At 38.1% G+C, this 144179-nt stretch overlaps 1 protein-coding gene across 3 annotated transcripts; it reads right to left on the bottom strand.

Annotated features, from left to right (window-relative positions):
• Positions 1-27796: 27796 nt before the first annotated feature.
• ADGRL4 (adhesion G protein-coupled receptor L4) lies at positions 27797-134414 on the bottom strand. 3 transcript variants are annotated; one of them, XM_032218833.1, is made up of 17 exons: positions 133999-134414; positions 133842-133898; positions 132624-132788; positions 83856-84008; positions 69926-70081; positions 69153-69220; positions 67195-67371; positions 66912-67095; positions 63984-64100; positions 60268-60461; positions 58667-58843; positions 56904-57104; positions 55202-55422; positions 53616-53682; positions 34612-34703; positions 32450-32618; positions 27797-29208 (listed from the first exon to the last, which is right to left on the bottom strand). In XM_032218833.1, the coding sequence occupies exons 2-17, from the start codon at positions 133861-133863 to the stop codon at positions 29146-29148; spliced, it is 2226 nt and encodes a 741-aa protein (XP_032074724.1). In that variant the 5' UTR covers positions 133864-133898; positions 133999-134414; the 3' UTR covers positions 27797-29145. The 3 variants fall into 3 exon arrangements, with proteins under 3 accessions (XP_032074724.1, XP_032074723.1, XP_032074726.1); XM_032218832.1 differs by having other exon boundaries at positions 133842-134414; XM_032218835.1 differs by lacking the exon at positions 132624-132788 and having other exon boundaries at positions 133842-134414.
• Between the last annotated feature and the right edge of the window lie 9765 nt (positions 134415-144179).

Raw genomic sequence — 144179 nt, 5'->3', positions numbered from 1 at the left:
TCTGCCTGTAGCAGCTGTATTCTTTCAAAAGTGTTATTCATCTGAAATGAGCTCTAGGTTTATGTATTTCAGAATTAGTTTCTTTTTGTGTATTGATTCATAGTCAGATATCATAGCTTCTGGTTAAAACTTACAATAAATATGGACTGTAAACAACCAATAATACCAAGGGTTTCTCAACCCTGACAGCTTTAAGCTGCTTAGACTTCAACTCCCAGAATTCCCTAGCCCGCATTTCTGACTGAGGAATTCTGGGAGTTTAAAGTCCATATGACTTAATATGGCTTAAGGTTGCCAAAGTTGAGAATTCCGAAGCTATAATATTAAAAATATCTCACTATCCTAAGGTTTTGGCTACTAAAACTGTGGATAGATCAGAAGTGATATTGTGCCGATTTGCCCCAGTTTGGGTGAACCAGTAGCGGAGGTGGCAGGAGGTTCCGCCCACCCACCCATACGTCATCACAGATGCTCTGCACATGAGCAGAAGATTCTGTGCATGTGCAGAAGCTCCACGCGCACATGTGCACTCTCAGTTCCGAACCATTAGCGAAGGTAAGAGGAAACCATTACTGGAATAGATGTACCTTTTCTTCAAATATTTCCACTTGGAGAGGTATGTTATGTTTATGTGAACTATTTTTCATGTCCTTTCATTGCCATATCTAAAACACTTTGATTTCTACTGATTTGTGTAGATCAGCTGTCGATATGAGCTAATTGTGTAGATCTTAATGTAGATCATACATCTGTTGGTACACCTTTGACACATTTATACCATCGAAGTCAGTGGTGAGATTCAGCCAGTTCGCACCTATTCAGGAGAACCGGTTGGTAACTTTCTAAGCAGTTCGGAGAACCGGTTGTTGGAAGAAATCTTTTGTTTTTTCCCACTTTACAGGGCTAATCCTGTAAGGAAGGCAGGAAGGAAACATTCTGGTGTTGTTTCTAGCCTAATCTTTATTGCCCTGCTCACAGAAACTGCCTCTCCGGTTAACCTTTATTACCAATGTAACAACTAAGGTGAAGTGCCCATCGACCTGAGTGACATTGACTTGGCCACGCCCACATGATCACATGACCACAAAGCCCCGCCTACCCAGATGGTCATTAGGGCAGAGAACTGGTTGGTAAATTATTTGAATCCCACTACTGATCGAAGTGATCAATCCATCAACCCCTTAAACCCCTATGCTACTCAATCTTTCAAAAACATACATTTAGAATGCTTAATGTGGAACTGGTAACATTTTTGAATTCAGACGTGACCTACAATTGTTTCGGTAAGAAACAACAGGAAAGGAAGTGCAAAAAATATGTCTCAAATTCTCCACCCCCTGATTTCAATAGCACTTCTAATTTCTATTAATGTGGGAATCTTGTGGGCCAACTCCCTTTAGGGGCAATTGTTAAATAATGAATGAAGAATAAAATATAATCAGTTAAGTAAAGGGCAAAGAAATACTACCTTGGAGTCAGAAAGTGTAAATGTTACCCTGCTCTGGATTCTGAAAAGCATCCTGCAGCACACCTAAAGTTTTTTTTAGGGGTGAGTGTGTGGATAAAACAAAATATTTATCTTATTCTTTTGCCAAGCTTTTCAAAGATGACTTTAGCATGAAGTTTACTGTTAATTCTATTATTATTTTTCTTTTTAAAATGTTATGAGCCACTTTGAATGCAAGGTATGAAGCAAGCAAGCAAACAAATAAATATTGAAAGTAAATAATCTAAATGTTTTCCTAGGTTGCAGTTTCAGTAGGGGGAATTTTCAATCCCTCCAGCTCCTCACACTCTGCTTCCTGCCCAGTAGAGATAAGAGGATGAAGTTGCATCAGTTCAATTTATTCCTACCAATTTTTATTGAAAAGATGGACAAAAATTTACTAAATTGAATATGTGGGACCAGACACATGTATATAAAATGTCTCTTATCATTCTTTAATATTTAAAAGCTAGATAATTTCCCCCCTGCAACTTCACATTGGTGGTCACCATGGTCTTCTTAAGAAGTGTCAGAGAATAATCATTGCTGTAGATTTCCTGAGTTTGAAAGTTAACAAAAGATGAAAGTGATAGCAGAATAACAGTTGGAAGGAACCTTGGAGATCTTCTAGTCCATTCCCTGCTCAAGCAGGAAACCCTATACTATTTCAGACAAATGGCTGTCCAGATAGTTTATAGTGGGAACAGGAAAGTTTCCCCAATAGGAAAAAAAGTGAAAAGAGAAGCTAGATGAAACCAGTTTAATGTGGCTGATGAATTTATTTTGAAAAGAAATAAAGATAAAAAAATCATCTAATCTAAGTCTCTCCTCATCTTCACTTGCTTTTAATGTGAAATAAGGGAGCACAACTAAATTTTTCACAGGCTGATCTGGTGATTTCACATCTGAAATGAAGCACAGCTGGTTGAGACTATTTTGACCATTAAAGACACTGTGGGAACAGGAAACACAACAACAGCCAGATTGGTTTAATGGTTAAGGCACCAAACTAGAACCGGGAGACAAGAAGTTCTACTCTCGCCTTAGGCATGAAGCCAAGATGGGCGAACTTGAGCCAGTCATTCTCTCTCAGCTCTTGGAAGAAGACAATAGCAAACCATTTCTGAAAACCTTGCCATGAAAACTGCAGGACTGGTCCAAGCCATTATCAAGAGTGCAGATGATTCAAAGGCACCAGAAATGAAACCAAAAAGGGAACAGCCACATTTACTTCTGCCCAAGTTTTTGTAACTTGCAAATAACTTTAACTGAATTTTAAATTAAAATCCCTATTTATTGTTGTAATGTTTTCAGTGGATTTAAATTGAATGTTTGTGAGCCATTTAGATTCACTTCAGCCAGAGCGGTAACATATAAGTTTAATGAAGTAATAAATCAATGAATGAATCTCTGTCCAATATAAATGCCCAGGAGATCTCAACTAATCATTATTCAATATGGACAATAATGTAGGATACCACATAGATTAGTTGATTATGGTCATGGATCAGTACAGAACATAGTGAATCATCACACCTTTCCACTTTTGTTTTAAAAAAACTGATTTCTTCTCTTTCAACAACAGTAGCAGCTACAGGAAGTAAAGCGCTAGTCTTTCATCTTCCTGCTATAATGATGCATTTCCTTGTTTGGTCCCTTTTATTAGCCTTGGTGTCCAATCATTGTGTTGGAAACTAGTAGCTGGGAGGCAAGGAAAGGCAGTCAGCCCTTCAATTTTTATGAAGACCACCCTGTAAAACAGAATATTTATTAATTTCTTCAGAAAATGTAAATGGCCACCTATTTATACATGATAATTCTTGATGGCACACAACATGTCATAAAATAAAAATAAATGTAACCCCAATTCTCCTGAAATCACATCAGATATCATGTCATGGCACCACAATATATTACCAATTGTATATTTATACTTGCTGGGCTCACTTCCATCCTATCCCAATGCCTGAGTGAAGAGTCATGTCTTCACAGCCCTCCAGAAGGCTAATAACAATTGAGCTCCCTCCAAATCTCAGGATGGGGATTGTTTCAAAGGGTCTGGGCAGCCATAGAAAAGGGAAGGGACCCAGAGTGTTGCCCATCCTATGCCACCTGATGGGATAGGCAGTTACTTTTAGGGAGAGCTGGTTCCATAAAAATTGTGTAGGCCTCTAAAGGTGATAGGTAGCTTCCTCTGCAGTACCATTTGCTTCTAGCAAATGGAAATTCTTCAGTTACCTGGGACTTCATATCTGTAATAAGGGTCATGAGCCAGTGCGAAGACTAAGATGCTCTGAAATTGATTTGAAAAAAATTCTTCTATCACACTAGCATAAAACCATCACTCTGCTATTAATTAAAGCATTTTAAGTCTAAAAGAAGAGAGAGAGAGAGAGAGAGAGAGAGAGAGAGAGAGAGAGAGAGAGAGAGAGAGAGAGAGAGAGAGAGAGAGAGAGAGGGAGGTTGCTGCTTTAGAGATGTGTGTTCAGTTCAAGATTGTTCCGACTGCACCACAAAGCTATTTGTTCAACTTCCTGTCTGTATGCAGATTTGTCATTGTCTCTACTGAGACCAATCACTATTGTCTCATTTGCAAACTTCAGTATTTTAACAGAGGGATCATTTGAGATGCAGTGGTTGGTTTTGAGTGAAAAGAGTAACGGAGAGAGTACACAGCCCTGGGGGCACCTGTGCTAATTGTATAGGTATCTGATATGATTTTGCCTAGTTTCCCTGCTGCTTCCTATCGCTTAGAAAGGTTATGATCCACTTTTAAGTGTGGTCAGGCACAGCTAGCTGAGTCAGTTTAGTGAGAAGAATATCTCACTAAAGAAAAATAAAAGAGGCACAGTGGCTAGAATGCAGTACTGCAGGCTACTTCTGTTCACTGCTGGCTGCCTGCATTTTGGCAGTTTGAATCTCACTGGCTAAAGGTTGACTCAGCCTTCCATCCTTCCAAGGTCAGTAAAATGAGGACCCAGATTGTTGGAGGCAATACGCTGTCTCTGTAAAACTGCTTAGAAAAGGTTGTAAAGCACTGTGAAGTATATAAGACTAAGTGCTATTGCTAAGTGCTATCTGAAATGATGGTATTGAATGCCCAGCTGAAATCTACAATAAGACCTTTTCATAAGTCCTTGCAGATTCAAGATGTTGTAAGATGTAATGTAGTGCCATATTAACAGCATCATTGCTGATCTAGTTGCTTGGTAGACAATTTTGCAATGGGTCTTACAGTGGATCCGTTATGGTTCCAGCAGTAAGTAGTTTTCATAACTATGAATGTCAATTAAAGCTCGCATCAAACCTGAAAAAGTTAAGACTAATTTAATAAATTCTGCCCTTGTGCCTGCACAAGAACCAGAATATTTATTTCAAATATTTTTTTGAAATGGGCACAATCCTAGTAAATACCCAGCAAATTGGCAGTTCCATTTGCTTTATGAAGAGTTCTAAACTAATATTTAGTAATGTGGAATCATGTAGTCATATCCAGAGTAAGTCTTCCATAAAATTGCTGTACTAATTATTTTTCATATTCTTATTAATCTTTGATAGATAGTAGATTTCATCTTCATACAAGCCTCATAGATATATTTTGACTGTTAATTGCTGAACCCCAAGAGGATCAACTTTAATTGGGGTTTCAGGTCGGAACAGTGACTGACTTCCAGGATCTGGAAAAATGAAATAGTTATTCAAGACACTATCACCTTTCTTATTAATTTTCTGAACTTCCTTTGCTGCTGATATACATCTGATATAGACCTTTAGATCTGCCAAGCTTAAGAGCGCAAAATCAACAACTAGTTTATCATTTTCTGGAACAAGAAATTAATTCCCCAGACTTTAAGTTGGAAATTAGTTGTTTGTTATTAAAACCCTAAAAGATGTTTAATTTTAAAGGCTGCAGATTTATTATAGTTTTATTAAAAATACATATGAATTTTGAAGTATGTTTTATGCAAATGTTGGAAACAAGCTGAATTTGGTGTTCCCCTGAACATAGATTTTTCCCTAATAGGAAGATTGAATGAAAACTAATACCCCAATGTTATAAGTCACAAAGAATGGAGCTCCTATAAGCTCAGGATATTTTATAGTATCTGTTCTTTCACTTCAGTTGACAGGCGTTTGCTATGAGAAAAGCTGTTACTCATGAAATCGAAGCCTGCTGTGAATGCACTTTAAGCTACATGCCATGATTGATTTTTGACTGCCAAAAAAGTCCTCCAGTTGAAATCCACTGCCAAACACAGGTTGTTTATGGTGATGGTTGTATTGATGTGAGTACTGTGTGTCACTGGGCCAAATATATATATATATATAAAGACGGTGAACCAGGAAAAGTGTGATATGTGTGAACAAGAATGAAGTGAATAATCTGGGATGGCAACCAATGGAGTTTTACATGAGAAAGACTTATGGAATAGTTAAGGACAATCAGCAGATCATGTAAAGGGAAACTGTGAAGCTTGGCATGTGAAAGAAATGTGTGTATTCATTTATTCATTGCAGTGAATAAGCAGATTTTGGAAGCAAAAGAAGAAATTTTGGTGCAAGGTAACAGCATTGGCCTTATATCTCAAGAGGCAATTGTGAGTTGTATCTCATTTTGTTATCCCATCTGACATATAGTCTAGCTTTGGCATCATATGACCTCCAAAATGAAGGAACACTGTTGTGGACCATAGTTTAATTCAAATGAAAAGATAGACAGAACTGTCAGAACCTGAATACAGAGAAAAAGTAACATATTTTTTTCATCATGACTTTAAGAACTTTGGCTATTATTGGCATAAGTATATAGTGAATAGTGGTGGAGATTCTGTGTAGGCTAGAATACAGATAACCAAAGATTTCATTTTAGGAATTATGGTAGTCTCACCTCTCATTTATAAAAAATCCTTACTTTAACTAGATGTGGAGACAATACTTTTCATTTGGATTTTATTTCATTGCAATCATTCTCTTCAGAACCACATAAAGAAGTTACAATTATAAAAAACATTTAATAAGGAAAGTTCCCTAATTTTTGGCTGTCCTAAAATTTGGACCATATTTTGCATTTGATAAGTTTATCTGTATGCCTTCCTGAAATATTTATTTTATTTATTTAGTTTGTCACTCATGTACAAGATAACAAGAATAAGAATAAACATGAATAAGAACACAGGAAATGGGTACAAATAAATGGGGACAGTAGGACAGGGATGTTAGGCACACTGGTGCATTTATACACGCCACTCTTAGGAATGGGTTGAGGTCAACAGTAGACAGTTTATGATTAAAGTTATGGGGGTTTGAGGATGTAACAACAGAGTCAGGTAGTGCATTCCAGGCATTGACCAATCTGTTGCTGAAGTCGTATTTTCTGCAATCGAGTTTGGTGCGGTTTTCCTCAATATCTTTAATATGTCCTCAATGCAAATAGCCTCAGTGAAAAGCTAGCTTCATATAAAAAAATGTTTCATGGACTCAGTATGTTATGTGAAGTAAGCACCTTTAATATTAATGAAGTAATCCACCTGTAGCTCCTGTAAATTGTTGTCATTGGGACAAAGACATGACTAAGGTTGCTATATATGTATCTTTACTGCTATTTAGTGGTTGCGCAAATGTTTGCAGCCTCGATATAGCATTACCTGCAGGTAAAATACTGGAAAGGCACTATTAAACAACTGATTAAATTACTTTTCATTTCCCTATCCTTCTTAGGAATTCTGTGATACTGGTCTGATATATAAAACAGCATTCATCTTTTATGTGATTATTACATGATGAGAAAAAATGGATGTAATCTACTCAAGACGGAAGCAACCTGGAATTAAGGAGAAACTTTCTAACAGTGAGAACAACTAGCCAGAGGAACAGCTTGCCTCCAGAAGTTGTGGATGCTTCACAACTGGAGGTTTTAAAGAAAAGACTGGATAGCCACCTGTCTGAAATGGTATAGGGCAGGGGTGAAATCAACTTACTTTTGCTACCGGTTTGCAAATGTAAGGGTATGTGTGTGTGTGTGCTCGCTTCACTCATATCTGCCACCTGCACAAGACCTTCCAAACATGCGCAGAGCGTCAAAAATGGGATGTGATGATGTCTGGGTGGGTGGGCAGAGCCTCCCACCACTGCTGCTACTGGTTTGCCCGAACTGGATAGAACCAGCTGAATTGCACTGTATTGCACTGTATAGGGTCTCTTGCTTCCAGCTCTATTCTGATTGAAGACTTTTTTTTTCTAGGAAGAAGTCACACCAACATGCTCCTATTTTAAGGAGAAGTCCTGAATTGTATAAAGCATATATTGCTTCAAAATATACAACTGATCCTGAACTGTATGGTATCTATTTCTATACTGTACAATCATATTAGAGAACACAGTACCAACATTCTACAACCGATTGTTGTAGAAATATTAATATCAGTGCAAATACATTAAATAAACATTTTATTGTATTGGTTTGTTTGTTGTGCTGTGTTGCTAATGTTATGCTCCATTGAGTTGTAACTGACTCCTGCTGACTGTATGAATGAAAGATCTCCAAGTGGTAGTTTTTATTCTTGCATTGCCCAAATTTTGTAAGTGATTTCTTACTGAGTTTTAATACTCAGCATAGCCACTTCTTGTACTCTCTTCCTCCCTTTCATTTTTCCCAGCAGCACAATTTTTCTATAGCTACAGTATATCAGCCAGTGGTGGGATTCAAATGTTTTTCACTAATGGTTATGTGGGTGTGGCTTGGCGGGCGTAGTGTGGCTTGGTGGGTGTGGCTTGATGGATATGGCAGGAGAAGGATGCTGTAAAATCTCCATTCCCACCCCACTCCAGGGGAGGGATACTGCAAAATCCCCATTTCCTCCCGATCAGCTGGGACTCGGGAGGCAGAGAATAGATGGGGTCAGAGGTGGTATTTACTGGTTCTCCGAACTACTCAAAATTTCCACTACCTGTTCTCCAGAACTGGTCAGAACCTGCTGAATTCCATCTCTGATATCAGTCCTTGTGATGTATCCAAGGAATGATAGTTTTATTTCATGATCCTTGCTTGCAATGCATTCTAACCACTCAACTCAAACATTATGACTCTGAAAGATATAGCATAAAAAAAAGAAACAAAACCACAGAAACCATCACAAATCTGTTAAAAACCAATAGGCAATTAGGGACCCACCCCTCTGTCTTCCTCCTGATATGAACTCTGATAATAAAAGATAATTAGATGCCCTTCAATTTAATACGTTTGAGAGTAGGATTTTGTTTTAACATTCAATTATTAAAGTGAAATACTTTGTTCAACAACTAATTCTAAGTGGAGAAATCACTTCTATTTGTCATTTTGAATTAAATTATTCCTTTACTGATTTTAGAGGCATAGTCTGTGTGTGCATATTCATGTATGTGTACAGGTGCAAGGAATATGAAATGGAGACTCCATAAGCCTACAAGAAGATATTTGTTTGGACCTTCATTCTCTTTGAGCCCAGTAAATACCTCCTCTGACTGGCCCCGCCCCCATCTATTCTCTGCTTCCCGAGTCCCAGCTGATCAGGAGGGAATGGGGATTTTGCAGTAACCTTTCCCTGCCATGCCGACCAAACCATGTCACATCCACCAAGCTCAGCCCACAGAACCGGTAGTAAAAATGTTTGAATCCCACCACTGATATAAACTACTTCATCCCTCCAATTCATCTTATTATGTGGTTGGTCTATTGGAGTCTGAGCAATGTAGGTAACTTTATATTTACCAGCCTAGGTACTGTTATTGGTAAAAGGGTTTGTTAGAATTTTATCCTCAGTTTTATATATATATATATATTATATATATAGAAATGGTGGAACTATCAACTGGCTTTGCAGAGTCCTGCATTTCTTTCTTTTATGTAATATTTTTTTTACTAATGCTTGAATGAGCCGGAGGTTCATTCAACACTTATGAATAATTATATTGTCTCCCCACACTATGCCATTGATAGACTTTTCCCAATGAATGGGTAAAATTAGGCAATTATCCCATTCAATGGGTTGAATATTCTAGCATTTTTCAGATATTATATTATATTAGTGTATCACATTATAAAAAAGCTGAACATAAAGAAGGAAAAGATTCCTTGTGTGAAACATAATCCTTCATGTAAGTATTACTGTTGCACAGCCCCCCCTTCTAATTAGCTTTATCATCAGCACTAATAGGATACTTGTCCCTAAAGATTATTCCTACTGTGATTCCAGATGGCCCTCTGAATTCTCAGAAGCTTTGCTGCCATGATAAATGACAGATGCAAGAGCTATAATTCGGTTTCAAGTCCAATAATGTTAGTTATGATGAAATAGCTAGTTGGATAGTGGTAAAGAATTACAAAGCCATAGCTTTCAGTACCGACATAAGAAGCTCAATGCAATGAAAGCAAGCGAACCAATCAGCAGATTGTTCTCTTTCTGGGACAGCTTTGCAATAGAATTGGCAAAATACCTCTTTGCAATTCTGCCATATTTCTAAAACAGATTTGATTCAAGAGTGAAAGAGGAGGGAAGTACCCTATGGTTGCTCACATTTAGAAGAGAAATGCAGAGGATGGTAAAATATCAAATCAAATTGGCTCAGAACACTCTACAATAAAAAAAAACAACTTAATCCTAACATTAATAAAACTAACGAGTTTTAGCTTAGGCGATCACCAAAATTTGTACTTCTTTTGAATGTAGGTAGGATGAATGGCACAAAATCAAACAACATCAATCCTGGTCTGACAGAAATGATGAGAAATAAGCATTGTCCTCTTTCCCAGGTTAGTTCTTGAAAATGGGATAAATAAAGATCTTCCAAAATTCTCTCTAAAGAGAGAAAAAAGGAGCACATGGTTTGGCCATTTCCATATATAGACATAAAAACTATTAAAAAAGAAAAATGTTTTTCTACCAGCCCCACTGAACCACAGAGGGTAGGGCAACTAACTTAGCCATGAGGAAGGCCCAACAAAATTGGAATTGGAAAGAGCAAGAAGTTGATAGCACATGGTAAAATCTATAGACATTAATGTAGAATCTAGAAGCCATCAAACTTTCTTCTGCATCATCACAACAGTGGGCTTGAATCCCATAAGAATCTCCCCTTCACCATATTTGGCACTTCCAAATATTCCTTCTCTACTCCCGCTCAACTTTTAGAATCACAAAGGACCTCTTTTTCCTTTTTCAATGAAATATACAACCACGAATATAAACAGCATTTATAACTCCGCCCTTCAGAAGCAATCCCTCTTTCCTCAGTTGCCTGAGAATGTTTTTTTAACTTCTTTTTCCTTTTCGAACAGAGGGAAGCAAGTAGTAATAAACAGTTCCTGAAAAAATTTTTTTGAGAATGCCTCTTCTACTACTGTACATGGCCCAGGCTTGTTTGTTTCACTTCAAGGTTATCTGACTGAGAAGCAGGAAGAGGAACCTGGAAGTGGAAGTCATGTTCTTGACAAAGCAATGGGTGACTTGGATGTGTTAGCAGAACAGGAAGTGCTGTAGAAACAACACCAAAGGCATCTCCCTCCCTTGCACCTTCCTTTCCCTGCTACTCCCCTGCTTGATGCTTATTGGGGTTTGTGCTTATAGGCCTCAACACACCCTCAACCTCCCCTGCTTTGACTATTTCTATGCTTCTGAGTGTCAATTGCTCAGCTAGGTCACATGTTTGATTGTTTAGGATTCCATGAGTTGTGATCGCAAGATACTAGGCGACACTTGGTGTGGGTAGACAGATATGTTTCAAAACAAATGTTTGACAAAACAAAGAAAATAATGTCAGAAGATCTATGGAGACGAGTGGCCTTATAGAAAGCTTGCAGTAGTCTTGGATCATGCACCTTGCCCATTACTGCAAAAATGTATCTATAAGTTATTTGTGCCTGATTCAGTGGCTTGTAATACCCTCAACTCTCTTGAAAGTTTGCATACAAATCATCTATTAAAAAGGTAGCCTATGTGATATCAGAGGAATTTCTTTTAAGATTCGGTGGATGCCTTTTCAATTTTGCTTAGCTTCAGGGGAGACATCTTTCAAATGACAATCAACTGATGCATTTCCCATTCCCCAATAATTCATAAATCTACTCCTCCCTCTCTGTCTGCTTAATGCTTTTCTTTGTCTACTATCACATACAAGCAAGGCCCAAATCCTTCAAAATGGGGATGTTCTCAGTCATCAATATGACTGTCCGTTCATCTTTTTTGCCTTTACTTTGAGGCAAGAATTGAAGCTATACAGAATGTGAATAAATGGATTGCCCCAAATTCCTCTGTTTGATGGGGGAAGTATCAGTCAGTTGGATTCGGATTTAATCCTTCTAGGACACCTTAGACTTTATTTAATTACAATTAAGTTAAAGATAGTTTGCTCCAATTCTACAGTTCTTCCACATTAATAATCAGGGACGTTATAATTTACTTTACAAAAGTGCTTTATGCTGTGAAGGTAAAATTTTTTGCCTTCAGAGGTCGGTTGCTCCCGGTTCAGCCTGGATTAGGCGAACCGGTAGTAGCAGCGGTGGCAGGAGGCTCCGCCCACCTGCCCAGATGCTTCTGTACATGCCCGAACCAGTAGTAAAGAAATTGGCAACCCTACCACTGTTTGCCTTGTTGAGATGCACTGTATCACTTGGAGGTCACCTTTGGCATTTCAGTTAGCCATCAGAGTTCAACATATTCTGTACAAGATAGAGAGAAATGTCTTCTGTCTAAAAGAGATCTTAGAGAGATCATAAGTAAAATGTTTTTTTTTTTTTTTACTTTTTAGGCACAAGATTATGTTCTTCCTGAAGTAATTGCAAACTTTTGCATAGCTCACCCATTTACTGTATTATTTAGGAGTTCACAAAATGCTATAAAACATTGTAGTAGCAGTCAAACCTTTTTTCTTTCTATGATGTCAACTTGGTTGCATATGGGTGCAAAGCAGAATACTCAATCAGTCCATCTATTGTCTTTTCACCTCAAAATCATTGAGTACAGACTAAACTGAGTTCTTCAACACATGCATTATATGCATATACTAAATGTGGGAAGGTGTTGTTGTCATTATTTGCTTTGTTGAGGGCTACTTTTTTGCTATATTGTATTGGGCATTTATGCAAGTTTAAAGAGGTAAGCAAAGTGTGTTACAGAATCTGGTATGATTTTGTTTTTACCTTTGTATCAAGTCCTTCTTTGTTTCTACCCTTCCATGTTTTTTTTTCCTCCTTCACATCAAGACTATTCAAGAAGGAGCAACTGGCCATTATCAAAAATCCCAATCAATCAATAAATTGCAATTTTTAAGTCAGATGAAGAGCAACCATGAAATAAGGCTTGATACCATCAGTTGTTCCGTAATGTAGAACATGCAGATCACTGAAAATCTTCTTTATTTCTATATGGTGAAATTCTTTCATTGGATGCCACTATGTTATATTAATGATACTTTGCTGCAAATGCTCACTATGATTCACATATGTTAAAACTATATATGTATATATCTACATATATGCATGTAGATATGGACATAAATATAAATATCTTATTTGCATGAAGCATAAAGTCTACGGTTAAAGTCTAAAAAAGATCTACAATGAAAAATTATTTATCCTAAGTTATTCAATTATTGTAGAATTTCATCTACTAGCAATCTAGCCAGCATTGTCAATGATGAAGATGCTGGTTTAGTAAGCTCTGGATTTTTTATCCTGGCTCTACACCAGGGGTGGGTTGCTGCCGGTCCCCGCCGGTTCTCGTGAACCAATTGGTCACCGGACCTGGAAGTAAGCCTGGCCCGCCCCTGGCCCTGTATACCCATCCCGGCTGGACGGTTTTTTTTAAAACTATTGGTTGAAGTTGGGCCCCCATCCCTCTTGGAGCTCCTCTGCTTGTCCATCCACAATAGATTGCCAAGAAAAAGAAAAGAAAAAGCAGGGAAAGAAGTCTGTAAGACTGTGGCAATGCTCTTAAATTGCTTAAGAAAGGAAAACCCATCCAGGGAGCAATTCTATTTTCTTTAAGGCACCCACCAGTGGACCTTGGAGACAGCTCTGTTTGTGTATGTTTGTGTTTTCCCCCAAAGCAGGGGTGGGTTTCAACCGGTTTGCGGCGGTCCCTGCGAACCGGTTGGTCGGCGAACCCGGAAGTAAGTAACTTCCGGGAACGGCGACTGGCCCACCTGCCCGCCCGCGCTTCTTACCCGGTTTTGATGAGTTCTGTGCTTCCACGCATGCGCAGGATGCATACAGCGCCTGCGCGATCCTCCAGGAGCAGCTGGAGCATCGCACAGACGCTAGTATGCATGCGTGCGCCGCGCGTGTGCACGAGGACGCCGCCGGCCCCATTCCAACCGAACCGGTTGGAACGGGGCGAGAAACCCACCCCTGCCCAAAAGGCATGGGGGGGGGCGTGCCTATCCCCAGCTATGCGTTTTCCAGATTCTGCAGTGGAACAAGAGAGAGAAAGGGAGGAAGGGAAGGGGCAGTTGTCCACTATCAGGCTTGTACATGAGGAAGGAGAAGCTGCTTCTCTTCCCCAAACCGGCTGGCCTGTTAATTTGAAAATGGGCAAAAAAAGAGAAGCATATTTCGGTACATAACACTGAGAAATGTTGAGGAGCTGAGTCGTGTGTATGTCAGGGAATTCCAGACTGGAAAGATTGTTTTGTATTCCAGTTAAGTTAGAACTGGTTCTTTGTGAAGGATCTGTGAGAATTTTGAAATGTTGCAATAAGGCCCAAGAAAAAAAATAAAGCAGAAAGATTTAATTAAAGAAGAGAAAGAATGGTAAAACATCCACTAAAGGCCTTTCTAATGTGTTTTTCAATTGTAGGATTGGAAGTATTTGATTTACGGTATGATTTCATGTTGAAAAATAATAATCTTTATCAGTATAAGTAGAGATGTATTCTTCAACCTTTAATGCAATTTGCAAAAATCATTGTAGTAAACTGAATACCACTGTAGAACATCACTTCTCACAAAAAAAAATGCAATTTAATGGAGAGTAAAGTAAGATTTTACACAGGGAAGAAAAGAATGTATAGAATAGTTTGTGCCTGGCTCAACTGGAAGTAACTATGAGACAGATCTATGAGCTGGAAACTTATCAAACAGATCCAACCTAGGAATGAGAAATTTCTTGACAGAACAATTAGAGAAATGGGATGTCTTCAGAAATTGTGGGTATACCATCACTGGAGGTTTTTAAGAATAAATTTATCCATAATAGTATAGGGTCTCATCTCATGCTTCCGCAGGGGTTGGACTAGAAAACCTCCAAGGTCCCTTCCAACTCTGTTATTCTTTATAAATCTCTCCACTCAGTCTTACCAAGAGAATGGTGATAAACAATATTTGGAAATGTACAGCAAGTGGTCTTCTGACAGTAAAATCTCATCTTATTGTCTAGTATCAAGGGGAAGATGACTTTGAAAATGCTTCATCTTCCATCATTACATGCAAGATGAGGTGAGGACTGGCTGGGAGGGGCAAGCCAGGCCAGGTGCTCCTCCATGTGAGTGACATCGAGTTGGCTATGCCCACCCAATCACATGACCTTAACTACCTAGTCACGCCCACCTGGTCACATGACCTCCAAGCCACTCCCATCTGGTCACATGACTGCCAAGCCACTCCCACCCATTCACATGACCATGGAGCCATTCCCACAAAACAGGCCACACCTACACAATAGGTTCTAAAAGAATTTGAAACCCACCACTGTTCTACACATTTCTGGTGTGGATACAGGTGTTGCATATAAGTGCAGCATTATACTTAATTGATTTCATATTGGTTCAGTCTTCTGGTAGGCCATGATTATCTCTTCATTTCACTGACAACCTGCAGTGAATATGTTGAGCTGTTCAATGGGTTAAATTTTGAGAATGAGTGCATCATTCTTCAGTGCTGATTTTGCAAACATCTCTTTTCCCATATTGAAATGCTCCTAATCTAATTCATTACTAATTTTCACATACTCCAGTGAATCATCTCCTTGTACTCTTCCTTCTAATGGCAATGGAAACAATAGGAAACCAAGTAATGGTATTATATGTGTATTTTGTAACTTCTGGAAGGCCGGGTCAAATGTGCACATTTGACTTCTGCAAAATGGAAGTCAATGTTATTTCTTCAAACATAAATGTTAGATTAATTCCTTCCCCTTTTAAAATAGATATTTTGTATAACTACCTTTGCCTGATGGACTTAGCATGCATTTACATAAGACTTGCTCAAGTTAAGATTGAGGGATATAAAGAAATAACAGATAATACTGAAAAAATATTGGTTTTCCTACTCCGTCAATGTCTCATAAATTTTATAGATTCTATGAAAATGAACCTTTGCAAAAATAGACCAATTTCATATTACTTAAACTGTAGGACAAGAGCAATAGAAGGATGTTATTAATGACATTTCTGGGCTGTACCATGGAACACTTTGCATAGGAAACTCTGAAATAATAACTAAAACAATACAATTCTTATTTTAAAGAACAAATACATTATTTTCCAGGTGTGATAGCAAGAAAACAGGTTTTTGGGAGCTCGGGTTAAGCAAAAGGATAAATACATACAGTTCCTACAATTTAGAAAAGGTGTATTCAAACTGGACAAATTTAAGATGTGTAGACTTCAACTTCCAGAATTTCCCACACAACATGGCTGGCTGAGGAATTCTGGGATTTGATAAATTTTGGGATTTATTGAGGGAATAAATGAGGAACTCATCAAATTTGCAGATGACACCAAGCTGGCAGGTATAGCCAGCACTCCAGAAGAAAGGTTTAAGATACAGAAGGATCTTGACAAACTTGAACATTGGGCACTATCTAATAAAATGAAATTCAATGGTGAAAAGAGTAAGGTTCTACATTTAGGCAAGAAAAACGAAATGTACAGGTGCAGTATAGGTGGTACCTTGCTCAATAGTAGTAACTGTGAGAGGGATCTTGGAGTCCTAGTGGACAACCATTTAAATATGAGCCAGCAGTGTGCAGCAGCTGCCAAAAAAGCCAACACAGTTCTAGGGGTAGAATCAAGATCACGTAAAGTGTTAATACCACTTTATAATGCCTTGGTAAGGCCACACTGCGTTCAGTTTTGGTTGCCACGATGTAGAAAAGATGTGGAGACTCTAGAAAGAGTGCAGAGACGAGCAACAAAGATGATTAGGGGACTGGAGACTAAAACATATGAAGAACGGCTGCAGGAACTGGGTATGTCTAGGTTAATGAAAAGAAGGACAAGGGGAAGCATGATAGCAGTGTTCCAATATCTCAGGGGTTGCCACAAAGAAGACGGAGTCAAACTATTCTTCAGGGCACCTGAGGGTAGAACAAGAAGCAATGGGTGGAAACTAATCAAGGAGAGAAGCAACTTAGAAGGTAGGAGAAATTTCCTGACAGTTAGAACAATTAATCAGTGGAACAGCTTGCCTCCAGAAATTGTGAATGTTCCAACACTGAAAGTTTTTAAAAAGAGATTGGACAAACATTTGTCTGAAGTGGTATAAGGTTTCCTGCCTGAGCAGGGGGTTGTATTAGAAGTCCTCCAAGGTCCCTTCCAACTCTGCTATTGTATGGTATTGTATTGATTTGAAGTAAAAAAATCTTAGAGTTGCCAGTTTGGAGATCCTTGGTTTAGAGTCCTGTTTGGTCAATTGTGTAGTTTGTAGAATATTGCACAAAAACCTTGAAGATGAAAAATACGCAGTTTGTCATTGACCTACAGCATTTCTGATATATTTGCCATCATCATGTATCTCTGCTTTATCAGGAAGATATGAGAAATAGCATGAATAATTGGTGGCATAATAAGGGACAAGTTTTTAGCATCATTGCAATTCATTTGCATTTTCAGATTTCTGGAATTCAGTTAATAATTTATGTATAACAATGTCAACAGAAATATCCTTGAAAAAGCTTTGCAGTTTCTAACTCAATATGTGAGGAAATCAGTTACCAGTAAAACACAGTAATGTAATTTTTTTCATGTATTTTGAGGAGAATCTTAAACAATATGATGTATACGCCATCCTTTTATATAAGGCTACCCCAGCTGACTGCTAGCTGCAGTTCAGCAGTTCAAGTCTCCCCGGCTCAAGGTTGACTCAGCCTTTCATCCTTCCAAGTTGGATAAAATGAGGACCCAGATTGTTGGGAACAAGATGCTGACTCTGTAAACCATTTGGAGAGGGCTGTAAGAACATTGTGAAACAGTATATGTCTAAGTGTCATCGCTATTTCACAGGAGCATTATCAATGTATTTTTCATGTATTCATGTATTTACATATCACATATTTCTCATCACTGTAAGCCAAACTTGGTGTGAGGAAGATATTCTTTAAAATTACACATGAGACAGTACAAAATGGCATTACAAGCAATGCCATTTAATTTTAAGTGCAAAGTAATATTTATTTCATTGGCTATCTCTCAGATGGAACTTGTTTTCGCATCTGTTAAAAATGGCAAAATGACATTCACTCTTATTTTGAGGATGAAGACACTGTTCAATTAATACTTCAGAGGATTAGTATTTGCCAGATGAACTTCTAAATGATCAATATATGTTTGACTTGATTAACTTATTATTTATAGTCTGTTTTCCCCCCCGAAATACTTTAAAATGTATCCACATAGTACTAAAACTCGGTTCCACCACAAAACCGCATTCGACTAAAGGGCGCTCGATGAAACCGCATAGCTGACGTCATCACAGCGCGACAACAGCGTGGAGAAAAAAGCTGTAAACGCTAAACCTAAAATTTACCCCTAAACCTAAACCTAACCCCCCTAAACCTAATCCTAAACCTAACCCTAAACCTAACCCTTAACCTAACCCTAAACCTAACCCTAAACCTAACCCTTAACCTAACGCTAAACCTAATCCTAACCCTTAACCTAACCCTAAACCTAACCCTAACCCTTAACCTAACCCTAAACCTAACCCTTACCTTAACTTGAATCTGCTTGCTTTCAAAGCGCTATTTAAAGTGCCCTTCTTTCTCCACGCTCGCTGTTGTCGCCCTGCTGATGACATCAGCGACGCGGTTTAATCGGGCGCGCTTTAGTCGAGCGCGGTTTTGTCGTGCCACGCTAAAACTCTTGGTTCTGATAATTTGTTATCTTCAATTGAGTGAAACACTACATCACAGGGCAAAACTTGGACAATAAAGGTACCTCAAATGGCTAATTTACAGAATGATGGGACCTGTTACTATCTAGGGAATAAAATTTGGGAGTTTTGTTGCCACTTCAGCACAGCTGTACTACTGCTGGTCAGCACTGCCACCACACTGCTGCTGTCAGCTGTGATCTAGGCTGATGGCACACCCAAAATTCTGCTGGGTGCATTTCTGATAGGGTCACCCGCTCTTCTGCACCCAGATTGGACTCAAGGTAACCTTCAACTTACATATATTTGTTTAGTGACTGCTTAAAATGGCAATGGCACTTAGGATAGGTTCTTGAACTTGAATTTGAAAGTTTCACAATTGGTATGCATTTACAATAGTTACAGCATCTCAGGTCACAGGATAACCATTAGTGACCTTCTCAGCGAGTAAAAGTCCATGGGGAGAAGCGGGATTTGCTTAACAACCACGTGATTCACTAAAGAACCACAGTGATTTGTGTAACAACTGTGGCAAAAGAGGTCATAAAATTGGGCACGATTCACTTACAAATCATCTTGTTAAGAAATGGAAATTCTTCTCCCAGTTGTGTTCAAAATTTGAGATGTACCTGTGATGCATGCTAGGTCAGTCCTTCATCACGAGGAAGACCTTATTACCAAGCTTACATTTAGTAGAAGCATCTCTAAAGAGCCCTAAGTCTATTCTTACAAAAACGTAGTCCAACTGAATCAACTAATTTGGTGGGGGTTTTCTGCTAATTTTTAAGCTTTGCTTTAGGATTGACATAACCTTCTGGGAAACATCTATTTGCTTGAATCTATGTATTTTGGGTCCGCATAAGCTATTGGACTGATTTGACACTATCTATGTCTAATGTTGCATTGTTTTATATGTAAAAGTCTGTTTCCCCCCATTCCTTTGGATTGTGAGCCACCCTGAGTCCCCCCAGGGAAAAGGGCGGCATATAAATAAACCTCTAATCTAATCTAATATACAAAAATGCATATTTTTATTCTGTACATTTTCAGCCTCCAGTACTCAGAATCTTATGGTATATTGATCATGATGAGTTGAAAAGATCCATTCAGTCAACACTGTTCATATGACCAGCCTGCAGGATGATGTTGCTGTTTTTGAAGTGTATATAATACAGTTTACCATTCTGGTCCAATTATAGTTAGCCTATAGATGTTTTTTGACTTCCCACTCTCAGGTAGAGAGAGCTTATTCACATTTTTCTTTCTTATTTAGGGAGTACAGTAAAATGATTAAAATATGCCAAGGAATAACCTTCCCTTGAACAGGTGTTAAACATCATGCTTCATCACGGTAAGCAATAACGTTTTAAAAAGCCAACATTCTTAGAATGACTGTTCTAAGTCAAGACGTTTGATGCCATGGATTAATCTCAATAGTGCTTGCAATTTGGAGGATCTGGTATTTCTTCATGCAGCTTTTCTTCTTTCTTACATTGCACAAATGCTCTGATCCTTGAGCATATTCTTTTTGGAAAAAGACAGAATTACAGTCTGAAAGAAAATTGTAACTTTATGTTGGCTAAATTGTTTTGCACAAGGTGGATTAGCTGCAGACTACTACAGTTAGTGAGTAAATAAAATTAGCATGGCTTATATCTTTTTATCCTTGTGACAGAGAAGCATGAAGAAAGCGGAATCAGGTGACTTTATTATGCTGCATCTGATAATTTAGGAAAGGCTAAATATGTCAGTGAATCGTTATATTTTTCACTTTCATTCATTTTGCCTAATTATGTTTTCAGTCAAGCTGGCAGCGGTTATGTCTTTACTTACATTATCTATTTAAAAGTTCAGCTGTATAGAAACAGCTGAATATCTTATTTCCAGGTGTGTATTGCTACAGGGTGGATATTGGATAATGCGTATGGAATGCCTTCACTTTGGATGCCATTCTTTTCAACTTCTTTATTGGCTTACTTTTCAGATCAGTGTATCCCAAAGTGACTGACTTCAGTTAGAGACAATTCTTGCCATCAGATTTACAAACAAACAAACAAACAAACAAAAATCAAATCACACACAATGAGACGAATATAGGCAACAGAAATTAAGGATGATGATAAAAGGATATAAGCCATGCTAATTTTAAGAGCTGTGGTGGCACAGTGGTTAGAACGAAGTCCTGCAGGATACTTCTGCTGACTGCCAGCTGCCAGCAGTTTGGCAGTTCGAGTCTCAGGTTGATTCAGCCTTCCATCGTTCCCAGGTTGGTAAACTTAAGACCCAGATTATTAGGGTAATATACTGATTCTGTAAACTGCTTAGTGGGGATTGTAAATCACTGTGAAGTGGTATATAAGTCTAAGTGCTATTGCTATCAAAGGCAAGTGAGAGGATCAACAACATAAAGAGGTGGCACATTTGTGTATCAGAAAAGATTCACAGGTGCATCACATCAATAAGCCACAAGTGAATGCCAAATAGTGTTGCACAACTGTTCAGCCAAAACCTTGCCTCTGTGGGATCATTGGGGCAGACTGCTTTCATTGCTTCTCCTAAGTCCCAGGAATCTGTGATATTTTGGAATTCCGGGTTCACAACCTGGAAGTCTTGCATAAGAGATGTGTGCTGTGCAGTGAAAAAGATTGAAAACTGCTCAGATAGGGTGTTCAACTTTTGCCAAGGTCAAAAACAAAACTGAAGAGTAGTGTTAACCCTTAAGAGCTGGATCAGGTGAACCTCCAGAAGAACATGTTTTTACTGTCTGGGTATCATCACTGGTAGCTCCATTATGGAACAGAGCCAGGGAAGAAAGTCAACCAAACAAGCAAGAAAAGCTTTGGGATGTAAGCTACCTAGTTTTTGGAATCATTAAGTATTATACCAATATTAGATGTTAGATTATATCATAAGGATCAGTGAACTCAGATAGATGGGTAGACAGGCAGGTCTTTAATAAGAAAGGGGAAAGAATCTATTGTGGAGAGTCTTGATTGACCCAATCTGATCCCTTAGGAAAGAAAGAAAGGAAGACCATTGACTCCAAAGCAAGTTCTTTTACTAAAGTTATTGGTTGCAGTAAAGTCAAGCCAGCTCTGAATTCTTCTGTGCTTGCAAAATACAAAAAGATTCACCCATAGCCATTCTTCCCCTGTGACTAGTCTATTTCCAGCTCACCAAGATGTTTTGAGAACACTGAGATGTTTGGGGTTAATCCACATATTTCTCAAGGTGCTTGGCCTTGGATTGCTGGTACGAACAGGAGCGCTCTGGTTGTGTCACCTGTCATTTCCCCCTCCTGCTTTCTCATCAGTAGACACACAGCTTTTTTGCCCTTTCATCCTCTGTCCTCCCTTCCAGCCTTTAATGGCAGGATACTTGTAAGGCACTAAGCCAAATAACACAGAGCTAACATTGAGGGCAATAATGGAACAGTTGGTTGATGAACGTAAGCATTATGAATGATGATTTGAAGAATCACAAAAACCCACAACAGATAAACTTTTTTGGAAAGCTGCACCCCCAAATAGAAGAAGTGGTGTGATGCTGTTGGTGACAATAAAGACAATGAAGGAAATGAACTGAGGTTCAGGTTTTTATATCTAAACAAAACAGCTTGGGAAAGAAGTTGTTGAATGAGAGATCACCTGATGAGAAAAAATACAGTAGTCTTTTTTATGCAATTTCAACTCTGCCAAAAGAGGTCTAATTTTCATTAAAAAAAAACAATAGAAATATTAACAATATTTATCTTGGTAAAAATCAGGTGGCTCATTATCCTGGAAATAATTATATATTTGCCATCTACGCTATAGCACAGTGATGGATAACCTTTTTGCTGCCGTGTGCCGAAAGTGCAAGCACGAGTGACAGGGTGCACACACCCATAATGCAATGCATGAGCAACCACCTGTGTGACCCCCCATATACGCATGCGACCTCTGTCCATGCCCCTGTGCACATGTGACCCCTGCATGTGCACCCCATACTGCACATGGATACACATCACCCACATGCACCTCTCCCCCTGTGCCTGCACAGCAGAGACCCAAAAACCAGCTGGCTAGTGGGAAGAACACATGCATGCACAGTGGAGCTGAGCTGGGGCGATGGCTCACATGCCCGCAGAGAGGACATGCGTGCCATAGGCTTGCCATCACTGCTATACCACTTTGTTCTGGCTTCCTCAAGTCAGAGTTTAAGGAGAACATTAATAATAATCCAGATGGACTACTTCCTCTCCATTCCCACTCCAGGACCATGTGATTCTTGAAGAAACATTTCTGATGGTCAATAGCTAATAGAAAGAAACATCAGGAGGAGATTGTAGCACATTTTTTAGACTAAGCAATCTTATATTAAAATGGCATAAGCCTTTGTGAGTTGCTGTTCTTAAAACAAATGAACCAATAATACTACAAGACTTCTGATTTTTTGGCTAACATAGCACTCTTCTTACAACAGGGAAAAGAACAGTAACTGATGAGATAGGAGGTGGCATGAAGAATTAATCAGTTCTATCCCTCTCTGTATAGAGTAGCTGTTGATGGTGAATATATATATATTTTCTGCTGAGATCTCACATTGCTCCTGGAAGCACGAAGCCTGAAGGTGACGAATGAAACTTCATCAAAACGTCACCAAGACACTTCCAATTTTACATGGGAGAAAACCCGAACAACCAAAGACCTACATATATATGACCTACATATGTGTGTGTGTGTGTGTGTTTCTGTGTGTGTGTGTGTGTGTAAATGTTCGTTCGTTCAAAATCTTAAATCACTGAAAGTTCTGAAATTGCTTTGAAATTTTGACACAATGTTGCATTCCAATATGTGTGTGTTTTTATATACCTATATTATATAGATATCACACCTGTGACAGGTAAAAACATGCTTCTTTGAGGTAAAAACATGCTTTTTTGAAAACCAGCAACATCTGGTGGACGTAAAAGCAACACATGCTATATTAAATATTTCATGATTCCATTTCAATGTTTCCAATTGCATTGTTATATTGAATTTTCATAGATTTTGATTTAATTATTTCGTGTGACATTGCATTGGAATTGAGCTGTGTCATTTACCATAGCGTTCATTTAGTGAGTATAGTATATTCAGAACAGTTCGGCCTCTCTCCAGCCTCGTCCTTACAGTCCTTTTATATGTGTGGCTGGGCTGCAGCCGCACCCTTTCCCCTTTCTGCCCCTCCTCTGACGAGCTTCAGCCATTTCTGCCAAGGGGAGCTGAAGCCCTTCAGCCTCCCCCTCCCCTCCCTCCCCTCCCACCGGGCCTTTGCTGTCTGCGCCATCCCTTGGCTCCCTTCCCCCATCCTTAAGCTGGCCTCCCACTGCCTAGCCCAGTGGAACCCCAGAGGAGGCTGAGGCAGAGCATCTCCTCAGCTCGGCCAGCCATGCACGCTCTCCACCCACCCTCACAGCGAGCCAGCTATGGCCTCGCCAAGGCAGCTCCAATGGGGCAGTGATGGTGGTGTCAGCCTGAGGCGCAGCAGGGCTGGGGCAGCCACTGGGTGCCCTGTGAGGTGGCAGCTGCAGCGGCGACAACTCTGGATGGGGCGACGGCCGGTGGGGGCTGCCTTGCATCTGCATTGCCAGAGATGGCTCCTTCCTCCTCCTCCTCAGGGGATGCCGACCGCCTCCTTTCACCACTGCCGCTGAGGGAAGCCAGGGTGGGGGTGGCAGCCACTTCCTCCTCCTCTCCTCCTCAGCCTGCCTGAGGGAGCCATCGTCATCATTGGTGGTGGCGTCGTGCTTTCCTCCTGCTGCCCCCAATGCAGCAGCAGCTGCAGCAGCAGCGGCAGCCTGACTCAGTGGCAGAGGCATAGGAGAGGAAGAAGATGGCATAGCCCACGATGCTGCCTCAGTGGGCCGGCAGCAGCAGCGGCGCCGGCTTGGAGGACTTCCCACCCTGCCTGCTGGCCCAGCCGACACCGCCTCCCCTGGCCTCCACCACTGCCTCCGTCTCGGTCTCCTCCTACCCTCCCTGGGCGCCTCCACTGCAGAGCCTGGTGCTGCTCTCGCAGGAGGAAGAGACATTGGGGGTCCGGCGGGCACCCAGTTGAAGAAGAAGAGCAGCTTCTAGATCACCAGCATGACCCCAGTGCAGATCTCAGCCAGCCTCAGCTCCAACAGCAGCATCACTAAAGACATGGAGAGCTACGACGACCTGGATGAGTCGCACACCAAGGACTTATCCTCCTCCAAGATCCTGGATGTCTTGCTCTCCTTGGCCACCAACTTGGGGGAGCTTGAGCGCAGCTCCTCCGAGGACACCTCAACAACTTCCAGAAGGCCAGCAGCCCCAGCGCTGACTCCCCCAACAAGCCTCGCCCGGCCCAGAATCCCCAAGGCCTGACCAACAGCAGCACCCACTCACTGTTCCACTTTGCCCACGGGCGACACCTCCATCCTCCCTTCCATGCTGGGGTCCCCCCGCCCATGTCCGGAGGGGTCCCATCTAGCCTGTCATTCCGGAGGCTGCCCATTGCGGGGAGCTTGGAGGTTGTGAGACTGGGGCCTGTGGGAGCGTCCTCTGTGGCAGCTCTTGCAGGGGCACCGTGGCTCACTTTCATGCGGGGGCTGCCTCTGCCGTGGGAGCTGTGGCCAGTGCAGTGACTGGCAGGGCCCACCAGGTGGGCAAGACCCTCATGAACCTTGCCACTGCTGGCAACGTCATGACCCTGCCTGGAGGGAACCACCCTGGGAATGTTTCTTTCTTCACATGCTGTTGGTAAATGTGCCCGGTCCAATGCCTTTCCAGCAATTGAAAATTGTTTCTCACATGGACAATTATATGTTGCATGTTCTAGAGTCGGCAAACCAGACAATCTCTACATCTGCACAGACAATGGAACAACAAAACCCACAAGCATTGTGAAATTAAACATATTAGAAACTTGCACTTTCTCTTTTCTGTCTTTTCCATTTAACCAGACTGGGCCACCAGACGCATGGCCGGGTACAGCTAATGTGTGTGTGTGTGTGTGTGTAACTTTTCTAACAATGAAAGGGTTCTGTAATGGCAGAGCTCCTAGATGACTTCTTGAAATGGATTGTGTTGATTTTTTTAAAAAAGCCTGTGTAAATAATGGACTGAAAATAAAATATAATCCTGAGAGCTGTTACATGGGGGAATTGAGGGCAAGATCAGCAAATAATTAATTTGCTGCATTGTGTCCAGAGTGTTTTTAAAGTAATGCAATAATAACTTGACATTAATATTACATTACTGATATAATCCTTTGGTTGCAAGGTGACTCCAACGATAGGATAAATCACCATAACTAGGAGTTGCCTTTCAGTAGGAAAGTGAAGAATTAGAGAAAGAAATACAAATGATAGGACTAAAAAAAGAAAGAAAAACAACAAGGTCCCTCTATAAAGAAAAACAACAACCTCAATGACATATGAAGAAAGGCTTTTGTTGCTTGCATCTTTGAACTTCACTGCCTAGTTGCATTTCTAATTCAGCTGAGATTTGGACTAGAAAAAGATTGAGAACTATTTTTATGTAACTTGTTTCTTTACATCAAATGCTGGTTATAGAGGACCTATTTGGCCAGCTGCTGTTGTTCCTTGACATCGCCAGTGTTTTGCTGTGAATATCCCCAGCCTTCCCCACCATCCCTGAGATTTGAGAGGCTTTGAAATTACAAGATAGAACAGTGGAGCAGGTAAAATTACTATGACAACACTCCAGTTCTTGTTAACATAGATTTGATTTATTATTATATAGATGCTCTGGCATTTGGAAAACAGCAACATTCTCTTTGATATTCTTAATTGAAAGGATTTATTTAATCCAATAAACAGATTTACACTTACATCTAGGCATACATGTTCATCTCTCATTTATTCAGTCCTCTAAATGCAGAGAAATTCTGCATTTCTGGAAAGCCTCTTATTTGTAGGTTTCACATACGTTTAAGCTCTTTGAAATTAGTCTTGCAAATGATCATAATGGCCTGAAGAGGTCTTACTGGAAGCAAATGTTGTTATATACAATGCAGTTTTCACATATACATGCAACATATACAGAACTGCAGTCAGAAGGACGCGTGACCCGTCAAAACCGCGCTCGACTAAGCCGCGCCCGATTAAACCACGTCGCTGACGTCATCAACAGGGCGACAACAGCCAGTGCGGAGAAAGAAGGGTGCTTTAAATAGCGCTTTGAAAGCAAGCCGATTCAACTTAAGGTAAGGGTTAGGTCTAGGGTTAGCTTTAGGGTTAGGTTTAGGGTTAGGTTAAGGGTTAGGGTTAGCTTTAGGGTTAGGTTAAGGGTTAGGGTTAGATTTAGGGTTAGGTTAAGGGTTAGGATTAGGTTTAGGGTTAGGTTAAGGGTTAGGTTTAGGGTTAGGTTTAGGATTAGGTTTAGGGATTAATTTTAGGTTTAGGGTTTACAATGTGCTTCTGTCTCCGCGCTGTTGTCGCCTTGTTGATGACATCAGCGGCACGGTTTAGTCGGGCACGGTTTAGTCGAACGCAGTTTTGTGGTGGAACCAGAAGGATGCACATCTGTAACTACATATGGCACTTGGCTTGGGCATTTGGCTTGGGCACCATGCTCTGGAATGACCAGTTTAAATTCCACTAGCATATGCTAAAACTTATCTGGGTTGGGAAGATCCAATGCATACCTTGGGCAGTATCAAATTAATCCTGCCTAATGAGATTCAGTTGTTCGAGACTACCAACATTACTTTGGCAAAGGAATTGGGAGTCCTTCTTCATTTTAGCAAAACAAATCACATTGTCTCCACCATCTGATTCAATTCATTAAACAAACTTAAATCAATTCACACAGGTCGAATTACATGGCTATGCTCCTCTTAGTAGTAACAGGTTGACTTAGATCAGGGGTGTCAAACTGACGGTTCACAGGCCAGATGCATCATGCACAGGCCAGGCCCACCCTAGCTCTGCGAAGGGGAAAAACATCGTGAAACATCATGTGACAGCAGTGTGACACCGCGAGTTTGACACCCGTGACTTAGATCCTACAGTACTTTGGAGTTTTGATAACTGTCTCCCACTTGGTGCCACTACTAGTTTCATCACAATAACAGTGACTACCATGTTGGATGTGGGGGTGGGACAGTGGTGGGTTTCAAAAAAGTTTGGAACCTCTTCTGTCGGTGTGGCCTTCTTTCTGGGTCCACTGGTGGAACCTCTTCTAACCGGTTCGGTAGATTTGATGAACCGGTTCTACCGAATAGGTGCGAACTGGTAGGAACCCAGCTCTGGGGTGGGAAGACATTAATATCATGAGTTTTTACCATTCTTCAGGTAATCTCTCTCTCTCCCTCTCTCCCCCTGCCTCTCTCCCTCCCTCCCTCCCTCTCCCTCTCTCCTCCCTTCCCCCCTCTCTCTGTATCTCTGTATGCAACTGGGTGAAACTTTCAAAGGGTTATGTTGGGACATGGCTTCCACAAAGTTTTAAGGAGAGGTTACTTTGTAAACTTTTCCTTTCAAATACTTCCCATACTACTCAATGTTGTGACATTGGCCTAATGTATATTTTAAGGCAGTATTGCACAAGAAAAGCTTTTCTCTGAATACACATCTCTGTCAAACATAAGGAGCCCCACCTTTTCTTTATAGATAGGTTGTTTTGAGTAAAACATTTGAGGTGGGAATAATGAATACCGATAGGCTATGTATCATTATTGACCATGCCATGTCAGAAACCCCCACTAGCAGATCATTGACTTTAAAAGAACTGCATGGGGCAGATTTCCTTTATATCCCTAACTCTGTATGGGTAGACACAGATAATCCTCCTTCCCTCCCATCTGGACAGGGTTAGACGATTTTTTTTTCAACCTTGGTGCTTTAAGACAGGTGGACTTCAATTCCTAGAATTCCTCAATCAGCATGGCTGAGTGAGGAATTCTGGGAGTTGAAGTCCAGCCATCTTACAATTGTCACAACTGAGAGCTCCTGAGCTAATAGACGCCTTCCATCTAAACTTTCAGCTAGCAAAATTGCTGTATGTTTTCCCCTTATGATCAGAACTAAAGAACTGCTCACTATTTTCTTAATTTAGCTGCTTTCAAGACAGGACACGATATTTTGACCAAGGTAAAACTTTTTTTAAACACTGTAATGGTTGTACTCTCTTTAAACAGTAATAAGTGAAATTATTTCATTTCCAAGCATTAGATATGAAATGAAGAGTCAATCTGCCAATAACAACAAAAAGCTTTTCACCTTGGATTCACTTTTCCCTCTTTTGAGCTTTAGTTGTTTGCCCTAAAGAGTCCTGGGCACCTTTAGAAACCTTATTTGTTACACAATAAACCAGTCTGTCTTGTACAGATATGCAGTTTTTGTACACAATATAGTGTGCCTGAGTGCACATTTAAGTACAATACCTATACTGGAGAGAAAATAATTGATTTAAGAGAGATGACAGCTCAGCAGCTCATTTCATACTTTCACAATATAGCAATTTTTCGAAAGCCTCTTGTTTTCTGCTTCCTTCCACAGTGCTGCTCATCTTGGCTTTCCATCAATTTACCTCAAGCATCTAAAACAGCAAGGGACATTTCTGAACAGTCTGGAGTATTCATCCTGGATCTAAAATGAAAAAAAATACAATGAGCACCTTGGCTTACTAACAGGTAAATATATATATGTTTTAAGCGTCTTCTACCAAATGTGGCTTATTCTGTGGATAATTTGGCCCTGCAGGGAATGAGAAAAAGATGCTAATGAGATTTTGACAATGTAAGTTGTAGGACATTACATAAAAAGTTTCAGTCTGGAATCAAATGACTATAGTTAGTGAACCTCTTTAATTATTTGATAGGATTACTGCTGTATAATTTGAAATGCCTTCTGAAATCTCAGACCTGTGTTATATAAATCAGATTTCAGAGTCTTAGTACATGGCTGTGAATTATGCATGTGCATGAATTATTTTATTCAAGCAGGATGACAATTCTTGGCTCACTTTTAAGTATGGAGCACCAACTAAATCAGACTCCAACATTATTATAATGTGTTTAATGTGTGCATTTCCAACTCTCTCTAGTTCAGATTATATTTTTCTTTAGATCTTATTCAAATCTGAATCAGGTGTTTAAGGCCTGCATGGTACGGCTGTGGAGAACAGCTATTTGTTTATTTATTTATTTATTCATAAACTTTCCAACTGATTTCTAGGGAGACTATTATGCTTGCAAGAAATTACTAGTCACTTGATCCCAAACATGCTGTGGGTTTCTTTATATCTGTTCTGGTAATTCCTGGTTAAGTTTTTTTTTTAAATTATCAATTTGGAAACTTAATATTTTTTTTCAAATATGAAACAGCAAGATATGATTCCTTCTTTCTTTAAACTGTTAGCCTTTTGCATTTGTGCAAATAAACAAAAAACAATCTTCCTCATCATTCTATCAGTCAGTCAGTCGATCAGTTTGGTCCTTGTTACTTTATGATGTGCCCCTATCCTCCTATAAAAAGGAGGTGGACACCTAAATCCTGTATGCCTAGAACAAGTTCAGAGAAGTGGTGTTGTTTTGACAAGGGTTAGACTCTTTTATAAGGTCTCTTAACAGAGGCAGCAGTTGCCTTGTTAACTATTTCAGAAAGATATAAATATATAAGGGTGTCTTCCCAAAACTTTTGCCCTTCACTGCAAAGGCACCCCACAGACTTTTCTGTTCCAGTTTTTATGCATGCTTTCTACTTTCTGTTAATAGAATTTTTGATGTCAGGATTATCTTCGGTGTCTCATTTGAGATAAGATGTGTTCAGTAATTCTCCCACCTGTCAAGAGAAGGGAAGTGGGGATGGAGGGATTCTTTAGACTACACCACCTTATGAGAAAACGATTCAACAGTCTTCAAGAATGTCTCACCTGCCTTGATCATGCAGGTGGGGGAAGAAGATGATTGCTAAAAAGATGCTCCGCTTCCTTTTGTTTGTGAGAATATAGGGAAAGAAGCAGGAGGGGAACAGGTTCTTAGAGCCTATCAGACAGAAACCATGGAACTGGAGAATTAGGAGCATCAGACTTGTTTTCTTATTCTCCTCCCGCTTCTTCTCTTGCCATGAGTGGCAGGAAAATGGTGGGAGAAAATGGCATTGTGTTGCCACTTTTCCAATCCAAAGAAGTAAAGATTGCTAAGGATTAGAAAACTGACAGCAGAAGACTTGCTCAGATTTATCCTTGCTTGTGTTGCTAATACTGGTGGGGGGAGAAATAGAGAGGCAAGAAGGAAAGAGCCACTTTGATGCCATATAACTAATTCCTAGAGTGGTCATTTAATAACAGTTCAACACCATGGGGGTCTTCTCTTGTCAGTTATTGTTACCCAAAGAGGCTTTCCCCACTCTTTTTCTTTCTCCTTCATTTTTCTTGTGCCAAGACTGAAAAGGAATAGCACAAAGTAAACCAGAGTCAAGGATGTGGTGGCTCAGTGGCTAAGACACTGAGCTTGTCGATCAGAAAGATCAGCAGTTCGGCGGTTTGAATCCCTAGTGCTGTGTAACGGAGTAAGCTCCCATTACTTGTCCCAGCTTCTGCAACCCCGTTCAAAAGCATGTAAAAATGCAAGTAGAAAAATAGGAACCACCTTTGGTGGGAAGGTAACAGAACTCCATGAGTCTTCAGCATTTAGTCAAGCTGGCCACATGACCATGGAGACGTCTTCAGACAGTGCTGGCTCTTTGGCTTTGAAACAGAGATGAGCATCGCCCCCTAGATTTGGGAACGACTAGCACGTATGTGCGAGGAGAACCTTTACCATTACCTAAACCAGGGTACTGTTTTAACATTTTATCAACTATGAGCTGCAGCTCAACATGTGCAGTCTGGGTATACATTATTTTTTCCAAAGAGAGATTGAGGTAACTGAGTCTGCTTAACCTTCGGACAAGATGCTTGAGTGAATATGCTAGCACTTTTCAAGTATCTGAAGAGGCTTTAAATATGTTCTCTATCATAGATTGCAAATTATGGAATAAGGCCCTTCATTAATAGATGTGCAGACTTAGATTGAATGTTAGGCAAAACTTTTTATAAGCAAGAGCAGTTTGATAATCAAGCAGTTACTTATGAATATGACAGGATATATATTTCTTTGGGATATTTTAATTTAGATTACTGCACTGAGCAGATTATCCTGCATAAGATGTTGAACACTGTATAAATGATGGAACATTAAACATAATTACCAGTATTGCCCTTATTCTGTGGGTGGTGGAACAGTGCAGACATCAGGGATGTTTTCTTTATTAGTTTGGTTTGCAGTTTGAGTACCAAGACTACTCCTTGGAAAATGCAAGTAGTAGTTTCAGAGAAGGTTCTTTTACTGAGACTGGGGCTTGGGTGACTAATCATCCAATCAAACTTTCCAAGAGCCAATTTTATTCAAGCTCTTCTGAAACAGCTCTGACTTTCAAGTAGTTGCTATTTACTGGAAGGAAGGAAGGAAGGAAGGAAGGAGAGAGGGAGGGAGGGAGGGAGGGAGGGAGGGAAGGAAGGAAAGAGGGAGGGTGTTAGCATTCCTGGGAAGATTTAGAATTGGCTTTCCACTGAGGGAGGCAGATGAAGGAAGACAGAGACTAAGTAAGTAAGTAAGTAAGTAAGTAAGTAAGTAAGTAAGTAAGTAAGTAAGTAATATATTGACAGAGAGGGAGGGAGGAAGGAAGGAAGGAAGAGAGGGAGGAAGGAATATATTGACAGAAAGACAGGGAAGGAGGGAGGGAGGGACGGAATGAAGGGTGGCAGTAAGGAGAAGAACATTTTTAGGATAATTTTGAATAAATGCACCTCATGGTCTATTTACATATATTAGAAAAAAACCCTTACTTTTCGTGACAGCACACAAAGAAATATAAAGATGAACAGTCCCTGAAATGCATTGAAAACTGTGAAAAGATATGCCGTGGCCACTGATCCCTGAATGACATGGAGCACGCCAAAAATCCACGTAGCCCCCAGGAGAAAAAGGAGAGAAAGTGCCCCTCGTGCACAGGATCTAGAGAGAAGGGAAAGAAGAGCTGTTAGCCTTGATTTTCTTTCTACTTCCTTCCCTTAAATGTGAGTCACTGACAAACTTTTGCGTTCTGCACTGCAATGGCATGGTTTCTGCTTTAGGGTGTGCTGCAGTGCCGTGGCTGGAATAAAGTTCCTATTTTGTTTTCTGAGCAGCCACCAACAAAAGTGGAAACGCTGATGGCTTTTAAACACTGGCTGTCTTAATCTTCAAATCTGTTTTCTCTAGTGTGCTGCAGAACCATATGATTTGATTTTAAATCTACTATTGGTGCAATTCCCCAAGGTAAAACATATGTCTGTTATGAAGTATACCCCCTAAGAAACCTTGGGAAAAAAGAAATGTATGGCATGCTCTGAGGTCAGCATATGTGCCAGGCATCAGAGGGAACTTTTGGGCTGTTTCTCAGGTTCAGCCTCAGAGATAGTTCTTAGTTTGTTCAAAATACAGACTTTCTTTCTCCTTATTCTGAAACGATTTTGCTTTCACGAGGCAAAGGAAGTTTAAATTGTTTTTTTGGGGGGGGGTCAAGATATTGACTCCCAAACAGCTCGCAGATCTGTTCCCTGAGATTGTTTCTCTCTTCTTATGTTAACACATTCTAGTGTAAGTTTCTCCAGCTTTGGTCATGAGCGATGACAAATTACACAGTGTGCTCTTGAAGTCATTAATTTTCTGTTTCCTTTGCAGCCCACTAATTTTGAACTTCCTTTGCAGAAAGTTGTTTCTCTCTCTCTCTCTCTTTATCTGTATCTTTCTCTCCCCCCCCCGTGTCTGTCTGTCTCTCTCTCTCCCTGTCCCCCCCTCTCTCACACACAAATCTCCCACCCCCATCATCTCTATTTTCATGCTGCTTCCTTAGGCACTATAACCATTTGACTCCATTAGACTGGGCTCTCTGTAAGAACTGATCAGGTGGAGAATGGGAGCAAAGTGATCAATCAAAGAGCTGCTAAATCCTAACTATAAATCTAGTGCAATGACTTGAAACAACGTGAATGTTTCCAAGCAACAAAAACAGTAAGTTGCTTTCAATGGTCCCTATAGCACATTCCAGCTTTTCCAGCACAAATGCTTTTCAAGGTCTCTATAAATCAGTTTTAAAGAAAACAGATTGATGGAAAAATCATAGCAGCTCATGAAATTAAAAAAAAAAGAATAACAATAAAAAAGAAACCCCGGTGAAGGAGGAAAAAAAAATATGGAACACCTATTTCTAAAAATCTCTCTGGAAATAGAGTGAAACATCAAAAGCCCTACCGAGAGTTTAGAACAAGAGAGTTAAACATGTTACTTACTAAAGAGCCTCATATCTGGTTTTTTTTAATGCAATATGAAAACTATAATCTGGCTTGCAAGAGTAAAATGGTCATATTAGCCAGAATCTCATATTTGTTGTTAAAAAAAAAATCTCCCAAAGCTTTAACTCTGAAGGATGATCTAGAGCAGGGTTGTCAACTCCTGGCTCATGCGCTGGTCGTGCCCACTCCTGGTTTAGTGAAGGGGGGAAAAGTCCAGATATGTCACGTGACACCGTCGTGATGGCGCGAGTTTGACACCCCTAATCTAGAGGGACTATCTTCCCAGCCGATAGCTGCAGAAGCAGACTACTTAGCAACCCAAGTTCGAAAACTTAACATATCTTAGAAATATTGATACAAGAAGAAATAATGTTTTTGCAAATGTCTCAGTATTTTGTGATGTCAGGATATCTTTTTGTTTCACTCTTATTTTGCTCCCAAGAGATCCTTATAAAAGGTAAAATATCAATATTCTTTTGTAAAGAAAAACATCCTGTGGAATTTAGGCATTGGTCAGCATAATAAATACTTTAAAGCAATACAGTGAGGATGTCCTTTCTTATTACATTAAGAAACTGAAAATGCTCAACAGAATTGTAGTTAGCTAAGACTAACATTGCTTGGTAGCAATTTAAAACATGCTGCCAAAGAATTCTCTCAAAGTTGATTCTTACCTTATATTTTCATAGCAGCTAACTTCTGGCTTTAGCATGGCTGTTTGACGAAATACTTTATAGATAATTACTCCAAATGCCATCCAATTCACCTTGAGAAATATAGATTGAAGTTTTAGTTTAGGGGAAAAAAAGCATTTCTAGGTCACATTTACACTTTTTCCATTTAGAAATCAACTAAATAAGTCCATTTGATGTATTATTGAAGAAGAGCCACTTTATAAAGCAGAGGTTAAGTCCTGTACTTGTGCAAATCAACATTATAAAATTCTTTTTTTTAAATCTCAGCTTTATTAGTTTTCTTACAATTGAAAATAGGAAAAGGAAACATACAAAACTGATTAGTGTAGTGCATAGAAACCATATTTGTAATTAACTAATCATCACAAGGTAGTAAATGGCACAGATAGTGGAAAAAATAAACAAAAAGAACCTGAAGGGGGAAAAAGATATTGTATTTTGTCAACTTTTGCATAGTACTGAAAACAGTATTTACATTTGTTATTTAAAATATATCATTCAATTAGGACCATTTATTTTCTTACTCAATAATGTCCAAATATATATAACCACCTTAGGTGCTGAAAATATCACAATACTGCTATTGTAATTGGGATGAAGTTCTTGCCAAAATTTCAAGGGAGTCAAGTAAGAAATATAACTGGGTTTCCAATAGCACATAACATAGCACATGTTTATTCTAATATATTGCATTACTGACATTAGCAAATAAGTGATATAGTTTAAAATCAGGGAAATAGAAAGCACTATAATGAAATAGAATAGTAATTCAATGTGTTTTTCAAAGCAGTCTTTAAATGTTTTATAAATGAATTGGTAAAGTTATTTGGAGAGCAGAAATTCATCCTAAATTTAACTAAAATTCAAATATTTATCTTGGGTTTTAATCCAAATCATATTAGACAAAGATTAACCTAAAATATTTTGCATTCCCCTTATTATCAGAAATACAACATTAATAACAGGGTGTATTTATAGAAACTTTGAATGCAGAATATAGAAGTATAAGAGGATTTTGGAATAAATTTACATTAAAAGATTCTGTGTTAATCTGGCAATACCTTTCTCTTCATCAAGCAATGTAGTAAAAGATCAGAAAAACAAATGAATATTGGTTTTTTTTTTTTTGTCATTTATAGGCCGCCCTTTTCCCTGAGGGGACTCAGGGCGGCTTACAATTCGTGGGAAGGAGTGCAAGACAAAACATAAAATATGTGAATAAAATAAAATAAAACAGTAAAACACAACATTCATTCAACATTCGGGTGGGGCGGATTAGGATCTTATCCCCAGGCCTGACGGGATAGCCAGATCTTAAGGGCTATGCGGAAGGTCTGGACGGTGGTGAGGGTACGAATCTCCACGGGGAGATCGTTCCAAAGGGTCAGAGCTGCTACTGAGAAGGCTCTCCTCCGCGTAGTCGCCAGTCGGCACTGACTGGCGGATGGAATTTGGAGGAGGCCTAATCTGTGCGATCTGATGGGTCGAAGGGAGGTAATCGGCAGAAGGCGGTCTCTCAAGTACTCAGATCCACTACCATGGAGGGCTTTATGGATGGTAAGTAGCACCTTGAAGCGCACCCGGAGATCAACAGGTAGCCAGCGCAGCTCGCGGAGGATAGGTGTTATGTGGGCGAACTGCGGTGCGCCCACAATCACTCGCGCGGCCGCATTCTGGACTAACTGAAGTCGCCGGATGCTCTTCAAGGGCAGCCCCATGTAGAGCACATTGCAGTATTCCAGCCTAGAGATCACAAGGGCTCGAGTGACTGTTGTGAGGGCCTCCCGATTCAGGTAGGGCCGCAACTGGCGCACCAGGCGAACCTGGGCAAATGCCCCCCTGGTCACAGCTGACAAATGATAGTCAAAAGTCAGCTGTGGGTCCAGGAGGACTCCCAAGTTGCAAACCCTGTCTGAGGGGTATAAAATTTGACCCCCCAGCCTGAGTGATGGAACATTGGCCAAATTATTGGGAGGAAAACACAACAGCCACTCGGTCTTGTCTGGGTTGAGTACCAGTTTGTTAGCTCTCATCCAGTTCTTAACGGCCTCAAGACCCCGGTTCGTCACGTCCACCGCTTCATTGAGTTGGCATGGGGCGGACAGATACAACTGTGTGTCGTCCGCGTATTGATGGTATTTTATCCCGTGCCTCCGAATGATCTCGCCCAGCGGTTTCATGTATATGTTAAATAGTAGGGGGGATAAGACCGAGCCCTGCGGCACCCCATAAGTTAGGGGCCTCGGGGACAATCTCTGCTCCCCAACCAACACCGACTGCGACCTGTCCGAGAGGTAGGAGGAGAACCACTGTAAAACAGTGCCTCCCACTCCCACCTCCCGCAGTCGTCGCAGAAGGATACCATGGTCGATGGTATCGAAAGCCGCTGAGAGGTCAAGGAGAACCAGGATGGACGCATGGCCTCCATCCCTGGCTCTCCAGAGATCATCGGTCAATGCGACCAAAGCGTTTTCTGTGCTGTAACCAGGTCTGAAGCCGGACTGGAAGGGGTCAAGGTAACTAGCTTCCTCCAAGGACCGTTGAAGCTGGAAGTTAGTTAGTTTCTCTAAGTTTGAAAATATTGAAAACTGGTAATTGGTTAGAAATGTTATATTTGTTTCACTAACAACTAGTAAAAGAGAAATAAAACATCAGCATACAATGAATAACAGTATCTCATATCAGACATATGAGATAACAGTATCCCATAGGAGACAGGAAGAGTTTATTCTTGAACAATAATACTTGAGCTATTTTTCAACTATCCCTATCAAATAAACTGCCTGAAAATGAGGTTACATTTGCTTCAGCGGTGGGATTCACTTACCTTCCCTACCGGTTCACAAATGTGAACGTATGCACCACCTCTGTGCATGCACACCGCCTTCTGCGCATGTGCAGTGCTTGCACATTACGTCGGGATGGGTGGGCGGAGCCTCTCGCAGCTGCCGCTACTGGTTCACCTGAACCGGAGAGAACCGGCTGAATACTACCTCTGATTTGCTTGTCCCTGTGAAGTCACAATGGCTATTTCCAGTTATAGGAAAGGGAAAGAATTAACTTTTTCTTCTGAGGCTGGACACTTCATAGGAACATATCAAGACCAAAGGTCTTGGAAGCTCCTCAGCAAAGCACATTTTCTGAAAATTATCCTTTATTCCTGATGCTACGGTAGCTAGAAAAAAACATTAATCTTTTTTCTTCTTCACACTACAAATGATGTTTCAGCCTGTGCAGCAGTTATTATGGACAGCAAATACTCACACACAATATCACAAAACTAAAACAAAACTAAGAGCAGTAAGGACCTAAACCAAGGACTATTTGTGTAGAGAGGTGGAAGGACTTTCACCATCTGGAATTCTTTAATTTAGAACCTTGCTCTTGAGCATGGAATTGGCTTCAATCATTCCTCCCAGCTCTATGATTTAAATTAGCTATGTTTTCCTTTGTCTTGGTTTTTAATTTAATCCAAAAAGGAATTGCAATGGTTGTATCTTTGAGGTAAACATTATGGGCCACAACAACTCTGTGACATTCTAAAATTGAATGTGTATCATGAACTATACGTAACCCTTCATGTTGGCCATGCTTGCGGGGGCAGCTGGGAAATGTATTTTATAATCTTTTAGGTTTTGGCTTCTGCATCATGATGAACTAATATATCTCAGAGACAATTCTAAGCTAAAAATTGGCAGCCAGGAATTGAGCCCTGGCTGATGGATCTTCTTTGAGATAAGTTGTGGGATCACACATTTGAGTCCTGGATGGTAGTTTAACACAATCCTAGGGGACTTGTATGTAATTTACGAGTAGAGCTCTAGCAGCCGAGGAAGAAGGCATCGTAGTCACAACCTTTGACAGATTGGAAGGAGTATTTAACATTTAAGCAAAAGAGATACCTATGCAATTCAGTCCAGAAGGCAAGAGATTTTTATGAAATAAACTGAAATGTTTAAATGACACTATCAGTTAATGCAAAAGGGAAAGCCATTGGTCCTTGATGCTGTTCCCACTATTATACTAGTCCTATTCTGGTTACACTTTCAGTCCTGACACAGGATTCATCCATTTGAACATTGAACATTCATGGTGCTAGGTCTTCAAAAGAGCTTCCATAGGTTCACACTGCTGCAATTTATTCTATTAATGATTTTTGCATACTGAATTACTGGAAAGATCTAATATAAAGCAGCCAAAAGAAGATTATTTGGGTCATGGAAATGACGCCCATCAATCAATCCTCACTTTAACAATAATATTCTCTGGTTTACCTGCAACTTAAATGTAAAAGCTACACTGATCACAATGTAAATGAGACTTAAAATTAGACTTTATATTTAGGTTCCACTTTTCATACTTTGGTAACTATGTATCGATCTAAAAATCAAAACCTTTTAATCCCTTTTTTAATTAGATAAAATATATATTCCCTTTTGTTAATGAAAATATCTGGGGTGAGGGGGTGCATAGAATATTATGTCAACAGCCCAGGCAGAGCAGAACTGAAGGGAGAAAAGATTGTTTCTTGTTGAATAATAAGATAATATAGCAGACTATCGATTAGTAACTGAATACATGAAGGGAAAAATATAAAGATATAATAATGTACTAAACTAGTATGCACTCTTTATGGGAATATTTTTATGCTAAAAGGATAGATTGATTTTATTTGTCCTCAATATTCATGATCCTTTTCTGGTTTTTGCTGTTCTAAACTTTTCTATTATTTTATTTTATTTTGTTTTATTATTTTTTGTGATAATAAAGCACAACAATTAATCCAATAAAACCAAATATGTATTCTTGGGACAGGACTCAAAATGGAAGGCCAAATAACCTTTAGTTTCGAATTTGAACGAAGACTCCTAAGGAAGATGGGTTAGTATAAGGTAAAGGTTCCCCTCGCATATATGTGCTAGCCGTTCCTGACTCTAGGGAGCAGTGCTCATCTCTGTTTCAAAGCCGAAGAGCCAGCACTGTCCGAAGACATCTCCGTGGTCATGCGGCCGGCATGACTAAGTGCAGGAAGGAGCATGGAACGCTGTTACCATCCCACCAAAGGTGTTTCTTATTTTTCTACTTGCTTTAAGTGCTTTCAAACTGCTAGGTTTTCAGAAGCTGGGACAAATAATGGGAGCTAATTCCATTTTGCGGTGCTAGAGATTTGAACTGCCAAGCTGCTGACTATTCTGATCGACAAGCTCAGCGTCTTAGCCACTGAACCATCTTTGGGCTAGTATAGAAATGGACAAATAATTAGCATCTCACAGTGCAAAAATTGTTATTCGCTAGACAATGATGGGAAAGGATGGAAAACATTTCATGAACAGAGAATGGACTGCATACATATCCTCATATATAAGAATCAGAACTCATATGATTTCTATTTAAAATATCCAACTTCTTTCCAGTTGTAATTATTATGGCCCCCAGAGCGAAGAAGGTCTGCTGTGGGTTTGAATTTGTATTATTAAATCTTTCAAATTTCTTTGTCCCTGTGATATTTACCAAGACAAAGCTGTCCATATTTTAGTTTATATTCTTTGGATGATTTGATTCAGCAGCTTTCAGTATAAACAACAACAATGAAATAAAGTATCTTTTAAATGAAAAGTTATTGAGCTCTACAGTATATAAATAAATCCTCCAGTGTTTTAACTCTGTAGTGCCTGTTTTCAGGTGCAAGAACAGCAAGTACGAATCACTGTAATTCTGAGTTCCTCGAGAGAAAATCAGAAAGCCACACAATATCCTAGTGTGTTAGATTTTGCATTAGGATCCATGACTGACTTGTAAGACATCCAGGCAGCTCCATATTGAGCTCACATCTGAGGAATACAAGGCATTTCATCTCCTATTGGCAGTTTGTTTAAACAGCTGGCTTTGAATGCATTTCTTGACTTATGTTGGCATACAGAAAAAAGAACTGAATTTTGATTTGCCCAGCCATAGCCTTTGTTGTGAATTTTTTTTTAAAAAAAGGCCTGGAAGCATCTAGTCATTCTCTGAAGCCATTTCCCCTAGGCATTTAACCCCCCCCCCCCGCCACATATATATGATATATTTCATCAGCTCAGATTCAATAGGAAGACAGTTTTTCCTGTCTATCAATAAGGATTAAAGGATGCTGGGTGGAGGTGTATTCAAGCAAGAAATGGTAGAATGTCTTAGGTTGATGAAAAGACATTGGATCCTGTGTCAGTAAGTGAGATAAAGGGTGGAACTAGGAGAGTGAAGTACTTAAGTGAGAGATTAGTTAGAAAGAAGAGAAATGAATGAGGGGTTAAATAAAATAATGAGAGGTTAAATAAAATATACTAGCTTGGAAAAGATAGAATGTTGCATTACAGGAAAAATGAATTAAAGTTTTTCCCCCCCTCTATTGATGTCTCTGCTTTGTTTTCCCTTTCAGTACACAAATCGTTCATATCAGATCCTGCTTGAATATGCCCACTGACTTTAGGATGGCCTATAGGCAAATAAAAAGTAATAATTGCGCATTAAATGAGAAACAAAGCAATCTTTCAAACATCTTGCCCTCCCAGATTGGCTGCCACCTGCCTGATCTGCAACAAGAATCTGAAGACTTGGCTCTGACAGTGGTTGGGGGCTCCACTAGAAGAGTATCACATTGAAGATGCTTGATGAGCCAATAGCAGATAGCACTTAGGCTTATAGTGCCTTACAGCCCTCTCCAAGCAGTTTACACAATCAGCATATTGCCCCAACAATCTGGGTCCTCATTTTTCTGACCTGGGAAGGATGGAAGGTTGAGTCAACCTAGTAGGATTTGAACTGCCAAATTGCAGGCAGCCGGCAGTCAGCAGAATTAGCCCGTAATACTGCATTCTAACCACTAAGCCACCCCAGCTCCACCCCAGCTCATCCCACTTCTTCCCACTCCATCTGTTAGACATAATTTGTAATTTGTATTTTTATTATAGTTAGATATATATGTCTGTATGGTTTTATTGTTTTCTTGTGAATTTTTTAACTTTGATTCTGTCATGCATGAATGACCAGACCCACATCTGTAGAGTTCATTCAGAGTTAACTACTTTATTGTTCTGTGCCAATTTCACAGGAATCTTGTCCCAGCCTAGAGACTAGATAAAGTCCAACAGCATCCAAGAAGTGTGTATGTATGTGGGGAATTCAGACCTGGTCTTCTTCTGTTTATGTAAGAACTCCAGCTAAGTCCTCATTTCACTCCTCCTCCTGAATGGCACAACTGCTTTCCAACATTCTGACTTTTAACTTGTACATTTTAACCTTGCTTTTAATTTCATATCTAACTGTAAATTTAGTCCTATTTTATGTCATTTTTTAATTAAATCACCCAGAGTTACTCTGGTGGGATGGGCAGTGTGGCAATTTAATACATGAATAATTCTTATGTAATCATTTCAAGAACGCAGGCTGAGATAGCTAGTATTTTCTCCACTTGATTAGTGAGGAAGGATAAAAGTTGGTTACCAGCCAACACCAGGAACCCAAATCTTTTTCCTGTTCACAGTAGGGATTGTCTTAAAAGATAGCCATAGCTTGCCAAATCACTTCCAAAGCCAGTGCCAAGGATACAGAAGGCTTATCAGTAGTAAAAAATGAAACAAATTCTCAGTGTCAAAAACCATGTAGCATTTTGAACAGCAGACTAGAAGAAAAGGCAGTTATATATACATGCTTTTCAAGACCCAAGATGTTGCTGATGTACAATATCATCTAATGTCAGAATTAACGCTGGATTTAAGGGAGCCATTTATAATATTCTTTTTCTACAGGGATAATATAAAGGCACCTAATTTTCATGGAAGGACTTTGCAGATGCTCTTGGTCATGGTAATATCCTAACTCCCATCAAGTGTCATGTTTTCTTCTACAAGAAATACTTTAATCCATTATTGGAAGGGATTTTCTTAGTTTCTCAGGGCTAAAAGGCTGGAGATATCATTAGCCCATAATGTTGATTTTTGTCTCTTTTTAGGAAAAAAATAGAACACTTTTGAATTTTTCAAGGTTTACCCTAAAGGGTCATAAAACTCATAGCATTTAGAAAATTACTGATGGCAGTTTTATTTCAACCATGCCTTCAACCTTACTTAAATGTCATTAGTATCCATCTTGGATGGTAATTTAATATATTAGTTATAATTATGTTTATTAATTATAATGTATCATAACTTTACTCCAAAACTTTTGATTTTGTTATATTCTAAAAACTAAAATAAACAGGAAAAGAGAGAAAAAATAAATAAAAAGGAGAAAGGAATAGTTCTATTCCTGGCCATTTGACATTCTTTCCTTATATCTCCATGTGACATTTCTCTCATGAAAGTAATAAAGTATACATGCCATATTTTTTAAAAATATTCTAAGGAGAAAAAAGGATTTCTTGATTAAAAAGAATACTTCATTCTCAAACATTGCACATTTGCCAAAATGATTCACAGAAACATCTGTGAAAATTATTATGTGCCAGAAATGAAAATATATGGTGGTAACATAGAGGTGAAAAAGTAGTTGAAAACGAGCAGGTTAAAATATGGTGGGATTTCCAAATACAAAGTGATCAACTTTTGGCTCACCTAGATTTCAACCATATTTGAATACCAGGTAGTCATTGAGATATGACTGCTATTGTACACAAAATTTCTGTTTCTAAGCAAAGCAGTTCTTAAATGAGTTTTGCACCATTTTGTAATCTTTTTTTGCCACAGTTGTTAAGCCAATCACTGCAGTTGTTAAGTAAATCATGGGATCATTAAGTGAATCTGGTTTCCTTCATTGACTTTCCTTTTTGGAGCCAGCTGGGAAGATTACAAATGATGATTATATGACCCTGGGGTAGTGCAACTGTCATAAATACATGCCAGTTGCCAAATACCCAAATTTTGATCAAGTAACCATGGGGATGCTACAATGGTCATAAGTGTGAAAAATAGTCACTTTTTTCAGTTGTTACTTCAAATTGACACTAAATGAATGGTGGTATGTTGAGGACTAAGGGGGTCAGCATTTACAAAAATCTGTTAATGCATATAATTTGGGGGCGGTCTGGCTCAATGTCAGAAGACACAGTTTTCTCATATAAGGCTAAATTTTCATGTATTTCAACTTGGAGCTCTAGGTACCAATTCTCAAAGTTACCTGCTTAATTAAACAAGCACTGTATTGTTCATCAGTACAAAATACAATACATGTTTACATCCTCCCTCTGCCCCCCAATAGGCTTCAACATTAGAACTTGCAACCAGATATGTAGGTTGAGCCTTGCAACTTTACGACACATGAGTGTTCTGTTTCATTTAGTTTAATGGTTTATTTTCATATGCATTATTAAAGCAAATATAGCAGAATAGCAGAAGAATAAACTTGGAAGGAACCATGGAAGTCTTGTAGTCCAATCCCCTGCTCAAGCAGGAAACCCTACACAATTTCTGACAAATGGTGTTGGAGCACCTACAACTTCTGGAGGCAAGTCGTCCCACTGATTAAGTGTTCTTACTGTCAGGAAATTTCTCCTTAGTTCTCTGTTGGTTCTCATTTTGATTCATTTCCATCCATTGCTTCTTGTCCTGCCTTAAATTCTTAAGTCTTGTGCTTGCTGAGATGAAGTATGCACATTTACAACTATACCCCATTATTAAGAGTTGCGGGGGTGGTGCACAGCTGACAAGGCTGGCAAAGGAAGGCTATTGCCATTCTGTTTGCTTCCACAATATGCTGGAAAGATGACACCAGGTGTCAATTTGGTAACTGGGGGCATGGCTAACAAAGGGATGCCATCTTCATTCTGCTGTAGCTCTAAGACAGGCACTAGTAACTGTAGCTGAAATTATGTTTACGATACATTATTGTTGGTACAATGTAGGTTAAGTTCTCATTTTCAATTCTTCCATTCTTATTATTTCTACATGTATCACAAAATAGGTTGTATACCTGCCTTGCAGAGGTAGGGGGAAAGAAAAGTATTATGTATTAGCAAAAGTAAAGTACAATTTCTTATATCCGATGTTAGCTAAATAATTCTTTAAATAGCATAATTTAGGTGCAACTGAAGAAGCAGTAATTATTCTAAACATGAGCATATTCAAAGGGAAGAAACGGAAAATGTGATTCCTCTCCAAATCTTCCCAGTAATAAAATAATATTGAAAGCTGTATGTTATGGAAGTGAAATACCTAAGCATGAGACTTTTATGGCACTGTTTTTGTATAGAAAACAAACAGCCTAGGAAAGAGATAATTCTGAAGATTTTGACATACTATTTCTTAGTCTGTTCAGCGTTTATATATTCAAAACTTCAGAAATAAAACTTCCAATTCATCCCTTTTTCACCAACCTAGACTCTCACTCAATAATTGATGAAACTATCTATATGCTGATGTTAAATTTCAGTAAAGCAGAGAGAAGCAAAGTTATCGCCTGCTGCTTTTTAAAGTCACATTCTTTCTTTCTCTTGCTTTAAAAAAAATCTATTTAGATATGTTTCCTTAAAACTATCTGATGTCACTATACAGACATCATTCTTCCCGTGACCCTTATTATCAATGTTAGAAATAATAAGCTAGAATTCTGAAGTGCAGACTTGCGTGAAGAGAGGAAGATTTTTGTCTTCTGGCTAATGGCTGGTGAAATGAGGCTGCTTCGGGGCTGCTTCCATCAGGGTAGACGATAGTTAAATTGATAACTATGCAATGGTTTAAACCAGTCAATAAAAATGTATGCCATATTAATTGCCTGAAATTGCCCGCAAGCTGTCAGTCAACAAAGAAAGTATGTCTGCTGCCTTATTTGTCTCATTATCATCTCCCAGATGGATACACCTACCCAAATGCTTTAGCTATTTGTCCTAGTCTGACACAACTGGAAAAATGTTTAAGAACAACAACAGGAAGAAATGCTGATGGCAGAGACGAGATAGAAGACTAAGCAGGAAAGAACAATCTTATAACGGCACAGCCATCCTTTTAAATTCTAGTGGATGGAATCTGCACTCAAACCTGGTGAGAGGAAAAAAATATGGCCATCTTCAAAAAAAACAACCTTAGGGGAAAGTTGCATACTGAAATGTATATGTGACAGAAATTTGCACCCAGAATTAGAACAAAATGCATATCGTTAGGGAAAGCTGCACATTTATCACCTGAAGATTTGGATATTTGTGTTTATTTATCTTGGGAATAAGAATATTATTTATTGGCCAAGTGTGACTGGACACACAAGGAATTTGTCTCTATTGTATAAGCTATCAGTGTACATACAAACAACAAAGTGATAAATCATAAGATGCCAATAGGAGAAGCTAATAGAAAAGATGACAAGGACAATAGTAATACAGCCCTCCTAGAATAGAATAGAATAGAATAACAGAATTGGAAGAGACCTTCCCCCCTAATCCAACTCCCTGCTTAGGCAAGAAATGCTATACTAGTTCAGACAAATAGTTGCCCAATCTCCTTTTAAAAACTTTCAGTGTTGGAGCATTCACAACTTTGGAGGCATGTTGTTCCACTAATTAATTGTTCTAACTGTCAGGAAATTTCTCCTTAGAACTAGTTTTTCTCCTTGAGTAGTTTCAATCCATTGCTTCTTGTCCTGCCCTCAGGAGCTTTAGCAAATAGCTTGGTTCCCTCTTCTTTGTGGCAACCCCTGAGATATTAGAACACTTCTATCATGTCACCCAGTGCTGGGATGCTGCTGGTTTAACAACTCATTCGATGAGCTCATCGAATGTGTGCAGGCATGTGCCTAAAGCACTTGTGTGCAGCGCTGAAAATGGAGCATTTAGAAGCTCAGCTGCTTACCTTCCAAGTCAGCAACGGTAAGTAGAACAGTAAGTGGGGGGGGGGAATCAGCTGTTCTGCACAATGGAGATGAGCTAGAAAGCAGGAAATAAAGGACATGATAGGGCGGGGGTGGGTGGGCAGGCCAACTGATCATTGGAGCTACTGGTTTGCATGAACGTGTCCGAACTGGCTGAATGCTACCTCTGATGTCACTCTTAGTCCTTCTTTTCATTAAACTAAACATACCCAATTCCAGCAACTGTTCTTTATATTTTAGCCTCCAATCCCCTAATCCTCTTTGTTCTTCTTCTCTGCACTCCTTCTAGAGTCTGAGAATATATGAGTAAATATCTTTAGGCATGAAACAATGCTGTGGGAATTAGGTGTTTATCAGAGTGATGGCATTGTGTGTGTGTGGGGGGAACCTGTATTTGTGTCTGGTGTCATAGATTTGGCATGCAATGCCCTGTCGTGGCATCCTGAGGGCAGAAGTTTTTATGTTCAGGATCGTCCTCAAAATGGCATCACCGGTGGAGCCTCGGTGACATGTTCTCTAGTAGTTATTTATCTTTGTAAATGGAATAATCAAGAAATTCTGTAAAATGGATTAATAATGGAATATATACAACATTAGCTTAAATGGATATAGATTTATAGTTTGCATAGATGTATAGGTTACAGTGATAGCCTTTGCTTTCTTCTTTTTTCATTGTCTGAAAGAGGCATGAGAAAAATCACTGAGGTTTCTGACTATATTATTGAGAGGTATCTGAGAATCTAAAATGAAAACTTTATATGTAATCAGATACTCTTCTGTGCCACTGGACTACTGCTATAATCAAGTATCCAACTTACATAGGCACTTTAGTTTCCTAAGTGAATTTTCAAAATTTCCCTTTTACATAATAGCAGTAGACTTATATACCGCTTCATAGGGCTTTCAGCCCTCTCTAAGTGGTTTACAGAGAGTCAGCATATTGCCCCCAACAATCCGGGTCCTCATTTTACCCACCTCGGAAGGATGGAAGGCTGAGTCAACCCTGAGCCGGTGAGATTTGAACCGCTGAACTGCTGATCTAGCAGTAGCCTGCAGTGCTGCATTTAACCACTGCGCCACCTTGGATAATAATCATGGGAGAACACCCACACACAACTAAGATCTGTTCTTGCTTTATGATACATGGTGTGCAAAATTTTAGTTCTGACACCAGTACCTGGGGTGGACACTGAGGCATATATGATAATATTTCTTCTTCACTCTTGGCCAGAGAAATAAAGAGGCATTTGTTTCCTTTCTTACTAGCTTATATATCCAGTTATCACTCACTCTGAGCAGCTTAGTATACTGTATTCCATAAAAAAGGTTAAAAATTGCACATAAAGATCTCTCTCAAATTAACTCTCAGTTCCATACTAGGCATATAAACTGACTCAATTCGAAAACAAATATCTCATTATAAAAGGAAGTAACATGATATTTCTGTTCCCAAGTCCTGTTGGAAAAACTAGATTTCAATGGTCTAAGATAGGTTGGGGCCTTCTCCTGCACAATGCTTTTCCAAAGAAATATGACTTAAGAATCCTTTCCATCTTGCTGATCATCTGTCTATTCATGGTTTTTCCCCAGCGTTGGTGAATTTAATATTGGAAAAGGTTAGGTATCAATGTTTCAGAAAGGAAAGACTGGATCTGTTGGAGCTAAGCAATTCTTAGGGGCCCTTGGCATGATTTCTAATGACTTGTCTCCCAGTAATTTCATGGAAGCTTTCATTTCCAGCCTCCCGACAGCAGCCTGGGAGGAGGTAAATATTGCAGAACTTCTTGACTTCCCAGTGCTTCATAAATATCCTTTCATGTAAGCTTGCTTTGCCAATCTCTTTTCTGTTCAGGAGTGGTTACAGTGGCTGAATACAGTATCACAGCATAGAAGTTAGCAGGCTTAGCTTAACCTTTTTATATCGCTTGTAGCCATAATTACTTTCACTCCTTCCTGCAGGCAGGTTTTCTCTAGTTCCCTAAAGCTTATGTTGAAGTCATTATTTTATTTTTAAAACTATATTACAGTTGCAAACTCCCTGCCCAGTCAAGCTTTGATCTAATCTGAAATATAGTCTCGGAATTATTGGTGGTGCAATAAAGGCTGCAAAGAGAAGCAAGTTGGGGAAATTATCTTTGGCATGCAGCTTGTTTTACAAAGGTTTAAAGTACTCCTTCCACTTTGCATGCTCACGGTGACCCAAGATTTTTCTTTAATATTTTCTCATCAAGAAAATAATAATTAAAACGTTGATAGGATCAATTATGCCACAGGCCTACACTTCAGAATTCTAATAGTACTTCAGGCATTAATGAATAAATATTTCAAGAAAGTGAGCTCTGTTTAAACACTTGGAAGGGAACAAGTGTACAGTGATGAATGTTTAAGTGAATGTCTTTTTAAAACCAGATCTGTAATATTAAAATTGCTTCATTGTCTTAAAACAAAGTGTGATGTTGTAAATAACCTTTATAAATCTGTAAGTTTGCTATAACCTTAATAAAGTACGTGAAACTTCCAAGGCATATTATAATATACTCTAACATCAAATTATCTCCCACCTGTTCCCCCTTTACTTATAAAGAAATATCTAGAAAAGCCTTCCCCCACAAGGTTTATTTAAAACATTATGGATTCCAAGTATTAAGTGGTTCATTTTATCATCCTAATGAAAACACAATGTTTCTCAATTGTTATATCACTATGCTATATTGTCATAAAACACAAAGGTAAAGGTTCCCTCGTACCTATGTGTTAGTCGTTCCCGACTCTAGGAGACAGTGCTCATCTCCATTTCAAAGGTAAAGACCCTGCACTGTCCGAAGACGTCTCCGTGGCCATATGGCCGGCATGACTAAACGTTGAAGGTGCACGGAACGCTGTTACCTTCCTACCAAAGGTAGTTCCTATTTTTCTATTTGCATTTTTACATGCTTTCGAATTGCTAGGTTGGCAGAAGCTGGGACAAGTAACGGGAGCTCACTCTGTTACGTGCACTAGAGATTCGAACCGCTGAACTGTTGACCTTTCTGATTGACAAGCTCAGTGTCTTAGTCACTTAGATTTTTAAAAAAATCATTTTGATTACATGATGGGCATATTCCTCTCAATGGGAAAAAATCATATTCCCTTTTAGGCATAGATGACCTGACTAGAAATGTTTATGAAATTATTACCTTCTTTACATTAGTTTGCAGCTCAAGTTATTAGAGAGATCATATCAAATTAATATAAGTATTTTTTCTAGATCAAGTATTCACAGGTATCACTGTTGCTAAGATTATTTCTACATCTGTTAATGTTCTTCCTGGTTGTGGAATATTGTATGAGCAGAGCAATATTTTTCTACCATTTCTTCTCCAATGCTGAAGGCAGCAATGCCACATTGAAAAGCCAGATAGATTAGCTATGTTGGTAAAGTAGACAGATTAGTTCTATTCTCCAACATACAGCAAAACTGCAACTAAAAATATGTTTTTTTTTTAAAGATGGCTGTATACAAGTGCCTTACAAATGTCAGTGGGCTCTGCAGACTATTTGGGAAAATTTTGAAGAAAAGCCTGCAACTTGTTTAACAGGGAAAAATGAATTCTTATAAAGTATCAGTTTTAAGACACATTGAAACCTTCTTTCACATTCTCCCTCCCCCCAATGTTCAAATATCTCCCTTTTTCAATAGCTTCTTAGCAAAATCCACCCCTACAAATGAAAAAGGCCATGAAATGAATTGGAGCAAAACTGTAAACATTTGGACAATATTGCTAGCATACACTTGTTCATGGACTTGTCTGAAAATAAGCTTGTTTGGCTTGAATATAAAACCACTGGTCAATGGGATTAATAAGAAATTTATTCAGGTCATGGATCATATGGACACCTGGAAAAAGCAGGGGTAGTATTGCTTTAAGGCTTTTCCCTAAATTAGGTCATTTGGAATAGTTATCCATAGCTCATGCTGAGTTTCCCAAACTTAAATTTCCCTTTTATAACTGCACCAAATTGATTGAAAAGAATGTCATTGCTGGTGCATGTGTAGCTTTGGTGGTGGCAGACGTCCTAGGACCTGCCTGCTAGCAAAGGACCTAACTGGGCTTTCGCGCAAACTATCGCCCGTCGTCCCATGCTCAGAAAGCAAGTCCTGGCCCAACCTCATAAAGTGGCGAGGAAAGATCCGCATTTAAAGATAGGAGCCTTAACCACCACCGAGGCCTGCCGTTCGAAGAAGCGGGTGGAGGAAGCAATTGCTCCTTGTTGTAGGTCAGTTTGGCGGAGGGGGGGAAGAAATCGATTTTTTCTGTCCCTCTCCATGGATCCTCACCCCAATTGGAAACGAGCTGGCTATGAAAGAAAAGGGAGTGCGACCCGCACTGCATGTACAGACAGCAAAAGAAGGAAAAGGAGAAGAGTTCCAAGCGGTGCTTTTCAAACAGCCTCCTCTCCTCTCCCTTCTTTTGCTATTTGAACAAGCTGTGCGGGTTGCACTCCCTTGTCCTGGCTGTCCCGCTGCCCGCACGCACCTATGTTTTCCAAGGCATGGAGCAATTCTGGAGCCCATCCATCACCCTCATGGAAAACATAAGCACGCACGAACAGCCTGCACAATTACAGCCTCTCGGAAGGAAGCCAGAGGTAGTGGGGCAGCCGGGTCCCTCGCCCTCAGAGGGAGGAAGGGCCAGTTGGGAGAGGGGCTTTGGTCCTGCTGCCTCTGGTGGATGAAGCTTTACTGGCCCGCGGTGAAGATTCCGGAGCCATTGGTCTTGGGATGTTCTGCGGAACCCCCCAGGGAAGAACGCTGCTGCTAGCTACTTTTAACCATATATTTTGCCCCCATGTCTGCAGAATGCTGCAAAAAACCATGAATACAGGCCAGTTGTTGAGTGTTTCAAATGTGATTGGAACACTCAACAAGGTGACCACAGTATGTGTGTGTCTGTGTCTGTTTCTGTGTCTATGTGTGTGTGTGTGATAGAGACAGACAGATAGACAGAGGCACAGAGAGATAGAGGGAATGAGAGAAACACAGACACAGAGGGAGAGAGGAGAGAGATAAACACAGAGAGAGAGAGAGAGAGAGAGAGAGAGAGAGAATCACATAGAGAGACACAGAGGTAGGGAGGGAGGGAGAGAGACGCAAAGAGCCACACACACACACATACACACACACACACAGTCTCTCTCTCTCTCACACACACACAGACAGACTCACACAGAGAGAGAAAGAGAAAGAGAAAGAAAGGAAGAAATAAATAAATAAATAAAAAGAAATAAAAAGTGAGAGAGAGATGAAAGAAAAAAGAAAAAAGGGACAGAGAGACAAAAGGAAGGAAAGAAAGAGAGAGAGAGAGAGAGAGAGAGAGAGAGAGAGAACACATGGCCAGCAAGCCACTCCCACCAGGTCACATGGCCGGCAAGCCACTGCCACAAAGGAGGCCACACCCACAGATTAGGTTCGAAATTTTTTTGAAATCCACCCCTCTGCAGTGCTACCATTTCCCACTTGTTAGGCTTTCGCCACGCTCCTTTTTGGTGATAAATCTGCCCCCCCTTCTCTTTTTGAGGCTGCAGAGTTGACTGGTTTCCACAGGGCTAACGCGGCTTGGGAGGATTTTCCCCACAGGGTTTGGCGGAAAATGTCGTGGAATGAGGGTTTTGCAAAACGGGGAGTTTCCCCTTAAGGCTCCACCATGTCCCCACGTTCTATATCTGGATGGGTTCGCTGGTTCGCTCCTTGCCTTGATCAGGGCCTGTAGTGTACATGCAGTGGGCGAAAGGAGTGAGGGGGGGAGGGATATTGGACAGGAAAGTCCATTGGAGTTGGCCGGCTAATAAATTCAAATAGGTAAATACTTAAAAAAGAAACTTTGGGGGCTACAGGACTTGGGATCCTGGGGTCAATCCACAGATTGCAAATCGTGTTTCAGGTACCCCAAATAGGGGTTTGTATTATTCAACCGGAATCCAATCAACCCTATTGTGGTTTAGTGGGACACATGAAAACCAGGACTAATGCTAAGATTGTTTAGCTCTTGCATGACTCGTGCTCCTGCAAGAGATCGGCATATTTTGCAAATTCAGAAAGTTAAAAGGGTCTTTATCATAAGGAACCTATATGTACTTGCAAGAAAAATAAAAGACAGATTATATGCAAAGACAACATCCCCACCAAAGTTTTTTTTAAAAATAATGGTCATATGGCCGGCAAGCCACTCCCACCGGTGATATGGCTGGCAAGCCACTCCCACAAATGAAGCCACACCCACAGAATAGGTTCCAAATTTTTTTGAAATCCACCACTGATACCAACCATGTAATAGATTTATGCTTACTGCATTTCATGCTAACCGTGCAAATATATTTTAAAGAAAAATTTTATCAGCAAATGAGGACCAGGAGTTATTTATATCATTGACATAACAGTTCAATGTTTCTTACTTGACCTAAATTAAGTCGTACATGTTTAACTTCCTGGCACTTTGGAAGCATCAAATATTTCCAGAAGATCAAGTCTGAAAACAATTCCAAGAGGAATTAAAAAAGTCTCCTTCCATCTGAAATATAGGCTATCAATTCTCAACTTGCCTGTCTGTGTGAAATAGCAGGTTCTTGTCTCTGATGTTGCAATTTTGTTTAAAATAGCCTTGATGATGGCAGGGTACACGAGAATGAAAAAAATCAAAAAGATGACAGCCTAATCTTCAAAGATGACCGATCACAGATAAAAGATTAAGTAACTCAGCATTTGAAATACCAGATTATCTGTCTCCTGGCATCATGTCTGTATACCTCTCCTGCTGAGTTCTGCCAAGATACAACTGACATGTAAAGATGCTACATCTTACACAACTGAATTGCTATAGAGAATTCTGTTCCCTCCAGCCATCGGGTTAAAAGAAACAAATCCCCAACTGAAATATTTAGTTAATCAAACATATGTTTTTTTGAGTCAGGCAAAGCACTTAGATGTACAAGAGGTAAATATATTTTAGAGTCAGTTATATAAAAGCCTTTAAAATAGTTCATTTTGCCATATTTAAGCACTCACAGATGGCCTATCAATGGGTAAGTAATGATTACACACCTTTTGTTATTATTACTACTTTATGTATTCCAGTTTTTTTAAAAAAAAATAAATATGGGAAGAAAAGCATACTTACAAGGATTATTAGACATGCTGGTCCTATAAAACTCCATATAAAGTTATTCTTTGTGCTGAGCCAACATCTGAAAGGTAAATAGGATGAAACATTTTGAACTACATTTACAGATTAAACCAACTTGGCTTGATATGGAGTGCCGAAGCCAAATATCTTACTTTTTTTGGTATTCTTATTTCTGGACAAAAGTCCAGAACATTGTTTCTGTGGCTAGAGGTGACCCATTTTTTGTAGATCTGTACAGTGTTTCAAAGGTGTGCTTTGTTTCAAGAGAGAAACATACTTTCAAACCTGTTTGGCAAAGCATTGTACACTAATTTAAAAGGAGAGGTGAAATAGCCATGTTGTTTCACTTCACATTGTTTGAACCCCTGGTCAGGCAATCAGCTACTGGATAGGCCAGAAAAAGCTTTGGAGAGAGTCACTGTATCCTCCAAATTCTAGAACTGATGAAAGAGATGATAAGGCAGAGAGACTATGGGAGGTACCTGAACAAGGGGTATTGTGTTACCCCCATGGTGACATGACAATAGCCAGTTTTGTGTGAGTTTCAGGTACTGGTCTAGAAGCCAGGAGACTGCTAATTATAGTCTTGTCTTGGGCCAGTGACTCTCTCTCATCCCAATGTATCTCATACAGTTGTTGTGGGGAAAAATTGGAGGAGGAAGGAGTATTAGGTTTATTCACTATCTTAAGTTATCTATAAAGTACTAAAGGTGGGATAAAAATTAATGAACAAATAAATGGCTCGAAGAACCTTGATGCCTAATTGGACCACCTTGGATAGGCGTTGTTCCTGGTTAGAAGATATAGTGTTGCCTTAAAGATGGATGAGGTGAGGAAAAAGGAATCATTGAATAGATAGTAATGAAGAAAATTGATACAAAGTATGGAAGAAGCCCCTGAATTCTCCATCCCTGGCATTGACATAGCTGCCTATTCAAAACAATTTGAATGAAATTTAAGGTAAGAAAAACCACCTTTATAGATGACACCACTAAATTTGATCATTTGATTTTCTCTCACTCCAAAAATAAATAAATAAAAACATGTTGCCTCGAATGCATACTTTCAGACTTGATTATCTTATTTAGTCTTGGTTACAGATGACAGTTTCCCCTTGAATTGATATATTGGGTTTCACCCAATTCAATAGAGGAAACAGAACTTTGGAAAAAAAAGTGTCCATACATTGAAGCACAGTAGATATGTTTCTGAGGCTAAATATCTTCTGTCATTACCAAGGATCTTGTGAATGTTTCTAATATTTAGTCAAAAATCAAATACACTCAAGACACAATGAGAATGGTCAGCATAGGAACACCCATCCCTTATTGAGCACAAGAAATTGATGGCACAACACTTTATGGTGTTGAGTAAATTAAGATCTTCTACTCATTCTTAAATGAGGAGTGCTGTAGTCAAAAGTGTTAATGATATTTCAAAACTGTTAGTATCAAATGACTAGATTTGTTAAAAATATTGACAATGAGAAAATCATAGCCAAAGCATAGTTGTGCTATCACATCCTAGCAGACTGTATTTGGACCACATTTGAAGTATCCAAGATGTAAATAGTAACTTACACATCAGTTGTTCCATAGTATTTATACCCCAGTGCGGCAGAAATGCCAACCACCACTGCTGGGCTTACATAGCCAAAAATATAGAAATTCTTGTGTAAGAATCCTTTATTGTAGATTACTCCAACAACTATAAGATACAAGTGAATGCCTTCAATACACATCCATGCAAAAGCCGCTAAGAGGAAGTAATGGAGCAGTCCAGCAGTGATGGAACAGAATAGCTAGAAGGGAGGAAAAAAGGAACAGTAAAAGTGACTAATATGAAACAGTACATTTATTGCAATGCAGGTTAAAACTTTCTTCCTGTACAGAGGAAGCAGAGGTTTTTCTTACATTTTGTCTCAATACAACACTATTAAGGGCCTGTCATCAATTGTCTGAATGTGGAAACACTTGGACCAAAGTCATTTCAAAACTGAAGCAACATATATACTTGTTTTGCCCAGGTAAAATTTTTAACTTGAAGTATTCACCCTGACACATCAGACTATGCAAACTGCAGGCTAATCTACAGGCAGTCCTCGACATACAACAGTTCATTTAGTGACTGTTCAAAGTTACAACGGCATTGAAAAAATGACTTATGACTATTTTTCACACTTATGACCATTGCAGCCTTCCCATGGTCATGTGATTTACATTCGGATGCTTGACAATTGACTCACATGTATGACAGGTGTAGTGTCCCGGGGGTCATGTGATACCACTTTTGTGACCTTCTGGCAAGCAAAGTCAATAGGGAAACCAGATTCACTTAACAACATTTTACTAATTTAACATCTGCCATGATTCACTCAACAAATGTGGCAAGGATGGTCGTTAAACGGGCAACACTCAACACATTTCTCACTTAGCAACATAGATTTTGGGCTTAATTGTGGTTGTAAGTTGAGGACTACATGTATTCTCTCTTCCAGGAGATAGATTTAGATTTCCTTTGCTTTCCTTACAGCAATGTGGATAAGCAACATTTTTCTATACTGATTAAAAATAAAGCAACCCATAAAACAAATTGGCAGAACTCCTGCTGATATTGGAACATTGCCAGTCTAAACAATTAAGAGTCTGCCTCCACTTTCATTAACGAAGGTCTCAATTCTCCGTGAAGTCCACAGGCAGAAAAATTATTCAGTGGTGTTTAAAAACTCTGAACTGAACTGAATTGGCTGGAACTGTTTGATGAGGATAACGTTATAGTTATATTAAATGCCAATATTCACTTTAAGACTGGGAAATACCCCACAGACAGTGTCTGTTATATGCACACCATGGCATTATTGCATAAATGACAAAAATGATGCAATCTGTGTGATGAATAGAATAGAATAACAGAGTTGGAAGGGACCTTGGAAGTCTTCTAGTCCAAACCCCTACTTAGGCAGGAAACCCCACACCACGTCAGACAAATGGTTATCTAACATTTTCTTAAAAACTTCCAGTGTTGGAGCATTCACAACTTCTGGAGGCAAGTTGTTCCACTGATTAATTGTTCTAACTGTCAGGAAATTTCTCCTTAGTTCTAAGTTGCTTTTCTCCTTGATTAGATTCCACCCATTGCTTCTTGTTCTCAGATGCTTTGGAGAATGACACTCTGTTACAAGCCATATGACATCACATAGACTCACAAAGGCTCATTAGGACATACACCTTTGAAAATGCACACTTTAACGTACCATTTTCAGCATTAAGAAATGATACTCACCTTATTAGTGTTCATGTTAATTCCGATCAAAAAAATAAACTCTGCCAGGAAAAGGCTGCAACAGAGATTTTTATGAATCGTTGTTCTTGTACTTTGGATTTCACTGAAGAACCAAAATGTGAAAATGCACATGGCGAGGCAAATCAATGAGATAATTATTCCAAGTTGAGTGATTCTCGTAAGAATATAATCCTTTGCGTCCTGGGATTGAAGAAAAAGTTTAGTCTATTTGAACATTTGAAGAAAACCTTATTTTTGTTCTTTTTCCCAAGGTTGTCCATGTTGCAAGTGTATATGTGTGTTGTAGCATGTAAGGGTAGATGCACCTGCTCCATCATTTTATGGATTTTCCCTGGTTTCAGTAATACAGCAAATAAATAAAAAAACTCTTGCCTAGAATGTTTATTTTTAATATTGATTATCCATTTCTGTCTTGGTTACAGATGACAATTTCCCTTCCCTCCCCTCCCCTCCCCTCACACTTCTCTTCCCTCCCCCCTCACTCCTCCCCTCCCTTCCCTCCTCCCCTCCGTTCCCCTCCCTTGCCTTCCCTCATACCTCCCTTTTCTTCCTTCTCTCTCTCTTTTGTTATTATTCAAATTATTCAAAGTGTCTGGCACAGAGGAAGGAAAAATTAGTGTGGGTTTCATTTTAATGTCAATTGTACCCTTTCTGAATATCAAAATAATCTTTGTACATTTCTGAATGTTTCAGTGTCATTCATAAATAAAAAAAAGATATTATAAAGTTATAATGAAGAATGTTGGCACTAAAATGGATAAGCATATGAAGAAAACTGAAACACATAGTTTAGTTACTTTTCATGTAATTTATTAGCATAACTCTAGGTCAGCACTGCGAAATCTAATTTTTGAAATGTCATCTCCAAAGTGTGAAAAGTGTGAAACTTCTGTGTGTTCTTCATTCTAAACCTCTGGAGTGAGCACACGTTGTGAATATTAAAAATGATGAAGGACAAATGAGGGTCTTTCTAATGGCTTTCCGAGATACAGTACACAGACTAAGAAGTGATGCGGAGAAAAGTGTTTAATGAAACCCACAGTTCTTGCACAGAATAAGTTTGGCAAGGGAAAAAAAAGTTTGGACAGCAATCAATTCTCTTTCATTTCACAAAGAACTGATCAGTGGGGCAGCTGGAAAACAAGGTAGCAATTGCAGGGGGATAGGTTAAACTGTAGATAATATAATGCTCTTTGTCACATTGCAGAGTCAGGCTGTCAAAGAAACATCATTGATCCATACAATTTTACCAGGGATGCTGAAACTTTGGCATGCAACTGTAGTAATTTCTATTGTCTGTGAATCATAGTGCAGGGACTCATAGCCAGTATATATCTCTTATTGGACCTTTCTTCCAACTTAATGGAAGAGTCATTTCGAGTTCAGATTTTTTAAAAGTATAAGGCAGCCCATTTTTTTCAAATAAAGACGTATGAAAAAGTAAAACAACAACTGGCCATTTAAAAAAATGAGGTGTTCCATGATAAACCATGGAAAACGAACAGTAACCAACCCTCTAGCATAGAAAGATAGAAAAGGGACCACGTTGTACCAATGGATATCTAGAGATTCTAAGAATATGATGTTCAGGGTCAACCTAGCCACAGAAATATCTAAAGTGGTAGAGGAAGAGATTAATCTATTGGTTTGCAGAAAATATTCCTTATAAATGGGGTTTATGGCCCCAAATAGAAAAGATTAATTAAAAAAAACAGTCTTTAAATTAAAAAAAAGCCACTTACAACTTTAGAGCCATTTGAAGACATCAATACTGCAAAATGAGTAAGATGGTTACATCTGCATGAAGTATGTGTGCTATTGGAGTGGATCCTCTCACACCCTTCTGTGGCCCAGTTCCCTTCCATTGTGTCTTCTGAATAATTCCAAAATACACATTTAACATCTTTTTTGCCTACAGGCTGGAGCAGAAACAAAATGTGTTAAGAATGATAAACGGCATATAATTGTGTGAACCTCTTCTAATGAACAACCTCACCCCCGAAATTTGGAACGTCTTGAAGATCTGGTTCATATCTTTAGGGCCTGGGCCAGGATGCTAGTTGTATTTTATGCCATTGGACAATCCATAAGGAATCACAGTTAGTTTTTAAAAAATTGGTTGCTGTATCATATTATTCTTCGCTTGCTTCCTGTAGCCCTAATTTTGCCAAGGTAGTACATCTACTTTATTTTCTGTTGGATATATTTGACGTGCTTTCAATCTTGAACTTCTAACATCTATGGAAAATGCCTCTGTTTTTTTTTTAAAGTCCTTCTACCATCCTTTCCCCCTTATTCTACCTCCAAAGTTCACACATGGGTTGTTGTTGTTATTATATCCTGAACTGCCTCCAAATAATTCACAATCGGTCCTTGACATTCACAAGAGTGCCTAAATCAAGAAGCGCTTACTTTCCAAGAATATGTAGCGGAGTTTAATGGCTATGTGTGGATTAGAATGTTCATCTTTTCAATTCATATTTATCATTCTGTAGCTCTCAGCTGTTATGTACTATCACTGTATAATGGCAAGTAATCCAAAATGAAATATCCCGAATTACATAGCTATTCTGAAAAACTGTCACTGTGATTGCTGACGGCTATAAGAAACAGTGGCACTGTTCACTTAGAGGTCCTGTGAAATTTTATGCTTTGTGGTGGTTATACTTTGCTAAGTAACATAAGGAATGCAACAGTTTCCCACTTTGCAAGTGGAAAGATGCTCAGAATTGAGAGTTGGAAGTACAAATTTATTAGCACTGACCCTTTAGGACCTCCTAATCTACTGATCACCAGGGGGCAGTAGGGTGCTGGTAGAGTGTTAAGGGGTTTACTTCACCTATTACTGCTTGTGTTTAATCTGAAATAATTTCTTTTTTTCCTTACTTCCTGGGTATATAGTAGGAACCAATGATCTAGGCTTTACTTATTCCTATAATGCATTTTCTATAAATGAAACTTTCTTTTACACTTACAAAATGTGCTTCATTAATTTTTTTCTTGGGTGCTATTTTCTTTTTCAAAAATGTTCATATTCACTTCAGACTCCAACAAGGAACAGCCTTGGGTTACACTTGCAGATTGTTGACAAACGTGTAATAAGACTTCCATGCATTCATTATTCTTGTCAGTTTCACTTCACACTTTTTAATAGCTACCGACTCCTATTCCCTGCCTTGCACTTGCTGTGCTAAACTCAACGTTGTAATTTCCCTTCTAATTATATTATGGCAAACATATTGGCAAACAACAGAGTTAGAAGGACAGTGCCAACACAGCCCTTGCAACCCACTACAGAAAAAATACAGTCTTAAATGAGAGGGGTTTTAAAAAGAAAGCTTACCTGTAGATGTTTTAAAGTAAATATTATTTTCTCAGCTGGATACAGCCCAGGTGGAGTGGACCTAATTGCAGCAGCTATAACTGATGAACCTACTATTTCTCTATCCTCTGTATTTTCTGTCAGGGACAAATTCTGTGGTAATGAAAGCAGAGCTCCAATATTGTCGTATCGCAGAAACACAACTGCAACTGTGCCTATTCATCAAATAAAACATGCTTAGTTGTTTGAGAATTGTTGATTTTTAAAAATAAAAATAAATACTAAAATAATGTTTAGAAACACCAAGGAAACAACAATCAAAAGACCTTTTAAAACTCTGTCAAGAAAAATATCAAATCAATGGACATTTTGCAGCAAACTTACAGAAAGACAACAGAAACAGAGGGAAATGTTTAAAGCAATAAGGGATGTGCCACTATTAGAAATTAAATTTAATGATAAATCATTCAATCAAAGAATATTGTCCATATTTTTGGAAGATAAATCTTCCAACTGTACAATTTAAGAGGCTATAGGTTCCAGGCATTAGGGGATTCATTTCCAGTCCCAGACAAGTGTTGTCCACATTGCCCATTGCAACTATGCATGTGAATCTCCACTTCATTTGTAGTTAATGTAAAAAAAAAAAAGGTTCAAGACTTCATTCACACAGTCATGATTGCCATCCTCTTTTTTTTTTAACCCACTCGCACATCCCCTGCTCATATACTTCTCCAAGCAGTATAGTTCTTATAAACTGGACAACATTCTGAATGTAGACCAGTGGTGGATTTCCAATTTTTTTACTACTGGTTCACTTTCTCTCGCATGCGCTGCTACTGCGCATGTGCAGAAGCTTCTGTGCATGCGCAGAAGCATATGGGAGGGAGGGCAGAGCGTCCTGCCACCACTACTGCTGGTTCTCCTGATCTGGGCCAAACCGGGAGTAACCCACCTCTGATATAGACCTATATCTTTTCCTAACAAGTGGCTTTGCTTGGAAATGGTAATGACAGAAGGGTGATCATAATGTTTATGAAATAAAAGAAAACCCCAGCAAATGCTTTTAAAATCCAGCTATTTGGGTTCATTATTTCTCATCATTTAAACTTAAATACAGTATACCCAAATGCATTTATACCTTGCCAAGAATCTTGCTTCCCTCTATTGTTATGATCAACACTAAGCTCTGAAAGCATTTATGTTTGGTGCTCCCACTGAGACAGAAAGTCACATTAAATATTGTGTACAATATGGAGAAAGGAGCAATCAATAGGAGGCTAATTTCGGGGTCAACTCATACAAAGAGTTCAGATGTAACTCATAAGCAGACTCTGACACTTTGGCATAGCTACAAGAATGGCATCAAAAATATTTGGTTCCATTTCCAGCTAGCCAATTTTCTCTGAACCACAAGCTGTGATTAGAGAAGCAAACCTACTTCAGAAATCAGAGTTTGACACTGGCTTGTAAGCTAACTACATTTTATGTAGGATCACATAAAATGAAACCCCTGTTTACCAAGGGATGCAGAAACTTTTTTTTAATCTAATTTGTAATCAAGTCCATGAATCACATGTAATATAAAAGATATGTGACATAGTCAAAATGTAAACTTTAGGTTTAATTTCTTTGGCATTCCTCCCACTCCATTCCAATTTATTTTAAAATAGGAAAAAGAACAATACTTTGCAGACCGCATTAACAAGACCTGCTAAATTAAAGGTCCGTCTGACTGGGGGAAAAAAACTTTTAAACTATCAATTTCAAGTAAAACAAAACCAAAAAAGCAGCGATATTAGCACTCCCCCTGTGTACAGTTAAAAATATAATTTTACTTGTGGAATTATAGTCTTGTGGTTAAATTCCAGGTTCACGATACACCCCAGATCATGTACTACTCTATCACTTTGTACAAAATGATATCCCATTTTATTGGGAATAAATGACTTATTTAAGGGTCATGTAAAGTACCTTATATATTGGTATATTAAATATCCTACATAATCAAACATCTGCCCCTGAAGACTCAGATTGCTTTTGTTAGACTTCTCTCTTTTTACATGCCCTCCTTTTTCTCATCTACAAGGCACTTTCACAAATTTCCTTTTCTGCCTGCTTTCAGATAACCATAGACTTTTAAAATGGAAAGGAATCTTATAGAACTTCTAGTCCATGAGTGTCAAACTTGATTTCATTCATCAGGGTTTTGTTTGATCTTGGGCATGGCCAGGTTGGGTGTGGCCAGCTTGATGTCCCTAATGTCGGTGGTCCCTGTGGTGGCCCAAGTGCTCTGCCAGCGAAAACAAGCTCCCGAGCATTGTTTTCGGCTGCGATGGCTTCCTGCAACCTTCTGCCAGTGAAAACGGATCTCCATTTTTGCTGGCAGAGGCACCACGGGCCAGTCCTTTGCTGTTTCTAGGGTGGCCCCACAGGCCAGGTCTAAGCACCCTGTGGGCTGGATTCAGCCCACAGGCCTTGAGTTTGACACCCCTGATCTAGTCCATCTCACAGGTGAATGGAGAAACACACCAAATCAGGAAGATTTTGAAGATTTCATGTGAAAATGTCCAGTGAAAGAGAGTCTACCACTGTTCTAGGCAGGCGACTTATTTTTCTTACTTTTTTTTTTTTTAGATTTTTTTTTAAATATTCAGATTGTCTGTCAATCCATCCATCCATCCATCTCTTAATTTTAACTTCTTTGTTGTCATGCTTTCAGCCTCAACAGACAGCAGCTCAATCTCTCTTTTGAATAGGATGTTTGTTATATCCCGTATGTAAATCAGTTTTTATCTCTCCTTTTTTCTTTTGAGAGCTAAACACATCCAACTCCTTTAGCAGTTTTTATAGTCTACCCGGTTTGCCTCAATTACATTAGGAACTCTTTCTTCTGAGAGGAGACAAATAAGATACCAGGCAATTTCATTTTCACCATCTTCTTGTCATTCTGTTTTAGCCTCCCTGAGTCTATCCTTACAACCTCACACCAGCAGTTTGTATTCCTCCTTAATTATTAATCCCTGTTTCCATTTTCTATTCCATTTCAGTTTTATTTTTTGACACTGTGCTTTCCCCATTTTTTTCTTCTTTTTCCAAGCAGTTTGTGCTTGTGATTTCAGTATTTCATTTACCAACTTCTCTTATCCCTTTAATGCTTATTTATCATTTAGAATTTCACCCCAAGGTATTTAGCCCATATATCACTTCAGAAACTAGTGACTGAAACCATGACCAAAATGATGGAGAACTTCTACACTAGCGTTTCTCAACCTTGGAGGCTTTGAGATGGGTGGACTTCAACTGCCAGAAGATAGCTGAGGACTTCTGGGAGTTGAAATCCATCCATCTTTAAGCCACTAAGGTTGAAAAACACTGTTCTACACTATTTCAGTGATTCTGCCCAGGATTCAAAGGACACAGGGGACTGTTTGCTGATGATTGCTCCCCTGAAATCTAAGGAAAAGGTTTCCTTATAGGCAAATGTAGTTTCCACAAGCTCATTACCAGTCAATGTATGCAACAGATCATAAAATACTTATGAAGATTTATTAGTGTAAGAATGAAAATCCCATAACGGCACCAATTTTTTCCACTTTCTATTTCACCTATTTAACTTTATAGTGGATTTCTTCATGCTGCAAGTGGAACAATGCGGCTGATGAATCTTAGAAAAAAGAGAGGGTTTTCCATTGAGTTCAGATATTGTACCAACAACCCCAAACCACCATCCTAACCTTTAGCAGGCGATATTTCTTTTTTCTTTGCAGAGATCTTAATACTGTCTCCTCTCATCTGAGTATTTTGGTTGATGAGGTTCACCTTCTCCGGGTCAAATGTATAAAGTCTTACAGCTGAAAAAGAAAAAGGGCAATAATGTCTTTGGAAATAACAATTACGCTGAAGACTAGCTTAATATAAAGTTTTGCAAGAACTATTGGAAGCAGTTTTCGACATGCGACCATAATTGAGCCCGAGCAAGAAATTGTTAAGTGAGTTTTGCCCTATTTTAGAAACTTTCTTGCCACAATTGTTAAGGGAATCCCTAAAGTTGTTAAATTAGTTACACAGTTGTTAAGTGAATCTGGTTTCTACGTTGACTTTGCTTGTCAGAAAGTTGCAAAGGGGGATCACGTAACTCTGGGACATTGCAACTGTCATAAATATGAGTCAGTTGGCAAGCATCTGAACTTTGAGCATGTGACCATGGGGATGCTGCAATGGTCATAAATGTGAAAAAGAGTCATAAGTCACTTTTTTTCCAGAGTCGAACGGACACTAAATGAAATGTTGTAAGTCAAGAACTACCTGTACACTGGGCTATACTGTTATTACAGCTTCAAAAAGCACAAAGTTATTAATGTTTTCAAAAACCCTTCAATCCTGTAATTGCACAGCAAAGTGTAGTGGTGTCTAAATAACAGAACATCCTATTATGTGAATGATCTTATTGTGTGTGCTTGTATCTCTCAAAGTTCAAGTACATAAATTAATATGTCAGTATTAATATTATCCATTCATATTAATGCATAATATTAATACATTAACATGATGTCATGCTATAGATTTCACCCTTTGTCCCTTTTGCTCCATCCCCAACACCGATCCATAGCCCTTCACTATTTTGCTCATGTGCTTTAAGCTCTAGCACCATGTTATTCATGGTAGGTGGATGTCCTTTAATTCCATATTTGTACCTTTTCATTCTTTGCCTGGGGGGAAAAATGTAACCTCTAATTTGCTTTGCATTAAGTGAGGTTTGGTAAAGAATAACGAAAGCTGCTTTCAGAAGAGCTTCCACTTTATTAAAAATGCATTTCTGAAAGTGAATACCAATTTCTTTAAAAGCACAGGAGACAATACCTTTGAAAGTATTTATTTTGCAATCTATTCAGTGTGTGTTTATGTGAAGATAAAGGCATGCAATTCAACTGCATTGGACTCTAATGATATTTGTTGTCAAAAACAAACAGACCAAATATCAACCCCCACTCCCACCGCAGAGTAGAAATGAGAAAGTAGCACACAAAATCTTTTAGCGTTACATTTCAGTCCAGTGCTTTAATCCTCTGTAAAACAATGGAAAAGTCAATGAGCAATTTTGTTATAAACAAAAGTTTGACTGATGGGTTGGAATTACTTAGCAGCATACCTCTACTTATGCAGAATTTTTGTTTAGTTATTTATTTTTAAAGAATGATGGTTTTCAAAATGCAGGCTCTCATTAAAGGCTTTTCCAGCACCTAAGAAAGAAGTTCTCCTTTTTCCTAAATAGAATAGAATAGAGTAGAACAGAACAGAATAGAATAAACCGAGTTTGAAGGGACCTTGGAGGTCTTGTAGTCTAATCCCCTGATCAGATAGGAAGCTCTATACCAGGGGTGACAAACTCATGGCCCATGGCCCGGATGCATCACATGCTGGCCCTACCCCTACCCAGTTTAACAATGGGGAAAAAAGTCCCGATACATCATGTGATGTCGCCATGATGACATGAGTTTGACACCCCTGCTCTATACCATTTCAGAGAAATGGTTGTCCAATCTCTTCATAAAAACGTCCAGTGTTGCAGCATTCACAACTTCTGGAGGCAAGTCGTTCCACTGATCAATTGTTCTTACTGTCAGGAAACTTCTCCTTAGAAGAAACATCTCTTTAAGAAGTTGATTTTTTCCTTGTTTCGTTTCCTGCCCTCACTTGCTTTGGAGAATAGCTTGACTCCCTCTTCTTTGTGGCAACCCCTGAGATATTGGAACACTGCTACCACTGTTGAGGGACATCATCAGGAGAATATGGATGATTTAAAAGTCAGGAAAGAGTAGTCTTTTTTCTATTGAAAGAACTACAGGTAGTGCTTGACTTACAACCATTCATTTAGTGACTGTTTGAAGTTACAACAGCACTGAAAAAGTGACTTATGACCATTTTTCACACTCAGCATCCCCATGGCCACGTGATCAAACTTCAGATGCTTGATTCATATTTGTGACAGTTGCAGTGCCTTGGAGTCATGTGATCAGCTTCTGCAACTTTCTGACAAGCAAAATCAATGGGGAAACCAGATTAATTTAACAACGGTGTTACTAACTTAACAACAGCAGTGATTCACGTAACAACTTTGGCAAAACAGATCATAAAATGGGGCAAAATTCACTTAACAAATGTTTCACTTAGCAACAGAATTTTGGGGGTGACTTGTGGTTGTAAGTCAAAGACTATCTGTATACTCCTCGTATGTTAAGAGACTGTAATGAAAGAAATGCATAGGCTGCTTGGGAATATATTTCTCATTGAAAAAGGTTAAGGACTTTCATGCAACCGACAAGTCAGAGGCTGTCTATCTTGAGAAATAGGACTAGTAATCCGGTCAGTAATCCAGTGCAGCCTATCCAACTTTGGTGAAAAGTTTAGCTAAGCTTCTAGCTAATACATGCCTGAAAATCAATGGCAGGGTTAGATGTGCAATACCAAGAGGTTACCTAGCCTTCTATTCAGTTCTAAATACCAAGAATAAATAGCTCACATCCATTGGATTTCAAACAGTTGAGAACAAACTTACAATTCTGCTTCTAATGTCAACAATTTGTCTGCAAGGATGCAAAAGAAGAAAGCAAGCAAGAAGAAGAACAACACATCTTCAATATGTTTTGTTTCCCTGTGCGTACCCATATCACTAGCATTAACATCTACTTCTGCCATCTTTGGGAAATTCTGAGATAGGAAGGCTGTTGTTTCCTCGGCAGCATGCATCAATTTGGTGAGGCTTCTTCTTCTATTGTCTGCTGGGATAGCTTCCCAAGCTGTCTTCTTATCCTCCTGAACAAAATTATTTACAGTACTAACAAATTCCTGTTGGGTTAATAAAAAGACTATGTTAACTTTGTATGCTGTATCCCAAGTAAGATAAGCTTGTAAGTAACCAAAACTTTAACTCTTGAGTTCACTCACATTAAGAGTTTGATCTCGAAGCCTCTCATCAGAAATGGTGTAATTTGTGGTACTCAGCAAGGAAAAGGATACAGATAACATTTCAACGTAAGAAATTACTTCAGCTGGTGTAACGGGTCCTATGCTGTTTTTGTTGATTTCTTGTAATACAGCCAGAGGATCTTTTAATTCACTAATCTGAAAGAAAGTTTTAAACCATCATGCATGTCGTCCAATACTTCCTTTTAAATGAAGAGTTATAATTGGTGCTCAATTGATAGTTAAAAAGTTGCTACTACCATTTTTTGGTTCTTTTTTTTGCTGAGCTTAAAAGAGAGAGAATTATGTGGTGGATAAAATATAGGTTGTCTACACAGAGAAAGTCCAGATTCAAATATAACCTTGCCATGAATTTCTGGATAGTAATAAATATTTCTAAGTAAGGCGATCTCACAACGTTGCACTAAGAATGTTTTGCTCGATATATAAAGATTATTTCTACCCAGCAATTCTTACCCTGGGATCAATATTTGCTCCAGGATAAATTTAATTTTAATAATCAATTCTGTGTACCAATTTCAGGGTATTTATGTTATATGTGGCTGGACTACCACTGAAATAATTCATAGGCTTAAACAAGAAAGATAACTAAATATATATTAGTTCTGTTTCTCTTGTTGTGAAATGGCAGAGTTGTGAGGAAAATTTAGTGTGGGAAATATCATTAATGTTAAAAGATAGATTGGGGGTTTGTAAAATATCTAATCTTGCTTGAATTATAGCCTGATACCAGGAGACAACATAAATAAACTGCAAATACAAGTGCACTGGCAATTTATCAAACTTTTATATGGGAAAGAAAGGTGCAATTAAGTTTTGTAAAGGTTCTCTAGCTTCCAGAAGAAATGAATACTAGCTTTGTATGAAGGAAGTCCATTTTATTTTTATTCTGGGTATGGCACTACATAGTCCTTGAAGCTTTTCTAAAATTAAAGTAACTAAAGGAAATGACAATGAATCCAACTTCAAAAATCTTATAATCATATAATCAACCGTCTTGAGTTTCTTCTTGCCACACGCTGCAGGATATTTTCATTCTGCAGTTCTGTGCTCTGTCACTTTAACTACAAAAGTTAGGTCAATGAATCAGATGCCTATAAAATGTCTTAAATTAAATTAATCGCGGGTTACAAGCCACTGGGTCTGGTATATTATCATAAGTGGATATGAAAGGATTGCAATAAATGTATACTCTAGGATTGCGACAGTTATTACTTATTCATTACATTTATTCCCTATTTTTCTTCAAGAACTTTTGAATTGTACCATGTTCTCTTAATCACAACCCTATATGGAATGATATAGACTAATACCAATAAACTCAATGTTTAATGTTAATTTAATGACAGACTGAGGATTTGAATCTAGATCTTCCCAGCCTCAATCTAATATTCTAGTTGAGTTTTAGACTAGAGTGATGGTGAAACCATGGCATGAGTGCCTAAGCTGGCATACGGAGCCATATTTGCTGGCAGGCCAGCTAATTTGCAGTCTTCCAGAGGGACAGGGGAGGCCATTTTTGCCCTCTCTAGGCTTCAGGAAAGCCTCTGTAGCTGGGGAGGGTGAAAAACAGCCCCAATGGGCCAACCAGAAGTTCAGAAACAATCTGTTTCCGGCTTCCAGAGTGCCTCCGGGGCCCAGGGGAAGCTGTTTTCACCCTCCCCAGGCTTCATGAAAGCCCCTGAAGCCTGGGGAGGGGTTGTGCACACATGCACATGTATGTGTGTATGTTTTGCGTATATGCGCAGGTGGCCGGGGAGTATTGAATTGATGTGGGCACGTGCGCGCGCAATAGCTCGTATACACACAATTTTGGCACGCCATAAGAAAAAGGTTCACCACCACTGCTCTAGTCTAAGCATTTATACCAATCTAGAAAACTCTGACAGCAAATATATACCTACATAAATCTTACTTACTTTAACTAAAGTTTGGTTAATGTTTTTAGTTATACAGTTGTTCAGTTCACAGGTTGTTGTTTGTATTGCTGCAGGAATGAAAAAATAGAGTAATTAATATGCCATAACATGATAATTATACATAGTCAATTTCCAGTCAATGAAAGAAAGCCTCAGTGACTTCATGCTTTCACAAAGGCCAATATGTAAAGTGCTCCTCAAAGACAAATATATAAGCCTTAATTGCCAAATTCGGCTACTGAAAATTATTCAGTGTAATTTGTCTATTTAACAGTACAGTGGAACAATATAGAAGAAAATCATATTTCTCTTTTATAATGACAAGGAATTCATGTTTTAGCAGATTGACTTGGAGTCTGTGTGTGTGTGTGTGTATTGGCTTTATTCAAGAATATGCATTACATCTGAAAGTGCATCCCTGCAGTGGTTCCCATCATTTGTGTAAATAAATCACTTTGTTGCATGATGTGCACCAATTTATAGCCTTTGCTGGATGACACCATTGTGCAAAAGAGGCCATTTGTATTATTTGCATAATTGCATGATTACCCACATGTAAATCACTGCAGGAATCTGATCTCTTGCAGGTGAAGCCAGTTGTGTTAAGATCCACTTAACTTTCATATATATAACTTTGTACTATAAATCTGAGCATTCATGCATTGCTACATTTTCATATCCATCTGATTAATCTGAGCGAGACAGAACAGACATTGGTGGGCCTCTCAGAAGACATACTTCTATAATAACAGATAAACCATAATATCATTTACCTTGGCAGGAAGTGCCATCATTTGCCTTAAACTGTAATTTTCCTGTGGATGGTTGATAACCTTCGTTACAGGTACAGCTGTATCCTCCATCCATATTGTCACATTCTGCATGATCTCCACAGGCACCGGTCCCCAGTTCACTGCACTCATCTATATCTGGAAATTATGAGAGAAATTGATTTTAAAAAAACACCAAGCTTGTACATACAAACACTTTATTGCAGTTTTGATAGCAAGCCAACAAGATATCCATACTTTCTGTATACACTGAATCCTAAAAACAATAATTTTAAGAAAACTAATCTCTTCCTCCAACTGGCATGAAAACATGCATGACTATTATAATCCTAGTTCAAGATTGTGTAAGCAGTACATAGTTTTGGAAACAAAGGTGATAACTATGCCTCATACCTGTTTGGAAAGCGTGGCCCGACAAAACCGCACTCATCAAAATAGCGGCGACAAATAAGCACCGACAAAACCGCATCAATATCAGCGCGACAACGAAAGCGTGAAAGAAGTGAAGCTTTTGAATTATTTTAACCGCAAATAGTAAAATGTAAAATGAAGCTTTTTGTATTTTTCTGTATTATTTTACATTGAAACTTTTGAATGCTAGTAAAAGTTTATTTTGTGGCATCAAATGAAATAAAGATATTGATTACAGACAGTAAAATGTAGTACTGATGTCGGCGCGCTAGTGTCGCATTTTGCTGAGCATTTCGGAAGGCGCAGATTTGCCCTCCATGGTTATGTTGGTGCGGAAAAGGGCTTCGCGGTTTTGTCGGTGAACCTTTGGAAAGTACTTGTCTGTTAATTGTAACCTAGACTCTAATTTCAATTTGTTTGTGATACACAAAGTTTTCTTGCATGAATGAAATGCCCTTCACAAAGAGTCACAGTATCTTTATTCTTTATTATATATTTCAACTTCAGTTGAAAGTTCCATTAAAAGCTTCCCCCCAACTAAATTATAAGCAAGAAAAGTATCAAATTAAACTTATCCTTTAACCTTGGATACTTGAGTTCCCATTTATACTTCTTTCTAAAGTAAGAATTCTTGACATTGAAATTGTATAACGGTTTGCAAGATTTGATATCTTACTATTAATTTATACCTTTTCATGTTTTGAAATTGGTGCATATTAATTATTGTAATAGCAGAATGTGAATTATTCATGTTGAACTATCTGAAATAAGTAAAACAGCTTTCCTTAACATTTCAAATGGATCAAAAGTTCTGTATTCAGTTTAATGCTATGCTTTTCCTTGGTGCAATCCAGGTCACCTTGACAAATATCTATATATAGGCCACAGTGGACCAACTTCAGGTTTATGTGATCTGCTTTGTTTTTATTAGAATTATAAATGAAGCTATTAAAATATCTGGCAACGAGTGGAGCTTGTTCCAATTTTTACATGGTAAATCTTTCATTCACTATGAAATATATGTTTCCCCTTTGCTTTTTGGGCATAGAGTGGAACTAATATAATTATTATAATATAATATAATATAATATAATATAATATAATATAATATAATATAATATAATATAATATAATATAATATAATATAATATAATATTATAATATAATATAATATAATATAATATAATATAATATAATATAATATAATATAATATAATATAATATAATATAATATAATATAATATAATATAATATAATATAATATAATATAATATAATATAATATAATATAATATAATATAATATAATATAATATAATATAATATAATATAATATAATATAATATAATATAATATAATAAACATAATATAACATAATATAATATAATGTAATATAATATATAAATATAATGTAATAATATAATAAATATAATATAATATAAAGCAGTGTTGAAGGTGATGGACAAAAAGCAGGAAGACTCACATTCTAATATTCCTTTAGGCACATAAACTAATTAAGTGACCTTGGTTCAGTTACTTTTACTCAGTGATCTAGTTGAAAATTGATTGATTATGTGCCATCAAGTTGTCAACTCTTAGAACACTTAGATAAATTTCCTTGATGATCTATCTCCTAACCTGGTCCTATCTTATAGGTTATCTAAAGATGCACCCGTTGCTGCTTAACTGAGTCTAACCATCTTGCTTCTCTTCTCTTCTCTTCTCTTCTCTTCTCTTCTCTTCTCTTCTCTTCTCTTCTCTTCTCTTCTCTTCTCTTCCCTTCCCTTCCCTTCCCTTCCCTTCCCTTCCCTTCCCTTCCCTTCCCTTCCCTTCCCTTTCACCTTGCCATGCCTTCCTACTTTACTTTCCTTTCCTTTCCTTTCCTTTCCTTTCCTTTCCTTTCCTTTCCTTTCCTTTCCTTTCCTTTCCTTCTACCTTCTCCAGGATTAGTGTCTTATCCAAAGATCTGGGGCTTCATATAAGGTGTCCAAACTAGGATGATTAGAACCTGGTCATAAGTGCTATGATTGAGAACTCTGGGTTGATTTGCTCAATGATCTGTTTGTTTATTTTCTTGGCAGTCCACAATACTTTCAGGAGCCTTTCCAACACCAATGTTCAATAAACATCTATAATCTTGCTATCCTACTTCTAGCCAATTGAAAAACAACCCTCTTGGCTTCTGAATTATTTATAAAAATAATAAAAGTGGGATATTAAATAACTTAGTAACTAACTAATTAACTAATAATGGATTCCAAAGAACATTTGTATTAGGAATTCTCTGTGTCACTGTGAGTGCAAGGACACTAAAATAGTGAAAGGAAAGCAAAGAAGAGAGAACATGCCTCCCTCCCTCCCCCACCCACCCCATGAGAATTTCCTACTTATCAGACTTGGATAAGAAGAACAACCGTTTGGTGTGGAAAAAGGAATATTAAATAATTTCATTTGATATTACAAGATTCATTGGGAGCACATTACTCAGATTCAGTCTGACCACAATCTGTGATGCAATTTTTTCAGATTCCTAAGTTTATTCAGGTGTCAGCTACTATTCTACCATCCCTTTTTATAATTTCCAGTGTTGTTTTGATGATGTCTAAGAATCATCATAAAAGTTTTGCTATTTCTATCTTCTTTGCTATAATCCTTGCCTTGGAACCTTTCTATGTTACTTTGGACCAGGTCATATGATCCCTTTTTGTGACCTTCTGGCAAGCAAAGACAGATGGGGAAGACGGATTCACTTTACAGCCATTTTACTAAATTATCAACTGTGGTGATTCACTTAACAAATGAGGCAAGAAAAGTTGTAAAATGGGGCAAAACCCGGTTAAGAAATGTCTCACTTAACAACTGAAACTTTGAGCTCCACTGTGGCCATAAGTTGAGGACTACATGAATATACTAAAAGTAATAAACTGAGAATGACTACCTTAGTGGAAGATGTGCAAATAAATTGTATCAACCTATAATAGTAAAACCAAGGAATTAGGACTAAAGCAGAGGTGGGTTCCTACCAGTTCGCACCTATTCGGTAGAACTGGTTCGTCAAATCTACCGGACCAGTTAGAAAAGGTTCCACCAGTGGACCCGGAAAGCAGGCCATACCTACAGAAGAGGTTCTAAATTTTTTTGAAACCCACCACTGCTAAAGGGTTAGTGTTGTATAGTAAAAGTTAGTCCTCGCTGTTACGAATGACAGCTCGGCAGCAGCCAGGCGCGTCTTAGCCAATCAGATGCGCCTGTCAGTTGCCGGGCGAGTCTGAGGAACTATAAAAGGCAGACTCGTTCAAACTGTCAGTTGTTCAGCACCAGAGCAGACGAACACTCCAGTCCAGCTGGAGCTGCTTCTCTGCCTCTCTCTCTACACAGATCATCCTTCTGTTGCTACATTGTTAAACCAGCACCCTGCCTGGTTGTTACCTGTTACTGTTACAAGTTGTGTTAAAATAAATTGGTTACAGAGTTACCGGACACGAGCCTCTGTCTCATTCCTGAAGATATAATAGTTAGGGGTGCAAGGATCTTATAACTTGACAGCTTTAAGACTTGCATGCTTCAATGCCAGAGTTTCTGAATAGCTACTTGGACTGACATAAGTACTAATTCATATCATAATTTCATATCCGGCCACATGGGTAGCAAGCCACTCCTATCTGGTCACATGGGTGGCAAGCCACTCCCACAAAGGAGGCCACACCCAAAGAGTAGGTTCAAACAATTTTTGAAACCCACCACTGGACTAAAGGCTAAATTATGACCAAAGGATAATCCTAGGATGCACAAAACTGTAACATTTTTGTCCTTTTACATAAGAAGGATCTAATGAGGTCCAGAAGATCCAGCTTGTGTTTAGATTCAGTAAATATTGAAAGATTTAGGAGCTAATCACAAACATGGAAGTTGTGAAACACAGCCACCGGTTCTTTGATAATTTGAGCTTTACATTGAGAAAATGTGAACCAGGAAGTGGATTGCACAAGGAAAAGCTAGAATAAGTTAGATGTCAGGGTTCCAAGTAAAACCCCTAACGAAAGAAGACTCCGAGGCTTGATTTTCCTCAAATTTTCATTTTATTAGAGATTGGCACATCTGGGAAAACCTGAATCTGAAAGTTTCCAGGTTTTACCCACCCATGTGAAAGTTCAAGCCCCTGCCCAGCACCCACATGTCCATCAGATGGTCTAATCAAGGACCATCCCAACTGGAGAGGCCTCCCAGTCACACCACTACAGGTGCAGGGCGAGATGTCCTTGACTCTCTGAGAAAGGAATGTTATTTTGACTATACCTCCCATACTCCATATAATTCCCCCCTCCCAGTTTCCCACAGCATTATATGTGGCAGGCCTAAAGGCCCAATTCAAAATATGGCTTCCAGGCCAGACACTAGAATAATATGGAATGAAAATATGACAGGGAAAATAAGACGGGGGAAAAAAATCTTAAATAAAAGCATAGAGATTAATTATGAAAACCTGGATTCAGCAATTTTTTTTAAAGGGGAAAAAATTCCAATATGTTTGTGACACTTTCCTCCTGTGTGTTATATAGTAAATCTGTTTTCATATCCATAGCGAATGAGCACGCATTGGGGAATGGAAGTTACATATTTGCATGGAGTTCAGATATATGTATGGAAATATTTCAATGAAATGGGCAACTGTGATGTTCTAAGTTACAAATTCCTGGTTAAAAAACAATAACACCCTGGTTACCCAGAGGCCCCAGACAGGCATTCAACAAAATCACAGTAGATTTGAGGGAGGCCTATACAGTGACTGGATTCCCTGCCTGCATGTTCATTTTTATCGAAGACATCCAGGGAAAACACTGTCTACCATACGCTAATTCAATTGGATTATTATGAGCTCAAGGGTAAAGCTTGAAATATAGACCTACCACAGATTTTCTACAAACCCCATGAGCAAAGAACAATAATGAGCACACGTTTAATTTATTATACCTGAATCTGAAACTTCTATTATGTCGGCTGAAATTACAAATCCACATGACAATGTATAACATCAATTGTCTCTTTCAGAAAAACAACTAAAATAGAGTTGTTCTGAAGGGCCTTTGGTTAAGCACTCTAATCGGTTTGCCGATAGTTGTGTTTACGATGGGGTAATTTAATTAATGATGTTATGCTCTTAGTGTAACATTGTGCCTGCATTATTTGAGATCATTATCCTGATGACTTCTTTTGGTTTTAAAGCATTGTACCAGGAATCCATGCGATGTATATCTCTATAAAAATGAAGTAATAGATACATAGATATATAATAGATAAAGAGCCACAGTGGCGCAGTGGTTCAAATGCAGGGTACTTCTGCTGCCTGCCAGCTGCCACCAATTCGGCAGTTTATGTCTCATCGACTCAAAGTTGGCACAGCCTTCCATTTTTCCAAAGTTGATAAAATGAGGACCCAGATTGTTGGGGGTGATATACTGACTCTGTAAACCATTTAGAGAGGGCTGTAAAGCACTGTGAAGGGGCATATAAGTCTAAGTGCTAAATTTATAGTCTTATGAAATGCAAACTGGCTCTATTTTATTTTTCATTTACAAGAAAATAAGCTATTTAATTATCAAATTTTAAAATTATGCATACGGTGACCATATTTTCTTAGAAAAAAAATGGATAAACCTGAAAAAAGGAGCAAATCTGGAAGGCGTCTATAAGAATAAAGAAAATATTGTTTATGTTTATAACTTAGCTTTGCTAAGAAAATGCAAGAACAAAATCAAAGAAAAACTGTACAAAATGCAGTTGCAACTGTACAAAAAACATCTAAAACAGTACATATAAATGTATTCTAAATGGAGAATTCAGTTCCATATTTTTCACATGAATGCGAAAGACAGTGAATTAAGGGCACCATTTGTACAATAAAAGTGAAACAACCAGAATAAAGGTGAAAAGCAAGTTGTTAAAAATAAATCTAAAAGGACAGGTTTTGGATAAAGGTCTGCCTTTTATAATAAAAGGTGTGTAGTAATAATAATTATACATGTTTCATGATAATTTTTTTAATTACCAATTTGTTAAATATTTCCCCATTGCATTTTAATTTGGTTTAGGTCACACTTGGGAGTGTTGCGGTCAGTAGGCATTTTGTGTGTTTTGACATCTTTGACTTACTTCCCATCTTTTTTTTATTGCTGTGTGATTGTTGAGTTTATGATTTTTTTTTTTTTTATCATACCACGGACTCATTTCCCCCATCCATATATTGTAAATTGCCAAGAGATTGAAGTGAGATATAAATTCAATAATTAATTAAATTTGGTAACAACTTTCAGAGATTTCTCAGTGTTGGGCCTAAAGCTTTTGACAGCCACATAAAGCTCTGAGATCCTTTTTTTTCAGCTTTAGAAGTTGAAAACCTCCCAACATTGAGAAGTATTGAAAAATGTGAGGTTTAATTGTAAAAATATAATTTAACATGGTTATTTATTAGAACCTGCAATAAGTTTGGTGTTTTATATAACTTATGTTTCCTTTTTTCTAAGGTCCAATTGTGAACTTTAGTATACATATTTTTCAACTGCTTTGGAGTTAATTACTAAGAAGATATTAATGCTGGAAGATATAAAGTATTTTCTATTACTATACAGAGTGGAACCACATTCAAATTTCTTGGTGAATTGCCGCTGATTCATGTTTATTAAATATATTAAACACAATGTTGTGAAAATTGAAACATGATTTTTGAATATCATCTAAGGATTATCTGGGCTAAAATCAATGATGTGAAGTCTTGATTAAAGACAACAATTGATATTGTTAAGCTGTCATGGCTGTGAACTTCTGCATATATTAAAAACCTTTGACAGTTTCAGAAATAACTTCCCAATTATCTTTCGGTGATTTGTTCTACTCTTTACTAAAGTGTCACTGTGTCATAATTATCTGTTTATTTCAATATTCAAGGCAGTTCACATTAACAGGTTAATATATTAAAACAGTTGTAAGGAACCTTGTAGGTCTTCTAGTCCAATCCTCCTGCCCAAGCCGGAGACCCTGCCTTCTTTCTGACAAATGGCAGTCCAGTCTCTTCTTGAAAGTCTCCAGTGATGAAGCTCCCAGAACTTCTGAAGGCAAACTGTTCCATTGGTTGATTGTTCTCACTGTCAGAAAATTGTTGCTTATTTCTAGGTTAAATATCTCCTTAATCAGTTTCCATCCATTATTCCTTGTCTGGCCTTCAGGTGTTTTGGAAATAGCATGAACCCGTCCTCTTTGTGGCAGCCCCTGAAGTATTGAAACACTGCTATCATGTTTCCCCTGATCCTTCTCTTTACTAGACTAGCCATGCTAAGTACTTGCAATCGTCCATTAGCTTCCAGTCTTAGTTGCTCTTCTCTGCACTTTTTCTCAATATCTTTTTTTATAGTGTGTTGACCAAAACTGGATGCAGTATTCCAGGTGTGGTCTTACGAAGGCTTTAGAGAGTGATATTAGTAACTCACTTGATCTGTATTGTATCTGTCTGTTTTAATGCAACATAGATCCATTTGTGTTACAGGTGTAGTTGATCTAAGAAACTGTAACAGTTGTCTAGTGAGATCTGCATAGAGCTGGGGCTTAAACCTGGATCTCTTTATTTCAAATCCAAGTTACACCATACTGACATTCCACTTTCCACTGTAGTACTAGTAAGGATTTCTTATATTGCTTGTCTTCATTTACTATTTGGGACAATAATTCTGAATTCTACCAAGTGTTCTTCCCATGATTAATCACTTTTGTGATGTTGGATACAATACAGAGTGCAAAGTTAGCCCACTTCTTCTGCTACATAGAATGCTCTATTTGTCCTATTGGTTTACATTTTTGTATCTATTGATAAAACAAGTTCACAGATAGAATAACAACTGTAGATTTGGAAACTTTCAGCAAGGTGAACTGTTTTACTAGCATGTATATGGTGCACGTAAAAAAATCAAGTTTATCAAGTATATAATTGCAATTGGTCTTTTGTGTAAGTTTATGTCTGTCTACACAGACAGACATAAACTTACACAAAAGACCAATTGCAAGTTTTTCCATTTTCATCATGGTTGCCGAGATCAGCTAGGGACCAATCTCATTATCAAAACTGTTTTTTCTTCATATTAGTTCCATACAGGAGGCTGTGTCCTAAATGCATCCCATAAAATTATATAGCTGCTTCTCCAGGGATGGACCTAAACCAGGCTACAATTATTTCTTTTTGATGTGATTGACAAAATAATATACTGCCAACCAGTCAGGTTTAAAAAGGCAGTTATAAATAGAATATTAAAAATTAATGCATACATTAATATTAGCAGCACTTTCCCTCTAAAACATAATAAACACTGCAGAGTTTGACATGAATAATTTACCATAGCTCAAAATTATCAGTGCAAAAGACAGAGGTTAATTATGAATGTAAATCATTTATAGGGATTTTTCCAAGTATCTTTCAGAATTTTCTTTAAAACCTCTAAATGCAATTCAAGGATTTATTGCTGATGGACAATGCACGTGAGGCTTTTATAATAATGCAATTGGATAATATGATATGGATTTATTAACAATTAAAACATGCACATACACCACAATTACCTTTTAGTTCTGTGTATACTTGCTGTAAGAATGGCCAAAGACATTATACAGCCCCGTAAAAATTTGTTGCATTATTCCAGAATTGATTCAATAGGTCTACGATTATTTATGATTATCTTGGGAAATGCAGTTCAAATTAATCTACTTAATATTGATGTAATTTTTTTAATCACTTATCAGTTGGTGTATAGTTTAATCTGGATAATTAAAGCTCCATTACAGCACAGAAAGCTCATCCCTTCTGAATGTCTACTAGTTTTAGCTTTAATGGCATTAATATTGATTTATATTAAATGCTTAAATATGATATTAATCTTAATACAGGTACAACTCAAGTTACAACAGTGCATTTAGTTATTGTTCAAAGTTACAACAGCACTGAAAAAGTGACTTGTGACTGTTTTCCACACTTATGACCATTGCAGCATCCCCCATTGTCACATCATCAAAATTCAGATGCTTGGCAACTGACTCATATTTATGATGGTTGCAGAGTCCCTTTTGCGACCTTCAGACATGCAAAGTCAATGGAGAAGGCAGATTCATTTAACAACCGTGTTAATAACTCAACAACTGCAATGATTCCCTTAACAACGGTGACAATAAAAATAGTAAAATAGGACAACACTCACTTAACAAATGCCTAACTTAGCAACATACATTTTGGGCTCAGTTGTGGTTATAAGTCGATGACTACCTGTATGTATATATCAGCATTAAACAACCAAGAGATAACACAAATGGTTCACCCACAAAAGCTCGAACGACAAAAGCGCGCCTGACTAAACCGCGGTGACAAAACCGCGAGTTCTAAAGTGCGCCAACGAATGAGCGCTGAAGCGCGCCGACCCTAACCCTAACCCTAACCCTAACCCTAACCCTAAACCTAAACCTAAACCTAAACCTAAACCTAACCCTTACCTTAACTTAAATCGGGCTTCTGTTGGCGCACTGTTGTCGGCGCACTGTTGTCGGCGCGCTGTTGTTGGCGCGTTGATGACATCGCGGTTTTAGTGACACGGTTTTGTTGGCACGGTTTTGTCGTTCGCCCTTTTGTCGGGTCACGAACACAAATTGCACAAGATAGCACAAACCAACCAAACCAGCATTGAGGCCAAAAAGAGCTATTTTTCAATGATGCTGTAGTGATTTGGAACACATTATGTTAGGGAACACAATTGGTCTCATTTGTAGCAGTCTTCCATAAGTTAGTTAGGAAACTGAATTGCTTCAGAAAATGTTTGACGGTGAACTGAGATTTGTGCTGGTTTTAATATGCTAAATTGTTTTTTTATTGTACTTCATTGTGGACATTTTACTATCGCTGCATTTTAAATTGCTGTAACCTATGGGGAGTTGATAAGATGTGGCAGCATATCAATTAAATAATCAACAATTAAAATAGCACATTGTAATATAGTTTACCATCACCTCTATTTTAATTGTTAACGGAAAAGAATGTGTGATCTGAATTCCGACGAATGCATAGGTATAGAAGAACCTGTTATTTTTTTTCCTTGCAGGACAACATTCCAACATTGAGAACTCCTGAAAATATGTGATTTATAGTTTTAAAAAGTTAAATTAGCACAGAAGTCCTTAGGAATTGGCTATGTAGCATCTTAGAACATTTGGATAATTTTACATTGGAGAAAACAGTATTTCATGAAGTGGATAAGTGTTTATGTTTAGTTATATTCATGAAATTTGGTTTCATAAAAGTCCACCTTATATAAGCATGGCCTCATTTAACAAAACTGAGAAACTGGAAATGTTAACTTTTTTGCATGATAAGAGGATAAATTAGATTTTCAATGTACTGAACTACACATGTGCTCAAAAATTCAGATAAATGTGTGTTTGTGTGTGTGTGTGTGTGTGTGTGTGTGAGAGAGAGAGAGAGAGAGGCCTATATCTTCTTCCTTCCTCCCTTCCTTCCTTCCTTCCTGCCTGCCTCCCTCCTTTTCCCCTCCCTCCTTTCCTTCCTTCCTGTTAAAAATGAGTATCATGTGATTACAGCAGCAGCAGCAGCAGCAACAGCAGCAGCAGCAGTCAAGCAGTGCTGAAGCAACTTCCTTAAATTTCCTTCTCTCTGGAGGAATGGTTAGAGTTAGAGTTAGAGTAATTTATTTATATGCCGCCCTTTTCCCTGGGGGGACTCAGGGCGGCTTACAACTCAAAAAGGGAGGGAAACAAACAATTAACGCATAAGACAATACATCATTAAAAGCACAACATTCATACTATTCGGGCGGGTTACAGTCTTTACTCCCAGGCCTGACGGGATAACCAGTTTTTAAGGGCTGTGCGGAAGGTCTGAAGGGTGGTGAGGGTACAAATCTCCACGGGGAGATCGTTCCATAGGGTTGGAGCTGCCATCGAGAAGGCTCTCCTCCGCGTAGTTGCCAGTCGACATTGACCGGCAGATGGAACTCAGAGGAGGCCTAATCTATGGGATCTAATTGGTCGGGTGGAGGTAATTGGCAGTAGGCGGTCTCTCAAGTACCCAGATCCACTACCATGAAGGGCTTTGAAGGTGACAAGTAGCACCTTGAAGCATACCCAGAGATCGACCGGTAGCCAGTGCAGCTCACGGAGGATAGGTGTTATGTGGGTGAAGCGAGGTGCACCCACAATCGCTCGCGCGGCCGCATTCTGGACTAGCTGAAGTTGCCGAATACTCTTCAAGGGCAGCCCCATGTAGAGCACATTGCAGTACTCCAGCCTAGAGGTCACAAGGGCACGAGTAACTGTTGTGAGAGCCTCCCAGTTCAGGTAGGGGCGCAACTGGTGCACCAGGCGAACCTGGGCAAATGCCCCCCCTGGTCACAGCTGACAGATGGTGTTCAAATGTCAGCTGTGGGTCCAGGAGGACTCCCAAGTTGTGGACCCTGTCTGAGGGGCGTAATATTTGACCCCCCAGCCTGAGAGATGGAGTACTAGCCGAATTAGTGGGAGGGAAACACAACAGCCACTCGGTCTTATCTGGGTTGAGCACAAGCTTGTTAGCCCTCATCCAGTCCCTAACAGCTTCAAGGCCCTGGTTCATCATGTCCACCGCTTCATTGAGTTGGCACGGGGTGGACAGATACAACTGAGTATCATCCGCATACTGGTGGTATTTTATCCCATGCCGCCGAATGATCTCGCCCTGGCATTTAGCGACAACAGCCTGAGACCAGGGTCCTGATTACTCGCGCCATCTGGCCTTGGAGTGGGACTCATAGGGCCGGAAGGAGGGATCTCTGTAACGTAGCGAGTCCTCCTTCCCCGGTAATGGTCAGCCCTAAAGTCCCCGCCATATCTGCCCCTCCCTGTTACGACCGTAATGCTCCGGCCCACTCCCGTGTCCGTAATTCCCCCGACCACCCCAATGACCCCCGCGTTCCTTGACAGGTCCTCCGAATCAGACACACTCATTCGTTCACCCCAAGCAGTCCCCACGTAGGTTCCTGGATTCTGGATGCATCCTGAAATTTATCTGAGATAATTTGATATACCTTGGTTCAAAAATTCTTACCTTATGCACTCACTGTTTCACAAAGTTAACGGTTATAGAAACTCGAGTTTTCTACAAATTCTACAATTAATTTTTTATTTATTTATTTGTATTCCACCTTTATTATTTTACAAATAACAAATATATCCAACACATCTTCCTCTTCCTATTTTCCCCACAACAACAACCCTGTGAGGTGGGTTGGGCTAAGAGAGTGACTGCCCCAAAATCACCCAGTTGGTTTTTCGTGACTAAGGCAGGACTTGTTGAACTTGCTCTTTAGACTGGTTCCATACTCCCAGAAGGGCATAGACATACACACAAGGAGAGGGGAGGGGAAGGGGGGAGGGAGAGGGAATGTAATTGGTATAACATGAAAATATTTAGGGAATCAAATTTTTAATCCCCATGCTTCAGTGAATACAGTAGAATTTACACAGGAAAAAATATAACTGCACAGAAATTTATTTCACTTGGGGAAATTCTTATTCAGGACTTTTACAACCCTAAAATAATAAATCAGTTTATTTTTGGGCAAATATAAAATCCCTGTGTTGATATTATCTTGTTCAAGTCACATCTCTTTAAAAGAAAGAGATGTGACTTGAACAAGATAATATCAACACAGGGATTTTATACTGGCCCCCAAAATATACTGATTTATTATTTCCTGGACTGGAAAAGTGGAAGAAAAGTTTCATATTTCTTCCTCTAATGCAAAATAAATTTCTTCAAGATTATATGCAAAATTAAATACCATGTAACAAGCACTTTATATTTTACTTAGTTTTTAAGGAAATAATTAAATACTTTAAATACGGTTGAAGACGCTGTGCTTGTCAGATGGAGAGTTGACAGCTCAGATTTGAGACCCGAGCTCTGTGCAATAGGTGAGTTCTTGTTACTTGCTAGTTTCAGTCCGCCTAGCAGTTTGAAAGCATGCAAATGCAAGTAGATTAATAGGTACTACTTTGGTGAGAAAGTAACAGAGTTCTGTGCACCTTTTATATAAAGCCATGCTGGCCACATGAACACGGAAATAGTCTTCGGACAAAACTGGCTCCCTTGGCTAAGAAACAGAGCACTGTGCCCTAGGGTTGGACATGACTGAAAGGGAAATCTTTACCTTACATGCAAACCATCATGTATTAAATTACCCCACCATGATGTATACAAAATTGTACAAAATTATATGGAACTAAATTATTATATTGAGTTCATTTAGTCTGATACTGCTAGAGTCTATTTTTTTTAAAAAAAATATTCATTTTCATTATAATTTATCTATGAGAATATTTTAAGCCACAGAATAAACAGGTAAAAGAAAAGAAAAGGCAGAAAGGGACGTAATGGTTAAGGAATAAAACATCATTAAACCAACAGGGGATCTCTTGGGATCTTACCTTTACAAGAAGTACCGTCATTGGTTACAAAGCTTGTGTTGCCATTACTAGATTTGTATCCATCTTTGCACATGCAGAAGTAGCTTCCCATAGTGTTTGTACAGTTTGCCTTTTCTCCACAAAGTTGTGTGGCATTTGCACATTCATTATCATCTGTAAATAAACAGAATTATTTTCTGAGATTTCTCAAGTGATATTGACTTTTCCACCTACTTTTTTCTTAGTAGAAAAACTTTAAAGTAAAAAGTTTAAAGTAAAAAATAAATCCAGATATCAAAAGTCTGTACGATTCAGGAACTGCATCCTCAAATTATTTCATATTTTTACTTAGATACCTGAGGGTTTTGTGTGTGAGACAGTTTGTGCATGCACAGCAGGGCTGGGTTTCGACTGGTTTGCACCGGTCCCTGCGATCCGGTTGGTCGCCGAACCTGGAAGTAAGTAACTTCCGGGAACGGCGAAGCCCCCCCCCGCGCCCGCGCGCGCCTGCACACCCACGCCCGCTCCTTACCCGGTTTTTTCAAATTTCGCGCTTTCCACGCATGCGCAGAACGCCTGCGTGATCCTCCAGGAGCAGCTGGAGCATCGCGCAGACGCTAGTACGCATGCGCGCGCTGCGCGCATGCACACACGCGCCGCGTGCATGCGTGAGGACGCCGCCGGCCTCGTTCCAACCGATCCGGTTGGAACGGGGTGAGAAACCCACCCCTGATGCACAGGCACAGGCACAGGCACACACACACACACACACACACACACAAACAAACACACTATAAAGGCAAATACTTGTGATCGGGAATAATAAACATTTGTTGAAATGATAGCTGCAGTTCAATTATGTCCCAACATTGTTAATTAGAGGCTGAGGTACTTTTGGGGGATTTATTTCTTTACAGTATTTATCATTCCTATTTGAGTTAGTTCAACTCATATTCTTGGCCAACAATATTTCTATTATTCTTGCAGATGTGGGAGCACTACGGTGCATATATCATAGGTAACGTTTTCTTCATTTATGTATGCTAGAGAACAGGTTTTTTTTTTAGTAACTTATACAAAATGCATCTCTTGTACTGATTGAAAGTGTACTTGATATGAGAGGCTTATCAAACAGTAAGGCATAGATTAATATTGGATTATACTAAAGCAAGCATAAGCTGCAATTTTGGGGAAAAAATTATGTTAGTATTCTCAACTGGATGAAGCTTTCATTATAATTGTTAGGTTCCATTCTTTTCCCTTTTAAATACAAACCAAATATTTCCATGATGTTCTGAAATGTGGTACAGTGCAAAAAAAATGTTTTTACTGTTTGGAACCATAAGTTATGGACCTACATTTGTTGGGTCCTTGGAGACATGTATTCTGTGCTGTGACACCTGCCTTATGGAACATTCTCTGAGGATTACATCTATAAAGGGATTCTGATGGACTTCAGTGACTTGGCAGTTTCCTATAAAGGAGGGGGCTCATTCCAAGGAGAGGAGTGAGATAAGAGACAACATATCCCATAGCTAGATAGAAGACAGAGGAAGAGAGTTAGCATTGTCACTCCCTAGAATCTCCCAGGGTATATCCATTAGGCTGAGGGTAATGTAAGTTTAGCCTGGCAAGATTCTGAGTTATTCTATGCTGTTCTTAGGTTTCGCCTGACTCATTCTTCCTCCTGACATTAAGTTTACTCCATTCCTTTTGACATTACAGAAGTCCCCCAAGACCTGGTTATGTAATCAGTTCTAGAGTTCTCAGGGCTCCATTACTAGGTGCCCATTCATACCCTCCCTTTGTCTATGGTTGGCTTTTTTTTAAATATAATTTTTATTTTATGCTGGATTGTATACTTTCAAATCGCCTGATTTTGTAGTTGTTATGGGATTGTTGTACACTGCTCAGAGGCTCAGTTTGTGAGTTGGGTTGGCTATATAAATTTTATTCATGATGAGTAAATAAATGGTTCAACCCTCAAATCAGGCAAGGAATGCTTTCAACTGGCACGGAGTAGTCCCTATAAAAATCTTTACAGGTTTTGCTTATTAATTTTATCATAGTGCTTGCAGCAATCCACATAGCTAGGCCCTTGTAAAAATGGATCTATACACAGTAGATCCTCTTGAATGCCCAATGTCCTTTCCAACAAAGGATATCTCTTCCCATTTCCACAAAAGAAACAGCAAACTCTCTATTGCCAACTTTCAAGGCTAGCTTTTCTTTAGTTATACAGGCTAACTAAATTTCTGGTGGAATTAATTTGCTTTCAGAGACAATATGCAGGAATAAGAGACTTAGATAAACTTGCTCCAATATCCAGTGTCTTATTTAAAACTGGGGAATCAGTTCTGGGGAAACTGTGATTGTATTACAGCTTTCAATTTATTTTCTAGTAAGAGTCAGTGCTTCCTTAGATAGTTAGAAAATAATTATGGTAACATACAGCCTCCCACTTCTACCCCCAAATGATACATTGTATATTTTTCTAGGCTGAATATTACCTTTTTTTTTACTGCACTTTTATTTTCATCTGACTCCTATATCAGAAACTATTTGATGAAGCTAAAAAGTTATACCTGTGGGGCAAATTCAATATGGAAAATATAAAAGCTACATATTGGAATAGCCCTTGTCAAGTTATATGAAAGTTGCAGGGGTGTTGATTAACCATCAGGTTCCTAAGCCATTAAGAATCAAAGTTAACAATATTGACAATCCTGGGTGACATTTAACAAGGGTGCTCCAAATAAAAATATTATTGAGAATGAGGAACATATGTGTGAATTATGAATATCTAGGTTATAATACTCCTTTATATTTCTTGTAGAGCATATTAATCATCAGCATGTTTTTAATAAATCAAAGACCCAGAACACAATAAATCAGTTCAGCGACCTAAGGGTTGAAATTTATCTTTTAACTTTTTATCATAATTTACTATGCTATTGAACGTTGCATGGTTCAAGGGAAATAGCAACTGCAGGGTTTTATAGATTGAAAAATGTGTAACCTTTGTAAACAAGCTTGTTTTTCTCATCTTGGTTAGAAAGGATACCTTTGAAGGCAACCAAGCATATACTCCATGACCGCATTACTATCTAGCTTAATTATGCACAACCAAATGACTTCCTGCAAGAATACTCTTCAAGCACTGAGGACTAAACTTTTTGAGAAGAACTCAAGATTTTCTTTAAAAACGAAACATTTAAAAGAACTCTAGGGGAAAAAAAAGAGGGGGGGAGTTGCCTGATAAGTGATATATATATATATACTCAGTGCAGTTCTGTAAAGTTTTGCACTGATACTGTGCTGGAAACTTTTAAGATTTTCAAGTGCGCCTACACATGAACATGAATGTACACGAGACCCTTGCAACTCTACTCTGATACGATTAGAATTGGATAGTTGAGATTTGATAAGGACACGATTCAATTTAAATCTGTGATTGGAAAGCAAACTCGTTTGTTTCTCAAGCTGCTTTGCGGTTTGAGATTTAATTAAAAAAACATTAGTCTCTCTGTTATCATGGGGAAGCCACAAGATGAATACAGCCAGTGGCTTCATTTTTTTTTTGTCAAAATAAGAGAAAAGAAGCAGGGATAGTGGACTATTTAAAGGTTATTATCCCTGCCAGGTTTTGGTGAATATCTTTAAGAACATCACCACGTTAACTTTTTTTTTTACAATTTCCAATATAGGTCTTTTAAGAGAGACAGAACATGATCAGGAAACCACGTCAGCAAACAAAGTATCTCAATTTAAAACTTTTAAAAACATTTTTAAAGCAATCTTTATTTTCTCACATTTTTGTGTGTGTGTTGTCAGGCTTGTCAATATACTGAGGAACAACCTTTGATTTGCTCTTATATGTAGGGATGCTTTGATGTCAATAGTTGTTGGCTGTAAGATTGGCCTCTCTTGGGGGGAAAAACCACTCATCATTGGAAGAATGTGGTTATTCCAGAGTTGTGATTGGTTGCTAAAATTCAGGAGAGATAACAAAACAGTCTGGTACAGTGGAATACATTGCTATAAGGAGAGACAAAGTAAAGGGAAAGAAGTTGTCTCAAGAAACAGTATTATTTTCTTCTTGTCCATGTTAATAAAAGAACAATGCTTGGGCTGTTTTATCCTGCTGCCAATTCATTCACAGTTGAGTGTCTTAAAGTGTATACACTTAAATGTAACTTAAGAAAGCCTGGTTTGTTTGACCCAGGGATGTATAGCCTTGAGGCCATAATAATAAATAAATGTTTTGTCAGCATCAGTACCAAAGAGTAAGACTCAAGTAGGAAGGGCAAAAATGCAATTTATGACTGGCCACATTAAAGAAGCCGAGAGCTGTGAAAAAGAAGAAAATCCTAAATAATGGTACTCTTGCCATCTCAAAAAACAAAAACAAACAAAGGAACAAAAAACAGCCTACCACATTTGATAAGATGAAACTCCTTGACTGGCTATTCATACCAATGTGAAACATCTCAGAATGCCGCTCAACCTCCATCCTCATGGAAATAAAGGTACAACACTGTACATCAGACAAGCAGTAGAATGTACAGAAATTTGTACTGTGTTTTCAGAGGCTACAATATGCTTTGAAGGCACCTGTTTTGATCTGTTGCTCCCAAGCAAATCCCCACACCAATTCATAAATCTCTTTTGATGGAGTGACTTGATCAAAGCTTCAATAAATCGAAGCATCCCTTCAAAGCTTTTCCCAATCCTAATATGCACAATGAATGACTCTCTTCATTGAAAAAAAAACAAACAGAGGAAGGCATCACAGGAAATAATTCTTTTTGACATTTGAGAAATCTCAGAGCACTTATAACAATGTACGCCTAATGTATTGATGTAATTTTCCCCCTTTGATGGCCACGGATAATGGATTGAATCCTCACCATTGTTAATAATAATAGCTTAAATAAGACAAGGTAACTTTATGGCAGATGTTAGCATTGAACCAGCACAAATAGGAAAAATCGAGGCCAATAAATGTTCTTCACATGGCATTTTGATAGTTAACTACCAATCACACCATCAGCTGCTGAATGAGACTGAGTGAGTCATGTCTGATATTGTAGAATATAGTACAGTTACACATTCCATCGGGAAGGCTATATTAATTTGTTTACTCAGAAAACAACAATATCTGAGATTAGCAAATTCACTGTGGCTCATAGTAAAATAAAATTTTCTGTATTAAAACTACCTCAACCTTGGTTCTTTTACAGGAAACATACCCACTATGGGAGAAAGAAGAGAGGCTTGAGAAACACATTAGAGGCTGTTGATTAGATCATGTTGTGTGAAGATTATAAAGTAATATGCTGGCCTTGTTCAATAATTCCATACTGCCTATATTATTAAGTGGAAGTGCTGCTGACCAGATTCAGAATCTCTTCAGGAATGTAATAGACTTCTACAAGCTTATCTGCAGATTACTTCCCTAGAGTTGTAGCTTCAACTAGAGCAGAAATCAGTAGTAATTCAGTTACGGAACTTTGCTTAATTTAAACCCAAGAAAGATAACTGTGGCAGAATATGAAAAGACATAACTTAATGATTTCAAGAATATAAACAGCCAAGATTCAACAAAAGCCAAAGGATTAATTAAGTGTGAAACTGACTCTGATCTTCAAGATTTGGAAGAGTTTGCCACATCTTAATCAGAACTTTTGGGGATTTACTTTCGCTAACTCAGTTCAGGAAAAATGGCTGTCCATATTTTTCTTTCTAACTTGTTTCAGCCAACATAAATTAAAGTTACCTTTGAACAACATTAGTTTACCAGGAACAATTGTTTCTGCTACTATTTTATAAATATGAGAATGCAAACTCTATGGGACAAAATCTTTAAAATAAGCATGATAATCCTACATTGCATATTTGTAATTTTATACATAATAGTGACTGAGAAATAGGTTTAGATGAACATGGTAGATCTTTTTTCTCGTAAGTAATTTTAGACATGATAACATGAAGAAGCAAAACAATTTATGGAATGCATATATTTCTGTCTCCCAGGCAAACACGTTGGCTGACTGAATATACCAGTACTTAATATTCAATAAAAATGGATATATCTATTATCAATCTTTTTCATAACCACATAATTCACTCTCAATAATTTTAAAGCTGTATCATCTGAATATTTACATTTTTCTCATGCTTCTAAAATAACAGGAAAAAAATTACCATGAATTTCAGTGAACTCTGGATTACTCTTCATGGCAATTTTACAAGAAAGCAGTATATATTTACTGTTTTATTGAGAATGTAGTTTCAACCATCTCTTATAATACTAAACATAAATGAGACAAAATAGCAAATCTAGACACGAACAATCTCCAGTTTATAAAGGTTAGCTTGAATACTCACTCTCAACAATTGTCATGATTAGCATCTTCATATCACCACCAGAAATTTCCTATAATCGCTATTATGAGGATGGCAGGTTGGAGACATACACTCTGTTTCTTGTTGAGATGGAAATTAATACATAGAGCAATGAGAATGTGATATGTGTGTGGAAATTAAGGGAGAGCAATGAAGTGGTACATGGAGGATGGAGGTAGATTAGACAGGATAATGAGGTTGGGTAGGCAGATGGCATCAGTTATGAAATCTGCCATTAAAGGGATCCGTTGTACTGATTTCCTATTAGACTTGACATTGTTATAATTTTATGTTAAATTGTCCCTGAGGTCATCTACAAAGAAGCCCTCTACTTGCCAACCATCCCATATCCAAGTAATTAGCCACCTGTTAATAAATATCCATGTTTCTCTTACAGCCCTCTTTCTCTTCAATAGCGCTTTGACCTGAGTACTTTTTGACAGACTTTGCTCAAAAGTTTCTGAACTTAAGGATGTAGCCTCCCCCAACTCCTCGCTAGCATCAGAAAAACTCGTAAGGAATGAAATATTTCACCTCTTTTTCTCCAGAATAACCTGGACATAGGGTCCCCTGTGATCAAAACCTGTCTGGGGTGAATTTGACAGCTTCAGGCTGGTGGCCGCTGAGGGGCTGTCACTGCACAAAACTGGACAGCCCTGGTTGGGAAGTGAATGGAGCGAAGGTGGCTGGGGAACACATTGATTCATGGCATCCAGCTCTATTTTTTTGACAGCCGTTCTCTGCTTCTCTGCTCTCTGGGGATATCGGAGCTGTTTTCTGTAGCGTAATCCCCAAAGGGAAGCAGTGGGTGAAGTTGCTCACTTAACCCCTCCAAAACAAGAAAATGAAATCTTCCTGTAAAACAAATCCCAGCGATATTCACCTTGCTGAATTTAGCTAGCGTAGAGGTCTCCATGTAGCGGGCAATCTGGAATATATTACCTCTTCAGCTACTGCTCTAGTTATATAGAAACAAAGCCAAGTTCAGAACTGTACTTTCCCTAATAATCTCCACCATTACTGAATAAAGGTTTGTGGTTGTGCAATTTTCCAACTAACATTAGTGAGTTTAGTAAACTTCAAAAACTGAGGAACTATTCTTAGGAGCTCAAAAAAGTGCAACCTTCAAAATTTGGAAGTTGTGGAGATTAATAGAGACTATTTCCATATTGTTTTACTGTATGAAATAATTTTTATGATTCTTATATATATTTTATACCTCAAGCTGTGGAATTGTAGAAGCAATTTGGTTAAAGTTTAGCAATCTAGGTGAGTCCCTAATATGTATTATACATTATTTTGGGGACAAGATCTGACAAATTTCTAATCTATTATTTTTATTAAAGAAACACAGAAATATGCCAGAAATGATGGACTTTGGACTAACTTTAAAAATTTAGAAAATATCTAAACTCCCCCCCCCAATACTTTTAAATGGTCAATAAACTTGCAGCAGCTCCAAGAATTTTGAAAAGTAGAATACTCATTTTTTCAGTTGTGAAAGTGGCTATGTGATAATATGGTTTTGCAGAGTCACATGGCTAATCCAGGAAGTGATAGAATAATGGTTTTACTCTTGAAATGTTGCTATTAGTTTATCAGGAATCTTTTAATGTGTAAAAAGGAAAAAAAATAGACTAGAATTCCCAGTCACTCAAAAAGTTAAATAGTAATGGAAGCCACATCTTGTTCAAAAAGAACCAGCCTCTAGGTAAACAAAAACTACCTCTCAATAAATTAAATTTCATTTTCTTGATTTTCAGTATACACATTAGACAGCTGGATAGATATTGTAGACTTATTCTTATGTGCCAATTACTCATTAAAATTATATACTACCATTAGTAAAAAAAACCTTCTATTTAAGGTTAGCCATGTTAGAATTTTCAGCATAATAATAAAGTGAAATTAATCAAAACTAAAGCAAAAACTTTAAAGCAAAAAGTTTGGGGCCATGTTGGAGGAAACTTAAAGAAATAGAAAGTCAAAAGTCTGATGCTTCTGTAGATTCATTATTGTAATAATAAACCAATAAAACTGAAACAGAACTGTGTCTTCTTTTGTTATCATCAAAAGGCAACTGAATAATTATTTTGTTGAGTGAAAAAGAGAATTTTATTTACCTGCAACATTTGGAATTTTTACAAATGAATCACAAAATGATGGAATGGTCCTCTAATAGACCACACTGATCATAGAACAATTTTGTGTCTTAAAAGATTTAAAATTCCTTTCATTTTCCTCCTCCTGAAGATATATTCTGTTAATATGCTTAGTCTATTATTATATTTTATCATCCAGGTTTTGTGGTCTTGTCTGGGTTATCTACGTTTGGAGTCTTAAGGTAAAGGAGGTTATCTAAAAAATCTCCAAAGAAATAGAGCAGTCATGTTATTTTTGATTCTTCAGAAATGACAATGCTTGTTGCATTCACACAACAAGATCAACATGGTTACTAAATCAACCCAATTTATGAGTTTGCACACTATCCTAAAAATTAAAGTAAATATGGATGATGTCTAAGCCACAAAACTTTAACCAAAGTTAACAATACACTTAGTATATCATGCAAGGCTTTAATCTGATCTAAACATGTTGGGTGATCACAGACAGATATTTTTAGTGTGCAAAAATCTCAGGATAAATATATGATTATATGCATATGATCACAGTACCTTTTATTATATTGTATTAAATGGCCAGGATAGTCATATGATTTTTTTATCCTGTGTGTTCTGCTTCTCTATTAAGCCTGTTACATTTCCCCATTTCAATGCTTCCATTTTGAAAAGATGTTGGCAGAATTTAAATTTAGATGTCTTAATTTGTTTCTCCATTTCTTCCTTGTGACATAAGGAATATACAAAGATTTAAGAAAGAAAACCTCGATAAAAGTTACTGGAGGGAGAAAATGAATGCTTAGCAGAATAATTTGCTATTACATAGAAAGTATATTTACTAAATAAATCCTAGAAAAAATAACTTTACTATATACAATAGAGAATACATTTGGTCAGATGTCAAAAAGAATGCTTGGGTAAAAGGCTATAAACTTGATTATTTGGGCGAGATAGCGAAAATTATTAGTTTTACTTCAGGTAATAGGTAATAAATGGGTCATTTGCAAAAATTAATTTGCCCAGTTGGAAATGCCTTTGATATACTTTCCTCCTTCTCTTAGTCTGTTTGCTTTTAAATTAGAATCAGATTAAATGATTCCATATACATTCTTCCTGAGACCACCTACTTGTTTTGATTGCAAAGACAGATAGCAGCGTTCGGTGTCCAACTTCAGGATCAAAGGTACCAGACTTATATTCACAAATAGATATTCATCACTCAAGTATCACCACAATTATAATATCAAATGGACTTTCAAGTGTCAGCAAACCAACCTGCATTACAAATATAACAGAAACATTTCCACATCACTTTACCTCACCTCATTATGAAGCTTGAATTCTAAAGTTAATAATTAGAACTTTTTTTCTATGTCAGATGTAGGAGTTAGCAGGAAATGTAAGAATCTATAATATTTTTCTATGTGCGGCAAGGGACTTCTTACCTAAAAGAACAACTTGTACAAAGTTCACAAAAGATATCATATCCTGTACAATGTTACTTCCTATCACAAATGATTTCTCAAACAAAGACAAATGCTCTGGAAACTGTCAATCAAGACACCTCTGTTATTTTTCTGAAATTACGTTGTATTCTGTTTTGATTGAAAATAATATAGAAATATTTAATCAGTGAAATATCTCTTTCTCTAACCTTCCCTTATGTTCATTTGGGTTTGCCCCTAGTTTAGGAATAATTGTGATTTCTCTATAATTAATTAACTTTAGGTACAAAGGCAAGGAGAGCTAGTTTGATGCAGAGGTTAAGGGATCAGACTACAGACTGAGAGACCATGACCTCTAGGTCCACTTAGTGACAAAACTAGCTGAAGACCTTAGGTTCAGTTTCTTTCTCTAAGCTCTACAGAGGAGGCGAATGGCAAACAAATTCTGGAAAACCTTACCAAGAAAAATGTCTATGGAGATTTTCAGTCATCCAGGTCATGGTTGTCCCCAAGGTGCTTTTTCAAGAGGCAACTGGACTTTCTGGTTTTTCTTTGAAGACATTTTGCTTCTCATCCATTCAGCTCTTCTTCAGCTTCTTGGATGAGAAGCAAAATGTCCAAAAAAAACCTGAAAGTCCTGTTGCCTCTTGAAAAAGCACCTTTGAAACTTGCCAAGAAAACTGCAGGAATTTGTACAGGCAATCACTGAGAATTGAACACAACTGAACATTAAAAAAAAAAACAATATTGGAGTAAAACTGCAACACATCCCATCTAATTCTTTCATGCTTGCATGTAGTGAATAGATTAATTCTTTATAACAACTGGTCCAGGAATACTTGAAAATATATAGCACAGAAGATTTCTATTTACATCAAGAATAGCTTCAGCCCAGTAATTACCAAGGAAAAGAAATCCAAATATCCCAGATAATGTGAAATAGTGTCTCCAAAGGATTAAGGTCATTTAATTCTACAGAAAAAGCCACTGAAGTACACAACTTCAGGGTTTTTAAAAGATATTGTTTGAAAGAAAAAGTTTTTCAAATTTAATAGGAAAAATACTGAAATCCTTTTCTGAATTGAAAGCATATCAGTAAATGCATCCAATACATTGACTGCACTTTTGCTGACAAGCCCTACTATTATAACATTATGCAAAATTCACAAAATACAGGTGGAAGATAATATAATGCATGGATTCCCTTGAACTGGAGGAGGTGAAGACAATTAATCCAAATCAGATACATTGATAAATACCTAAATAGTAATGTGCACTTGAAACAAGACATTAAATTATTTTCTCATCACTAAGCTGTAGATAGACAGCTATAGGTCTTCATCCTTAGGCAAGGATTACTAGCCACACAGAACAGACTGCATTTCTGGATTGGACCATGTATCAAGGGGTCTATACCTGATTTGAATACTTGTTTAAGTTTAGGATAAGTATCCCTATCACTGATTATTAATTTATTTTCCTTCATCATAGGAAGGAAACATAGGACCCTGAATCAAGGTAGGGGATTGACAACACAGTGCAAAATTTTATGTAGTAGTCTATGAAATGGGAGAATATGCTGCCCTTTATGGGAGACCATTTGGTTGTTGTTGTTGTTGTTAGTCACAAAGTCATGTCCAACCCATCACAATCCCATGGACAACATTCCTCCAGGCCTTCCTGTTCTCTACCATCCTCTGGAGTCCATTTAAGCTCATGCCTACTGTTTCGGTGACTGCATCCAGCCACCTCATTCTCTGTTATCCCCTTCTTCTTTTCCCCTCAAACTTTCCAAGCATTAGACTCTTCTCTAGTGAGTTTTTCCTTCTCATTAGGTGGCCAAAATATTTGAGTTTTATCTTCAGGGTCTGGCCTTCCAAAGAGCAGTCAGGGTTGATCTCCTCTAAGACTGACCAGTTTGATCATCTTGCAGTCCAAGGGACTTGCAGGAGTCTTTTCCAGCACCATAGTTCAAAAGCCTCAGTTCTTTGGTGTTCACCCTTTCTTATGGTCCAACTTTCAAAGCCATACATTGCAACTTGGAAAACCATTTGGTTACCATTCATAAATGAGTCTCTTTTGGCCTGAGGTAGAGAGAATGTGGTCTTAGATTTTGCACTTTGTTATCAGTCTGGGAATTGACAAACCTGGGAACTGCTTTTAGGATTTGTAGCTCTGTTTTCAACTTCCGAAGAATTTGTTTTAGTCAAATGCACATAGACCTACAGATGTATGGAAACACGATTCTGACTACTAAATTTGTATTAGGGTTTGTATCTGAGTGAGCTTGGGAATGTAGATTTACCTTCATTCATGAGTGAGCTTGTATTTATTAGTTAAGGTAAGCAAGGTCGGAACATTTGAGATAAACACCATTCATTGATTTGAATATATCAGGTTACATTTTATATATATTGTATGCTTTTAAAAATGTTTTCACATTTCACATTTGCCTATTCTTTATTAACTCATTACATGTCATCCTGCAGAAATACTGGATTTCTAGTTAAAATATGAAATGCACTGGTAGTTTTTCACAATCCCTCTTGCTTTGCAAATAGCAGATGAGAAATATTAGTGCTTTGGTGCAACATGCTAACTTTTTTTTTATGAAGGGAGTTAGCATGTTACACCAACACACTGAACTTAAAAAAAATGTAAGGAGTGCTTGACAATTAAAAGGTGAAACCTACACTCATTTTTAAGTCATTAAATCTATTCCTCTGTGAAAGGATACTACTTATATTCCAGGTTGCTAATCTGAATTTCAGACACTTTTTAAACCCCCCAAAACCAGAAAAGATCAGGGTATGAACTGTAGAATGAAGTTGTTTGTGTTCCTACATGTGGCGTGACTGGAATAGACTCAAAGCAAAATAAATTAATTATTTTTCTACTTCTACTTCATTCCATTTAAAATATATGTGTTATTTTTAACCAAATGTTACAATTTACAGTACCTTTTTTTCCAAGTAGTCAGATATTTTCACAGTTGTTTCCTCCCATCAATCGTAGCTGAGAAATATGCTGTCCCAGGATACAACCCAAGACTACCCTGAAATTTTTGTTTCTTAGCCAAGTGTGATATTTATCCCAACGTTAGAAGCCAGCAAGACTGTTACATCAAGGCAATTGCTAACTGTGGCAGCCATCTTTATTAGTATTTTGACACCACTGGACAAAAAAGAAAGAAAGAAAGAAAGAAAGAAACAAACGGGGGAGGAAATATAGCCTTTTATGCAATTGGACCAGAGCTATGCACCATACAATTGGAAATTATTGTGGATCAAATTATATCATACTAACAAATAGTTTGGCTTGCATTCTTTCCCAGCAACAAAGGAAAACAGTGAATCTTCAGAAAACATAATGATAAAATATGCCTCTCTTTTTCATGAAGTGAATACTATAAATCAATTCATTATATGTCTGTGTGAAAATAATTTTAAAGTTGTGCAATTCTTCAAGAGGATGCTTTGCTGTGATAAAGATGTGAATGTAGCAAGCCTTGAAACTTCTTCACGAAGCCAATTGTTTCTTAAAATCAAAGTGCACAGCTGCCTTGTTAGCATTTCTGTCTTCTGTAGAATTCATAAAAGCCAGGGCTCTACATGCACAAAAACACTTCTGATGGATCCAGATACTGCAAAGTGTCTCTGAGCACAAGTCTTACCACATTCAGAAGTTCAATTGTGTCCCCTTTGCAATAAGAAGTGTTTCAATGAGGCAAATCACTCTAATTTTGATAGACTTTAGAGCAGGGGTGGGTTCCTACCAGTTCTAACCGGTTCAATAGAAGAGGTTCATCAAATCTACCCTACCGGTTAGAAGAGGTTCCACTGGTGGATCCGGAAGTAAGTTCTGGAATGCCTGCCCTGGCTCTGTCGCTCGCTCGCCCGTCCATTCCATCGCAGCTCGCTCGCTCCCCCACCTGTCTGCATTAAACTAGCCCAGTCCGCCACTCACTGATTTGTTTTATTTCTTCTGCAGTTAGTATTATTTAACAGGATGATGAGGCAACAGATATGACCTCTAGGATCTCATCTTTCCTATGTAAGTAGCTGTTTTATTGCTTTGTGTGCTGGTTTCATCTTTAATGTGGTAGTGCATGCAATTAAAGTCTTCCTTTCTGTATCTCTTTGTGCAGGCCATTCATTGGAGCAAGGTGGTCAGGGGCACTGTTCCCTCTAAGGTGCGCACCTGCGCGGCCGCGCACATGGAAAGAAATCCCCGCACAGCAGTTTCTAACTGCCGTGCAGAGATTTCTACCAAAGCAAACGTGGGGAAATCCTTTGCAGGCGGCTAGAACTGGCCGCCCGCAAAGGACCTCCCCAGACTTGTTTTGATGAGCCGCCAGTCCTCTTGCTTCTTCTCCTTCACCAGCAAAGCTCCCGCTGGCGCCCCCGCCCATGGAAGTGGTGCCTCTCCCTCCACGCGGAGCACCTGAGCTGGCTCCCACATTATCCCTCCCCCTTCCTCCTCTGCCATGCTTTTGAGGCCGCGGGAGCTAGTAGGAAAGCGGCGGAGGTGGAGGCGGCGGCAGGGGTAACCCAGAGCCCAGCTCGGAGCACCTCACCGTGTGGAGGGAGAGGCACCACTGCCATGGGCGGGGGCACCAGCGGGAGCTTTGCTGGTGAAGGAGAAGAAGCAAGAGGACTGGCGGCTTTGAAATGCAACCCCCTGGTCCCGCCGGTGCCGGTTTTGATTCGGCGTAAGTGGGGGCCGAACACATGCTGAGCCGATTTTGCACAGTGAGGCGGAGTAATTCAACCCCCCCAAAGAACGTGTGTGTGTGTGTGTGAGAGAGAGAGAGAGAGAGAGAGAATTGGATCAAAATTGGTGGCCAAAGGAGTGGAGGGAGGGAGGGAGGGAAGGAAGGAAGGAAGGGAGGAAGGAAGCCCTGCCCCCTGTGAAAAAAAAACTGAAGATGGAGCAGTGAATGAATAAACCATAAAAGCAACAAACAATTAATGCGTAAGTAAGCTGCGGAGCAAGTTCTCAACTAAGGAAGCAATATTAGAAAGAAATATAAAAAGCTCAATATGCCAAAACACTTATTTTAGTTTTCATTTAATTACTTGTATTGTAGTCTGATGTAACATCTTTTTAAAGTTAACGTTAGTTAGAAAAGATAGGGTACAGGACTTCCTGGGGGCGTGGCCTGTTGCCGAGGAGGGCTCCACCGAGCTCCTCAGAGATCTGGTCTGTATATCTAAATAAGATCATAGATAGCACCCCTTTTTGGCTAAGAAAGGGGCAGGGAGTAGCTCTGTAGGCTAGGGTCTATTCGTAAGCCACAGCCTTTTTCTTTTTTTGGCTGTGGATAGAGATTAGATCCAGCCGGAGCGGAGCTTTTATCTCCAGCCAGTTCTTCTCAGCTGCCTTTTTTTTTGGCAGCCCCAGACAGGCTAGCCCCCCCCAGGACAAAACAAAGTTTTTTTCAAGCTAGAATTGATACGGGCGGGTCCCACCCCTGTGAGATTTATGTTTTTATTACTATCTTAAATACCAGCACCATTTGTCTTAGAGACTTCTTTGTCTAAATGGATTTCAAAATGGCGATTTCTCTCCGTGGATGATTGATAGTGGATATACTTAGCCGGTTTTACCTTCCTGCAGACCGCTCCTTAACAAAATAAACTCTTCTTCTTTGGAAACAGAGGGGAGCAAAGCGCTGCTTACTTGTGTATTTATTATGGCACCCAGGTCAAAGAAGCGCCTTGCTACAAATGTGTCTAAAGAATTTAAAGAATTTTTACTGGAACCACAGCCTTTGTCTCCTATGCCTTCTACTGGAGAACTTTTAACACAGGAATATTTCTTTAAAATGTTTAATGATTTTAAACAAGAAATTAAGGAATTTGTATTGGAACTATATGATGATTTAAAGTCTAAAGTTAATCAAATGAAGGCGAACACGTTTGCAGCCGTGTCTGCCCTGTCAGATTATTCTGCTGAAATAGAGAACAAATTGGAAAGTTTGGAGAAGGCTAATTTTAATTTGACTACCAATATTCAAATTTTACAACAAAAAATTAGAGACACTGAACAACAGCTTATGATGATAAATTTTAATAGGAAGGCATTTGCAATAAGAGTCAGAGGATTCCGTGAAAAGGAGCAAGAGAATCTGAAACAGACCTTTGCTGAAGCCTTCAGCCATGCGGTGGGAAGCCCGGGACTTAATTTTGATTGGCAGATTCGGAAAATCTATCGCCAGAACTCATTGATAGCGGAACAGCGACAGCTCCCGAGGGACATAATTATACATTTCTCTACAAAAGAATCTAGAAACGCGATTGTGCAAAAGTTTCATAACAACAGTCTCCGAGTTGATGACCAGGACCTGATTGTCTTCAAAGATATACCTTTCCAGATGTTGAAAGCAAGAAGGGACTACACCTTTTTAACTAAAGAGCTTAGGAGTCAACAGATTCGATACAGATGGGAGGCCCCTGCCGGCATCACGGTTACATTTGAGAATCAAAGATTTCGTCTTAACTCTGTTTCGGAGGCTCAAGATTTCTACTGTAGGACTTTGAAGGCGGGACTTCCTGACTCACTTGGAAGAGAGGAGAGACAAGCGGAAGGAGAAGGCAAGCGGCAGGCCATGTGGCTGCAAGATGGAGGGGGTAGCCTTTCCTCCCTCGGAGAAGCAGAAAAACGGAGATCGAGAATTTAGACATTTCAAAATATTCGCCAAAGTTAAGGACTGAATGGGGGTTTGAGACCTCTCTCCGGTAGAAAAAGCAGACTAATTCTTATCAGAAGGGAAAGCTGGGTGAAACTACTTTGAGCTAGATTTTAAATTAACGTTAGCATAAATTTGATAGTGGTAAACATTAGACAAGCAAGGGATGAGGGTAAAATATATGTGGAATGATTTACGTTGTTTAAAGCTTATTAGAACAGAAAGCCGGTTGGGATTATCTTAAGATAGGTGTAAAAAGAATGCGGAATGATTTATGTTGTTTAAACTTTGTTAGAAGGGACTATTTTAAAACAGAAGGTTAACTGACTCTTGCTGAAAGTATTATTTGAATATGTGGAATGATCCATGCTATTTAACTTTTATTAGAAGGGAAAGTTGGTTGAAATTGCTTTGAGTTAGATTTTAAACAAATGTTAGCATAAATTTGATAGTGGTAAATATCAGACAAGTAAGGGATGAGGGTAAAATGCATGTGGAATGAACTACGTTATTTAAATCCTATTAGAAGAGAAAGTCGGTTGGAATTATCTTAAAATAGAAGTTGATTTCTGTGTAAAGTAATATTTGATCTACGCTGCTTAACTTTACTAAGAAGGGGAAGCTTGGCTAGATTATTTTGAATTACTGTTTGAAAAGGAGGTTAAGAAAGATCATTTACGCTGTTTAAATTTTACTAGAAGGGAAAGCTTGATTACTCTTCTGCAAAGTAATTTGAATATGTGGCATGAACCACGTTGCTTAAATTTTATCGGAAGGGATCATAAGGTTTAGGAAGAGGAACGGGAGACTCTACAGAAGGTTGGGGTAAATAGCAAAGAAGTAAGAGACGAGAATAAAATATAGATAGAATGATTTATACTATTTAAGCATAGATAAAGATGGGGGGCTGAGATCAACACAAAGAGTGGTTTCTTTTTTTTTCTTTTTTTCTTTTCTCTTTTCTTTTCTCTCTTCTTTTTTTCTGTTTTTCTTTCTTTTGAAAAGATAGGGTACAAAACTTAAATAATAAAAAAATTGTACATTCATTTTGAAAAATAAATGCAATACTTGATTAATTTCATATCTTTATTTAAAATAGTTTTGGCATGGCATATGATTTTATTGACTCAGTTGGAAATGATGTGGATGTTGTATCTGATTCTGAGGTATATATATTCTTAAGTAAGATAACATATAGCATATTGTCCAAACTTGCTAGACTATTTAATTGATCTTACTACTTTAAAGGGGGAGAGTTTCATGATAAATTATTTTATTACATTTATTTTGCATTTATATATTATATTTATTACATTTATACTCCACATTATATATTTGTATTGTTATTTTAGTGTTTATTGTCAATTTTGATAGATATTATATTGATATATCAATACTGATTTTAATCATACTAAATAACAAGGAGCCGAGGTGGCGCAGTGGTTAAATGCAGCACTGCAGGCTACTTCAGCTGACTGCAGTTCTGCAGTTCGGCTGTCAAATCTCACCGGCTCAGGGTTGACTCAGCCTTCCATCCTTCCGAGGTGGGTAAAATGAGGACCTGGATTGTTGTTGGGGGCAATATGCTGACTCTGTAAACCGCTTAGAGAGGGCTGAAAGCCCTATGAAGCGGTATATAAGTCTAATTGCTATTAAACAAACAATTACTGCTATTATTTATCAGCATTACATATTTACAGTTTTTAATATTGAGTTAGTCATATTTTAGAATAATAGCGTTATCTTTTAATAGGATAATTGGCAAAATCTAATTCAAATGTGATGGGTTGCATTCCAAAGGAATGTGAGAGGACAGGTTGCCTGCAAAATGCCAGGACCCAGGACCCTGTTGGTGCCATGTCTCTCTCTAGCCAGTCTAACAATCTAAAAGCTGAGCAGAGAGCCTTTTTTTTTCAGGGTGAGCGGAAAAGTATAGTGTTTGAGTGGCACTTTTCATGTCTGGCATTCATCGGGCTGAAACCTCGCTCGCAATTGGCGCTTGATGCTTGGAAAGTTGCGCAAATGTCCAGCAGACGCGACAGCAGTTCAAACTGTTGCTCTCTTAGGTGCTCAGGCATGAAACTGTGCAGCTCACACACTATACTTTTCCGCTCACACTGAAAAAAAATTAGAGGGAACATTGGTCAGGGGCTGACTTCAACACACAAAACCTCAGTCATCTTCCTTTTCTATTATTTTGTGTGCTTGTTTCATCCTAATGCAGTGCATGCAATTAAAGTCTTCCTTTCTGTGTCTCTTCCTTGTGCAGGCCATTCATTGGAGTCAGCGATATTGAAGACTGGCAAGGAAAGTCATCTTCCTTCTGTAAGAAGCTCTTTTATTGTTTTGTGTACTTATTTTAATATTATTTAAGTAGTAAGTACACAAAATAATAATTTTTCTTTTTTATATCTTTTTGTAGATCATTCATTGGGGCAAAGAATTCAGTGACATCATCTTGGACACTCCCACCCAGTCACATGTCTGCCAAGCCACTCCCACAAAGCAGGCCACACCTACAGAAGAGGTTCTAAAAATTTTTGAAACCCACCACTGCTTAAAAGCATCTATTTTTCTTTTCAAAATGAATTTCTTATTTTTCACAACTATGCAGTTTAAGTTCCAGAAGGTGCTTCGCTCATATAAATTTAGAGAACTAATGAAAAGAAAATATGCGACAAGCGATAACAACCAGTGTAATAATAATAGTGTTGTATGAAAACCCATTTAAATCTGTACTCTCTGCTGACACGATGGACTCTTACAGAATTTAAAATCAGTCTATTCTTAACTGAATGGTACTTCTCCTTATATAGTACTGTCTTAAAAACAAGTCTTTAAATTCAATACATTTTTAAAACGATCCTACTATTATTTTTTAATTTATTACACTTATATCCTGTCTTTCATTCAGGAGCAAGGCCTTCTTCTTGTTTTTCCAACAACCACAAGGCAGGTTGAGAGAAAATGATTGACCCAAATTTATTGACATAATTGCTGACGTTACAAGCTTATATCAGTATCATAGAGGACCTACATATTAGAGATGGGACATTGTTCTTCCTAGTGTGAATATAATGAACTATAATGGGTTTAGATCAGGGCTGTCAAACTCCCGGCCAATGGACTGGATGAGTCACATGCTGGTCATGACCATGCCCGGTTTAGCAAAGAGGAAAAAAGTCCTGATATGTCACGTGACACCACCATGATGATGTGCATTTGACACCCCTGGTTTAGATGATATTGTTTCAGTTCCGAATCGACACTGACAACAACAGACCAACAGAACGAATAATAATAATTCATTAGCTTTGTTCAGTGAATTAACAATCTGTAGAGCCGAGGTGGTTAGGGTGCAGTACTGCAGGCCACTTCAGCTGACTGTTATCTGCAGTTCAGCGGTTCAAATCTCACCGGCTCCATCCTTCCATCCTTCCGAGGTGGGTGAAATGTGGACTCAGTCTGTGGGGGCAATATGCTGACTCTGTAAACCATTTAGAGAGGGCTGAAAGCCCTATGAAGCGGTATATAAGTAGTCTAACTGCTATTGCTATTGCTATGTATTCATTAGAATAAGCAAAGCTCCAAACGTCTACAAAAATAAGGGTTTTTTTGTGGAAAAGGGTGAATAGAAGATTATCAAAGAAATATGAATAGGGCAAAATACATTATTTAACATAAATGCTATTGCTTAATATTTTGTCTGGCAATGCTCTTTCAAGATGGTCAATATTTTTTCTTGGGTTTATCTACATTCCAAGATAGCAAACCATTAAGAGATGCAAAATAAGTAGCTGTCCTCCAACATAATAATATTGGCTGCCTTGTAAAAGTAGAACCAAACTAGTTTTTATCTTAATTTTGAAGAAGTCATCCAGAATAATTATATTGTGTCTTTATATGCATGTTTGAATTTAAGAACAGCATTCTTAAAAGTAATTTGTATCATACTTTTACTGCTTCTCCTTTAGATAGAAAAGAACATAATGTCCTTGAAAGAACTATGAATCACTTGAGGAAGCAGTATAATTTATAAAAAAAACAATGAAAAGGCTCACAATGAGACAGTGCAAAGGTTCAGGTTTAACTCACATTTTCCTATGGAACAGGGATTATGAAAACATAGGGTCAAACAATAGCAAGAATAAGGCTATGACACTAAGAGAAAGTAAACTTTCACAATATGAAGTTGTTGCAAGTTACTATCTGACAGCAAGCTTTTTGTGATAATATAAACAAGGCGGCTTATTTAATCACTGTAGGCTCTTTCCAGTGGGTGGATATGACACCATTAAAGGGAATTTCTTTGTTTGTTATCCTTTCTTAAGGGAGGAAATTCTTCCTTTCCTTCTTTCAAAACAGATAACACTTCTTTAATTATATTATCAGAAGAATAGGTTATTGTGAGTGAGACTAGAAAATGATTTTTTCCCAGAGTATAATGTGGGCAGACTGCTTAGAATTATGGTTTAAATCTCCAATAAAGCAAAATATATATATATATATATATATATATATATATATATATATATATATATATATATATATATATATATATATATATATATATATATGTTATATTTATGCTGATAAATAAATAAAGGGAGACTAGTATAGATCTATTTCAAGCTATTTAGCTCTCATCAGCTAGCCATACCCAAGTATGGGTATCGAACCTGTGCTCTATTGCCTCTATATATATTTGTGCTGATAAATAAATAAAGGGAGACTAGTATAGATCTATTTCAAGCTATTTAGCTCTCATACTAGGCACACTAGGCAGAGATCTTAGCCATTAGGCCACAGGCTTTTATCCGTTATCAGCGAAGCCAGGGTGAAAGGTATCTATTAGATTTTTACAACCCCTGGTAAGCCCCAATTATGGGAGGAAGCTAACTGCTTCCATCATCTGTCAATCGGCTCGTCACAAGAGTCCATCACGACAGAAACCCAATATTTTTACTGTTGCCTTTGTTATATTTGTGTGTGTTTTTTTTTATTATCAGCACAAATAAATAAAACCTGGCTCCCTGTTAGAACTAAATATGTATAACTGGGCCTAATCCTGTGAATACTAATATTTTTTTAGAGATTCTCTGTTTTTTGAAAATTGTCCCACTAAATGAGAATTAATAAATATAGCTTTGCTATCTCTGTATGTCTATGATGCTACCACTTTTCAATAAAAGGATTTATAATAAAACCGGACTGATATTTGTAAAGATCTTAGAAGTGAAGACATGAAAAATGGCAACAACATCAACAACAACCAAACAAAATATAGGTCTTATTCAAGAAAAAGTAAGTTTTCTAGAGGACCTTGATTCATCCATTATCTATATCCATCCATCCATCCATCCATCCATCCATCCATCCATCCATCCATAATCTATTTTGTCTATCTAATTTGTATAATATATCTAAATATTTTCTGTGGCAACAAAATGGCTTTCCTTAATTTATTCCGTAGTATTTTTCACATTCCCAGTGTAATCTACAACCTGGAATTCTTTGTATGGTAGGGAGTGATGTATCGTCTAAGTACTTGAAAAATGTTTCTACCTGCTGAGAGATGGGTGAGATACTTACCTAAAGAGCACTGTGCTAGCAAGCTTACAATATGATTGCCTGCATGTGTGCATGTCAGTCATGCTTATGGTTTCTTTGCAATTCTCAATTGACTTTAAAAACCAAAATACAAACATTTTCTCCCCTTCCCTAATAGAGGTTCTCCATATCTATGCTCTCTATTTGTGAATAGGTCATGCTTCATATACTATGAGTTCATGAATCTTTTTCAAGCATTAAGTTTAGTATATAGCAATTGCAATAGCACTAGACTAAACCTTAGGAGATTTATGTTTCTTGTTTTAGTGAGGACTTAGTTTAAAAGTGAAAAGCTAGTGGGAATTTCCCCAGAGCTGCTCCAACATCAGTGCTTAGCTCTCTATTTCTCTATCTTTATCTCCATCATCCACCCTCCCCCGTATCGCTATCTATCTCTATCTATCTCTATCTATCTAGATACACACACACAGACACACACAATCAAAAGTGTTAAAACATGTCATATTAATAGATGGTTAAAGACATCTCTTCATTGTATACCATTACTAATTCTGATTTGGAATTAGAGACATAATTGCTGTTTTAAAGATTCACTTTCCATTTTGTTTTCCAGTTCATTGTCTGTGCCCAGTCAAAATGAGAAGAAACCTTATTGTTGCTTTTATTGCATTTTTAAGTTTCTATTCTACTATTTCTAGAATCAAAACAACCCACACATCAAATAAGCTTCCTGTTTACCATATGGTTTTTAATCTTTGAAAAGAATGGTTGGAAAAAGATTTAGCATGCTGGATAGCCAAACAGGAATGTTGTCATGAGGCATTAATCAGGTTTTTGCACATTGCTACCATTACCTGAAAAAGTTAAGGCCATATCTGTCTGAAGTATTTTGGGCTCTCTAGACACATGAGGTTGATGTCATACATATCCTCTAGCCTAGTAATGGGATCCTATTATCTTTACTACCAGTTCAGTAGCAGGAGCACGCACTTCGCTCACACATGGCACATCTGGGCATGCTCAGAACCTTGTGCACATGAGCAGATGTTCCTTGATGATTTTGAGGTGGGTGGGCAGAAGCTTGCGCCACAGCCACTATTGGTTCGCCTAAACTGGTGCAAACTGGTAGTTTACCACCTCTGCTCTAACCTTCTATTTCAACTCTATCTTGTAACAATTTTTTGGCAATAGAAATGAGCTGAGTATCTCTAGATACTCAGACTTGATATTAATATTGTCATAGTAAGTTTGCAGTATATCATCACTGATAAATTCTACACCAAGTAAGTGCAGGCAAGAGCTGCATTTTCTATCTTGCCATGCATCGCCTGTTGCCTGTATTATTTCCTCCCCATTCTAAGCAGTTATTCCATTATTCTCATGGAACTGTCATTGCATTTAGCCACAGGATAATGCCAGAAATGGGCTTCCTGTGACAAATGATTTCTGCCCCAACTCGTAGAATCATATATTTGTGGGTGTGCAACCATCTCCATGCCCTCAGTGATAGCAACCACCGGATTTTCACAATGTAACTGTAGGGAGCAACATAATAAGTAGTTCCATACATTATGAACAGTCATTGCTGTTTGGCACAGTGAATACATTTTTAAAGCATCCCCATAGTATTTGCTATTTGCTATTTGCTAATTCCAAATCTCTTATAATTGTATAAGTTCTTGATTACATGTCACTTTAGTTTTTGATCAGTGAAACATTTAGCACAAACTCTTTTATCAAGGTTTCTGCTACCTGAAATTGGAATTTCCTTATCCTCTGGCTCTTTTTCACAATATGTCTTATTCTGAAATACATCAACATTTCCTTAGAAGAGGCACTGTAGCAAACTGAAGAGGGAGGGATGTATCCAGAGTATTTGTGACTGCAAATGCTGCTTTAAATTTCAGAACATACTGCTTGTAAGTGTTCAAGGGTTTTCTGCCAGTAGAGAATGTCATTTAAAACTGGTCATAGTGAATTTAGCTGACCTAAGCTGATCTTGCAACATTAAATAGGTTCAGGTCTGAATTGTACTAGAATGGGAGGTTATCAGGATCTACCAGTTGACCAGACTTGATATTTCTTTTTTAAAAAGCTGACTTTTGTATGGTGGCCAAGAGAACATTGGATAAGTGTTTCTAAAATTTCATAGTAAAATGTATCACTTATCTCAAGATCTTTAATTGAGACTTTCCCAAGGCAGGGACGAATTTACCGCACAGTAAGTAAAAGAATGTACTCTGCATGGTTTTCCACATAGCTCTTTAAAAAAAAAAAGGTTTCTTCTTTCTTGAAAAATTGAAAATTCAGGAAGACAGTTGGAATATTGTTACCGCACACCCACCCTGTAACAATTTTAACCAGATAATGAAGATGGAACTCACTCTCACCAATATCCATGAAAAACGTGTTCCAAGTACATATTTTATATCCATGTCCTGAATGACTCACTCAAGTCTGCCAAATTAAAATGAACTCAATATCCCAGAAACACCCCCCCCCCCAAAGATATATGAGTAGATCTTTATTCCTCCTTGTATTTTATGCTGTTAAAATTATATTCCATCTTTTTCGGCAGGAGCTCAAAATGAGTGATCTGTCTTCCTTTTATCTGACCAACCTTTAAAATATGTTGGAAAGAAAGAGGATGAGTGGCCTAATATCACCCAGTAAATTTTCATGAACGACAATAACCATAGACTAACATTAACACATACTAAAAGTTCTTCTCCTACATGGCTAAAGGTAACATTAATCCTGGGCCGCCCTAATCCTAATTTATTAGGGACAAGATGTATCACTGCTTCATATCGGTACTGACTTTTTACATGCATATTTACAAACAGAGAAAGAAACCAGAAAATAAGGCTCAACTTCAGGGAGATCAGAGATCAGAGATGAATGGAGCCTGCTGAGTGACTATTTTCAAACCTGTAATAACTGAAATCAGTTTATATGCAACGCATATTTTTTTTCCTTATGCAGTGACTGGGAACAATTACTGCTGTCTTACCAACGTTGGCACCTGGAAGGCAAGACAATTCTATTAAGGGTTGTCAATCAATGTCACATTCCTTGATGCATCATGAAATGTTATGATGAGGTTTGTACTGCCGGCTTGTCTTTCTTGGCTAGAGAGTGGCAGGATGAGGTCTATGACTACATTCCAAATCAGAGTTTTGTAGTTGGATGACGGTCAGTACAGTGTAGTAACTAGGACTGAGGAGACCCAGGTTCAAGTTCATTCTCCATGAAACCTCAGAGGGTGAACTTTGTTGTGGTAGAAAGATAAGAGAAAGAATTACTGAAATATACACTGCCTTATGTTCCTGAAGGAAAAGTGATACAACCTGACACAACCCTCTATTCCATTCTTCTAATGCAAATGCATGATTACAAATATTGAATAATTTAAACTTCCTTTTCTTTGCCTCCTCAGCCAGGGAGTACATGTCAATTACTGAGTGGACCCAGGGTTGGTTAATATTTGTTTGGGATACTAGCAGGACATGTAAAGGACAAATAAGCTAGACTAGGAAATACCCTCCCCCCCACCAACAATTTTGAAGAAGACATTAACATCTACTACAGCACAGTTGCCAAAATTAGTGTGTGGTTAAGTCCATGTAGCCACTAAGATTCGATCTTGACTCACTAGTATCATGACATTTTTTAAAAAAAATTCCCAGAAGATAACTCTTAGCGATAATCATAATTTGCACTATTACAAACTACAGGAAGGGGTTCCAATAAATACCTTTAGGTTAAATTCCTTTTAATATAGTTATGCAAAAAGAAGCTGTTTGGTTATCTCTGGGAGATTTCAAAAGCCATCTCCTTCTAAGGTGCTGGTTATCACTTGTAAAGCCTTATGTGGCATAAGAGCTGTGGTGGTGCAGTGGTTAGAATGGAGTATTGCAGGCTAATTCTGTCAACTGCCAGAAGTTCGATTCTAATTGGCTCAAGGTTGACCCACTCTTCCATTCTTCTGAGGTTGGTAAAATGAGCACCCAGATTGTTGGGGACAATAGGCTGACTCTGTAAACCATTTAGAGAAAGATATAAAGCACTATGAAGAGGTATATAAGTCTAAATGCTATTGGTAGAGCTACTGGGATTGCCTACAGCTGAGGATATCAGCTTGCCCCACATACTGCACTAGGAAAGGCACAATCCAGGTCCCTTCTTTAAAATAATGTCATTTTATGGAACACAAGAGATGTAGTTGGTCTGTTTCTTAACTTTCTCCTTACCCTTAGTCTTTACAACACATTGAATACAGTCCCCATGCTCACCATTTGTTTACTTGATTGTCATGATATGTACCCTTTCTTGTCTTTGTTGGTTTCAATTTCCTTTCGTTTGTGAGCTGCCCAGAGTTACATCTGTCTAAAATTAGGCAAGCCTATCAAGTTTTCAAATAAATGAACAAATGATTGGCTGAATGAATGATTGATTGATTGCTGTAATTGAAACCCTGCACCCTTTGTACAATTTTGCAAAATGGATAAAAATACAAAAGGAGCAGAGGCTTGATTGTATTGCTGGAGCAACATCTTGATTCTTTGGATAACTCCCATCCCACCCCACAATAGTTTCTTTCACATCCTTTGTCAGAATGTGATTCTCCACGCAGTTCAGAATCTAAAGAATAAAGATATTTGGAACGGATAATTTAAGGATGTAAACATTAGCATGTAGATTTGCAAACCTATAATATGCCAAATATTTCTGCATAAATGGCTTGATTAAAATCAAGTAGCCCCTTCCAGTGATTGATTCTGCATGAATAAAAAATTATGAACCTTCTTGTCATATTTATCCCAGAGATAAATAGAATGATTGTGTATATATGTATGTGTGAGTGCTGAACACACACACACACATACACACAAACACACACACACACACACTCAGGTAAAGCTCTATCTCTCTCCCTCTCTTCTACAGTATGTTTACAAACTGTCTCTGGCACTAACTTTTATAAGTGTTTTAGAAGAATAAAACTATGGATTAAAAGTCCTTCATCACCTGTTTTAATTAAACAAATTTATCTTCTAAATGATAAAATGTGCTTAAGATGCAGATAAGATGTTTACTATGTAAAATAGTAATTATACAATGAAGGAGGTATTTCTAAGTGTTTTAATTTATGATGCCTCTGTAGTATAGTTGAATTGTATTGGGATTTATGGCCTGAAAAAAATGCATGCCATTATGAAACTGTGTTTTAATAGTATGTTATCAATTTCCCAAGTTATTTATGTTTTAGCCACCAAACAGTGAACATCAGCAACAATGGCAATACAAGCTGCTTAGTATTGTCCTCAAAATAAGAAAAATAGCTGCATGTGTATTATAACCAATAAAATCAGTAGTAATTATTTTCTTCTCCCTCTGCTGATGTTAAGCACTGCAATAATCTAATGTCCTTGCAATTTCCTAAATCTCCTCAATAAGGAGAATATTATCTACTTATTTAATTATTGAATTTCCTGGGACAACAAAGCTTTACCACTACCAGCAAAGGCATTTGGATGCTTTCATTTCTCTTAAAAAGAATTTTGCTGAAGAACAATAGCATAGGAGAAGTTGACACAGTGGCTTCCCCATTGACTTTGCTTGTCAAAAGGTTGCAAAAGGTGATCCACATGATGACCCCAGGATACTGCCACCATAAAATGAACCGGTTGCCAAGCATCTGAATTTTGATCATGCGGCCATGCTGCAGCAGCCATAAGTTTGAGAAATTGTCATAAGTTACTTTTTTTCAGCGCCATTGTAACTTCAAAAGGTCCCTGTCAGGCCTGCAGCCATTTTTCTTTTGGATCTTTGGCCTGCCACACTTCCTATTATTCTGCTATGCATTTTCTATTGTGGGAAAATGGGAGGGGGATTGTTGGAGTTAGATGCTATGTAGCCATAACAAAATTCTTTCTAGAAAACCAAGGTCATCCTTTGTCTTTGCACCTCTGCACCTCAACTGGGTGGAACTACAGCATGGCAGTGGAATATTAGACCATGTGATGGACTTGTGGGTGTGGGGGCAAGATCTTGAACTTTCAACTGTGTGAGGAAAACTGGGAAGCTTTCAGATTCAGATTTTCCTGGATGTGATAATATGGCTCTTGTAATAAATTGGAACTTTCAGCAACACTTTTTCTTGGATTCTGATTTACTTTTGGATGCTATTTGGAACCCTGACAGGTCACCACAACTCACAATGATTGTGAGTTGAGGATTACCTGTACATGAAGATTATTATCAATTTTAAACTGTAGAGCCACACAAAAAATAAACATTTACAAAATGTTACCAATAATCAGCATTATATTCAATATATATGGTAAACTAAACAGGATAATTAAAACAACTGGAAGGAAATTCCTCTTAACTGAACCTAAAGTCATTTATTTACATTTCTGACACTCCAAATTCAATGATGAATCATATGTTTTAAGAATGCACATCCTCTACACAAGCACCCATCCAATGTAGAACTCCTTGAATATATTGTAAACATAAAGGAGCATAAGCCAACTACCTGTTTACATGAAAGGATGTGCTAGATGTTCAGCTAATGAGCCTTTCCTCTACACCATGCAGCTGTGTAAATAAATTTCACAGTCTGCGTTTCTTCCATCTGGAGCAACTACTGGCGCACAAAGAAACCAACTCACCCTACATCTTTTTTCAAAACCATCTTTAAAGATCCTACATTTACTACAAAAATAGTATAAGAATTTTGGTTAGGTTTTAGAAAATACGGGCCCAAGATTACTTTTAGGAATCTCACGCTTTCCTCATAAGCAATTATCATAGCAAATCTTGCAAATTAAACACTGCAGATTATGTAACTTGTATAACATTGGTTCAAAAATGAATATTGCAGAAAAATGATCAGGTAGGATTCAGTTTCTGATGCTTCTTAAATAGAATAGAAAAAAAAATCTTATTCACTTTGAGACATTTCTCTCTCTGAATATAACTTGGTCAATAATTTTTGAAACTATTTGATCTGTAACCTTCAGCCTTTTTTCTATGGAAATAAGATTTTTTTTCTGTGCAATGTCAATTGCTTCCACCTTACACTATTGCAGGATTGGTATCATGCCACTGACCAAATGTTCTGTTAAGTGCCTACACCAGGTCTGTCAAACTCCCGGCCTGTGGGTTGGATGTGTCACACTCTGGCCATGCCCACACCTGGTTTAGCTAAGGGGAAAAAGTTCTGATATGTCATGTGATGCCATCATGGAGACGTGAGTTTGATACCCCTGGCCTGCAGTATATTTCTTTTAATTGATAATAAAGATTTCATTTTTGGTCATTAAAACATTAGTTTTCTAATCTTCTAAGTACACAGTGCTTGTTATTGCAAGATACATGACACTAACAAAAATATCAAGAAGATAGTATTTGGATTGTAATAGGGATCTTTAAGAATTCTCCCTAACAAAATTTTCCTTCAGATACTGAGGTTTTGGATAATTGCTCTCCTTTGGAAGTTGTTATCAAGCAGTACAAACCTGTTATTTTACCAACATCATCATTATTGACACAATGATGCAATTTTCATTTTCCCCCAACTTGATTTCAGTGTACATAAGCACTTCTGTGCATTGATTAAGCATTGCATTGATTGAGCATAAAAAAGCACTGATCTGCTCATTCAATTGTATCCAGAACCCCTCAACAATGCACAAGAAAGATCAACCAAAAAATAAAGAAAATTATTCTTAGGCCATTTTTTTGAATTAAATTTGGAGATAATCTTTATAGAGGAAAGCAGCTAGACATAAGGCTTCTAAAAATGCTGATTAAAAAATAACCCAGAGTACTGGACCCCTATTTCTCTTTCAACTGTAACATTCTTGATTCCAAGATTAATAATGCAGAATAAGAAGTGCAGGAAGATATCTTGGAATGATGAATGTCTTATTTTTGGCATTTGACAGATAAACTTGACTATGTATAGTCTTTGTTCTGCCTCAATTACCTCTATCAGTAGAATCGATACAGAGAATCACAGATCTGGAAAAGGGCCTATAGGTCTCTAAACTGAAGCCTTCACACAGTGCAATAATACAAATTAAAGCATTTCTATTTGATAGCTACCTAAGCTCCATTTGATAACATTCAGTAAGGAGGAGCTTGCCACCCTTCCTTTCTTACGGGTCTTATTTATTTTTAAAATATTTAATCAGAATCTTTTTTCTGTCATTTATAGTCATTATTTTGTAACCTATATTCTACTTGATACAGAACAAATGTCGACCTCCTTCCAGGTATTTGAAGTGGGCTATTATATGATCCTCGGTTTTATCTTCTTAAGGATAAACCTTAAACATTCCTTTCATTTCTTTTCATAGACTTGGTATCCAATGCTCTGATCATCCTTATTGCCTTCTGAACTCACTGAGAGCATTTACCTTTTTCAAGTGTGGGACCCAAAACTGAATAAAAAACACTGAAGGAGGAACCAAACAATATTTCAATTACATTCCATGGTTTGGAGATTACATTTCTGTTGACATGATCTGTAATTTAGTCCCTTTTTTCTGTAACCACCACATATTGCATTGTGTACAGTAAATTATTATTCCAAGAATTTTTCACAAGTATTCTTTCTAAGCCAGGTTTCCCCATTCTGTATCTGTACTTTTTCCAAAGTGAAGAACTTTGCATTTGTCTTGGTTTCAGTTATTTTCTACCATTGCTCTAAGATGGTTTGAATATTTGGGGTATTTTGGTTATTGGGTATACTACTCAATATTTGCAAGCCTGATAAGCATCTCCAAATCATTGTGAGATGATCATGACTGATCATGACTGTCTAAAGGGCTTCATGACTGAGGAAAGAGCACAAGTGGCATACAAGATGTTCTCCTGGCTATTAACTGCACCTGCTAATTAAGCAGTATCTGTGAGTCCAGAGGGACTTGTGCACCAGTTTTGATTGTGAAAATGCAATCCTATGCAAAACCAAGAATGTCAACAACCCTGACCTTCTTCTTCTTCTTGTGCCATATCCATCATCGGATGTTGGTAATCATGTTATTCTTATTTTTGTCAACAACAGCATGAAAAAGTGCTACTGAGTTTTGTCCAAACCAATCACTAACCCTGACCTAGAGGATCTAAATATTTACAGCCATTTGGTCTTGAACCTAAGCCTGTTCTGTCCCATCCAAAACCAAACAGCTCCAGCCATTGGAGCAGTACACTGACTGTTTTATCTGTGGTACTTAGGAGATGGTGGAGACATAAAGCTGGATATCATCAGCATACTTATATCACACCCCAAACTGGTGGGTGATCTCACTAGTGAATTCATGTGGATGCTGAGCAGGAGAGGGTGTGTGTGTTGTGCTTAATGGTGCATCACACATGAGGGGTCAAATATGTGATCTCTTCCCCTCCAATATTGACTGGAACTGATTACCTAGAAAGGAGGAGAACAAATGGAACATAGTGCCTCCCACTCCACTAGCCATACCAAAAGGATACAATAGTTGATTTCTAATGCCACTGAGAGATCAAGGAGAAGTAGAATGGATGTATCACCTCCATCCAGGCTCCACCAAAAGTCATCAGCAAGTGCCACCAGTGCTTTCTCTGATCTATCCTGGCCTAAAGGTAGATTGAAATGAGTCCAGATCATCCATTTCATTCAAGATCCTCTGTAGTTGTCATTACCACCTGTTCCATAACCTTTGCCAATGATTCTCCAACAGAGATGGGCTCAGTAATGACCACTTGAGAAAGGGGCATACTATCGCCTCCTTCAAGGCTGGTGTTACCACCTCATCTCTCAAAGAGCCCAAAACCACATGAACCTATACTGTGGTTATCTCACAAGCTGCTTTAATAAGCTAGGCAGACCAAGAACTGTCAATGAGGTCAATGAATTAACAATAAAAGAACTTTGTCTACTTGCTCAGATGTAATCAGGAAGAATCAGAATCAGAATCAAACACAACCAAGGAGGAGAAATATTCATCATGAGGTAGGCCAAAATATGTGCTGTTCTCACATTGTATCATATTTGCTTTTTGTGTGGGTGTCCTAGCTTCAGCAAAGGGAGAAAGCACCCATGCAACTGGTGGTTGCAATGTGGACATTTGGAGAGGAAGCAAGGCTTGCAAAGATTCTGAGTAGTAGAAAACACACTGTGGAGGGAGCTTTTCTTAAAATGCAGAAACAAAATATGAGTGTGGCTGGTTGGAATAGAGTGACAGAAGCAGAATGTGTGTAGCAAGGCTTGTTTATGCATCAGGAAATTTGTCTGGCGAGCTGGCAGCAGACAGATAGAGGGGCAAAAGAAGAAGAATTGAGAAGTGGGAGGAAGAGTGTGCAAAATTTTTAGAGACTGAGAGAAAATCATAATCTAAGTCAGATAGTCCATAATCTTGAAAAATACCAAGGAAACAGTCAGAGATCTGGCCAGGAAACACACCAAGGTCAAAAAACATAGCAGAAGTTAGACACAAGAATAAACAAAACACAAAACCAGATGCCAAAGATGCTTCCAGCAACAGAAGGTAGTCCCTGCACAGTTTAAACTCTCTCCCTGCCACAGATACAGAGCCAAGGGTTTCCTTGCTCATTTGTTGCCAGTAATGAAGCACAAGTATTGTTTGCAGAGCCAGCATTTGCACAAAATAATGAGGTACTTATTTTGATGGGATGGGGTACAGGATTCTCATGCTGAGGGGAATTGCCCTGCTTCTTGGCACCTCACTGGATAGAGAAGGTTCAATGCTGGTTTAGAAGAGATCTGAGATAGTATGTTTCATTTAGTGGCTACTGAATCACAGGAGCCAGTGAGGACCTGATCTTGGAGCCTAGTTCTGAAGTCATGACACTTTTCATCTTTGTCCAACAATGTTTTGAGCATTGATTCTGGTGTTTCATCTCTTAAATCTTATTATAAAACCAAGGAGTACACCAAGATAGAGACCTCATTGGAAGTAGTCTGGTCTAGGCTGCAGGGAAAGCCTAGGCCAAAGTGCCTGGCAGGTCTGGGACAGTGGTTTAGCCCCAAACAAGGGTGGCCAGTTGAATAGGCCCTCTCTATATTTATTTATGACTTCATCAAATTTATATGGCCACCCAGCTCACAAAAGCTTCACATACTTCTCACAAGTACTATATCTCTAAGAGCTTCTTGAATTACCATTTACCTTTCGAATCCAGATCTTCCTACCGCTCTATTCCTCAGATCCTTTAATCCTTTAGAAACTTTCCTTGAAAATAAATTCTCCAGGTTTTTTTCAAAAATTATATCTATTCATCCAGACCATCAGCAAATTCCGTCAACATCTTAATATTAGCCCTTAAAGATTTAATGTCAATAAATATTTCCTCTTCCAGTCAATCTCTGCACCCAGATCAAAACAAGAACAAGCATCAATGGGTTCAACTTCCAAAAATATACCGTAGTCCAATGTCTATTTCTTAAACATCAACAAGCCTCAAAAACAATTAACTGGCAAAAGCAGATAAAAGAGCCAACAAAAGTAGAGAGAGAGAAAAACAAATATGAACAACAGATAAGGAGAAGCAGACTTAATAACACTAGTGTTGTATTTGTATTATCTATATTTTGATCACAAAATTTTCCAGAGCCATTGCAAACAATACAGTGAATAGATAGTCCCAAAGTTAGGAGTTGCTGATAGGAAATACAATGCAGTATAAGAGAGTAAATTTTCACTTATTCATTATAAGCCTAATTACTACAGTTGCAAATGTAGATAAAAGGTTAAGAACTACAGTTAACTCTCTGTGTGCCTGCCTTTGTGTTAGTGTTGAGTCCTGGTGACTGGACAAGTTCCTGCAGCTTTCTTGACAATCATTTGGAAGCAGTTCACCCTTGTCTCCTTTCCAAGGTCGTTAGCTGGCTTTGTGCATAAACTGAGATTAGAATTTATGGTATCCTGGTTTCTAACTAGGTACCATGATCACTACCCCAAAAAGGCTGTAGAGTTAATGCTAAATAATATAAATTAATATATTTCATATTGTTTCTCTCTCTCTTTATAAATACCAACTAGTATTTTGATTCCCTTTTTTTAATAGAGGATGTGACATAGCCAGAATAAACGTTTTACTATTCTCTTTTAATATGTTGTATTTTATTTTGGATACAAGACAATGTGCTCCGCAGTTAGGATCATCATTTTTTACCCTTGCACAAGTCACAATTTCTTTCCAAGAAATCTAGAATGTCTATATAAGAAATATGTATTAAATCAAGAAGTATGCTAGTCACTGCAAGAGCTTATGCCGACTCTTAAAATAACTTGTTTAGATGGCTGCCCATGTGAATAGCTTTCATTATGAATAAAGCATCAGACCTTTGCATATCCACCCAAGCTATTTTTCTAAATTGCAGCACCCATTACACAGCTGCCTCTAAAATATACAAAGATTGGATTCAAATGTTTGAAAGAAAATAACCATTTATTTAAGAGGGGGGGACTTTCAAAAAGTTTTTTTTTTTTTGCAAAAAGTAGAGTTTGGTGTCTTGATAACAAATGTCCAACATTAAATCATAGAAAAAGACCTGAGATCTCAGTCTGTTTATGTTACAGATCCTGTCTGTATGTATTGTGCTGTCTGAGTTTAAGTTTGTGTATTTGCAGATGATCTAAACTATCTTCTATGTTGTTTTCATATACTCTTCAGAGATTGACTATGCATTTCTCTCCATAAATACACATTTCTAGGTGATCCTCAAAAACAAGATACTCGGGCATTTCTAAATGGTATATATGATAGGGTATGGTTGGGGTTTTTTAAAAATGTAAAGGCAACATAAATTAACCTGAATTTAGTTTTCCCCGTAGCCTCATTGACTAATATGTCCTATTTTTCATTTTTGGGGGCAATGTCCTTCTATATACCATATATTTTAAGAGGTAATACATTGCCATTTGTTACAACAAAGCTATGTCTCTGATATAAATCACAGGTCTATACAAGAGAAATTCAGATTATGACAATAGGTTTCTCTTCCATTTCCATGCATTATTTAAAGTTTAACGCTGCTGCCATATTGCCCAGTTACTAATACAGGCCAGCAACCAAAGGTCCTGTAAGATCTACCTACATGAAAGAAAACATTTGCCAATCATTTACGTAGAAAATAAAGTGACTGCTACTGATGGCACAGCAGCAGGGGAGTTTTCCAAAGAGAGGACATTATAGCCATAGTCCTAGTTAAATTATCTAAATAATCTGCCGAGTACTATATTAATATGACCAAGAAGAAAACCACTTCCAATTTAATTATCTGAAGATAAAGCATTTTAAATGCCTTATCTATTACAGGTATTAACTGAGAGCAGGATTCAAATTGTCCCATCAAATATAGTAATTAGAGAATCAATTCATGGATTTATTTGATCAAAACAAATAGAAACTACTTCTAGGCAAAAGTAATCATGTCTTTCTAATTTTGTACACATTCATTTGAGGAAAAGGATGTTGACCCAAATAAAAACATAAGGATTAAAATAGACTGTATGGTGACAGTCTCATGAAGAGTGAATTACAAAAGCATAACCAAGCTCAATATTAAAAACATATCCCTCTTCACCGAAGTGCCTATAAAAGAAGCCTTGACAGCTATCCAGAACAAACACAACTCCCCTAAACACATCCTGGATCTGACCAACCACTGCCTAACCAAGACATACTTTATCCATAATGGACAAAGGTAGAAGGAGCACCTATGGGATCATCCCTCTCACCCGTCATCACAAACTTATACGTGGAACATTTTGAAACTAACGCCTTAGATAAATCTGAACACAAACCCAAACTCTGGCTTAGATATGTTGATGACACTTTCATGATTTGGCCACACGGGAAAGAAAAACTGGACAACTTCCTCACACATCTCAACAGCCTACACCCCAAAATACAATTCACTATGGAAATAGAAGCAAACAACCAACTTCCCATTCTGGATGTCCTAATTTACAAAAAACCCAATGGCTCACTAGGACACACCATCTACTGAAAAAAAACACACACACACCAACTGCTATTTAAATGCACAATCCCATCACCACCCTGCACAGATCAACTCTGTAGCCAAGACCCTAATCTCCAGAACCAAATGCCTGGCTGACAAAGACCACCTGAAAACTGAATTACACACTCTCACAAATGTATTAATCTTCAACGGATTCCAAAGAAAAACAATTATCAACCTAATCCAAAGGGAGACTCCCCACAAAAACCGAGACACAGAACAGGACAACAGCATCACCCTCCTCCTTTCCATCAAAGGCACCACAGATAAAATCAGCAAAATTCTCCACAAACACAATATCAAGACAGCCTTCAACACTGACCAAAAAATACCCAACGTCTTAAGAAACCCCAAAGACAAATGAACTTCTCATCGTTCCTATCACCCATCTCCTCCCACTTATGACTATAACATTGTTGCTTGTATCCTTATGATTTATATTGTTTCCTAGTATGATGTGATTGCTTATTTGTAACCTATGACTATCATTAAGTATGGTACCTTATGATTCATGACAAATGAATCTTTTCTTTTATGTACACTGAGACTACATAAGACAAATTCCTTATGTATTCAATCACACTTGGCCAATAAAGAATTCTATTCTATTCTATTCTATTCTATTCTATTCTATTCTATTCTATTCTATTCTATTCTAACTACAAAGGTATCATTCCATGCAGTCTTTGCCAATTCTACCCTGGTTTCCAACAGAGGAGCATAAGAAAGGAATTGTTGGCTCAAACCAGCAATCCATCATATTCTGTTTCCTTTTTCCACCCAGATTTCTAAGCGAAGCCCATATGGAAGACATGAAAATATTAGCATTTTCATATATGATTGGTATTAACAAATTATCTTAATGACCATTTGTAGCCGGCAATGCACCCATAAACCATAAATCTTCTCCCTAATGTGGAGAAGTCACTTTTTCATTGTGACCAAATAAATTCAGTTAATTTATGTGATGGGTTTTTAAGTTGCTAGCTGTTTCCATTCAAAATCTGTTACAGTGGATTTAAAAAAACAAAAAACAAAACAAAAATGCAGTTTCAATCAAAACCAACTTTCATCACCTATGAAAAATAATATGATTCAGCTTTATGGCAGCTTTGAACAATCAAGCTATTGTTTACCACCTAGGGACTTGAGAGTGATATTGCTTTAGCTTTTATGAATGCATTTATTGCTTTAAATAAATGCATTCTTTCTGAATTCCTTATAATTGCCTGCTCTTTGGGGATTCTGTCACTATGATCCAGTCTCACTGTGGAACATTATATTTATACTTTGCCATCATCCATCCTTCCTTCTCCCCTTTCAAAAGTGTCTCAATCAATTGTTTTTAGAGTTTATTCTCAATGTATTTTTATCTTTTCAAAACTCCTGACTACATTCCCCTTTTTCATTGCTTTCAAATGTTTTTTATTGTGGCTTCACTATATATGATTTTATTTACTATAAGGTGCTGAAGCCGCACCGCACAGTAGTGGTAGATGAAGATGCTATAAAAGAACTGTTACTATTAATATTTGAGCATTTTTAGTCAATCATGTAATTATAATTTAGACATTCTGTAAAATACATTTTGCTTTCCACCCAGGCTGCTCTCACTCTGCAACTGCAAATCTCAATGGAGAAGCATAAGAAAACTGACTAGTGTGAGAAAGTTTAATGAGAAAGTTGATAAAAGAGGAGATATATGATGCTGTACAATCCTCAACATGTTTGTTTGAAAATAAGTCTCACTTAGTTTAACAGGGGCTCCTTTTAGGGAAGAAGGTTGCCTTAAATCATGTATATTTCCTTTGAGCTATAAGTTATGTCTGTAGAACAGAAGTGGAATATCTTGCACTCTCTATGTTTGGTAAAGAGCAATATTGTATGAATTCATACAGCATCGGATCCCCAGTTGGAATAGGATCCCAACCTGGCCCGCATGTGCTCCAATAACTTCAAGCATCAAAAGCAAAAGATTTCAAATGCTGGAAATCCAAAAGTAAAGAAGGGACCTTTTATCACTTATGATGGACACGTAAGAAAGCAAAGAAATATTGGAGTAGGATTCACATCTTAATACAGAAGATTCTCGAAGTGAATGTAAAGATAAAACCAGAAAGTTTTCCTTTGGACTTAATGGAAAAAAACTTGGGGAAAAACTGGAACTTTGATTATATATAAATATGCAGGCCTTGGCGTATTCGGGTCTTTTCCTATGTAAGATTGACTGTATCTTGGTGACGTTTCAGCGATGTCACACTTGTCATCTTCAGGCTGGTGCCTTTGGCTTCATTCTTGTGTGAGCAAAGTGTGAAGGGAGCTGCGTTTTTCTATAAATATAGTTGTGTGTGCGTGTGTGTGGAATGTTGGCTTTGGAAGCCAACATGCTTCCAACTAAAATTCCATTCAAAAACCTCAGCCACCGAAAGGATCCTGAAAAGAACTGAATTAGCCCTAATCAGAAACAAACTCCACAGGAAAAGATTCCTACTAGACCAAACCAACAGGGTCCTACTCACTCTTCGCCTCAAACTCAGCAACAAAATCCACCCAGCACTCTGGGACAAATCCAAACAACTAGCCCTCTGGAGAGCTGAATCAAATCCTCCTAAAAGACAGAAACACACACCAACAAACTCCACAGACTAGAAAAATGCCAGAAGCCCAATCCCCCTCCACAGCAACTCATGAAACAAACAGTACATAACATATCAGACAGGACCTTCACCATAGCAGAAACCAATGTCCTTTCCAAAGTATTCAACTTTGCAGTCGCCCCCAAACACATCCTCACTGAAAACATCATATGCGGAATTGAAGCTACCCTAACTAATATCAACCCAGATGAAGCCAATAAAATCAGACTTGAAGTCACCAATGTCCTCTGCTCCAGCAATCCACCCAGAAGCAACTTACATAAAGAAGAACAAAAAGCACTCACCAACTTGAGGAAAGGCTTAATCATTCTCCCAGCAGACAAAGGTAACACCACTGTGGTGATGAACACATCTGACTGCCAAGCCAAACTATCCAACTTACTCCAAGACCCCACTTACAGACCTCTAAAGTAAGGTGACCAGATTTTAACATTGGTAAAGCAGGACACCATTGACGGGGGAGGGGGGTGTTTCTTGATTAAAAATTTGGTCCAAAAGCCTCTTTCTTGACAGCGCTTTCAAAAAGTGCTTTTGGCCACTCTGGAGGTATGTCTGCCATACACACACACACACACACACACACACACACACACACCAAAGAATCCCAGACAGACAAACAAGCAGCTTCCCCACCGTGGGCTTTGTTCTTAACCAACAGCGGGCAAAGGGAATAGAGAGAGGCGGCAACGAGGCTGCCTTTTACGGGGAGAGCAAGAGCTTCGCCAACCGCGAAAACGTGCCCCGAGGCTGGGATCCAAGGCACACTTAACTAGGTGAGGCACTTGTGCAGACCTGCCGGGGCATGGGAACTGAGGAAAAGAATGGAGGGAAAGGGGGGTGTATGGAGAAGAAGAAGCTGTCATCGGGGCTGCTGAAGCTTGCGAGGGAGATCTTGAAGCAGAGGATCCCAGGGCTGCAGACGCGGGGCTTTGATCTGGTGATTCTGGGATCAGTGGCCAAAGACGAGAATTCCTGCTTGAGGGAAACGGTATGTCCACCATTAAAATGGCCAATTAATGGATTAAGATCTCTTGAATTAGATGGGATCCCTAATTGGGCAACTTCCACGAAGAACAGGCGAACTTCAATTTAAACCCACCGGGTTTCCCACAAGCAGGAATTCTCGTCTTTGCCTGTCCTAATTCAGACACTTTTCTTTTTGGATCACATTCTCTTCAGCCGATCAAGAGGCATGCTGGGAATCAAACCCAGTTCGTGGCTGAGGAAAAAAGCACTGGGCATCCTTGCCAATTCCTTGTGGCCGCTTATCGTGGCCCCCCTCCCCTCCCTTCTTCTCCTCAGTTCCCACGCCCCGGTGGGTCTGCACAAGTTCCTCGCCTAGTTAAGCGCACCTTGGATCCCAGCCTCGGGGCACGTTTCCGCAGTTGATGAAGCTCCTGCTCTCCCCGCAAAAGTCAGCCTCGTCGCCGCCTCTCTCTATTCCCTTTGCCCGCTGTTGGTTAAGAACAAAGCCCACGGTGGGGAAGCAGCTTGTTTGTCTGTCTGGGATTCTTTGGGGTTTGTGTGTGTGTGTGTATGTATGGTGGACATACTGTCAGAGGGGCCAAAAGCCTCTTTCTTGACAGTGCTTGACAGCGTTGTTGGGGCCTGTGGGTGAAAGAAAGCACTTTAATCAGTGGGGTGCATGCTGGGAGGAATCTCTCCTCTCATCCTGGCACGCACTCCACTGACTAAAGCGATTCCTTTCACCTGCCCGGGCTCTGATGTGGATGAAAGAAAGCACTTTAATCAGTGGGGTGTGTGCCAGGAGGAGAGGAAAGATTCCTCCCAGCATGTACCCCACTGATTAAAGTGCTTTCTTTCGCCCGCATCAGAGCTCGGGTGGGCGAAAGAAAGTGCTTTAATCAGTGGGGTGCTGGGGGAGAGGACTGCATCGTGCATTCTTTCCAAAAATCGGGACTTTTTAAAAACGCCACAGGACACAGGACAAATTGTTAGAAATCGGGACTGTCCTGCCAAAAGCGGGATGTCTGGTCACAGACCCCACCACCTACCTGGAAAAAAACACCAAATCCAAAATAAAAGCCTCTCCCATTAGTGAAGAGCTCCAGCAAAGAATCATCCCCAGAGAAAAATCATCCAGATGCCCCAAGCTCTATGGCCTCCCCAAGATACACAAAGAAGGAACACCACTCAGACCCACAGTCAGCTCCATAGGCTCAACTCTACAGAATCTTGCCAAATTTCTTGCCAAACAACTTCAGCTCTACACAGAATCCATCACCTCACATGTACAAAACTCACTCCACTTCATAGAAACAATAAAGAAACAAAACCTACAACCCAGCGACCTATTCGTGAGCTTCAATGTCATATCCCTCTTCACCCAAGTGCCTATTAAAGAAGCCTTGAGGGCTATCCAAAACAAATACAACCTCCCCAAGCACATCCTAGATCTGACCAACCACTGCCTAACCAACACATACTTCATCCATCAAATTGAGAGAGAGTTTGTTTGAGTGAAGTGAAGAAACAAACACACACACACACACACACACACACACAAATTACTTACAATAAAAAATTACTTACAAACTACAATAATTTTGAGTTCCTCCCCCTCCCTCCGACCCACATACCTTTTCCAGCTGTGACACAGAGGATTTCAACTCTCCTCTTGTCTGCCATGATGAAAATGTAAAAATGTAAAAAGAAAAAGGCAAGAGCTGCTGAAGCCAGGCTGGGTTAGCTGTTGCCAGAGTCCCCAATGGATGACTCTGCTTAACTGTTTTAAAAAAGTGCCCTCTGCAGGAGGAGGCGAGAGAACCATGTGCCTCCTCTGCATAAGGAATTTTTCGCCTTTTAACCCTTGCTTAACTCTGCTCGAGTGATCATAAAGATAGACTAAATGAGGCACGTGGTTCTCTCACCTCCTCCTGCAGAGGGCACTTTTTTAGAGGCTTTTTTTAAACAGTTAAGCACTAAGCAGAGTCATCCACGATGACTCTGGCAGCAACTACCTCAGCCTTTTTCCTTTTATTTTTTTTTTCTTTTCATGATGACAGTGGTGAGGTCCTGCCTCCCCTGCCTCCCCTGACTGCACGTCCTGTGTGTGTGTGTGTGTGTGTGTGTGTGTGTGTATGTATGTATGTATGTATGTATGTATGTATGATGTATGTATGTATTGTGTCACAACCCCTGGTATGCCTAAATATCGAATCCCAGTAAGGGTATGGCTAGCTGATATTTATTTATCAGCACAAATGCAATATATATGTGTGTGTGTGTGTTTGTACATATACATACAAACATACATACATACATACATACACATACATACATACACAAGTGTTTGTGTGTTTGTATATATGTGTGTGTGTGTGTGTGTGTGTGTGTGTGTGAAACTCACGGCCCACAGGCCAGATGCGTCACACACTGGTAATGCCCATGCCTGGTTTAGCAAGGGGGGGGGAATATATCACGTGATGCCACCGTGACAACACTAGTTTGACACCCCTGATTTAAAACAAAAATATAACAATCTTTTAACTGTGTATGATTTCATCTTTTCTAGCTTCCCATCAGCTTAGCTTATTGAGAATTGTGTCTGATTAAATGAAAAATCTGAAGTTTTGTTGTTACATAACAGTATCGTGAAATATCCTTGAAACTCTTCCCTGAATTTACAATTTTGAAGGATGAAAGAACTTGCTATAAGCATGGCTTCATCAAGCTGCTCAGGTAAGTTGAAATACAATTTACATAGAAACCATACCAGCAGAGCACAGAGCATTTTGCACCAAATTTCACTTTGCATTTCTTGAAGAATGAATTATGGATAAGAGGAAACATTCAAGTAGATGAATGAATTGATTGCTGCTTTCTGTTATTTGGCAAACTTGTATGTTAGAAAGTTTAAGAGTCTTTTGGTATAGTAAAGAAGGGTTGGGGGGGTTATTGGCAAGGGTGTCTGCAGGAATGGATCAATGACATCAAAACACTGGGTACAATCAGGGTGATCAAAGCTCTGTCCCTTTTTACATGTGGGTGATGCATGGAACACATAATATAAAGGGGTGGAGCTTTGATAATCTGCTTGCACTTGCCAGTTTGATGTACAATGCCTTGGGCCAGACTTTGCCAGAACCAGACTGTAACCTGAGGCTAAGGCATAGTTAACTAAGATAGACATTCAGCCCACATTTTTCTCATGCTAGAAATATCATAGCAAGTAATATTTAGGAGCTATTTCATACCAATGTCATTTTTCTTTAGAAGGAACTACTTTTAATGGTAGTAGCCCTCCAATGTTAGTCAACAGAAGGTAACACTCTCCTATCTTTCTCCTTTTAAAATTTTCTTGGAAAATCGGTGATTTTTAGGACTATCTGTTGTCCAAGCACATTGGAATGAAATCAAGTTAGCAAATGTAATGTTCTGTTGTAATTCATCTTCTCAACCCTAAACAGGTTTAATGGTGGCGTGGTGGCTAAGCAGTTAAGAGGCCAGGTTTGTCAGCTGGAAAACTTTCAGCACAGGCTTGAGAGCACATGATGGGGTGAGCTCCCATCCTCACCTCAGCAACTACCAATCTAGCAGTTCAAAAGCATCCAAATGCAAGTACCATATTCAAATGCAAGTACCATATTTTTCAGAGTATAAGACACACCGGAGTATAAGACACGCCAAGATTTTGAAGGGAAAAATTAAAAAAAAATTTTTTTTGCATTGTGCAGACCCCTCCCCCCAAATGCCCTGTTTTTTTGTAAAAATGGGCCATTTTTTGTCAAAAATGGGCATGCATAGCCTTTAGGAGGTTTGTAGAGTGCTTCAGGGAGCTGGGGGGGGGGCTGGGGGAGGGGAAATGAGCAAAAAACAGCCTGTTTTTCATGAAAAAGGGCTCATATTTTGTCAAAAGAAGAGCATGCATTGCCTTTAGGAGGCTTATAGAGTGCTCCTGGGGGTGGGGGAGAAATTGGCCTGCTTTTTGCTCATTTATGCCCTCCCCAGGCCCCAGGAACACTCTATAAGCCTCCTAAAGGCTATGCACAGCCATTTTGGTGATGGGGCAGGAGGCAAAAAAAGCTACATTCAGTGTATAAGACACACTCAGATTTTCAGACTCTTTTTTGAGGGAAAAAGGTGTATCTTATACTCCGAAAAATACGGTCTATAAATAAATACCACTTTGGTGGGTAGGTAGCGGTGCTCCAGGATGTCATGCTGGCCACATGACCACAAAAACATCTTCTGACAATGCTGGCTCAATGACATTGAAAAAGAGTTGAGCAATGTCTTTGGCAACAACTAGCAGAGTAAAAATCACAAGGGGACTCCTTAGACAAGTATAAAGGACATCTTTTACAGAGAAGATTTTGACATTGACCAAAGAAAACATTCTAGAAGCTAAGACAAAGAGGGGAAAAAAGGGCAAAAGAAGCTTGATCTTTTTGATATTAATAATATTTGTTGCAATATATCTCTGATTTCAGCACATTTCTTCAATATTTAGGTTTGTGAAGTGAGATGCTATATAAATATGGTAAACAAATAAATACTGCAAGAGATATGATAGAAATGACAGCAAAAGAGAACAGAAAACTAGTGCCCATTACTCACTAGAAACAAGAGATACCAACAGCTAAGTCCTGAAATGATTAATAATTATTTCAACAGTACATTTGATGATTACAGTACAAATATACAATTTTCATATGCAAATAGTATACCTAGTTTCAAAGACATAGACTGAACTATCATATTATCAAACCCCAGCATATTCAGTTCTTAATATTTTTTAATGTTCAAGAGCTGAAAGAAAGTTACTGGAGGAAGAGGAATTTTTCATACATGATGCCAATGTCTTTATTGTGTAGGTCTCATGCATTATATTGTCATTTCAGAATGTATACTAAATGTTGTGACATTGGTTCTCTTAAAAGTTAGCCTGAGTTGTAGAATTACGTCTAAAGCAAATACAAATGCTTTTATTTGGGAAGAGAGAGCCTATAGCTTTTCAGAGCTATAACTATCTGTGAATTAAAGTAGACGAGACTACACAATTCTTGATATCTAGGAAAACTGCTTTTATTTTTCAGGGGAGATTGATTTGTTTTGTAAGAGTGAAAATTGTGGTTCATATTTGCAAAATAATACTGTGCTATTTGTGTCTCTACTCTCCCTGTTTTCTGGGCTCAATTGAACAAACAACTTTGCTTCGTTGTCCTGACATATTTTAGAAAGTTTGAAAAAACCACTATGATTCAACTACTAGTTGAATATTCTGCACTGTGCTATTCCTAGTCAAATTGGCAGTTGGCAAGTAAAAAGATAGGGGATAGTGAAATAGAAAAGCTACAAAACAGACTGTATGTCAGCTCTTTTTATCTCTAATATAGGAAAAAGGAAGGGAAAATTTCCAAACAATGCATTTCATTTATCTTCTTTGTCACCCTTAGGTATCCAACAGTATCTGAATTGTTTTTGGACAAGGATTATACATAGCACCAATTCCATTTTTCTGCAATTTTCTACAAAGATTTGATTTGCATTTGAATCAAGTATAAAACTAATTGTAATTTACAGAAATGGTTCAATCTTCAAATACAAAGCCCTCATCTGATTCCTTTCACCCATTTCCACATCCTGTTTAACTTCTTTCTCTTCCCTTCCTTTCCCTTCTTACATACCCAAAGGAGTAATAGATCACCACCAAATATTTGAGTTTGTTGCTTGAAATTAACAATGAAATTACAGTAAGTGAAGAGCTCTTTGTGAACCTAAACTACTGAACTGCCTTCAAGTAATTTAGTACCCTCTGCATCATTCTGCACATATGCTGGAAAAATTTGATTATGGATTTGTATTTGTGTGTGTTTTATGAAAGAAAGAGAGTGCACATATTGCTGTACGCATGTATTCGTATTGAAGATCAGACTATATATGTGAACAGTCCCAGGATTCATATTCTGGGGCAGGGAGAAAGATTTTAAGAGTTATTGCAGAAGCCCTAGAGATTTGGCAGCAATTTAACTCCATGATTTTTAAAGTTCACTTGCGGCAAGGATAATAAAAGTTATATGGTACTCAAGCCACTTCCTATCACTGTCATTCTTGAGAAAACAGATTGTAGTTCTAGATTGGATCAAGAGTTACTGAAGGAGGAGTTCCCAAAGCTATTGGCAGATGTTTTCTGCAAAAGAAAGAGGTGACGGAAACATGGTGCTCTTAATAGTTAGTTAATAATCTGATTGTTAATAGTCAATTTATAATCTGATAATCAATTAATCCTGGGAGGTGAAACATAAATGACAAAGATTGGCTCCCAGCCATTTCTTTCTGCTCAAGGAGAATTGAAACTTTACTCAGGATGCAATTATCCTGCTTTTCCCAACAGTTAGGAATTAGATTTATGATTGAATAAGCTTAGAAGAAATTAAATTGATAACTTTGATCTTTTCTTTACCATCATAAATTATTTTTTTCCAAAGGTTGAATTTTATTTTTGTAAGCAATAGCTCCTGTGGCTTCTTTGATTATTCCAATAAAAAAAGTGCCAGAAATAGAGTGGGAAAAATGAGTATTTAAATAACATCATTAACAATATCATTAAAAACTAGCTATTACTGAACAGGTGCAAAATTGTTAAATTGATGCTAATAACAGTAACAGTGAACGTTACCACATATCTAACTAATATGCTTTCACTGTGGGTGCTATTTGGGGAACTGAGATTCCTGTGAGCACACAAAAATGAATCTGTGTTGATTGAAGAATTTACAATGGTAGCTTTATTATCCTAGATACTTGGGAAGGATCTGATAATAAAAAGATTATCAATTAAAATGAAGCCAGCATTTATCTCTACAACAATAAAAGCCCTCTCTATGAAAAAAATTAACTGGGAGGGGGGGCACAAACCACAGTATCTAACATATCATTAAGTCAAAGCATTGTTCCATATTTTAGCTTCAAGCTAATTATTATCCTGACTGCCTTTTAATCCTTCTAAGATCTTATCCAATTACAACAAGATAGTAGATATGTTCTTAGAAGACAGAAAATATTAACCCCAAATGGTTACTGCCTTCAAGAAACATTTTTTTCTTTTAATTTTAAAGTGCTCTATTATCTAGTTCTTAGACACAATATTTCCTTGCTGTGGGAAGTGTTTCTTTTAGTTAAAATACTTCTTTTTTGCATTCCAGCACAAAAAGTTCAAGGAAGCCAACAAAAGGGAAATAAGGAAAACATACCTCTAACACAATAAAACATCAACATCTCCCTATGCCAAGTCCTTGAGAAGAACTCAATAAGTGGATAAAAATGCCAAATCCAGTCTGAACATCTGGCTGGCTGTGCGATGAAATTAATATTATTTATTATAAATATATTTTAATTAATATTACAATGGTAGCTTTATTATCCTAGATACTTGGGAAGGATCTGATAATAAAAAATATAAAATATAGTCAGAAATTTTGCATGCTGATTTGGGGTACTCTTCATTTGAAAAGCTGCATCTTTGTATATCTCAAGTATACAACAAAATTATCTGGCATTTTGTGAGTTTAAATTGGAATCTGGTTTTCTATTAATGAAGGAGAGGATTGATCATAAACTTCAAAACAATTAGGTAAGACAGCAAAAATGCAATATATTACTGTAATCAATATCTTGAGAAACACCATAGAACAACATTTATTACAATTTAATAGAAGGTATCATGAATATAAACATGAGAATGAGCATTAATTTGCCATCTGTTGTATTTGCAACAGATTATTTTCTATATTTGTTATATGTGCTTACAATATGCACAAATATGAATATTTAATCTGTGTTTTTATGTTGGCAGTTTAATAGCTGTAATAATGACATGTTGAAAATGTGCACAGAATCAGAGGCCGATATTGCTATCTTGTAAAAGCTTATTCAGTAAGGCAGAACTTTACTGAATAGTTTGGGAATAGTTTGACAATAAACATGCCTTGGAATGACAGGTTAAGCATTTATTCAAACTCAGAACCACAGATAAAATCTTCCATTAGCACCTAAAACCTAGAGAGGAATCAACAAATAATTATCCCTCTCCAGTGGTTCTGTTTCCGTAGCTCTCTTCTGAAAGTTACTTCAAAGCAAAGTGACAGTGAGTTAGAACTTTGCAGGTGACAGTTGAACAAACAGGATATAATTTCCAGAAAACTGGCATTATAAAGTATAATTTTTATTGCCATTGAATTTTTCATCCAGCTAACAATCGACGACTGTGCTAAGCAGTATATGGTCCAGTCACAGTTTGGAAAACCTTATGCTGCTAATGCTTGTTTGTCAGGAGCTGCAATGGCATCACAACACACTACCTGAATTCCAGAATTAAGGATTTATTAGCCTGGGCAGTTGCACAAGCCGTAAGAAATGCATAATTTCAGAAACAAACTACATGATACAGCTGTACACATTCTGAGAACGATTCAGAAAAACTGCTTTAGATTTTGTAGGAACATAACTTCCAACAACACCCCCCCCCGCCCCTCCATGCCTCACCAGTTAAAGCAGCCACATTCCCTTTTGGACTTCTGAGTGAGCCTGAAAATAACGGATGCTGTTGCTTTAAGACATTATTTAATTTTAGTGAATTAATGCCTGAAACAACAGGTTTGCATGGAAATCTAAAAAGTCTGCTTTAAAAACAGGTAACTCCTGGCTTTCTACTTGGGCAGGATTCAAAGCATTTCTTCCCTATGACTCGCAAAAGGAGCCATAGCATTCCTATATTGCCCATACAACCTTCATACATCTACATTTAGTGTTCTCCCATATGATGCTTGATGTAATTGCAAGGCTGCCAAAATGAGGAAAAGTTATCAGACAAAGCTTAGCATCTCACCATAGCAACCACTGTTGCCATCTGCATCTATCCCAGGTCCGGTGAATCCTGGGCTACAGTAACAACCATGGATTCCATTGCGAACTTCACATTTGGCATGCTTGTGACATGGGTTGGTACAGTTCTGGAGGCTGTAGCAACTATCCAGCAGGGTGGCAAGAAACACTACAGGGATTGAAAAGCAACACAAAACGGCTGATGTTAAGAGTAAAACCACATGCCGAATTTTAAAACTACCTCTACTTCAATCAGTTTGGGACTTACTAGTAGGAACCCGAGGCATCCTATTCCCAAATGAAGAATTACATCCCCACCACTAAACCTTTAAAAGGTCTGCTTAAAAATAGTTATATGTCTGAGTAAGCATTTGAAAATATTTTTGTTGGGAATGTTTTATTGTCTCTGTCATATTTTATGTTGCTCTTCTTTCCATGCTATCGTAAAAATTCTTCCCTTTGTTTTATATATGCGTGTGAGTATGTGTGTATGTGTGCTTAAGTGTGTGTGTACATGCACATCTCCACACACTTACATATATAAATATATGCACATGTTTGCTTGTGGGTATTAATATAATGAAAAAAGAATGACCAGATCAACAGTCTGATTAGCAGCAGTCAAAAACACACTCAGAGGGATTTACTCCCAAGTTTTTTTTTTAAACTATAGCCTAATGATCAAGAAGTGTTTGGGTAAAACCAATTTATACAGGAGAGAACCTATTTACCTAGATACTGCTTTTTTTGGATCACAATCCTAATATACAAGTATAAGATGAATTGCTTCACAAAAATCAGAAGCTGCTTTCTTGAATAATGATGACCAGAACTATAATAATAAATATATTTTAAAGGTTAAGATTAAATAAGTTTGTAAATATAACAATGAACTGATTTATATTATCTGTGGCATTATTATATGTTGTTATTATTCTTTCAAGCAGAGAACGCATCTTTTTTTTTAAAAAAATATCTGTCCATTTATAAGCAAATAAATCTTCTTTGGCTGTGTTTTATTACAGTACAATTTCTCCTCCAAATTCAATGAGAATGAATCCATAAGGGTTCTTGCATGCCAGTTCTTACAGTGCTAAATATCTGTTGCACTTGTCAAATGTAGCAACTACCATAAAGGGATTTCTCAATTGTTATAAGAACCTTGTTTCTTTCCTTACTCTAATTTAGTCTTAATCTTTATTTAGAAAAGGAAATCACCTACCTAAAAGCAAGAGAAGCTTCATGGATGGTGCTTCTACGAAGTGTCCAGTTTCAAGTTCTGTCGTTACAAATGAAGGAATCTTGTTGGATGTCGTATGCTCATGCGCCCAATATCCACACATGCTAACAGAAGACAAAATTCTTGCAAAGCTACTGACCTTACAATGACATGTATCCTTAGATATGCTCTTCCAAATCTTTTAAAGACAGGGCAAGGTAGAGTCAAATGGTGAATTATGAGTTGGGAGATAAAAGAAAAGCGTTTTATAGAAAGGCAAACCGAAAAGATGAGAATGTCAAGATCAGCATGGAAGATAAGTACAGATGTTGTGATGTTAAGGGCTGTGGAAGGAGTTGTAAACCAAACTTGGCCTTGGAAGGCTATGGAGAACAGATCTGAAGTAAAACCAGGGGGCAAACCAGGTGCTAGCTTATTATCTCTCTTTGTCCAAGGCGGTTGAGCATATCAAAACTCTAGTATCCCAAAAGCTTGTGAAGTCTGACTGCTACTGCCTTGTTGATGGCTTTCCTTGAGTATCCAAAATATCCCAGCTGCTACACAAAAAAATGTCACTTTAAGAGCAGCAGTATAAGAAGGAGGTACAGGAAATCCACTAAGATTTCTTTTGTGTGGAAAACAAAGATGTAAAGCTCTGGAAGGAAGTAGGCAGGAAACTGAATGTGCAGCAAAGAATTTCAGGGACAGCAGGGAAACCTACGCAGGGAGATATAAGTCAAAACCCTAAAGGAGGTGACATCACAATAATTTAGGGATAAAAGAAGCAATAAAAGAAACTATACTATGCAGTGGGGAAGTGAGAAACAAGAATTTTGTTAGACCAAACAAAGAATGGTGAAAAAAATAATAATGCATCCCCTTTATCTCTGATATGTTATTTCCTGTTAGAGTCTGTGTTCGGTGTGACTTCTTTGGAAGCTTGCCATAAACCTCTTCCAACATGATGTACTGAAATGTCATTCTCCACATAAGGAACACCTCATTGTTTCTGTTATGGCATCATCTTCCAAGCTTTGATTGAATGGAAGCTTGACTACAAATAAGCTTTAGTGCTCAAGATTTCTTGAGAAAGTATTTCAGTGTTTATCTGAAAATGCTATATAATAGCAATAATGAGGTGAGTGCAGGCCTTCTGTGTGAAGGCAGATGGCTATTTCTCCCAAAATAGACAATTGGGTGTAGTTTAAGATAAGCATAAAAGCTGTGGGAAATCTTACTCTGTATTCTTAAACTGCCTCTCATTTTACTTTGAACAAACTCTTCAAAAGAAATTAAATTCAGAAGATCTTGGTCTGACAGAAGTATCAACCATCACTTTTGTGATGCTCATGGGAAAGGATCTTTCCTCTTTTTGGTGGGATATACACCATCCAGAGGTGGGTTCCTACCAGTTCGCACCTATTCGGTAGAATCAGTTCGTCAAATCTACCGAACCGGTTAGAAGAGGTTCCACCAGTGGACCCGGAAAGCAGGCTACACCTACAGAAGATGTTCCAAAAATTTTTGAAACCCACCACTGGTCCTTGGATATGATTATTCTACACTATCATGTTCATATTTATAAAACTCAGTGCCTCTGTGAAAGGTAAGGATGACTACTGCATTTGTGATACAATCAGAACATTGCGTGTGTTGAAGTTGTTTTAACGCAAACCAAAGATGCCTTTTAAAAAACAAGTTTACATCATATTCTTATGCATGCCAGTGCTGTGTGTGAGGTAATTTAAGGTGGTTCTGACAAGTGTCATCGGCATCTTCATATCCGGTCACATGGGCAGCAAGCCACTCCCACAAAGGAGGCCACACCCACAGAGTAGGTTCAAACAATATTTGAAACCCACCATTGACACCATCCTTACTCCATCACATTTTCCTTGTGCTTCTCTACAAAGGAAGTCTACAGAAAGGAAAGCAGTTTTTTTTCTGTTACCTATCACTCTCCTGCCATGCTTTGTTCATTTAGGGATAGTGTACGCAAGTACCAATAGCAATAAATAACAGCAGAAAGATGTAGACAGAAGAATCTAATGATCTCACAGATGTCCAATAATTCTATTTTTTGATACCTACCCTGCCAGGACAATGACTGAATGAAATAAATGCCCAGACATATAAAACCATGTAATAGAAGGGTGATTTTCTAGTCTGGTGATGTTAGGAAAAATTCACTAAACTATACAATGGGTGCCAATATATATTTTTAAAGATCAAAAGCAGACCCCTGGGTTCTTCCAACTTTTAAAGCTTTAAAATGCTTGTGCTAGTAGTGAGTAGCCTCCTGCCATAAATTCCAGTGAAAATGCATTCCCGAATTCACTCCCAATAGGACTGAGACAGATGAGGTTCTTTTTCCATCTTATTGTTTTCTGTCTGGACTGTATTTCATTTTACAAGAGATTTATAAATAACTAGACTCTAAACTGTTTAAGAGCCACCTTCCTCAGCTTGTTCAGTTTTACACAAAAAGGTACATCAAGCTGTCAATCACTTTTTGGGTGAGGAGGTATTGTTACTTACACATTTATCAAATTGACTGATTCCTCTGAAACTTGTCCTTTCACTGCTTGTTATATTTAACAATGTGTTCTATAATTCAGAGAAAGGAGTATATATTTGTATGTTTCTGCATGAGAATATTTCTGCTTGAGAATATTACATATTGAAGTACTTCCTTAGATGAATTTTTAGTAACTATTTATGTAGACATAATGGGACTCTCCTAGGCACAAGAAATTTACAACCTTCCAATTTTACATTTTAAATGGAAAAGGACTTGAGTGGCTCTTCTTATTTCAGGAGATCAGTGTTCAAGTATTGAGCAGGAAATTATATTAAAGCAAAATACAGGTATTGCTGCAGTAGCAGCATTTATGCCTGTCAATGAGCTTTCCCAATTTTCAACATCCACACCATAAAACAAATCCAAAAGACACAAACAAGGACCAGAAATCAAGATGAGGAAAGTTGTGACTTCATGTCCACAAGAACAGCATTGAGTAAACATTGGCATAATCGGTCCCTGTCATGCAGGAAGAAAGCCTTAGATTAATATCTGCTTGATTAAGTTTGTAGTGTGTGCTACGAAGGAAAATGGGTTTTTTCATCTATAACAAGTCTCACTTCATGTAACAAAGCAGGAAGAAACATGTCCCTCCACCTATCCAATTTCTCTTTTAGTTAACATTCATTCTCGCAACAGATCCCATCCTTTCTTTAATTTATTACTATCTTTCCACCCGTATTTCCACATCGTCCATCCATTTTGTCATTTTAGTAAATATGATACCAAGGTGCACAAATTCATTTCCTGGCTCTAATTTGTTGCCATCTTGGATAATTGTTCACTCCATTTCCCTTGTCATATTTTTTTTACCTACATTTCACCATCATTTATAAGACTGACAAAAAAAAGAAGAAAGAAAACTGCATAAAAAGTTCAGAGGTGGAAAGGAGGGAAAAAGGAGTTTGATGGGAAGTTTAGATGAGCCAAGAAGGCAGGAATGAAAGGTGAAAAGCAGACAGGAGCAGAAAAGGGGTCAGCTCATAAGACTATTAAGGATAATACAAGAAGCTTACATCAGATGTAGCAGGCAACAGAGAACTGGCAGAGATGACAATTTAGGAATGTCACAGCACTATCTTAATGGAGGATTATTTTCACAACAGATTACTGGCAAACCTGAATGTTGAGGGTATCAGCAGGAACCTGAAGAAAATGAGGTTGCAATAATCAAGGATGAACAGGATGATGGACTTGACAGGTTTTATATTTTTGTGGTGAGAATGAAGAGGAAATGGAAGATTTTAGAGACATTTGGGAGATAAAACCACCTGGCTTTAGCGATCATATCTACCAGTATATGAGGATAAAGAGTCGAGTGACACCTGAGAAGGACCATAGAGTATGGGAGAAAAACATGCTTTCAAAATCGGCTGTATTATTAAGTTTTTCTTATGCTTATGACTCTTTCTGTGTGAAAAATCAGAAAATGTTAAGCTCTTCTCGGTAATCAAATAGAGTAAATAAGAACCAAAATGCTAAATCTGCATTTCATTAAGGATATAAAAGACTTTCTAATCATCACTTCAGCCAGCAGTAAATTTGAAAGTCTGCATTCCAACTTCACAGTGGCACAAATTCTATTGCCAAACAAGATTGACTAGTGTTTATCTTTTCACAATCAATAATTTGCAAAAAAAAAAAAGAAAGAAAGAAAGAAAGAAAGAAAGAAAGAAAGAAAGAAAGAAAGAAAGAAAGAAGTGCTAGGGAGAAAGTGTGCTAGTGTGTGCATTTAAAAAGTCTGCATAAGGAAAATGTCAAAGTAGGGAAGCTGGGTGAATCGCATTAAAAATATTTCTTGAGCAATTTACTGCAACTGTTACATAAATTATGGGCAGATACAGGAAAGGTTTCCATATGTTATGGAATATTGCATATATAAACTTAAATATAAATGTAAGGGTTTTTTTCCCCAAAAAAAACCCAACCCATAGAATACAATGGCTGGCCAGCATATAAAAACCAAGCAAGCTTTTCAGAGATTTGTGCATTCATTTCAGATTTGCCAATTCTATGTTTACTTAGAAATGATCCCCAGTATATTTAAGTGCATAACATTGTATGCTTATTCTTGAACTTTCAGAAATGCATGGTTTCTGCCCCAGTATATGCTATGCTTTATAGCAAGGGTCTCCAAACTTGGCAACTTTGAGATTTGTAGACTTCAACTCCCACAATTCCTCAGCTGGCTGAGAACAGAACAATTAGAGGGATTTGTTGTCAGGGGAAGTGTCAAAAAAGTCCGGATGGCACTTGTGACCAGAGAAATAAAAGCTTGCCCCTTCTGTGCATTGGACATGTGCAAAAACATGTGGCACATATAAAAATAGGGCAGGGCATCATTTTGGCTGCCATTTTGAGTTGTTGATCCCTTGCGTACATCTTGCAAACAATAATGTCATTGACCCTCCCCTCCTCAAGTTTAGTTGCCATGTCTCCTTTATTTGGGTGAAGAAGCTATTTTTTGTGAAGTCTTCTTTGTGTCCTCAGTGGCCAATTAAGAGTCCTTTAGCTTCACTAAAGGTTCTTCCTGGAAGAGATAAAACTTGTTGGAACTAAACAGGCATTATAAATTTCTTGTAAATCTGCTTCAGTATGGGAGCAGGACAGTTATTATATTGCATAATTTTACACTCCTAGCCACGTGCATAAAAGGAAATTCAATCGATATGGATCAGCATACTGTAGCTGCCTGCCTTAGGACTATTGGGATTGTGATTCTTAGTTGTGCAGTTTTCTGGACAAAACGACAGATATGATCTGTATGGGCTTCTACAGTCCTGGGAGCCTCCTGTAGAAATATTAATCAGGATGTACCCTATCTTAAGCCAGAGGCTTTTTATTTAAGGCAAATTCCCTTCAAATTATATTTTTATATTCCATGTGCAATGAGCTTTTGACACGGCACTGATTTCTCACACAAGATCACCCAAGCTATATTATTTAATCCTGGGTAGAGGATTCCTACCAGTTTATTTGTTTATTTTGGTGAGAGAGGTTCTACCCCTTTGTACACGGCGGTGATCTGTTGCAAAGATCGGTGCCCTTTTCCTTGGTGGGGCTATCAAACTTTCAGCCATTCCCTAACCCGTCTCAAGGCAGAATCTGAAGTTTGCACAGCTGCAAATTTTACAGTGCTGTTAGATCGTCTGTAATTTTTCTTCCCTAATAGTCTGTCACATTCCATTTGCCTTCTTGACCTTTGCAGCATATTGAGCTGATGTTTTCAGTGAACTATCCAAAAGGCCTCTGTATTTGTGCTTTTGGATTCCTTTGTGTTTTATTGCTGCCTGCTCAAAATACATGGTTTTCTGGGAGGGAGAAACCCACCATATTGCCTTTTCTTTCTAAAAACATAATTTACTTCATCATTCTCCCATGTTGGCTAGGTGAGGCAGTGTCAGTAATATTTACCTTTGGCCCTGTGAACTGCATAACTGTGACCTCTTAAGCAAAGGTAGGATTTCCCATGATTTCAGATTGTTGTGCCTGCCAACATTTCTAGGAAAGCCTCCAGGTTTCAGACAGTTATAATTCACACTGTAAAACCTCCTAGAAGTTCAAGTAGGAGATCTTTTTTAAAATTAAACCAGCATCTGTCACTACAGAAGAAAAAAGGTATGATTTTAATATATATTTTTTGCAATATTTGTTATACTTCCGAGCAGAGGAAATGTCAGGCAGGCCTAAGACACTATGTAGGAACAATATTTTAAAGCAATTTAAAGTTGGAGTTTAAGTTTAAGTGTTTAAGTTCTGAGGCCTTTTATACAACTGTAAGATCAGCCGCATCCATAGGTCTGTTGAGCTGCTCATTTTCTTTTGCATATCCAGCCATTTTTATATAAGCCGATAGGAAACAAATTGCTTCCAAACATACTTTCAGATGAGAAGGTTTCTCATTTGTAAAACACAGAGAACTTGTGCTTATCTTGGTTGCAACTTTCTATTTCTTATTTACAATCAGCTTTGCAGCATTCTTGGCTTTCTGTACTTATCATAAAGCCCAAGGGAAATGGACACGCAATAATCTCTCTGCTGTGGCTTTTTTTCAGATCAGGAAGTGGGGGCAATCAAGGATCCGCTGAGCTAGGGAGAGATATGAAGTAAGAAAAACAACAACCGGGAGCTTCCTCAATCAACCGTCTCTCAACAAAGGTGGGCTTAAAAATGCCACCAAATATATATATATATCTAAAAATACCCTGAAAATGAATCAGAAACTTGAGCCTCTCATGGGGAAGAGTTTTGAAGGAAAGAGGAGAATACATTTTGGCAGAGTATTTTTCACTCAGGCAGATGTGATTTTAAAAACAAACATCACACAAAAGTTTGATGCAGCAACATGTAAGATTATATAGCCTTTAAAGGAATTCAGCCTCAAGAAAGAGGAAAGCTAAAGGAATTAGGTGCCGTTCATCTTACATTATTGTTTATTTTGATGGCTGTTTCCAATTATTCAGGATGGTATACAACAAAATCAAAATGCATAATTAAAAACTACATAATCAAATTATGACAAGTCTTATGACAAGGTTATTGTTTATTTCTATAAACAATAACCAACATTAACACATTGAATATTTAATATTTAAACATTAGAATTAAAAATTAATAAGAAAGAAGACACCAAAAATAAACAACAATCATTATATGTACCCTGAGGCAGAAAATTAAACTAGGACTACAATATTTATATTATATGCATATTTATTTGCAAATAAGTATCACTGTGTTCAGAGGTACTTACTCTCAGGAAAATGTATAGGAATGTATTTATCAAAAAGAAGTCATTCTGATATGTCAGTTAAGGTACAGGTAAAGATTCCCCTAGCACGTATGTGCTAGTCGTTCCCAACTCTAGGGAGAAATGCTCATATCCGTTTCAAAGCCGAAGAGCCAGCATTGTCTGAAGACATATCCGTGGTCATGTGGCCAGCATGACTAGACTCCGAAGGCACACGGAACGCCATTACATGTCTGTTATACCCTCCTGTATAGATTTATTTTATGCATTCATCAATGTTGAATACAAAAATTTTCTCAGACAGAATCACATAGAAATAACCAATTTACTTACAGGAAGGATGAGGTTTTAATTATATACTTGTGGTCACTATCTTGGCAATCCTTCAAACACCTTTGTTAGTTATTATTTATTTGTTTATTAGAATTGTAACTCAAGGTGGTGAACACACATAATGGTCCTTCCTTCTGCTATTTTCCCCACAACAACCATGTGAGTTGGGTTAGCTGAAGAGAGAGTGTCTGGCCCAAAGTCACACGGTCAACTTTAATTCTTAAAGCAGACTAGAACTCATGTTTCCTGGTTTCTAGGCCAGCACCTTAGCCACTATAACAAACTGACTCTCTTTATATTAGCATAATTCAGGGGTCGCCAAACTCGGCAACTTTAAGACTTGTGGATTCAACTCCCAGAATTCTCCAGCCAGCATAGCTGGCATTGAAGTCCACTAGTTTTAAAGTTGCCAAGTTTGAAGACCTCTGGCATAATTCATATTAATAAGGATTGTGAATTAGGTAGATCTTGCTTCACCGTTATGCATGCAAAATTATTTATTCATCTGAACAACTATCATTGGACAGAACATCTATTTCTTTTTATTTACTTTTTTATTTACTTTCTGGCACAACTATTTAAGCAAGGATTAAGAGATGTCATATAATCTTCAGGACACAATGTTTATTGGACCCAAGTGCCCACAGCTAGCTTTCTTCTGCCTTTATGGCGATTTTTACAGTAGTATTGTTAACAATAAAATATAAAATAATAATATATTTAATTTAATGTAAAAACAAATATAAAGTTGGAAGCCTACAAAGCAAAATGCCAGTTTCCATTTTTATTTTCCCTCTCTAAAAATAAAGATTTTACTCCTATAAGGCTTTAGTAAACATTCTTAGAAAAGAATAATACAACCATATTTATAGGTTAATACTGGATTTGAGGGTGCTAGGCAGGGGTGATATTCAGCTGATCAGACCGGCTCACCTGAACCGCTAGTGAAAAACATGGGTCCACTCACCCACCCACCCTAGCTCTATGCTGTCCTATCAAGCCGCACACATGCATGCAAGCTGCATGCATGATTAAAGCACATGCACGAAAGGCCGAGCACATGGGTGGATGGGGCGCATGCACTAATATTCGCGAAGTGGTAGGAAAAGTAAGCAAATACCATCCTCAGTGCTAGGGGCAGGGGTATCAGCAGGATTTGGTTATAAAAAGTTAATATGGTGACATCATGGTACAATTCAAGCTCCCCCTCTTTTTATTTATTTATTATAAGAAAGTGTATATGGCTGCCCACTCATTCTCAGTAACTCCAGGCAGCTTACAAGGATAAGGTTTTTATGCATGAGTCATGTGCACACACACACGCGCACACACAAACACACAAAAACACAGATAGGCTGAGATTGAAGATTTACAGCCACCTTCTTGACATTTTACCATACTGATCAAAATGGGACATTGCTTTGCTAGATTCCATTTGAGCAATAAGACAGTCTGTGCCATGCTGTATCTGTGTGGCAGCCCAGCTAGTGAATTAGCAAGACACAAGGCAGAAATTATGTGAAATGATATTTGACATGTATTCATCATTCCTATCATGCCCACCCACATAAAAGCACTGGATACATCTAAGAGCAACATCTTTAAAGTTGGTAATATTGTTTATATACAGCCAATGCAAATGTGAAAGATTCTCCCTTCCTCCCTCCTTTCTTTGCTTCCTTTCTGGATAAAAACAATTTTAAGGCACATTTCAGATTATAAACAATAGTTCTAGAGCAAGTTAAAAGGTTTGAGATAACCTTTAATTTTTCTTTACTGTTTTTATTTCTCTGTGCTGCAGAGAAACTGGAAAGGTTGATGGGTACAATATAGTTTTAAATGATGTGTCTTGTTTATGATGCTTCTTATGGCCAATTTCTGTAGGATTTGAGTGGAACCATATGATTATAGTCTTAGGTTGTCATATAAATAGACTAATTTTGTTCCATTTCCTGTTCCCTTCACTGTCCTTGTCAATAGAATGAATAAAGCTTATATCTTATTATGTTTCTGATTGACTCACATAGCTGACATCAGAATAGATTAAACCTGTGACTACGTGACCACATATTGTTTCTTTTAACAATGACTTATTGAATGTAATGCCAAATATACTTTGTTCACATTCGGTGTTTTAGTCAGTTGGCAAAAATTGCAGTGCAGTCTTATCTCAAAAATTGATCTGTAGTTTTGTGCACTTTCCTCAGTGATTCATGTAATGGGGGAAGGAGAGGAAGAAAAGAATCTTTAGTTATTATGTAATTCAGTTTTAAATGGTATTCCAGAGGGACAACTCATTCACACATGGATTGATAAATACATATTCCTTTAATTACAATGCATTTTTCCATTGAATCCCAACTGATTTTCAGAAACTGATTTTTGATTAGATTAATTCAATTCACACACATACAAAAATCAATATTTGGCTGATGTTTTCCCCACCCCTAATAAACTGCATTATGAAAATTGATTGTCTGGATCATTCACTGAGAACATAAACCATGGTTAGACCTTTGACACAGCCAAGATCATTGCCACATGGTGGTTTGTGATGGTCAATTTTAACGGGATGGAGGAAACCAATGGCAATAGCCTTATTAATGTGTCTGGAATCTCTACAACTTTTAACTGACAGAAAATTGCTTTCACGCTGAACCATGTGCAATTTAAATGTTTA

This window comes from Thamnophis elegans, chromosome 5 (assembly GCF_009769535.1).
Source record: "Thamnophis elegans isolate rThaEle1 chromosome 5, rThaEle1.pri, whole genome shotgun sequence".
Taxonomy (NCBI): domain Eukaryota; kingdom Metazoa; phylum Chordata; class Lepidosauria; order Squamata; family Colubridae; genus Thamnophis; species Thamnophis elegans.
Note: the sequence above shows the minus strand (reverse complement) of the source record. Positions and strands in the feature narration are given on the sequence as shown.

What these genes read in the sequence shown, in the direction of transcription:
- ADGRL4 (XM_032218832.1), bottom strand. Translation starts at nt 133,962, where the DNA reads ATGTGTGGATATTGGGCGCATGAGCATACGACATCCAACAAGATTCCT. An exon ending in TGATGGCACTTCCTGCCAAG is followed by an intron (nt 69,221 to 69,925) that starts GTAAATGATATT and finishes TCATTCCTGCAG; the next exon opens with CAATACAAACAACAACCTGT. An exon ending in TTACTTTAAAACATCTACAG is followed by an intron (nt 58,844 to 60,267) that starts GTAAGCTTTCTT and finishes TTTCTGCTCCAG; the next exon opens with CCTGTAGGCAAAAAAGATGT.